General features: G+C 35.3%; 1 long non-coding RNA gene across 1 annotated transcript; it reads left to right on the plus strand.

The window, feature by feature from the left end:
* The first annotated feature begins 8,293 nt into the window (after positions 1-8,293).
* LOC123384347 lies at positions 8,294-55,442 on the plus strand. Its single transcript, XR_006595314.1, has 3 exons — positions 8,294-8,425; positions 17,427-17,493; positions 55,119-55,442. It is a non-coding gene; the product is annotated as an uncharacterized LOC123384347 (long non-coding RNA).
* Positions 55,443-144,179: the final 88,737 nt, after the last annotated feature.

The raw sequence follows: 144,179 nt of genomic DNA on the forward strand, positions 1-144,179 counted from the left end.
TTTGCTTTGCTGTGATGCTGGTTCCTGATCTCTGTGATCATGGCAGCACATGTCCAGATGGGATCACTATCAGCCTGAGTCACTGAGTGACAAACATGAGCAGAGGCCCCCTTGCCAATATTATGGACATGTAACATAAATATAAACTTGGTTGTGATAACCAATTATATTTTGGTCTGGTTGCAACCACAGCATCATCTAGGCTATCATGACAGAAACATGATAAAAAGAACCAAAAACTTGCCTGGTAAACCCCTGGTGAAGGGCTACCTGAACACTAAGATATGGATATTAGACAGTGCCCATTTTTATGCACAGTGCCCATTTTTATTAATCAAACATTTAAAATAATGTGTATTGTACCACATAAACCACTTAATATCAGTAATAGAAAATAACATGTTTTTATTCATAATGACTGTGGCCACTCAAATCTATCTTTTTCTTTTTTTTTTTTAATTTCTTTTTAACGTTTATTTATTTTTGAGACAGGGAGAGACAGCATGAATGGGGGGAGGGTCAGAGAGAGAGGGAGACACAGAATCCGAAACAGGCTCCAGGCTCTGAGCTGTCAGCACGGAGCCTGACGCGGGGCTCGAACTCACGGACCGCGAGATCATGACCTGAGCCGAAGTCGGATGCTTAACCGACTGAGCCACCCAGGCACCCCTCAAATCTATTTTTTTCTGATAATTGTTTGATTTATCCATGATGGTGATGCCATAGCAGGGGTTTTCAGAAATATATTTTAAAAAGGGAGAAAATTTTAAATTGTAATTTGTAATGAGATTTAATGTTTCAGAGAGCCAGGCTTCCTCAAATATATAATGTTAAAGCTTTATCTGCACTTTTTAAAATATCTGTTATGATTTGGACACAAATTTAAGTTATAGAATCTGGACAATCTTGTTTTTTTCTTTCTTTTCAGATCCTTTCTCTTGCTACTAACGTTTAAGACACACAAAATTAGCAGCTGCAGAACTGCGATGATAAAATCCTCAATTAAGTTTATTAACCATTGGGCTATGTTTTGATGCTATCATGTTTACCTAATAAAATTTTATTAATTAATCATATACAAATGTCTGGTTTATCAGTTGCTGAAATAAATAACCATGCAACACACACACACACACACACACACGCACCACATATGTACCTGCATACAATCTTCTGAAAATTGACCAGCCATATGAGATATTTAAATGCGTCTTCTCAGAAGTCATGCTGCCTCCCCATTCAGAGCAGGTAATTTAAAATATGTGAGAAATTAAGGTGAAAGACAGTTGAGATCAAAACACCTGTACTTACAACGTAGACTATATTAGAGTATGGGTAAATATATTCAGTTTCACATAAGAACCAGTATTTCAGAGACACAGACAAGCAAACTATCATTAATATCTGGGGAATTACCTGGGATCCTGTGGAAACACACGCTGAGTAGACAGGCATTACCTGTTGTTGTCAAGGTAACGAGTACTCTCAAATTCTTACTAACAGATTCCTTCTAGATTATACCACACATAGTGTACCTGCTACCACCCACAACTAATATGAATGTCTTGATGTTATGCATAAGAAGGCTAATCAGTATAATAGTTTTCTTGAAACAGAACTCATAGAGAACTTCGTAAGGTTGTGCAATTTTAGTAAGTGCCCTGCGATCTCACATGTAGCCACAGGTCCATAGTGGAAATTGAGTAACAGTTTGATCAGTTATTAGTTACATCAGTGGTCAATGTGTATCTTTTTAGTGTTCTCTCTATTTCCTTCTGAGCTAAAAGATGTCATATGACATTTTCTTTATAACGTATTTCTTTATTTTTTCTGGAGATAACATTTCCCCTGCATGCACTTCATTTTATTTATAAAATTTATATTGGTTTTCCAGCTACTTTACCAGATCTGCCGGGCACCTACCAGTAGTTTCAAAATGCTCGCTTGTGTAAATGCCCCTTTATTTTCCCTGGCACCCTCCCTCTTGGAGCCCTGTTATATCTTGCTTTAATTTGTACTCTGACCTGATTCACTGCTAATGTTGTGAGACTGTCCTCTCATTTTGGAATTTCTACCCACAGTCTCCTCTGTTGAGATCCTCATTTGCTAGGTAGTTTGTAATAATTTCTTGGGATTAATTCATTGTTTGGTGCAGCACAGTCTCTATCAGAGTCCAAGAAAGAGGGCAAGGGAAGTCAACTTTCTAATTCTCACTTTTATAAAAAGCCTTTATTTTACATATGCACCCTTTTAATGGTTTGATAGGTATAGTGGATTGAATGGTGGCCCCAAAAAAGTATGTGTATGTCTTAACTCTCGTAAACAGTGAAAGTGATTTTTTTTTTTTTTTGAGAAAGGATCTTTGTAAATGTAACTAAGTTTAGGATCTAGAGATGAGATCATTCTGAGCTTAATATGGTCTCTAAATTCAATGACTAGTGTCCTTGTAAGAGGAAGGCATACGAAAATTTGCTTCCCAGACAAGGGGAGAAATTCATGTCAAGGTGGAAGCAGAGATTGGAGCCTTGCCCTCCCAAGCCAGGGATGCAATGCCAGGAGCCACCATAAACTGGAAGAGACAAGGATTCTCCCTGAGAGCCATAAGAGGGAGTGTGTCCCTAAAAACTTGACTTCAGAATTCTGGCCTCCATAAATTGTGAGAGAATACATTTCTATTGTTTCTATTGTTTCATTTGTAGAGATTTCTTATGCAACATGAGGGAACTAATAAAGTTGGGGGAAAAATATGTAGAGAATGTCTTTACCCAGTATTGTGTTTCAAATTATTGCTTTTTGTTGTACTAGCATTCAACATTGTGTTTGGAAAACTCAAGCAAGTCTGATTTTCAACAATTCGTTTAACAAATTTTGATATGTATTTCTCTGAAAACTTTAAGACATTTGCTAAATCCCTCATGTTTTGAAATTTCATACTGATAATGTGGTATTACTATTATGATCATTGTTATTGCACACTGAGATTGCCACTCAGTGTAACTTTTCGACTATGACACATGTCCTTCAGTTCTGGAAAGTTTTTTGTTTGTTTTAATACATCAATATTGCCTCATATTTTTTCCTATTCCTTTTTCCCATCATTATTATTTGATACTTAGATGTGATTCCGAATTGTCTCATTGTTTCTTTTCTTTCCTCCTTTCTTTTCTTTTCTTTTCTTTTCTTTTCTTTTCTTTTCTTTCTTTTCTTTTTTTTTACCTTTTGGTCTTTTGTTATGTTTTATTTTAATTTTTAGGAAATTATGAGTTTTATCCATCACATTTGACATTTTTAAATTCTTACTAGTCTATTTTTATATTCTAAGAGCCTTTTCTTGCTCTATATTTTTAATAGTTCACAGTTATTTGTTCTAAATGAACATTTACTATTACATTTCCAAAACATAAATCAGATATTAGTGGTTCTTTCTTCTATTTCCTTCTATTTGTGTTCATCAGAGTTCTCCTATTATTTATTTTGGTCTCTCTTTACTATTGAAAGACTCCCTGTCATATCCTCTGTTGGCTTCTTAATCATATTTTCTTGAAAATTCTACTTTGGGCTTGTCAGCAGTTGGGCTATTCTAACAATCTATAAATGATGATCAGTTAGTGGCTTATATCATAAATGGAATCTACTTATATCAGTATCTAGAGTCTTCTCTGTGGAAGCTCAGTTTTTCCTAGGAATAAACCTTACAAGTGTTGCAAGTATTGGTCTGAGTGCAGGCATTTTATAAGCCAGCCTAAAAGGGGAAGTTTGGTTATCCATTTCTCATGGTCATTTTTTTGAGTTTTAAATTTTGATGTCTCACACCCATTTTTTGTTTCCCCTAGAGAAATCCAAGCTGAAAGTGTTCCAGAAAATATTTCTATCCCTGAAGAAAGTTGGGGAAATTGCAGGTTGAAAGTTGGAGGAGAAGAAACTCATAATCCTAATCAATAACAAAGGTTAATTTTCCTATTTTCCTGATGCTCCTGGCATCTTATGCTGCAAATTTTGGAGCCTCTGAAAGTTCCTGCTGGTCAAGCTGGTTTGATTTTCTTCTGGGATCTGGGATCTGGGATTTCTTCTGGGATAAGAACCAAAGTTTAATTCATATTATTCTCTAGTTCATATTCTTCTCTGTTAAGTTATCAACATTATTCTTTCCTGTCAATGGCAACTTGTGTCTCATTCATTGTGGAGCCCTCAGTGCCCAGAAGGCTTTTTGAAGCATAACAGATTATGTATTAGTGCATGATGAACTGTTAAACTTTAAGATGGTATAGTCTCTAAGTATTTATTCTTTTATTTGAAAATAAATAAACGAGGTATAATGGACATATAACATTATATTAGCTTCAGGTTACAAAATTATGATTTGTTCTTTGTGTACACTGGGAAAAGATTACCACAGTAAGTTTGGTCACTATCTGTCAGGATGCATGGTTACATTTTTTTTTTCTTGTGATGAAAATGTTTAACATTTACTTTCTTAGCAACTTTTAGATATGCAATAGCATGTTATTAACTATAGTTAACACACTGTATATTGAATGTCCATGACTTATGTATCCGATAACTCCATTTGGCATAACTCCCAATCATTTGCTTCTCTTCTTCATTTCACATACCCCACCCCTCTTTCCTCTGGCAACCACCAATCTGTTCTCTGTATCTATAGGTTTGGCTTTTTTTGTTTATTTGGTTTTGTTGTGTTGTGTTTTGATTTATTTGTGTGTGTATGCGTGTATTATTCCACATGTAAGTGAAATTATATGGCATTTATATTTCTCTGTATGACTTATCTCACTGAGCATAATGCCCTCAATTTCCACCCATGTTTTTTTGCAAATGGCAAATGTCCATCCTTTTTTATGGCTGAGTAGTAGTTCCTTGTATTTGTGTGTGTGTGTGTGTGTGTGTGTGTGTGTGTGTGTGAGTTTCTTTATCTATTTATCCATCTGTAGGCACTTAGGTTGTTTCCATATCTTGGCTATTGTATGTAATGCTACAATGTACATGGGGGTGCATATATAATTTCTAGTTAGTGTTTTTGTTTTCTTTGGATAAGTACCCAAGGATGGAATTGCTGGATCATAAGATAGTTCTGGTTTTAATTTTTTGAGGAAGCTCCATACTGTTTTCAATAATGGTTGTACCAATTTACATTTCCACTAATAGTGCACAAAGGTTCCCGTTTCTCCACATTCTTGCCAACACTTGTTATTTCTTGTCTTATTGATGATAGCCATTCTAACAGGCGTGTGGTGATACTGTGATTTTGACTTTCATTTCCCTGAGGATTAGTGATTTTGAGCATCTATTCATATGCCTGTTGGTTATCTGTAGGTCTTTTTTGGAGAAATATCTATTCGGATCATCTGCCTTTTTTTTAATCAGATTTTTAAAAAAATGTTTATTTATGAAAGAGAGACAGTGCCAGCGGGGGTAGGGACAGAGAGAGAGGGAGATACAGAATCCGAAGCAGGCTCCAGACTCTGAGCTGCCAGCACAGAGCCTGACGGGCTCGAACCCACAAACCACAAGGTTGTAACCTGAGCTGAAGTTGGATGCTTAACCAACTGGGCCACTTAGGCACCCCTCTGCCCATGAGGTTTTATAGTATATTGGACATTAACTTCTTGTTGGATATACGATTTACAAATATTTTCCCTCATTCAGTAGGTTGCCTTTTTATTTTATTGATGATGTCCTTTGCTGTACAAAAACGTTTTAACTTGAGGTAGTCCATTTGTTTATTTTTGCTTTTGTTGCCTTTGCTTTTGGAGTCAGATCTAAAAAAAAAAAATCATTGCCAAAACTGTAGTCAAGGAACATAAATCTTTAGGGAAAAAAGGTGTAATGATGATAAAAAATTACAAGGCTTCTTATGAATTAACTAATTTCTTATTCTGTAATTTAATAGTAGATTATTCTGTGAGGAATATGATATGAAAGAAAATTTATTTGAATAATAATATTGAATAAATAAATTTATCTAATCTCTTTTGAAAGGAAGAAGCATATTCTATTATTAAGATTCAAGATATACAAATGATTTAAAATTTGGACAATGATAGAATACCATTTTATTATGCAATTATAAGTTCCATCTCTAAATAAACAATCTTTTAGGGTAAGTTTTGTAGGATAAGATGAGAGAGAAATCCAACCAAGTCTTAACTTCAATGGATAAATCTACATGCAATTTATTTAAAATGAATATAAGTTGGTTAGGGTCAATAACAAAATCCATGTTTTCTGGTAAATTAGCAGACATATAATTTGAAAAATAAATATTAAATAAATTATAGTAAAAAATAATTTTAACCCAAAAGTATGTGATAAAACTTTCTCCCATGAGTTAGGATATCATGAATAACTTAGTGAAAAGGAAATAGTCAATGAAACTTTTTTTTTGGAAAAGGGATATAGAGTTATAAAGGAACGTGCATTTTGAAAGAAAATGGGGGAATCTCAGAAAAGACATAATTGAGTAAAAAACTCACACTACTCAAAAGCAATAAGCACAGAGATAGCAAGAGAAAACTATCTGGGGATTTTGTTATTAAGACAATCATGATTTTAAAATCCACAATTTTGAAATAATTTCAGACTACTTGTACCACAGAATATTGGAGAGAAGCCAATAATGTCAGGATATGGACTATATCTACTTAAAAATAGCAAATAACATATTTCATAGAGTGTCATGGTGTAGTGATAAAAAATTCAAATTGACTTGGATAAAAGCAAAGCCTTGTGGATATAAAACTGACTGAAGTATAACAAACAAAATGTCAATGTATTTAATGGAGTGCCACAGGGATCAGTGTGAGGGCTGATCTTATTTAACAACTTAATTAATGATCTGGAAGATGGAGAAAACAGTATGTTAATGAAATTTGTAGCTGATATCAAACTGGAAGTTTTGCCAACACCAATTAACATAGCAGAATTATTTTAAAAGGAAAGTTAGAGAGGTTAGAATTCTCAAGAAGAAAAAAATAAATCATATGTTTAATTTGTTAGAAATAGAATAACCAAAAAACTTAGGGGAGAAAAAACTGAATAAACCTTAGATCTAAAATGCAGAAGGAAAACCAAAATATAAGAGAATTTTATAAACTATCATAAATATTACATAGAATTTGGACATTTCTGGGGGTGCAAATAGTCTAAGATGTGATACTTTTTTTAAATGCAAAGTTGATTTGTACAGTTCTGTACTGAAGTACAGAAAACAAGGTAAGTAAATTGAATATAATCATAGAAATAATACTGAAGTTTTATGGGATTTATGTCTGTCTTATAGAAAACAGCAAGTTGGAAAAAAACAGATTAATAATTAATTCAGTTTCATATAGCCACTGCAATGGAATTTGAATTTGCCAAATAAATATATTTGCATAAATGAATGGTTTGGTGTCCACAGTGGCAGAGTTGACTTGATAGGGATCCCAGTAGTTAAATTTGCCTGAGCAGAGTTTTAAACACCTAAGTTTGCATAATTTGGTGAGGAATTATAGAAAAATTAGAGACTTTAAATTGAGAGAGTCGTATTTGGCTATGGACGTTTGCTTACCTTCGCGGAGTATCATGATCTTCCTCTGCAAATGGGATAAATACTCATTTCTGCAGGATTATTGCAAGAATTATGAGAAGCATATTTTTAATGAAATAAAGATTATATTGTAGGTGGTCACCATATTGTAGGTACTCAATAAATTAGTTCGTTACTTTGGAATTTATCCCCTGCACCTGTGTCCGTGAGCTTCCTGGATTGCAAACTGATACAAAATCACTTGAGTAATCTTGGTGTAAAGTAGCTTGAACTTAAAACTTAAACTTTGAGGTCTGAGTTGTCAATGTGTTCCACAGAAACTTTCAACTCAGTGGCCAAACGTCACTTTTTTTCCTGCACCTTAATAAAGATAGCTTTGCTCTTCGTGGGGAATAGAATAGGAAAGGGAGGATGGTAGCTCTCCTTTCCGTTGGAAACACCAGTGGAGGCAATTCTACCGATTGATCAACTACAATCATGTGTCAGAATGATATACCTGGAGGAAATTTGTCTAAAACATATTTCACTTGAGTAGAACAAAAATGAATCTATACAGATTCGTTCGACAAATAATTACTGAGCAGACACTATGGGTCAGGCACCATTTATGGCACTGGAGATGGAAAGGGGAAAAAGTAACTGAAAGGGAATAAGCAAAAACAGCTGCGTTCCACCCAGGCAATTATGGCAAAGGGCCGACAGGTGAGGGCGAAGGGCTGCGAGAACTTCTGGTAGCTGAGGCAATAAATCCTCTGTTCGAAAGGGAGAGGCGGTTAGTGTAGCGGATGCTGGGTAATGCTCTCCCACTTCTGGGTGTGCTAAGAAGAAGGCGAGAGAAAGAAAAACGGAAGAAGGTGTACTTATGATTTGTGATACCCTGTAAGTAAATGGCGAAGCCAATTAGCTTCTCTTTGAATTCCTGTTGGTTGGAGGTTTGCATGATTGAGAAGTATCATCACTGATAAACGTGTTGTTGAATGATCTGTTACTATTTATTGGGGAAAATATTACGGCAACAATTAAAAATACAACTTTACCTGAGATTACTATTGCATATTTATATTTTCCCCCAAATTAAATGATTTTTTCTTAATATTGACTTTGAGTTTGGTATGAATGCAACTCTGTGTCCCACATTATACATTTACATATTTTGTAGTACTTTTGCACATTTTATCTGACTCATTAAAAGCTGTTTTTTCACTGGGGCTTCTATCTGTTGTTCCAATAATTATTTTTTATAATGCTAGAAAATGCAATGTTATCTTTTTTTTTTAATGTTTAGTTTTGAGAGAGAGAGAGAGACAGAGTACCAGTGGAGGAGGGGCAGAGAGGGAGACACAGAATCGGAAGCAGCTCTAGGCTCTGAGCTGTCAGCACAGAGCCTGACACGGGGCTTGAACCCACAAACCCTGAGATTATGACCCAGTTGGGACGCTTAACCGACTGAGACACCTAGGTGCCTGTAAAATCTCTCCTTAAGGTTGATAATTAAGTTAATATACTCGAGATTCGAATTTATGGTAAAATTGTGGTGTCATATCCCACTTCATATTTGCACGTTAGAGTTTGTGTATTTAACAAAAGGAGAAGGAAATGTTGGATATCCAGAGCATTATATTATTGAGGGAATTGCAACCTATATTAGATTGTTGTGTTTGGATATGATTGTGTTTGTATTGTGTTTCCTGAAGAACTAGAGCATACAATTTAGAGAGGTAGGTAGAATTGCTTACTTGTTGTAAAATACAAAAAAAAAAAAAGTATTAATTTCCTCTTTCCTTTTCAAGGAAAATAGCATTTAAAATGAAAAATGCCTTCGGAATTGTTGAAAATATTCCAGAAAAAAGCAACATCAAATTTAGTTTCAAATCATCTATGGAAGGTGTTAATATAAAACAAAATGAAATTTTCATTTGCAGTGAAGTACTCATCTATCAAAGTGAATTAACTTTTCAGCTAAACAAGTACCCTTTAATCAGTGGTGTCTTCTGAACATCTGTCCAAGTTGGCTTGTTATGCATTAGAGTTTTATCCTTGTCTACAATTGAGATTGCAATCTCACAAGTGATCCTGTGGCTATGTTTCAGATGCTCCTTTTCCTGGGCTCAGCCTCCTATGCTGTCTTTGCTGTAATCCCAGTTGCTTGAACTTGGTTCTTTATTCCCTGGCTGGTATATACAAAGTAGATTTTCCTGTTTGTTTCAGGCCCTTTCGATTGTTAAAATTTTGCCTGCTTTTAGTTTACCCCAGATGCAAATCCTTCCTCTGTGTCCACAGGTTGCTCTGTGTTTTGGAACAGTAATTATTTGTGACACAGATACTTATTACTAGCAGAGAGAGTACGTAGACAGAATTATTTTCCTCAGGTTATGGGAATGAAAATATGACAATAAACTTCCTGATAGGAAATTCTTTGTGGTGAATTTGAAATCTGTGGGCCCTGACCCTGGACAATAAAATTGAAAGTAGAAAGACCTTAACTTTTTTTTAGTGTTTATTTTGAGAGAGCCAGTATGTGCATGGGAGGGGGGAAAAGTGGGTTGGTGGGGGAGAAAGGGGGAGAAAGAGAATAGTGTGTGGTCAGCACAGAGCCCTATGTGGCCCTGGAACTCACGAACCCTGAGATCATGACCTTAACCAAAGAGTTAGATGCTAAACCGACTGAGCCACCCAGGTGCCCCAGGACCTTAATTTTCAATTATTTTTAACCTAGTCACTTTTCTGAGATGATACTGTTTGTTATGATCTATAACCGAAAATAACAATGTTGGCAAAATACAGTAGTTGGAGTATTGACACTGTTGCTTTTGTTTGGGAAACTTTATTCGGATTTCTTTTACAGTTCAATGATTTTAAAAGTTCTCTTTATTTTCTCTATTTCTCCGTGTGGGAATGGTGCTGTAATACTGGAAAATGTTAGCAAAGACATCTGTGAGGTTAGAAAACCTAGCTAACCTAAACTGGGGAGTGCTGTGGGGAAAATACCAGTTCAACTGAAAGAAAGTCTAGACTGCAGACCTCCTAGAATAACCCAGTATCTGCCATTTATCAGCTGAAACTCTTAGGTTTTGTAATGGAAATGTAAACAGGTGAGCTGCCTCTCTGAGTTAGTTCTGAATTAGGTTAAGTCCTCTGTGAGATGAGAATAATATCTAGGTTCTTGTTATAAAATGTTACAGAAACAATATAAGGTAGATTATATTGTCACTTGATTCATAAGTGGTGGAATATATTTTAACTTTTATCCCTTTTATCTGATGGCTGAGTAGCTCCTATTGAATAGGCTATAAAATGGGAAAATATGAAAAGTTAGGGACGGAGAGAGCCACTGGGAGTTGAATGGAAGTGTAATTAAATGATAGAGTAAAAGTACTTAGTAATATGAGGGGAAACCATGAGGAGCACGTAATGGCTAGAAAAGGAGAGGGCAGTATGAAAACAGGAATTCAAAGAAAACGGGAAGACTCTGAACACAAACCTGAGCATTAAATCACTTACACAATTCTAACTGACAGCATAGCTTCTTGATTAAGCACTAACTCTTGATTTTGGCTCAGGTCATGATCTCATGGTTTGTGGGATCCAGCCCTGGGGTGTCTCTTTGCTGACAGTGCTGAGCCTGCTTGGGATTCACTCTCTCTAACTCTGTCTGTCGGTCTGTCTCTCTCTTTCAAAAGTAAATACTAAAAAAATTTTAATGAAAATTAAAATAAATAAAAACAAAAATATGGAACAAAAATGACATATTATCTAAAAAGTAAATTTTATTACTGCTTTCTACATTAAAGTATAGAAATCCAGCTATATATTAACACGGACAAACATAGCTTCCTTTCTTTTGTTATAATCCACATTTATTTTGTATTACCTGTCTAATGTGTTCCCTAAACATAGGCTCCTTCTGCAGCACCAAGTGACGTTTCATGTGGGAGGTTATGCCTGCAGATTATCTGGTTGTCGGGGCTACTTTCAAGGGGTGTTTTCAGGGTGTCATTCGCTAGCATCAACTTACGTTGTGGTATTTTTTGCACGTTGACCTCACCACCTGTTTCATATGCATAACGCTTTGGTCTGTCTTCAGAATTTGTTGTTTAAGAATGCCCTTGCTTTGTGTCCTCTCACTTTATACAGTGAGAGAATGGTAGGTGCATTTTTCTTGTTGATAGGGCTATCAGGAAATTCAGACACCTATGAATTTGGATGCTCATTTTTAAAATACAGTTCCATTCTCACTGTCATGAATATATTCTTGAGAGCAAATGCTGTGGTTAATGTGTGTGCTTGTTTGAATTAGTGGATCTGCACCATTTTGTTACTTTAACTGAATACCTTGCTTCCCCCAACAAAATTGCTGGCTCAGAAGTAGCAAGTACCTAAATGTATAAGATGTTTTTAGCAGCATTTGTTTATCGCATTGATGTGTGCTGAGCCATATCACTAGCCATTTGTTGAAATTTTCTTTCACTTCTCAAATAGTTATTGTTTTAGACTATTGTCATGTTTTTTTTTTAAATTTTCATTTTATTCCAGTATATGTTCTTTTAAAACTTTACCGTGGCACACTTGGGTTTTCTTTAATATTTAAGTTTTTCATCTGTTCCAATTTTTTATACTCTACTTGCCTGTTTTCCAAATGTGAATAATACCTAAAGGTAATGTAATGAGTTAAATAGATGAATGAATGAATGATATGAATTACTGAATGAATACTTCTAGGCCTAGGTTGTTCATAAAACTGCTAAGTCAGTAGTAACCCCTTGGGTAGATAAGCTCTATGTGACTTATCATAAGGAGTTGAGCCAAGAACTCATTTCATGTTAGTGTTACCACCTTCTTAATGAACAACATTCTGAAATGATTAGTATAAATAGCTGTAGAGGAAGCTTTGAACTATAGGCAACATGTGTTCTCTCCTTAAGAAGTTCAGCAGGCATTGTTTTGTCCCTGAAGTCAGGTGGGAATTTTTACCCTCTTAAGGGGTAATGCAGCTGGAATTCACGTAGAGGTTAATGTAGGGCATCACCAATTTAATTAGTCTAACCACTTGAGTCCTGCTGAATAAAATCATACATGGGGTTAGTCCCTTACCAGTGGGAAAGGATAAGACACACATACAGGTAGAGCACTAACAGTCTGTAGGTGATTGTCTGAGTTATGTGCTCTGCACTACACAATGGGTGGGAGAGCCAGTGAAGCATTCAGCCATTGAATTTCCTGGCTGCTTAAGTGACTCACATATTACTCAGGACAAATTAGCCTCGACGATTTCTTCCACTACTTTTCCTTCAATGAACATCATTTGTCTTGCTCCCCCTTGCTCCCCCTTGCTCCCCCTTGCTCCCCCTTGCTCCCCCTTGCTCCCCCTTGCTCCCCCTTGCTCCCCCTTGCTCCCCCTTGCTCCCCCTTGCTCCTCACCTCTTTCTTTCAGATAAATTTTCTTCCCAGATATCTCAAGTTTACTCTTTTCATGGTCCTTATAAGAAAATAGCAGATGATCTTTGTTGACCCCTTAGGGGAATGTTAAATAGGACCTTTTCATTGATAGGTAATTCCTAGTTGTCAACAAATGCAAATATAAGAATCAATTTTAAGTGCTGGGAAACTACTGAACTTTCAAAAACACTAGTTCAATTCCTTTCTTACAATACCAATTTTAAAAAGTTGGCAGATTCTTTATGTTCCCTAAAGCATTTTATTAAGAATTGTATGGTTGGGGTGACTGGCAGTTTCTGAATAATAACTAAAAGTGACTCATGCTCTCAAGAATAAGAAATATAAAGCTGACCATCTTCAGAACAGTTATCTGATATAAATGCTAACAGAGTCAAACATTGCTATTAATTAAAAAAGACTGGTTTCGATATAATCAAAGGAACCCTTCATTCTAGAAATATAAAACCTGTTGTAACTATATACTTAAAAAAATTGAAGTGTAATTAACAGCGTTATTAGTTTCAGATGTGTAGTATGATTCACCAATTGTATACATTTCTCAATACTCATTAAATGTACTCTTATCTCCTTTATATCATTTTTAATGAATGTACAAGAATTTACATACTTGAGAACTTGAGAGAATTCATGAATCCTTTTCACTAAGGTGTACATTTTAATCAAGCTTAGCTATGACAAAAGAATTTTGTCTATGGGTAATTTTTTCAAGGGTTGATAACTAATTTGAAATAAAGCTTGTGATAAGTGTTAGAACCAAGGATCCTTTCTTTCTGCTCATCACAGAGGGAGAATATTGACAATAATTAGAAAGGTTACATATCTTGATTTTTGTCCTACCAATTTTTCTTTATTGTACAAAGAGATTAGGGAATTCATAGGTAAGTGATAGAATTTCTCACTCCAAACTGAAATGCATTCAGGTTGATGTTCCAATATCCATTTATCTACCTGTCAAGAGCAGACTTAGTCTTACTGATCATTGATACTTCCTGTTCTTTCCCCTTCTGACAATTCCTTGGCCACTTAAAGTTATATATTCTCCTATAACTAATACCAATGAAAAATAAGTAGGAATAAGGTGTGTCACTTCTAAGAAGTATTTAATTGCTGATACTTGAGTTTTCTACTGCCCTTTCCCTTCTTCTTTAAATGGAAAGTCCTGTATTATCATCAGTTTAGCTCCAGTATGGTAGAATCTTCAACTTGAATCACTGGCTCACTGCTGAGAAAGCTTTTGCCTGGGACATTTTCCAGCTCCACAGTAGACTTAAAATTACTAAGAAATTAGGGAGCCTGGGTGGCTCGGTTGGTGAGGTGTCTAAATCTTGATCTCAGCTCAGGTCACAATCTCATGGTATGTGACTTCAAGCCCCACATGGGGCTCAATGCTAGTGGTACAAAGCATGTTTGGGATTCTGTCTCCCTCTCTCTCTGCCCCTCCCCTGTTCATGCTGTCTCTCTGTCTCTCTGTCTCTCTGTCTCTCTGTCTCTCTGTCTGTCTCTCTGTCTCTCTGTCTCTCTGTCTCTCTGTCTCTCTGTCTCTCTGTCTCTCTGTCTCTCTGTCTCTCTGTCTCTCTGTCTCTCTGTCTCTCTGTCTCTAAAGATGAAATTTTTTTAAAAATAAGAAATAAACTTTTCTTTTAATACAACCATGGTTTTGGACTTAAAAGTGTTCCTACAACATACCCTATCCTATTCTGTATGATAAACTACTTATCAACTCTGTTTATATGAAGCTTTTGATTCTACGTGCGGTTGGAGGTGGGGGAAGGCTTGATTTTGTTTTTACAACAATTGGCAATTTTGTTAGGAAATTTCACCCTTCCTTTTATCTGGACCATTAAAAAAATTTTTTTAACACTTATTTTTGAGAGAGTGAGAGAGAGACTGAGACTGAGTGCAAGCAGGGGAGGGACAGAGAGAGACAGAGACACAAATCTGAAGCAGGCTCCAGACTGAGCTGACAGCACAGAGCCTGATGTGTGGCTTGAACTCATGAGACCCGAGATTGTGACCTGAGCCAAGGTCATATCCTTAACCGACTGAGCCACCATGGTGCCCTGGACCATTAAAGTAAAAGAAATATGGCTTCTATTTTTTTCATTGCATAGAGCTGTATGCCTCCCAGTATTTAAGCATGAAAGATTTTCTAAATGCTATTGTTAATAATATTAACTTCCTCTGAATATGACAGAAAACAGTAAACTATCCTTTAGAGGTTAACTTGCATGTACAAGCTGAGTTTTTTTTACCGTCTGAGTTAATTAGTTGAAAAATAATCAAATTAAGTGAATTCTTAATGATTGCTTACTAACTGACTTTAATCCTATCCATTCAGGATTCGCTAATGTTTTATTGAGCTCCCACTCTATATCAAGATGTAATCGTAACTTGAGATAAAATAGTGAAAAAGATTAACAAAGTCTCAAATTTCATATGCCTCTGTGGCATGTTTGTGCATACAGGGTGTGCCAAACAGAAATTATTCCAAGTGCCCAGAGACGAAATGCTCACTTTGAGATCACATGTGAGGTGGTAGTAGGGAGCCAATCATTCCTCCTCGCTTGCCACTTAATAGTTTTTCTACTCATGGCTACTGTACCTGCAGAGCTGAAGCATTGTAGATGCCTTAGCCATCTATTGGGGAGATGTTATCATCAGGAAGAGTAGACCTTAGTGTAAAAGGCTTTTAATGCTAGTTCATTTTCCACCCATCACCCAGGGAAAAATTAAATTGCATATAAAGTACTTAGTATGCTTTCAAAGACCTGAATTGCTGTATGTGTTCAGTCATTTCTTGATATTCTCTTCATTGAATTTCATTAGTTCATAATAGCAAACTGTTGTTATACTCCTTTTCCATCTGTCTGTTTATCATCACTTGTATAATTCTTGTGAGCCTTTGGTGATCTAAACTCTCAATTTTACCTTGATGGCTTTCCCAGTAGAATCTTTGCTTAATCAACTAAATAGGGCTAGTATCCTTTGCTATGCTGCCATTGTTCCCTGAGTATATTTTATCATAGCACTAATACACACACACACACACACACACACACACACACACACACACACATATGTACATATATATTTATTTACTTGATTATCTTTTTTTAAGTTTATTTTTGAGAGAGAGAGAGAGAGAGAATATGAACCCCAAGCAGGTTTATGCTATCAGCACAGAGCCTGATTTAGGGCTTGATCTCACCAACTGTGAGGTCTTGACCTGAGCTGAAGTCAGACACCCAACTGAATGAGCCACCCAGGCCCCCAGAAAAAAACATTTTTCTTAATTGTATTTGTTTTCAGTAAGAAGAATGCCTAGATATAACTGTAAGTCAAAAGCTGTCAATGTGAGCTACTGCTTGATAAGAGCTCTTGTTATATTATAGATAAAATATCATCTGGGTGCAACAAGTTCCAAAGCCAAGGTTACTCATTCACATATGGAAACTCTAACCTAAACAAAACACACTTCTACCTTTACCAAGTCCTGTTATACTTTACAATATGCTATGATTGTGTGTGGAGAGAACACATATCGCGATAATATTTGGAGTTTGCATCCTAGCTTCGTTACAATTTTATGACTTGGGGAAATTCTTTTTTTTTTCAATTTTGTGTTCAACAAAATTTAAATAATTGTAATAGCCCCCAATTGTCTAGGCCCAAGACAAAGCCATTCCATTACTGGTGTCACATCAGCAACTTAAACCTTGATAACTTTTGTGTCCCTGCAAACATTCCACTTGACCAGAAGCACCGTATATTCACTTAACTGCCTAGCCTAACTGCCAAGCCACTTCTGGGCTTTGTCACCTCAGACAAGTTTGACTATGTGGCCCCAGCCAATCAGATATTTTTTCATTATTTCCTTACTCTTTATCCTTTATTCTATTTTTAGAAATCACAAAAACTTCCTGGCTTTTGCTCCTGTTGGAGGAGCTCATTGAGAGGATGTGACCACATATGACCCATGAGCTGGACCTGGGCAACCAGACCCTCCTTCCCTATCCTTGGAATGTAAATTCCTCCTACCTTTCCCATACTAGGAGCTGTTTCAAAGACACAAACTTGAGAGACAAAGATTGTTGTTGAGACTATCCTGATTGAATATTTGTTTGAATCCAATTAAGTCCCCTATATAAATTTTTAAGATTGTGGTAGGTAGGTATGGAGATATACTCATCTTGCAGCCCTCCAAGACGAGCCTCATGTGTAAGTTCCCTTGCTTATTAACGTGCCACCTACCAACGTGAAATGGTCTGCTCTTTCTATCTGTCTCCTGGCCCTCTGTGTTCAGGGACCAGTTTGCAAGCCATAGTTCCATTCTGCAGTTCTCTGAAAGCAAATGGCCTGCTTTGTGAAGCATTAAAGTTTGTTTATATCCCCAAATTGTTTAATCTTTTTTTTTTTTTAACAGTTTGGATGACAAGGAATGAGATCCCAAAGCTGACTGCTAGGGGATTATGGGACAACAAGACACACAGGTAAGACATCTGCTGAACTCTTTAAGTTCAGTGTTCCTGCCCTTACTACCAATGGCTGAAGGTAAGTCACTCTTGGATTTGAGCTCCACTTCCTTGTGTGTAGCTCTCCAATTCACACTTCACTTTAAAATGTATAATTATTTTAAAAAGTTCTGGGGCCTGGAGATGTTCCAGGGCTTATTAAAATTCTGAGAAAGATTCTGGTGTCCAGTAAAGGTTCTGGGTTTTATTAAACTTCGCAGAAAGGTCTGGGGTCCTGGTAAGTTTCTGGGGTAGATATATTGGGAGCTTTCAATGGATAGCAGCTTTGGGGAGCTCAGAAAGCCTCAAAGTTACACTACAGCATAAACCACTTGGGAACTTCGGAAAATAAGACAAATTCATACTATTGAGACGATCAAAACCAAAATCTATGCACAGGTTGGAGTATTAAAAACCATCAGGGTGTCTGTCATTGTAAGGAAATTTTGTGGAAGGTATAATTGATTTCCAATGGAATCTCATATGCCAGAGCTACAAGATTGGACAGTAATTTAATGCTTAAAGCATTAAAATCAATGGAAAACTGTGCCGAAATCTGATGGAAAATGGGTTTATAGTCTCTGCTTTAAACCCATTTGCCCTACAAGGTGCAGATGTGATCTTGGAACACTGGCAGAAACCAGTAAATGGTGAGAATTTTTACCAGAGTCTGCTCTTCTGGATTTCTGTGATGCCTAGTTGAGAAAGGAAGGTACAAATTTATATAGTCTCCTCCTTTCCAAACCTAGACTCTCATGAATTTGGTTTTGTGGTACCCCTTGGTTGTTGATCCTTTTTCTTCCAGGGACAGCTATTTCCTTCCTTGTCATTTTGTGTCCTGAGAATTTGACTTGACTTGGCTTTCTGCCTGCTTGGGGCATGCAGTTTATTGGTTTTTGAGTGTGCAGAAAACTTAGCCATTACATTGGGGGCCCGAATCTGTGGTTGGGCAGAAATATGAGTTGTGTTCATTTGCAGCTGGGGTTCTACCCAGTGTTGTCAGCTCTCAAGGGGAAAGTGTCTAAATATTTATTTTGGCTGTCTTTGGGAGTGCCTCTGGATCTCAGGAGGGTCATTTGTTACTGTCAGGAATATTGACTTTATTCAGTCTAGAGGGGTTTTTCAATGTGACAAGAGATTTGAAAGTTGTTTGTTTTTGTTTTTGTTTTTTGATTTTGTGTTTTAAAGTAGCTGTATGGTCAGAAGTTGATCAAATGGGAAGGTGATATTCAGTCTCCTAGGGACTTTTTAAAGGCCTTCTCCCCCAAAATAAAATGGAACTGTGTACCCAGAGGGGAAGAAAATCATTCCAAAGACAAACAGCTCTAAACTTAGAACACGAGGATCTTTGTATTTCTATTTTAGTTGAAGATCTTCCTGATACAAAGAATAGAAGATAATGTACTTGGATGGGTGGGTCAGCACGTTGATATAATTCAGATTGCCCCCTGATTGTTTGAGGAATTAAAAACAACTGTCCTAGAAATTGAGTACAATTTGTGGAACCTGTCTTATAAATTGAGTCTTTACGTGAACAGAAAAATTCTGTCTATACTTCTTACCAATCCTCAGACTGCCCTTATTCAATAAACAAGCCTTATTCAAAAGTCTTGTAGGTTTTGTGAAAATTCTGGATTCAGGAAACAAAAGGAAGAACTTACATTCTTTTTCTGGGCCTTTGAGATGTAAATGTTCTGTTTTCTTTAGGATCCAATGGCTATCTCTTTGAAATGGAAACTTCAGGGGGGTAATTCTTATTAGAAAGGGAAAATAAAGGGAATGGCTATTTTAAAACTAAGCAAATGAAAAACCTTAAAGTCGTCTTTACAAACATTAGTAAAAAATGTAAGCCACTTGAGCAGGTAAACTTAGTGCATCTACCAGAAACATGATTTGGATCCAACTGTTGTATAAACGAGTGAGTTTTGAATTACCCTGCCTATCTCATGACTAAAATTTAAAAACAAAAACTATTAAGATCTGTTTATGTTGGTCTGTATGTTTATGTATGTCTATGTATGTATGTTACAGACATGTGATAACTTGTTTTTATCTCTGAATGATATTGCCAAAATGGATTTAATAGATATTGTAAACAGCTTTCTTAATTGACTTAAATAAAATTAAGCATTCCTATAAATCAAGTATACTTTCAGAAACCTAGGTACTTACCCAAATGTTTTTCAAGTTCGCATGGATCTAAGGTAATTTTGGGGGGCATGGAGAGAGGATGGCTTAAGTTTGTTGTCTTAAGCAATCATGTCTTTAGAGTTGCCAGTATGAAATATAAGGCAGACATAAAATTTTTATTCCACCTATGTTTACTAAGAGTCAAAAAAGCTCACAGTATCTGTTAACAGAATTGGCAGCAAGAAAGATAACATAATTGTTGAATGTCTCATGAAACTTTTGAGTAATTTAAAACTAATCTTAAGAACAAATTAATTAAATAGATGTAAATAAAAAAGTTAATAAGTGAACTTTACAACAACAACTATACCTTATGGTATCTACTTAAAAATAGTTTACAAAGTCTGTAGAGGCCGTTTTTAGGCAGACAAGCTTGAGCAATGGAATATAGAAAGGACCACAGCAACCACCTGGCTGAATATAGACCTGCCTGTCTGGCAACTCATGCCAAAATATACATAGCCCCATCTGACTAATGGGCTACTTATAACTAGGCAGAGTTACCAAAAAAGGGAGAATTCCATATGTTGCCATACCTCTTCATCTTTCCCTTTTAACAACAGTCCCCGCAACTGCCTCTTGGCAAACAGCCTCTCTGCTGTCCTGCCCACTGCTCTCTTGTGGTCTGTTCAATAACTGTCTATCTCCTTTGCTCTGCCTCAGGTGAATTCTTTAACCCCCCAGGCAACTGACTTCCACTCTATCATCACCCCACATTTGGGGGCCCCCATCTGATCGAAAGACACCGCATTTAGACATCACAAAATCTTTTGGTAACTTAAAACTTTAAAGTTATACTGATGTAAGTTAATCAATGGATATTCACTGAATATCTGGATCATGTCCAAATTAAAATACTAAAGCATCGATTACTAAGCATAGGTGTGTTCACTCTTGGCTTCCTTTTATAGAAGGACTAAAGATATTTCGGTCTATTAACAAACATGTGTTGTGCTACATTGAAAAAATCTATGAAGAAGAATATAGTTCTAGAAATTGTGAAATGCATTTATAAATTTTCCAACCCATAGCATGTTCATGTGACAACAGTTCACAATATCACACTACTTAGTTTTCACTAGGAATTAGGAATTCTAAGGGTTAAGAATTCTATTTAGTACACATAACTAAAACTACTAGAAATAATAAGGGAAACATCTCTGCAAGGAAAGTAGGGGGTGTTTTGGTAAGAAAAAGTATGAGGTATGTAGATATATTTTTGTTAAGGAAAAAAGTATTTTTTTCTTAAAATAAAACAAAATTAACAAAAAAACAAAACCAAAAAACAAAAACAAACCCTCCAAAACCCTGATTGTTCCAGAATGAGAAAAGGGGAGGGGGGGGGAACATAGGACAAAAATATATTTCATAGATTACTCAAATGGAAATACATTTTTTACTCTATAATAGGATAGAACTTAATACTCTGATAACTATTCTGAGGAATAGTGAAAATAAGTTACTAGGTTGGCAATTGGAATCTTGGGAAAAGTGACGGGAAGGGAGGGATAAAAGGGATCAGTGTTAGGCATACTAATGTGGATATATGACAGAAGGCCAGAAAACTTACAAGTTGACTACATTTTATTGGAGGGCTCAAAGTTCACTCTCTGTATATCAAAATAGTAAGGAATGTATTGGTAAGAAGTTCACTAGCATCTTTAAGCTTAATGGCCTCTGTTCTGTTAGTCAGGGCTAAAGGTAGAAGGTGCCATTCTAAAACAGGGCTCATTGATGACAGAGCATAAAGTGGTTCTGAAACATTAGAGGTCAGATACACATATTTAACTGTCAAAATTACGGTGGAAATGCTTGTGAAGATTGAGATTCAGAAATCCTAACCCATAGAGAGCTTTAAGGTGATGAGTAGAACATGGCTTTCAGGGGCGAGATACATAGGCTTTCAAAAAGGGAATTGTTTAATTTTATAGTCAAAAGGATTCCAGGATGGATGATCAGGATGCTGAGAAGTGTAGTCGAATTTCCTTTCCAGTTTCCAGTTTATGCTTGGACTTTTCAGTCCTGGAAACTATTGATTGAAGAAAAGGATGAGTCCCTATGAGAATACATAACCAGGGCACATTGGAAAGTGTAACTGGTAATGATTTCCCAGTCATTCCACCAAAAGTACCACTGAACATATAGTTGGTTAACTATGCCCAAAGAAAAGGAAGATATTCAAACATATTTGAGAACCATGAACACTGATAATCAATTTGACATGGGTCATCTGGGATATAAAACCATTATTATGGCTCCCTCATTAGGATGTGGATAAATGTGGGCCAAGTGTCAAAGGAATAGCTTGTTACAATCCGGGTCACAATGCATTTGTCCATGAAATTATGCATGTGTATTTTATGTAACAACACTTACAAAGGCTATACTAGTTTAACAAGTTTCAGTTTCGCTTAAGGCAAACAGGGCAAACGGCATCAGGAATCTCAGGACTGCATTCCTGTTCCATTTATGTAAGTGAAATTACCTACTGCAAGATGTTAGCATTGAACTAGCTTACCTCCAATGTACAGCTCAGATCTAAGGGATCTAAATGTTCTTAATCTGTTTTTGGTGTTCATAGAAATTGCAGTGGAATTGGAATTTAAAAATCATGGCAGCTGTATCTATTTATAGTGTGTTTTTTTGGTCCTGTAGTTCAAGAAAGTGTCAATTGGTGGAGATTTTAACTGGGAAATTAAATTCATTAGGGGGTGATTAAATGGCAGGAGTAATAGGGAAGATTGAACTAATGCAGGTTATTACCTAAAATGCATAATAACGGAAAGAATGGGAAGGCTTGATAAAACCTTAAAGAACACAGATAATCCTCATAGACTGTAATCCGAAACAGCCATCAAAACAGAAAATTCTGAAACCTATATCATACAACATGCTTCAGCAGGCAATAAATACAGAAATACGTATTTCTTAGTAAGATAAATAAGATTTCAAACACTATGTTTAATTAGAATTATGCAGAGTATTTCAATGCCCTAAAAATGTTTTGTGTATTCTACCTATTTTGCTCTCCTCCGCAGTCGAGGGGATCTTTCTACTCTCTCCATAATTTTGACTTTTCCTGAATGTCATTTTGTGGAATCGTACAGAATACATAGATTCTTCAGATTGTCTTCTTTCACTTAATAATACACATTTAATTTTTCTGATGTCTTAAGGCATTTGAGCTTACTTTTTAGTGCTGAATAATTCATCACCTGGATATATCAGTTGATCCATTCACCTACTGAAGAGCACCTTGGTTGCCTCTAAGGGTTAGCAATTAGTAATAAAGATGGTATAAACATCTGCATTCAGATTTTTGTGGGGTCGTAAGTGTGCAGCTGCTTTGGGTAAATACCAAGAAGCACAATGGACTTGCATATCCAAATCGTATGGTTAAAGTATGTTTCATTTTGTACAAAAACTGCCAATATGTCTTCCTAAGTAGCTGTGCTGTTTTGTATTCCTAACAAAAATGAGAGTTCCTGTTGCTCCACAGACTTGTCAGCATTCGGTGTTGTCTGTATTCTGGATTTTGACCACTCTAATAGCTGTAGAGTAGTATCTCATTGTTACTGTAATTCTCATTTACCTGATGACATATGATCATATGAGGAACCTCTTATACTCCTATTTTCCAACTGTGTATCTTCTTTGGTGCAGTGTCTATTGAGGTCTTTGGTCAATTCTTTTCATTTTTCTTAAACAATGGAAACCAGTTTAATTTTAAATGGATTATGAAAAGAAACATAATTTCTTTAAAGTGAGAACAAATTGGAATGTTGGATATTAAGAATTCAGACACCATCTAAAGGAGTAGATGGGAGCACAAATGGATGGTTTCACCATAAATACTTTCGGTTAGTTATTATCTTGGGAATGAAAGTTTCTGAAATGTCAGCTAGATTTGGTGAAGTAAATGATGGATGTTTTGCTGTGCATTGAACAGTTTGTAGATTTATTGCCCTAGCTTCTGGGACTGCTGTCAGCAGATAGCCTTCAGCTGTCAGCCCTTTCAGAATTTGCCTTTATTGAAAAGAGTTTTCTGACCCAACTTGTGAACTTCGAGAGTTGACTCATATCTCATGAGTTCAGTATCTATGTGGGACCAGACTCTGAGTGTGCTTGAGCAATGGATGCAGGCATGAGAATGGATAAGGGAGAAGTTATTGATGTAGCATCAATTTCCTGAGATACTGGATTTCGGAATATAGCAAAGATTTCCACGTGATAGCTGCATTAAATTAGATGAACTCTAGAAGCATGTGAAAAGCAATAGGCGAAGTTGAACTGTGGTCACTTATGGAGAAAAAGAATAAAAAGATTCAAGGGCATATATGTGTTGGAACAGATATGATGCATAAGACCAGAAAATCCATTAGATGTTTTCTACAGAAAGGTCTGGAAGGTGTACAAATTAAGGAGTGCTATTAGGAATGTACTGGTAGGATGATGCCAGTGTCATGAAGGAACAGACTTTCTGCTGTTGGCAAATAATGTTGAGAAAAGCATATGATAGACCTATTGGCAGAAAGAGGGCTGATAAAACTTCCAAAAGGAGAAACCAGGTAGTGGTGTTTAATACTTGAAACTAAGTACATGTAAGTATAACAAAACTTCTACTCAGTGTTGCTCTGTGCCGATTTCAGCCTACTGATAGCAATGCTACGGGCTAAAATTGCCTGAGGCACTCACCTGGTTATGTATTACTTTTGGGAACATTTCCCTGATTGGAGCCCATGTTACACCTTGGCTGTTACAAGATGCACCTCAGCAACAACCATCAGTGAACTTCAGAAAAACAAAGTTTACTACTCATAAGTCTTAGAGGGTACGTGGTTTGCCCAGGGCCACACAGTGAGGTTGCATGTAGGAAGAGCTGGGGTGATGCCTTTTTTTTTTTTTTTTGGATTCGGGGTGGGGTGCCTGGGCTTTCACAGTTCCACTCTTTATTGGTGAGTTTAAAACTTAAGAACAGGAATTAAAGCATGGTAAGGGAAAAGAAAGTCATTCAAATGGTCAGTTATTTAGGTCTACCAGAACTTTCTTTAAAAAAAAAAAGAATGAAAGCACAACTCCACAGGTGGGGGGCAGCCTGGCTCTTTATCTAGTTCTGTATCTGGCATTGTGTTAATGTGTTTGTTTGAGATGGGTATCTTTGAAGTGGATGCTCCAGCAATCAAAAGCTTAGTGTTAGACACTTAGAACAAAAAACCCACAGGTTGTCAGACACAGAAACTATATACAATCCCAAGAAATTGAGGTTGATAATAAGAAGAGGGCACTCTACTAAGAAGAAACAATTCTTGTCCAGGTTCCAGATCTGAGACAGTTTGAGAACCCAGAATGCACTGATTGAATGAGGGGGTCATATCCCCAAGAAGAAAAACCCTGCAACACCAATACAATTTGTACATGGTGATGTTTCCTCTGGGCTTTCACCAAGGGGACCTATAGCCATATTCTCCAACTGTACACTGGGGAAAGCGGAATACCTAATGGTGTCTGGGACCATTTCATACACATTACAAAGTTAGCATGGCACCAAGTTAGATGGATGGAGGCAAGGTAATAAAGGGAGATCTGGCCAAGGTCCAATTCAGTTAATTGAATGTGTCCAGGGAAGAACACATCTTGTCACTTTCTGGTCTGTGAATGTATAATTGAGATAGACACACTTGGTAGTTGATGCAACACCTATAATGGGTCCTTGGCTTATCTGGTAGGGGATGTCCTAGTGATAGGAAAACCAAATAGAAACCTCTGAAACTGCCTTGCCCATGAAAGCCAAGGTAGTAAATGAACAAACAAACAAAAAATCACATCCTTGAGAAGGAGGTGATGCAGAAATGAGAATCACCTGTAAGTATCTAAAGAATGCAAGGCTAGTGGTCCTTTTCATATACTGACTTATCAGTTAATGGAGTTTTGTCTCAGATACCAGGAGACTTGTTACAAAAACTTCAATCATCAGTCTCTGCATGCTTTGTACTAAACTCTGTGTTTGAGATGGCTTCCTATAGGACATAATCTAAAACATTTGAGGATGAGAAATGCTGTGTGTGTGTGTGTGTGTGTGTGTGTGTGTGTGTGTGCTTGTGTGTGTCCTTAATTTAGCACTCAAGATACAAATCCCCACATATAAATATTTCTTTATTTTAATCAAAGTTTCATATTATATATCAATGAAGTATAATTGTTTTAATAAATAGGGACTAATGACAATGTGTCTAAAAGTAAGTGTACTTATTTCCTATCTGCTAATGATAGCACAAAGAATGGAAAATACATGGAAAAAATATTTTGATATGCCAAAACCTAAAACTTTACTGCTGATATTAACTTCTATCTAGTAAACCAGAACATAATAAACCTTATGGTAACAAACCTCATATTTTATCAGGTAATTCGTACTTTAAGGATATAGTATGTTTATAAAATGACAAATATCAGAGGGGGTGACAAATTCCATTTGTGGCACATCAAATAAAATGAATCAATATTTAGGTAAGGAAAGACTTGCACCAAAAGGATCATTGTCATAAGAAGGTCATGAGGCTATATAACATTAGAGTAAATGCTCCAATCATGAGATCTGTAAGCAACTCAAAGTTGAGGCAGAGAAAGGATGATGGTGTGTTTATTGGACAGTTGAGCAGGAAATGTTTTTTCTTAAGCTGATTCCCAGGAGGGTCTTTGAGAGCAAGATGTTATACCTTCCAGTGCTCATGTATTGGCCCAAATTCTTGGGCCTAGGTAAGGAGAAAAGCTTCCCTAAAGTTTGGTCAAGTCGGATGTTTTTGTCTGGATTGAGGTGTGGGTACAATCTGCAGAGCTAACCATTTATAAGGCAAAAAAAAATTTTTTTTGCGAGTACTTTAGCAGTAATCATTTAGCTTCCTAGTCCCTTAATCGTGAACAGTAATCAGTAATTTATTTACTTGGCACAAACTGAAGTGTGTGTGTGTGTGTGTGTGTGTGTGTGCGTGCGCGTGCATGTATGCCCTGTATTAAGAGATGGAAAAGAATTGATTTTGCTTTGGATATGTAATGACTCAGGTGTGGTTGTGCGAAATCCTAGGATTTCTTTGAAAAATATATACCAAGTAGAATACCTTTAAAAAGTATACCAAGATCTCATATTAAAGGCATATGAGTAAGTTTAATTAACAGTCAATAATTATACCCTATGAGCAATCTTATGAGTCAGCTCCACTATACAAATGAGAAATCGTGTCATTTTTCTTTCTCTGAATTGGCACAACTCATTCCTGTAGTATGCAGATGTGCTTTGCTCTATAGCAAACTCTATCCTATCCTGTTTTAATAAGCCACTCATGATTCTTATTTGTGTTTTTATTCATGTCAATTACCTTAATCAACCGTGGTAAACTATTCATTTCCTTGCTTCTCCCTAATCAGTTATGTTTCAACAATAACACACAACATGTATTTGTATTTGCTATATGTGCCAACCACTACTCTGTGCAATTTTTATGTATTAACTCGTTAATTTTTTACAAGAATGCCATGAATCAATTACTTGCATCCATATTTTACAGATGAAGAAAGTGAGATTCATAACTCAGGATCACACAGTAATTGGTGGAACTCAGATTTTAAAATATGTAGATTGTATTAGCATCTATAATGCTACTATTGACTATAAGTGCTAGACTGTTGTGCACAAGTAATTTTTATCTACTAAAACAGAGGTCAACACGCCCTATGTCAATTCAGCTTATTTGAAAACATAAATGGTCTTTAAACACACATTCATGTATTTCTTGTGTTCTCCTATGCCTTCATTCCTAAGCTGACATGGATATCAAACATTCCATATAAAAGCATTTAATTATTTTCTCCATAATGGCTATGTATACAGAATGCCCTGCATCTAAGCATATTCTATATACCACTAATTTATCAATTCTGCGAATATTTTCCCTTCATTTTGTTTTAAAATACCCTAACATTCATGAAGACCTTTCCTTAAATGTCTCTGGGTAAATTTATTGGGCACATCTTATCTTAGAAATCCTGTGACTAGTGGTGCCTGGGTGGCTCAGTCAGTTAAGCATCATATCATGGCCATGGCTCAGGTCATGATCTCGTGGTTCCTGAGTTTGGGCCCCGCATCGGGCTCTGTGCTGACAGCTCAGAGCCTGGAACCTGTTTCAGATTCTGTGTCTCCTTCTCTCTCTTCCCTTGCCCTGCTCACTCTGTCTTTTTCTCTCTCAAAAATAGATTAAAAACATTAGAATTTATTTCCTTCTCGGTTTCCTTCTCGGTTTCCTTCTCGGTTTCCTTCTCGGTTTCCTTCTCGGTTTCCTTCTCGGTTTCCTTCTCGGTTTCCTTCTCGGTTTCCTTCTCGGTTTCCTTCTCGGTTTCCTTCTCGGTTTCCTTCTCGGTTTCCTTCTCGGTTTCCTTCTCGGTTTCCTTCTCGGTTTCCTTCTCGGTTTCCTTCTCGGTTTCTCTTTCTTTCTTCTGTGTGTGTGTGTGTGTGTGTGTGTGTGTGTGTGTGTGTGTGTAGAGCAGCACCCTTGGTAGTGAAGAATTTGGGCCTGGGATTATCCTCTAGTGTGCAGACATAGACTCATTCCTGCTAGAACAGACAAATAGCACTTCAAAGGGACATTCTAAAATATATTAAATGACAATGGCTGATGTCAAAATGACAAGAAATGTACCAAAAACAATTGATGGTCTTTGAACATTATGTTCTATTTCATTGACTAATTCATCCTCTCAGATTATTTGTGATCACTTAAGAGTATGACATGAATTGTGTACCTTAGCTAGGAGCTGATGAAACATACTTGAAAGGCCCGGGTAAAATAGAAATACACAAAGGCAGGAAAATAAAGGGAATTCTAACTTCAGTTAATATTTTTAATCATAAGTTAGAAACTTAAAAGCCTAGGAGTGTTCAATTTTTTTGTGACTTGCTTTGGGAAAAAAAAAAAAAAGTCTCTGGATTCTGAAAACAATTGCCCTGTGTTCTAACCATTTCTGTTGTGGTCAAATAATATACTTTAAATTATTTAAATCCTGTTAAATTTACTGGATTTTGTTTGGTTTTGTTTTTTATGGCTCAGCAGCTGGTCTCCCTTGGTGAATTAACCATCAGCACTTGAAGAATGCATATATTCTGTTCTTGTTGAATGTGGGGTTCTACAAATGCCAACTGAGAAAAAGATAATTCTCCTTGTTATGGAAAGAATACTTGTGTCCCCCACCTTACCCCCCCAGCAAATTCATGTGTTGAAGTTCCTAATATGAAGGTGTTCAGAGACAGGGCCTTTGGGTGATAATTAGTTTTAGATTAAGCCATGACAATACACCCCTCATGATTGGATTAGTGACCTTCGAAGAAGTAAAAGGGAGATGGCATTTTCCTTACCCTGTGTGAACATTGGGAAGCAGATGGCCACCTGCAAGCACAAAAGAGCCTTACTAGGACTTGACAATGGTGGCACCCAGATCTCAAACTACTGTCCTACAGAACTGTGAGAAAATACATTTTGTTATTTAAGCCATGCAGTCCACAGCATTGTGTTATGGCAGCCTGAACTGATTTGATACTCCCCATCAAATCATTATGTAGTATATGCAATAGATCATACATACTAATGTAGTAGAATTGAAATATATTAGAACCCAGGAAGATTATATTTGAGTGCATACATATATTTGTCGGTTTTTGCATATTTATGCTCCCTTTATTCAATCAGTAGATTATTTATAATTCACAATTAGATAACAACTTCTATAATTGTATAATATAATACACAGTATTAATATGTTTAGCAATTACCTGCAACAGAATCAATATAGATTAGTAGAAACTATTTTTGTGTCTATCAACATTAGTAGACAATGCATTTTAAAACGTTTATTTTGAGAAAGAGAGAAAGAGTAAATTGCCAGTGCAGAGCCCAACCCTGGGCTCTATCCCATGACCCTTGAAATCATGATCTGAGCCAAGGGCAAGAATAAGACACAGCCACATAGGTACCCCAATAAATAATGCATTTTAATCTTTAGATGATATATCAATTTCATTCAAATTATTTTGAAATTATCTTTCTACCTTATGTATTACCAGAAAGATATCATTGGCAAAAAAGATATTCTAAGATTGGAATCTAAGAAACCTAAAATTCACATAATTTTGCTATTCACTAACTTCTGGGGGGCAAATTACACAAAACTCAGAATACCAACTTTCTAAACTTCAAAATTGAAATAGCATTTATAATTATACACACTTCCCAAAGGACTAACAAAAGGTAGAAAATATTGGTGAGAGTAATCAAGTTATCCCAACATTTCTATTTCTTCTATTTACCTTAATATTTAATGTTGCAGAGAGCTAAGTTTTGATGTAGCAAGAATACGATAGAGGGGCAAAATAACTTTAGTAAAGTAACTTACTGAAACTCAAACTATAACCATATACGAAAAGGAATCTTGAGCATTGGCATTGTGCCGTCATAATGTCTTTTCTCTAACTTCTCAAATAGTATTGTTAAATTTGAGAATTAGAAGGTTCATGCAGACTTCCCAATAGGATGTAATGTAAAACAGCATCTCCACTGTTGAAACACTAAATTCAGACTCAGACTGGAGCTGTAGAGTTATCCAGGTTTCGGGAGGTGTCTTGGTCAGTAGAATGGAGGGAACTTGATGGAGAAGGAAAAACATGGGGCAGTTTCTGTACCCAGAGAAGATCCTATAGGAGAAGGAGGATCCCCACATGGAGTTTTGTTTCTTGTTGCCTCAAATATATAGGAGGCCCTTTTATCACCACAAACTAAATTCTAAGTATTAAATAAGGCTATAAAAAAGATAAAGGAAAAAGATAGTGGTAGTAGGAAAGGAGTGCATGCATTTGTGAGGTTGAATAATTGATGGAGTTGAGACCTTAAAGGGCATAAGAAGGAAAGATAAATGATGGCTAGAGAGATGACTAACATCAAGGTTATATAGAGATTTCAGTCGCTAATAGCAGGTCCTGCTAATGATCATGGGGGTGAGCAAATGGGGTAGAGTGGTTGAAAATATCCTTCAAGAAAATGATGAGGAGGAGACGACAGGGGAGGAGGAAAGGAAAAAAAAGAGAAGGAAAAGACAAAGAAGAAAAGCTAGGGGTTTTGAAATACCTGTCAGATATTAAAGTTGGCCAGGAATTATGAAGAAGTACTATGGAGAATGATAATGAGCCAGGGATAAAATTGTTGATAAGAAGAAAATGACCCAGCTTTCATCTGATGAACGTACAGGAAGACTTTAGTATATTGTAAATTGGATACTTGTTATTCCAGGTTATATGATGTCCTCCCTACCAGCAAGAAAAATGTGCAACTGCCATTTGCCATATGACTTCAATGTCTCTTGGTGGGAGGAGAATGCTTCCTAACCCATAAAGATCATATTTAACTGTGGGACTAGTTTTGGCTAATGAGATATAATCATAGTGGTCAGGGCTTCCAAAGCTATAGTTATTTCTACTATTGTGTCATTTTCTTTTAATGAGAGAATGGAATATTTAGATAAGGACTATCTTTTCAATGCCCATTTAGGATAAAAACAAATTAATGTTCAAAAGATATATTTGAAAGCCCAAGAATTAACATCAAATTTAACGACCATTATTTGTTTCCCTATGATAGGGAACAAATCAAGTATGTTAATTCTTGACACTTCTATTTTGTTGTGGTTTTTATCTAGTAAATTCTGTAAAAGCTAAATAGCATTAGATCGTACAGAAAGAAATTGAACCAATTTATTTGCATACAACATAATGACACTCCTAGAATGTCCAGTGAATTTAGCAAGATACTAGCCCAATACAGAAAAATAAGTTACATTTCTATATATTAGAAAGAAAGAAACATAAAATGGTTCTGTGGGAGATATTGATTAGATAAGAACAAAACGTACTTTCTTGGGGGTGGTGGGAATGTTCTATAGCATCATTCACATGGTGGTACTACAGAAGGATGCATTTGACAAAACTCATTGAAATTCAACACTTAAGATGGACTCATTTTACTATATAAAGCATCTAAATTGTTTTAAAAGGGAAAAAATAAGCAAGGGTGAAATAACTTTATGTTAAATAAATTGACTATCATATTAAACACATATAAAATAGATTGTAAATTAATGATCTGATTTATGGTACCAGAGGAACAAAATACCATATTTTGGTTTAAATCCAAAAACATTATCTAAAAATTAGATAAATTCAATGTTTTCCTAACCAAACCGAAAAAAATATTGGAGTAAATCAAACTATATCAAAATTAGTGTCTGGGATACACTAACACACATATATACACAAAGCCGACCCTCTTTGTCTAAGGGTATTTATTTTAGAATTTGACAAAAAAAAAATACCAAGCCTCATCTTTGCAGAAAAGTAAATTCGGGAAAAAAAAAAAGAAAAGATTGAGGGGATATCTGGAAATTGAAAGGCAATATTAAACTACTACAAGTGGTTGAAAATACTATCAACTGTTAAAAAAGCTCATGGGGTGATAGTGGAAATTTTTTTAAGTTTACTTGTTTTTGGAAGAATGTACACCAGCAAGGGGGGGACAGAGAAAGAAAGAGGAAATCCCAAGCTGACTCCATGCTGTCAGCACAGAGTGGCACGGGGCTCAATCTCCTGGACTGTGATAGTGACCTGAGCTGAAGTCAAGAGTAGGATGCTTACTTGACTGAACCACCCAGACACCCCAGAAATTGTTCGTTTTTTTTTCTAACTCCGTTATACAATACAGTGTTATCATGTATTGATAACATCTTTTATACCACATTTTACATTAGATCTCAGTACTTACTTTATAACTGAACATTTGCACCCTTTTACCAACCTCTCCCTGTTCACTCCCACCCCCCCCCACCCTGTCTAGACCCTGACTACCAGGTTTCTACTCTGTCTCTATGACTTTGACTATTTTTTCCTAAGATTTACATATAAGTGATTCTGTGCAGTATTATAGTCTTTGTGTTTGGCTTAGTTCATTTAGCATAATGGTCCTCAATATCCATTCATGTTATCACAAATGGCAGGATTGCCTTCTTTCTCGTGGCTACATAATACTCCATTGTATATAGTATACATTCACCATATCTGCCTTATCCATTCCTGGGTTGATCCACTTTGGTTGTTTCCATACCTTGGCTATTATGAATGAAAAGATTGTTGAGATGTTTGCAAAATGGGGTAGGCTGAATAAATATCATAGATGATCCTGTTTTAATACCTGGACATTGTGAATGTTCTCATATGTCTAGACAAACTGTACATACATAATTAATTGAAAGATACTGAGATGAAGTGATTTTATGGATTTCCCAGGTGGGTCTTACAGGGAGCCTGAAGGTTAGAATGAGTAGCAAGAGATGCGATGATGGAAGCAAGGGATAGGAAAGATGTAAGGAAGGGACTAGAATGCAGATGACCATTAGAAGCAGAAAGGCAGGTAAGGAATCTACTCCATATGGTTGGACTATATGCTAACAAATTTGGATGTAAATTAAAAAAAAATAAAGTAAAAAACTGAAAAAAAAAAAAAGGCAGGAACTGGGTTCTCCTCTGAAGCCTTCAGAAGGAAATGTAAGTTTGACACTGCCTTGATTTTAGATGTGTGACATCTGGAACTGTAAAAGAACAACTCTTTTTTGTTTTAAGCCACTAAGTATGTGGTAAAGTGCATAACAGCAGCAGGAAACCAATACAGAGAGTTTACATGTTTGAATGTGTTCGTGGTCTGACAGCAACAATAAAAATGATATGGTTATGTTGAAATTTCTGTGTGTAGTAGATTTCAATAAAACATTTTAGAAAGGAAAATAGCTAAAGCAATTATGGCAAAATTTGTACCTTTGGCAAAGCTTTGTGGTAACAAGCGTGGTGTTGTGCTGTTTTCTATTTTTGTGGAATATTTTATATTAAATAGCTGCAACTAGGTATCAAATAATTTCTATTAGAAATGGACACGGAGAAGAAAAGGAATCCTATGGTTGTCAGGGCTAAGAATATCTCTTTGAAGAATGACAGCTAAGTTGGAGGAAGAGTGGGAACAAGTTTATTAAGTTAAGAAGAATGAAAGAAATCCAGTATTTGTAGGGAGTAATGCGAAAAGCAAAGCATGACCAATATAAAAATGGACAGATTGTCAGATAATGTGGGCCTTGAAGACTACAGTCAGGTATTTGAATTTATTTGAAATGTGAAGCCGTTGGAGGGTTTGGAACAGGGAGAAGGGAAATAGTCTGATTTATATTGCATAAATTACTATACCTGTTATGTACTCTACTGTGTTTGAAGCAAGGTGAACCGAAGATGGGATAGAGGACTCTCTGGAAGCACTCTAATTAAGAGAAGATGGTGGTTGATACAAGACTGTGGCAAGGATGAAAAAGAAATCTGTGCACATGTGAAAAATATGACAGGCTTTGCTGGCGGATTAGGTGTGGGACTGAGGGAATGGACCAGGAATAATCTCTCCTCTGACAATCGTGTGTTCTTTCTGTAGTAAAAATATAAGTGAAAAAAATAGACGTGAGGCATTTTGGTTTATTAAGATTATATTTTTGCCTTGAATTAAAAATCAGAATTTCATTGTGTATTTATTTTTAGGATTTCATTTTATTTGCTATATATTTTAACCCCAAAATTTTTTTTGATGTATTTTGCCTCTGGTTCATTTCTAAAAAGTCTTTTAATAAACAAATACTGTTGGTTGATTACAGCTCTCTAGGAGGTAGAAGGGTAAACACAAGTCTTGGCCCCTGCCTCAGAGAAATAGTCACTTTGAGTCAGTGATTCTAGGGATCATTTGAAGCTTTGCTTTGACTGTAGAGTGAGAGTCTTTTAACATGTGAGTGGCATATAATACATGAAATTTAATAACATAAATTTTCCTGTTGCTTTTAATAATTTTTAAAGGGATTCCTATATTTTTTTGTTAATTTTAAACTAATTATTGGATGATTTAAAACAGCGCCATAAATCTGCAAATATAAAAATGTTCGATGTAAAAACTTCTTGTAAGCTGTAGCATAGAATGAAATTGTTTCAGTATAATACCAAAAATTTTAAAAATGACAGTCATATTTCTTATTTTTTTGTCTTTATGACTTTAACAGAAATGTTACTAAAAATTATCATGTATGTTGATTTCTGCAGCACTTTGATGGATTTTTGTCACTATTTGTTATATTTTTAAAGAAAGGTTAATTTTTTGTCAGCTTCCATTCCCATAAAATTAAATGAAGCAACAGTTTACAAATCATAATGTATTAACATAGGCTATTCATGGAAGCTCCTAATTCACATTAGTGCTCAGGCTCATTTTCTATAGGGAAAAAGGAAACTAAAGGTAAAGGTCAAGTTAAAATTATCACAATTATTAATTTTAAATGGCTACAGAGTAATTAGTTAATTAAAATCATCACTATGTCAGTAAGTTGAACACAAATCTGACATGTGATTCAAACAACATTTTGAAAAACTTGATTGAAAACTCTTAGTCACTTTATTCAGATAATACCAGACTGAGAAATGTTGAAATTCAAGAGTCTTTCCCTGCTTTATTACTTATAGCTCTGCCAGTGAAAAATTTAAAAAAAATTAAAAAAAAAGATACAAAAACCTGTGCATGTTTATCTCTCACACAAAATTCTAGGACTCATGTTTTATTTTCTGTGTTAACACTGTCATTTGACAAAATGTTTCTTGAACTTTTTCCTAGAAGTTAAGATGGTAAACTTCAACTGACAATACTTAGATTCCATCAGCAAATAGAAACAAAACAAAACAAAACAAAAAAAAGCAGGGGGGAAGAAAGAAGAGTGGAAAATATGGTTGAAAATTAGCGGAAGTAGGGGCAACTGGGTGGCTCAGTAGGTTAAGCCTCAGGCTCTTGGTTTGGGCTCAGGTCATGATCTTGTGGTTCATGGAGCATAGCCCCACATCGAGCTCTGGGCTGACAGCATGGATCCTGCTTGGGATTCTCTCTCCCTCTCTCTCTGCCCCTCCCCTACTTGCTCTTTGTCTCTCTGTCTGTCCCTCTCTCACACAATAAATAGATAGACAGATAGAGAAAGTATGACCAAGTCTTTGAGGTAGATTCTTAAGCTGGTGAGTAAATACAACGTCATAACTCTTCTATCTGAACATCACGACTGCTTTAGATCTCTCAAGAACTGAAAGGGTCTTTCATAGTTTCACGGATGTTGGCAGGAGATGCAAAGCTGGATCAGAGACTCACAGCACAGCTGGCAGTCTGAACTTCATGTTCCCTTCAGTCGCCCCTGTCTTTCAAATCTTACGGGGATCAATGCAGGAGGTCCAGGTAGACGCTAGGCATATCGTGCTTTTGTTACACAGCCTAAAAATGCTGAGCTTAATAAATCCCAATCTTATAAAGGACTTCAAACAAACATGCTCAGCCTTTGCCCCAGAGGGAGACGTTGTCTTTATTGCACTGTACAGCAAACAAATCTGCGCTCTGCTCCAGATGAGGATGTTATATTTCTCTTCCAGGGCTATTTGCTCTACAAACATCCTGAAAACGATGGTCTAGCAACAAAATCTGTCAGTGTATCTACTCACAAGATTTGCAGAAATGTGAACAACATGGAGAACTTTTTCCAATTGGTTTAGGGGCTAAATGGAACATATTGGCCGTTAAATACGTATTTGTGACATAAGGGAGAATGTTACATAGTGATACTGTTTCAATAGATGTGCATACAACCCTAGGTTCTATTTATTAGCTCTATGGTGTGAGAAAAATTACTTAACCTTTTGAACCTTACTTTCTTCACGTTTAAAATAAGGAAAATTTGATATGCTTTACGTCCCTAACAGAAATATTATAAAAATCCACTTTGATAATAGATATGAAAAAGTTATGTAAACTTTAAAATAGGGCATAGTTTTTAGTTATATTAGCTTGAATAGGGGCAGATTTATGTACATACTTTGATTAAATTCTTTGTCATAATAAATTAACCTTACTGTATTATATAAAAAAATATTGACTTTTAACTCTTTTTAGTTTTTCCTAATGTCTGTTTATTATTATTTTTTTATTTAACATTTATTTTTGAAAGAGAGACAGAGTGCAAGTGGGAGAAGGGCAGAGAGAGAGGGCGATGCAGAATCCAAAGCAGGCTTCAGGGTCTGAGCACAGAGCCCAACATGGGGCTCGAACTCACGGACCATGAGATCATGACCTGAGTCGAAGTCAGACACTTAACTGACTGAGCCACCCAAGCACCCAATGTCTGTTTTTGAGAAACAGAGGGAGAGAGAACACATGTGAGCAGGGGAGGGGCAGAGAGAGGGAGAGAGAATCCCAAGCAGGCGGAGCCCTACATGGGGCTCTGTTCCACAATTGTGAGATCATGACCTGAGCTGAAATCAAGTGAGACATGTAACTGACTGAGCCATGCAGGTGCCCCTTAGCTTTTTATTTGATTAACAAAATACTTAAAACGAAACATTGTATTTTTCCAGTCTAAAAGAGTACTTAAAAATAACCAACACCTTATTTCAGAAGCCTTTCAACATTATTCACTAATACTGCTCTCCAATGATATAAGAATTGAACTGTCAGAAATTATTTTTCATGAATGCATATACCTATGCTTTAATTAAATATATTCTCTAATCTTAAGTAAAGCTAATGTAACATTTGAATTTCAAGTGGATATCTTCCTACCATAAGAAATGAATTTATAGCAATTTTCCTAAAATAATTTCTTCTCTAGCAAAAATCTGAGGTCTGAATCATACAAAAGGGTGTACTAACAGGTTTGAGTTTTGTTTTCCTCTCACTTTTCTTGTATATTTTAAGCCTACAAAAATGTTTTAAGCACCGTATAGGAAAATAAATATGCTTCATCCAAATTCATCAATAGAGTTTCTTGTCTACGTACCTTTACATATAGTTTTTGAGAATTTGTCGTAGATTTAACTCTTGATATTTGACTATAATTCCTATGAAAACATAATTCTATTACATAATAATAATTACCAGATATTTATCAGTAGCATACAATTTAATATTGTCTGATAGATCATTGCACTCCACCGTACAAATCCACATTCAGATTTCCTCAGTCGTCCCAATAGTAAATTTTATGTTTCTTTTGTCTCTTTTTCCTTCATTTCCTAATCTGAGATGCAAACAGAGATGATGCTCTTTTATCTTCTGGATTTGTGTCTTTCTAGGAGGATATTTGTGGGCTAGGTCTGTGACTTTGAGGTCTTAGGTTATCATAATTCACTATGATCACTATGATCTTCCAGCATTGTTTTGTGAGTCCCTGTGTATATTTTTATACTCTGCCCCAAGTTGGATCCTGCTATTATCAAATACTTGTTTGCAGAGGATTTCACTGTGAATGATGTTCTTATTTTGGGAGTATTTGTTGGCAATTAGTGTTGCAGGATACCTAAGCCTGTCAAAATTGCCCTCTATTCCTTTTGCTGTTGCCACCCAGATTTCTCTGCATGGGTTCTGCTTTGGTCCTGTTTTATCATCACTCACTTGTATTCTGAAATTGAGGGATAACTCTGACAGTTCTGTTAAAGAAGGTATCCATGCCTTTCAATTTTGTTAACTTCTTGCTGAGGTTTAAGACGTGTGTGTGTGTGTGTGTGTGTGTGTGTGTGTGTGTGTGTGTGTGTATACACATATATACACACATATAGATACCAAATCTCAAATCACTGTTTACTCAGTGACTTTATTTTTTTTAAATTTTTTAATGTTTATTTTTGAGAGAGAGAGAGAGAGAGAGAGAGAGAGAGAGAGAGAGAGAGAGAGAGAATGAATGAATGAGAAGCAGACTCCAGGCTCTGAGCTATCAGTACAGACCCAATGCAAGACTTAAACCCATGAGCCATGAGATCATGACCTGAGCTGAAGTCTGGCTTTTAACCTACTGAGCTACCCAGGTGCCCCTACTCAGTGAGTTTCTTAACCAGAGCTCCATTACTCCCCACAAAGGGTAACTGGGATAGATCAGTTTCATTTATTTTTAAAAATGCATTATACAAATAGAATCATACAATGCATATTCTTCTGTGTCTGGCTGTTTTAGCTCACTCTTAACTTTGTGAAATTCATTCATCATTGTGCCAATTCTATCATTCCTATAATCCTATTGAATCCTGTTATGTGAATATGCCACACGTTATTTATCCATTCTTATACAGACAAACATGTAGGTAGTTTTAAGTTCCATTATAAATCATCACTAATCATTCTACTACCTGGCTTTTGGTCAATACATAATTATAACCCTTCACCTCTCCCCACCACACACACACATATATAGACATGTGTGCATACGCGTTTAGCCTCACCCAGGTAAGGGAGAAACTTTTTTAGTCTTAAAGGAAACTTTCCATATCTATATTTTTTCATTAAAATGTCCTTGTATCTCTTTGAATCAGGCTACCTTCTGACACATATGCCATAAAAATGTAATAAACTTTATTTTTTCGAAAAGTTTTAGATTTACAGAAAAAGTGGAAAACTAATTCAGAAATCACATAACATGCAATGCCCTGTTGTTCCCTTACTTATGAACATCTTATATTAGTATGATACATTTTTCACAATGAGCCCATACGTATATATTACAGTAGTTAAAGTCTGTGCTGTATTCGTATTTCCTCAGTTTTTCCAGTTCTTTTCTTCTGTTCCAGAATTCATCTAGGATATCATGTTGCATTTAGTTTGCACGTATCCTTAGGCTCCCAGTAGCTATGAGAGTTTTTCAGATGTCCCTTGTTTTTGATGACCTGACAGTTTTGAGGATTACTAGTCCTATATTTTTTACAAGGTCCCTCTCTTAAAATTTGTCTGGGTGATTGCCTTGTTATGAAACCGGGTTAATGTCTTTTGGGGGAGGAAGACCATGGTGGAAGGTACATTGTCATCCTACCCTGTTTAGGATGCCTACTCTCAATATGACTTACTACTGTTGCTGTAATCCTTGATCACTTGGCTGAGGTACTGTTTTTCAGTGGAATTTTCTCTGCCGTTACCTTTCATTATACTGTACTCTTTGCAAAGGAGTCACTGTGTACAAGCCAGTCTTAGCAGGTAAGGAGTTTGCTCTTCCTTTAAATTTTTTTTTAAATTTATTTATATTTGAGAGAGAGAGAGCAAAAATGGCAGAGGGACAGAGAGAAAGGGAGACAGAAACTGAAGCAGGCTCCGGGCTCCAACTTGCCAGCACAGAGCCCAATGCGGGGCTCGAACTCACGAGCCGCAAAATCATGACCTGAGCCGATCGGATGCTTAACTGCCTGAGCCACCTAGGCGCCCCTGCTCTACCTTTTTAAGGGTACAATATCTACATAAAGTATATGGAATTATTTTGAATGACATATTTGTCTCTTCTTCCACAATTTTTCAGGTGTATGGATATGTGTATGGATACTTGGATATTTAGTTTATGCTTTGGGTTTTAAAGCAATACTAATTGATCTCTCGCATAGTTTTAGTATTTGGCCATTGGAACTCTCATTTGGTTAGCGTATCCTTTTGACATACTCCCATCAATGCAGTTTTTATTGGTATTTTTATTTTTAGTACTTAAAAAAAAAGTTGTGATACTACAAGATGGTCCAGATTCCTGTTGCATATTTTCTGCCTCAGTCAGTGATTTCTCTTAGGATCCCTGACTCCTTTAGTTAGAGAGTGGTTTTTGAAACTAACATCTGGATTCTGGCTCATTTTTGGCCATGTCATATGACAAATCTACACATGTATACTAACATGTATAAAGCAAACATGTATAAACATTTCCGTATATAACCATCTGTAACTATAATAAGGAAATTTTTATTTTATTTTACTGAAAATTTTATTTTATTTTATTTAACTCTAATCCATTTAAAAATGGTTTATTCCAGCTTCCTCCCCTTGAGGATCTATAAGCTCCTGTTCCAAAACTGAAAAAAGGGATTCCTACCATGTGGCATGCATTTACTTGTTTAATTCCCATATGCACGTATAGCGGTATTGGAATTGTTAACCTGTACCCCGAAAGGAAGCCATTTTATCAACTATTAACACTGCTAATAGGCATTTTCTTTTGCCTTCAGTGTTAAAGGTTCTGTTTATTCCCAATGTAACCTAGAGGGAGCACTTTCCCCCCTCAACGTCCCCCTCTCCTCCTGCCCTACCCTTCCTGTGGTTGTTTCATGCATTTACAATACACATCACTCTCTTGTCAAGGTCTGAATTCCTTCCTGAGATTCTCAGCCTCCAATTCTTTTTTGTTGTTGTTGTTGTGGGGGTGGGGGTGGGGTGGGGTGGGGAGAGTAAACTGACACAAAATAGTCTTTTTACTGTGAAGCTCTATTAATTTTGAAAAATACTTAACACCATATATCTTGTGGAGAATATTTTTACTACCTTAAATGTCTCCTGTGCTTCACATATTCATTCCTTTCCCCTCCTCTGACAGCCCTGGAAACTTCTGGTCTTTTTACTGTTTCTATTACTTCGGCTTTTCCAGAATATCATATAATGGAATCATACATGATGTGGACTTTTGAGGCCAGCTTCTTTCACTTGATGATATGCTTCTAAGATTCTTTCAGATCTTTTTGTGAATTGATAGCTCATTCATTTTATCAGGAAATATTATTATATCATATATATATTATATCATATAAATATATCATATAAACTCAATGTATTGAGTTATTATATATGTATTGTTTGATTTCAATTTTGGAAATTTAGGAGTAAAGTTGCTATAAGGATTCCTGTATGAATTTTGTGTGAACATAAATTTTCAAATCAGTTGTGTAAATACCTATGATTGTGAATGCTGGATTGTACAGAAAGTCAAATTTAACTTTTGAAAAGTTCCCAAACTCTCTTCTAAGTTGGAATCCTTTTACATTCAGAATAATGAATAAGAATTCCTGTCACTCCACATCCTTGCCAAAAATTGATACCGCTTTTTATTTTGTTTTTAATCCAACCATTATAATAGGTGTGTAGGAGTGTTTTATTGCTACTTTAATTTGAAATTCCCCAGTCATGAGTGATGTTGAGAGTCTCATCATATGCTTACTTTTCAACTCTACATCTTCTTTGGTAGGTGTCTGTTCACATGTTTAGCCCAATTTTAGTGGGTTTTTGTTTTCTAATTGCTGAGTTTAAGAGCTCTTTATATTTGGATATATATATATATATGTGTGTGTGTATATATAATATATATCCTTTCTTGTACATAGTCTGTTATAATTAAGAATTTCATTTCATGGTAATTTTATAAATGATTTTGGTGTTTTAAATTTCAAATTGATCATTACTGATACACAGAAAAACAATTGACTCTTAAGAAAATAATCTGTGTCCATGCTATATACCTTTATTAGCATTAAGTATTTTTTTGTGGTGATTCTTTGGTATTTCCTACATGGGCAATTTTGTAACTTACAAAGACAGTATTATGTTTTCCTTTGCTGTATGTATATCTGTTATTTACTTGTCTTATCCTTATATTGAATTTCCAATACAAATCTGAAAGGGAGTTTTAACAAAAAACATCCTTGCCTGGATCCTTCACGGTCTTAAGGGGAAATGTCATTTCTCACTGTTACTCGTGTTAGCTGTTGGATTTTTTAGATCTATTTTATGAAGTTGAGGAAGTTCTCTATTGCTCATTTGCTGAGCATTTTTTTTTATCTAAATGGATGGTGCACTTGACCAAATGTTTTTTTTCTGAATGAGTGTGACCATATGGTTTTGCTTCTTTATCCCGTTGATGTGGTGGCTTACAGTGATCATTGTTTTCCACGTGTAACCAGACTTGTCTACCTGGAATAAATTCCACTTTGTAATGATATATAGTTCAGTTTCTACACTAACAAATACAATTTCCCAGTATTTTATGGAGGTAGGTTTTGTTTGGTTTTTGCATCTGAGGTTACGAGATATCATGATTTGTAGATTTTCTTGTTTTTATATGGTTGTGATATTAATAAAATGATGGGCTCATAGAATGATTTGGGAAAGAAATGGTATAGAATTGGTATCATTTCTTGATCTGTGCCTTTTGAACAAAACAGGGATTCATGTTTCTATCTGGACTATATTCCTTTCTATGGACATGTTGATGATTATTATCACTGCCAGATGAGTTAGATTATTTTAAAGAACAAGTTTAGGATTATTTTGACATGAATTACATATTTAAATATATTTATTGACTTCTTACCAAATAAATACTCACATACTTTTAAATTTTATTAACAGGCTTTTCTTGTTTGTTACTATCTCCTCAATGAGTAACCCACTATATAGTAGATACATGTCATTGCCTCATCATGGGACACACACAATAGAAGACATTCAATAAAATGTTTCAAGACCTGAAAATCAACTAGATCATTTAGTTTTAAGGAATAATTTTATGACTTTTGATGCTTAATGAAAGCTGTAGGAGATCACTACTTTCAGACAGATGAGGCATGGTGAAATATTTTATATCAATTTGCCTCTTGCAAATGAACAGGCTGAAACAATTGTGGAGCTGACTTTCCACCATATGGCATGGCATCTAAACAGCTATAGACTTTTTAAAAATGTCTCATTATGTGAACTAGGTCATTGAAAATGATAGGTGGACATTGGCATATTAACACTATAAGAAGAGCACAGTTCTCAAATTGTTAAAATCCTCACTGTCATACAAATAGATAATGAGCATGTGTCAATGTCATATTTAACTCATTAATGAGAGAACCAGCAGGATGGAAGAGCTTATTAAAATTGCATATGAGGAACTAGGACTCAAATAGTCATTGTGGAAAGAAAGGCAGAGATATGATTGCTAGTTTCAAGAACTGTGAAGAGTCTAAGAATTGTATCCTACTTGCAGACTAACAACTTAGTTTTGCCACAGTTTGTAGAACACATGGGACTCCTTGGTTAAAGGCCAAGAGGACTACTCACAGAAATATCAATCATCAGAATATAGCGTTGTTTTTTTTTTTTTTTTTTTTTTTTTTTTTGGTACCAGTTCCAGGAGTTCCAATACCAACTCAAGGCAAAGTGTTAAAAATTAGATGTGGCAAAGAAAAATTAGCACTAGACAGATGAAATAGGTGAAAAAGCTATTACAAAGGAATAGAAAACAGTCATTTTCAGACACAACCCCCATATAGGAGTTAAATTCTTCTCTGAAATCTATCTTGAGGAGCCCAAAGAACCTCTGTGTAGTCTCTGGACAAGGAGACAGGAAAAACATCAAGTCTATTGCAACAGGGGAGAAAGATGGGACTAATCTTGATCTCTAAATAGTTGAAAACACATGGCCTATCATAAGTAAATACTGGAAAGGAAAACTTACATTTCTTGAGAATCAGATGACCCTTTGCTGGGCCTGATAGAAAAAGCTTAAAGCTTGACAAAAAGGTCACACAATCACATGTTCACATCCCGCCTTCCCCCCTCCCCCCACCCCCGCAAGATTTCTTTTCTCAATAGTGAGAACTGTGATCTTAATATCTAATACCCATCTAATATCTCAACATTATTCCTCATCATCAATAAAGTGGGTTTGTTGTGTTTTTGTGCTACGATCATTTAAATAATATCTGGCTTATTTACCCTTTTTTCACTCCATTTTTATAGGTAATGGAAATTCGACATGGATTTCATTAATAGCATACATGTAAGAAATCAAAATTACCAACAGTATTTGTAAAACTGACAGTCCTCTAATACACGGATGGCTACCTAAGGTAGTCTGAATTTATGGCAATGTACTGTGTCTGTGTTATAGTTGGGCTAACTTATTTACATAGATGTAAAAACTAGTGTTAATTAACATGCCTTGTATTGCTAGTAAGTGTAAAGTCATAGGATAATAAGGATACAAAGTTAACTTCGGTCTCGGGGCTTTACAAAGCAGAGGTTAATTTTTTCTTTTCTTTTCTTTTTTTTTTTTTTGCCAGCTGTAAACCTGGGGCATAACAAGTAATAGAGCATGATGGAGAAAATGAAGATATATTTTTAAAAAAATATATAAATACCATCTTATAAAAAAAAGGGTCTGATTAAAAGCTTTGTATATAATATTGATCACTGTTCTGAGGAATTGGCAGATAAGGCCAGTCAATTAATGCTATATTCTAAAGAGTCATTTCTTTAGGTTCCCTAAATGTTTTCTCATTTTACAATCTACATTAAAGTTCCTGCAGACATATTTTATGAATCCTAAGGAATTTGTTAAAACTGGATGCCATCCAGAGAGGGTTTCATTCCAGTTTTCATAAACATGGTCTGCAAAATGGAAGTGGAAGGTAAAGAAGAAAAATACATTTTTTCTCAAATGCTCATTAGAAAATAGAGTATTAAAAATGTCTCAGAAAAATATCTCACCTTTTCTTGGATCTTGGCTTCCAAGATGACAAAAAAAGGAAAGAACAGTGATCATGGCAGAAGGGGTTTCTACCTATCCAAGGAAAGGCCATTAAGAATTTCATTATTTGAAACATAGGAGAGGCCATAGCTTTCAGGGACACTTGAAAATGAGTGTCATTGATGCTTCTGTACTTTCCAAGCTGTATATGAAACCACTTGACTTCATGAGTTGTGTTAATCACAGCATGGTCATTGGAACCAATACCCTGATTTAGACCTTCAGATGTTGCCCCACAACATCTGTTAAACCCCTTGAACGGAGCTGAGTCCTTACAATCTGAAGGAATACTAGTCCCTGGGGGGGCGGTAGGGGGATAAAAGAAAAATTATATTGTAGAGGAAAAAAAATCACATTTGAAAGTTAAAGATTGCAGAACGTTTTTCTCTAAGTTTCATTCCTGTGATGAATTCAAATCCACTGGATATTTGTGTTTGATCCTACTTGCAAAGTCCTCTGTTTTGTAAAAAGAGTTCTGGAGGTCTTGACTCAGTTTCTTCAGTAATATGGTTATTGTTCATGGTGGCAATATTAGCTTACACCAGGTTATCTACTCTTTGCAATATTAATAATCAAGGGTAGTTTCTACAGTTGTTTTCTCTGAGAATTTTCTTTTCTTGATGTTTTCTCTGCAGAAATGCCAAGAGAGAAGGTAAAGTGACAGAAGGTGAGAGGAGAGCAGAAACTACCTGTTGCAGGAGGTAGAGGGAAGGGGACAAACACTAAAAATGGAATGACCTTTTTTTTTTCCGGATCAACCCTTAACATTAGAGAAGAGTAGACTACCATGTCACCATCATCAATAACTATTTTTAACATATTCAGTAAATAGATGAACTGAGGCCCTTACCGAATCTCTAGGGCCTATTAGTTTTAAATCTATGAAATATATTTTTATACTTTTTTTTGTAAATTTACTCATCTTACAGGATGAGTTTCTCCTTTTCATTGATAAATTTTATCCCAGTTTGGATTAAATAACAGTGTGACTAATTAAGAATTCGGAAATATACCCAAATTTTTATAATTTTCCTCTTACTTTTGAATGTCAAGCTAGGGTTTACAGGTCAAAGGTTTTGGTCATTTGGGGAAACAAAAATTACTTGGTGTTAACAATACCTCAGCAGCTTTATTTTTCTGAATGTAGGTTAAGGTAAAAGAAACAAAAGGGTTTAGGTGGAACATAAGTGAATGGTTTGCCTTAGTAACCTCATTAAAAGTAACATCAGCTTCTGTAGATGTGAGAAATTTCTGTTCATATTTTCAAAAGTAGTTGAAAAGCATGATAAATATCAAGTTAAAGTCAAAACTTTGAAAATAAAATATCATGAGAAAAGAAACCTCTACTGCCTGGGCAGATTACACAGGAGAGAACTAATAACTTTTTAAAAATTGTGATAAATTAACATAACAAAATTTACCATCCTGTTTTTAAGTGCGTAGTTGAATAATGTTAAGTGCATTCATGTACTTGTGAAACAGATCTCCAGAACTTCTTTGTCTTGCAAATCTCAAACTCTTTACCCATTAAATAACAGCTACCCTTTCCTGGCTACCCTAACCCTTGGCAACCACAATTCTACTTTCTGTCCATAGATTTGCCTATTGTAGGTACCTCATATAAGTGGAATCTACAGTATTTGTCTTTTTGTGAACGGCTTATTTCACTTTGCCTAATGTCTGCAAGGTTATCTACATAGTAGTGTATGCCAGTTTCCTTCCTTTTAAGGCTGAATAATATTCTACTGTATGAATATATACCATTGTGTTTATCCATTCATCTATTGACAAACACTTGGGTTGCTTTGAACTTTGGCTGTTGTGAATAAGGCAGCTATGATCATGAGCACGCAAAAGTTTATTCAAGTCCTTCCAATTCTTTTTGTTATATACCAGCAGTGAAATTGCTGGCTTGTATGGTAATCTTATTTTTAAATTTTTGAGGAACTACTATGCTGTTTTCCATGACATCTAACCCATTTTCCTTCGCAACAGGGCATAGCTATCCTAACGTGTGTGAGGTAGTATTTCAATGAGGTAAAAACTTTCACTACCAGTGATTAACAACAGATTAAATATTCTACAGCCAAGTTTCAACTACCCATCATTGGGGTACCTGGAACGCTCAGCCAGTTAAGCATCTGAATTTGGCTCTGGTCATGATCTCATAGTTTGTGAGTTCAAGCCCCACATTGGGCTCTCTGCTGTCAATATGGAGCCTGCTTCAGATCCTCTGTCATCCTCTCTCTCTGCCCCTCCTCCCTCCCCCAAATAAAAAAATAATAATAATCCTTTAGGATGGCCTGGGTTGCTATGTCAGTTGAGCGTCTGAATTCGGCTCAGGTCGTGATCTCGTGGTTCATGAAATGGAGTGCTGTGTTGGGATCTGTACTGCAGGTAGGAGCCTGTTTAGCTCTCTCTCTCAAAATAAATGGGCATTAAAAACGGACTTAAAATACTTTACAGACATTTTCATAACTATATTTTATTATTTCTAGTTGCTAAATTAATATCAACTTGTATATTTTCTTATCCATGATGAAGGATCCATTTAAAATAATTTCTTCTGTAGATTTAGTAATGACAGATTTGGATGATTAAGCAATTTCTAAGAGTGTCCCCCAAATCTCTGCACAATTAAATATAGTTTCCATTATAAATACACAATTTATACCCTAGGCTAATTACCCTGCTTCTGTGAGAAAGGGGTGCATGCTTTTCTTTACAGGCAGAACTGGTAGGAACTTCAACCCACATAAAAATAAGTATGTGCACAATACCTGTAAGAAAAAAAATAAACACTTATGTACAGAAATAATGGGTAGTTGCTCTGTTTTTGTATGAATTTTCTTCACTGTTCACATTTGTCAGAAATAGGTTGTAGATTCCTTGGAATTTGTCCCTCATTCCTTCTGGGATTTTGCAATGCTTTAAGCCAGGAAATCTTGAAACAAGCCAACAGCAAACACAGTGATAAAAGTACAAGCCTATTAATCTATCTCAGTGTTTCTCAACTGTGAGTTGTTTGGCCCAGAATCCTCCTCCCAGGGATATTTGGCAGGGTCTGAAGTTGTAGTAGGTTGCCATACCCAGCATACCAGAGAAAGGCAGAGGAGGGTTACTACTGGCATCTGGTGGGTAGGGACCAGGGATTTTGCGACATCTCATAAATTGCACAAGGCTGCCCCAACCAAGTTATCCAGCCCAATATATCAATAATGCTGAGATTACAAAATCCTGTTCTACTTTGTTTGCAAACTCTCAGATAGGCAAGGTGTTTTTCACATCCAAGTACCTCCTACCAGATATCTGGTAACTAATTGAAAGACTGATGTCAGTGCTAAGATTCTCACTCTTTTTTTTTTTAATAAATGAAATTTATTGTCAAATTGGTTTCCATACAACACCCAGTGCTCATCCAAAAAGGTGCCCTCCTCAATACCCATCATCCACCCTCCCCTCCCTCTCACCCCCCATCAACCATCAGTTTGTTCTCAGAGATTCTCACTCTTGAAGATGGTACCCAGATTTGATCAGTTCCCAACTGGAATGTATGTAAGGAACATACATTTTTGAAAGAGACAGAGAATTTTTGAAAGAGAAAGAGGCCTTCACCAGATCAGATAGACAGAAGAATGGTCTTGTGAGTTGTAACAGGAGGTTCTGAAAATGAACCCATATCTCTGTGTCTTGACAAATTTTTTTAGTTGGTTGTAACAGTTCTGGGACAGGAAGGTCAAGGTAAGCCAAAGGACCACAAAGTTGTACTGTGTTACAATGGGTCTCATTTGGACAAGCCCTGATGAGAACAAAGACAAGAGAAATATAGTAAAAATTAAGTCTCCTTACAGCTTACAGCCCACAGATAAAGATCTAAGACATGCAGAGCATGACCTTCCTCAAGGAACTCATGGCTGCCTTCATGCCAATGTTTGATTGGAGACTCAAAGCAGCCCTATCTTAACAATAGTAAGACCTCCAAGGTCCTGTACACCCTGTTTGCAGCATATAGAAATTCCTTAGAAACTTAAGTTATCTCTATGCCACTCCCCACCTCTTCAGCCTCCCCCATCCCAACTTAAAAATAGAATCAGGCACTCCTCACCATACAAGTGTGGCTCTTTGTGTGCAGGAGTCCTGTCCCGATGCTAAAACAAAAGCCCCTTTTGCACCACAAAACGTTTCAAGAATTCTTTCTGAACTTTTGCCTGTAGCAACCCTGTATCACACACAGCAAGCACATTACTGTTTATAATCAAATTAGCCAGCTAAGGACTATACTGCCTTTGGGCTTCTACAAAACATAGAACACATAAGGATCCCAGAAGTTGAGATCTTTATACTAACTCATAAGGTTTAACCACGTTCATTACATATGCGGTAATAATGTAGCAAAATAAAGGGCATGGAAAGAAGTCTTAAAATATAAAGATAAGGAAACCGTGGGAAATATTCAAGGACCAAAAAACAAACAAACAAAAAGTAACTATAGTGTTGCAGGAGCATAGTTTCAATTTGCAGGTTTAATGGAAGACAATAATCATAAGTTCAGAAATTCTGGAAATTAGTGGGGATGGCAAGAAATTAGCATTCCTTTATGAATTTTTCTCCTGAAAAATTATGCTTCTATTTGTTCATCTTGATAAAAGTTATGGGCTACACAGAGGCCATTTAATTATACCATCTATATAATTGTTAGACCAAATTTATAATTGTATATGATTGGTCCTTCTGACTTTTAGCATTATTTCCCCTTAATTATAATACAAATGGCCCATGAGTATAAAACATTAATATTTGTAATATGTTAAAATATTTTGTTATGTTTCCTGTGTTGAAAAAGCTAAAGTGTTAATGTGTTCCTGTCTTGATTTAAGAATAGGAAAATAGATAGTATGCTAACTATACAGTGAATTTAGGGATCCAGAAATAAACTCATGCCAGAAATACTGATTTGTGAATTCGTTTGGTAAATATTTACAACTTATAATGAAACATCTCTTGGTCTCTTATGCTAAAGAGATATGAGCAAGATGAACTAGAATGTTTTGCTGTGATCTGCATGGATTTCCTCACAATTATATAAAATAAAGTTTGAAAAATGCATTTTTCATAATAGAAGATACATATTTTGTTACCGTTACAAAATCTTAAAAGATAAGGTGAACTCCTCGTACCCAGAATAGTAAAATAGCTCATTTTCTATTCAGTTGAGCAGATCTTGAATATAGAAATTAAATTTTAAAGTGTGACTAATGCACTAGAGTCCCAATTCTGCCTGTGTCTTAGACACAATTATCACCCTTGAGATTTTTTGTCTCTATAGCTTTAAATGTGTTACTACTCGCAGAAACATTTATTTTCATTTACTAGAAAATATTTAAAAATAAGAATAATTAATGATCCATTCCTGGTTATTGCTCTTAGAAATAATTTCCTTGCGGGCACTGTTGCATGGAATTCTTACATGATAAGCAGTTAATAGGACTCTTTAACAGGGTGAAACAGGAACAAATCATTCTTCGGTTCTTTTTCACATGCCAGAGACAAAGACTCTGGAAATTTGTTGTTATTGTTGTCCCCATGCTTTTCCGCCTTCTGAAAAATGTCCCTTAACTTAGTGTTCTGTGTCACACCTTCTCTGGAACTTGCTAAGCCTCTGCAGCCTTGGCAGGAATCCTTGACAGCTTGTCAAGCCCAAGGCAAATTCATGTAATCTTTCCTCCCAGTAATTAATAATTAATTATTGCTCATTAATCTTTAATGAATGGTAGTTGGGAATAATCTAGTCTTTAAAACAAGAGAAAAAAAACACAAAGATAGTGTTATTTCAAAAGGAACTTTTTTAGTTCAGGACTTTTACAAGTCAAACTAATCCTGAGGCTAATTGTGAAAATGAGTGAGATAAAAAGCATACAAGCGTGCACGAGACCAGTCACACATGGTCCTGGCATCTCCCAATTCTTTCTCTTGAGATAAACTCCAAACTGCTCCTGAGGTCCAAATCACATGGCACAGTCTTCCAACGAACAAAAACAACACACACCACAACAGCAGTTTTCTCTCCTAGAATGGCAGGTTTTCTCTTAAGCGTTCTGAAAGAAGCGGCTTTCTAGAACACTGACATGTGATTGCTATTATCTACCTTGTCAGAGATAAGTTGTTTTTTTTTTATTTTTTTTTTCTGAACAGTAGAAAGAGTTTTCTGGTAAAATAAAAGAAAAGGCTGATGGAATCATTTTAATAAATGTGAATCATTAGGTGTTACTCGTATTCAGCTTTGTTCTTCAGGTAGTCAGTGTCACCAGTTGTAATGACAATGTGTTGAGTACTTACTTGATGGGTAAAAGCTGAAACACCTTTCTCTTGACATTTGTTGAAATGGTGGAAAAAGAAAAAGTCCTTTAAAACTATTGAAACTAATGATAGTCCCCAGTGCTGGGGGAGATAATACTCCTTCTGCTCATATACAAATCATTTCAGAATTTCTCAGTGCAGGAGGAAAAAATAATCCCTTTACAATTCCTCTGTGAAAATAACAGAAAAGGAAAGTAAGCCTATCATACATATATGAATAGGGGTCAAGGCCTGCAAATACAAATATACATACTTGTCTTTTCTGGCTAACATATACAATAGTATATTGCAAGGCATAATTGTGTACAGTAATGTTGCGCTGAATCAAAGGATTAAAATTTTCATGCTTCCCTTCATCTGTCCCTGTTTTGCCTACTTCTCAAATCTTAGCCCATTACGTTTTGCATTGTGCTGTTGATTCATCCAGCTCTGACCAACTTCTGCCCCCAACCCCTCAGTGTACCTTTTATTCCCGTGATTTACTCTTTTCCATAACTGGAAGCCTATATCTCCCTCTCCCCTTTACTCAGTTTGTCAATCCCCTTCCCCTCTGGCAACTATAGTTACTCTCTGTGTTTATAGATATAATTCTGCTTTTTGTTTGTTTTGTTTTTTAAATTCCACATATAAATGAAATAATGTATTTGTCTTTCTGTCTGACTTTTTCACTTAACGTGGTAATTTCTAGGTCCAATCATGCTGTCACAAATGGCAAGATCTCATCCTTTTTGAGTCTGAGAAATACTCCATAGTGTTTGTCCATTCATCTATAAGTGGATGCTTTAGGCTACTTCCATGTCTTGGCTATTATAAATAATGCTGCAATGAACGTAGAGGTACAGATATCTTTTTAACTAGTCCAAACTTATTTTTTTAATCCCGTCTTCATAACCCCCTCTCCCTGTGATTCTTTCCAAATTCTTCTAAGTGTTTAAAATCTGTATTTTGTTTGTTTGATTCTGCTCAGGTGATAGTATACATGGAAACTTCTTTTTATGGTTTTAATACATAATACATTTAAGAGAAATATAAAGATGTTACTCTACCCTATATTACACATTGCCTTTATCTTTCCTTAATAAGGTCCTTTTATTTAATGGGTATATTTGTCTTCCTCTTGGGGCAAATCCTGTGTTACTATAGAGGTAAGTAATAGATTTTCGAGGCCAGAGGACAGTAGGTGGTTGTTGGTGGCTTTTATACTGTCATCTCAGAACACCCTGTATTACTGAATGAAAACCATATAATCTGGCTACACATCATATCAATTTGTAGGATAACAATAACTATTAGCAAGACAAGAGTGATAAAATAGCATAGTGTGTATTAAAACGTTTTGGAGACTGAGAAGCACAACAGATCATTGTCATTGCATACTTGATCACATATTACTACTACATGGTTTTGAGACTGATCTTCTAAATTTCCAGGAAGTTAGATAAATCAAATTAAACATTCAGCATCTATAAAGTTGAACCAAAAAAATAAAGGGCATAAATAAAGGAGACACTCAACTCACTTAAAATTTAAAAATTGCTTATTATTATCAAAGGTAGCAGAAGTGTATTAGCAGAATTTTAAATCCTAAATTTTGCAAATGTTTATTAACTGTAAGTATTTTACTTGGTTAATTTGGTGTTGGTTAGATTAAACATGGTACATTTATACTACAGACTAGTATGTGATTATTCTGATCTTTTTGGAAGATTGCATAAATTGCTTGAGAAAGATAATAAATAATGTTATGATTAAAAGTAGGTGAGAAAAAAATACTTCTAATATAATCTATGGTGTTATAAATTTTATCTATATATTCAAACATTAAAAATTAAACCAGGATGGTAAGAAGAGTAATTTTATGTCTTCATTTTGCATCTGTGCTTGTTTGCACAATGCATACTTAGAGTCACAAAAAAAGTTAGAAATAAGATTTTGATTTATGTAAAAATTCTCAATAGGCACACATATATAAAAGTGCATGGAAGCGTTTAGAGGAAACTGTCAATGGAAATTATCCCTGTTGGCAGTTCTGATGATCTAATATAATTATTGACCAGTTGGTACCTGTTTTTATTTTTTAATTAAGACTATTTTTTGCAGCAGTTTTAGGTTCAATGTCTGATATTTTAAAATTAGAAAAAATTAAGTGTATTTCAAATAGTTTGAGTTTGGAGGTGTAAATAACTATAAGGTGTAAATATAAGTTCACTTGTTAAAAACTGAAAGCTTTAGAATTAAGCTAAGAGTTAGGTTAGAATTTTGCTTCTATTTCCATCTATATTTGAATGTGTAATTAACATAAAAATATGCATTTATCAATAAGCCATGTAAATAGCAACCAAATCACTGGAGAAAGAATGAAAGAGACCTTTATAAATGAAGTCAATTAAGGTAACAGTTCTAATTATATTGTATATTTTTACATGTGTATTACTGATTTTTTTTATTTAATTTTTATTTAAAAAAAATTTTTAATGCTTATTTATTTTTGAGAGAGACAAAACGTGAGAATGGGAGGGGCAGAGAGAGAGAGGAGACACAGAATCTGAAGCAGGCTCCAGGCTCTGAGCCATCAGCAGAACCCGACGTGGGGCTTGAACCCACAGGCTGTGAGATCATGACCTAAGCCTAAGTCAGATGCTCAGCTGACTGAGCCACCCAGGCGCCCTGACATGTGCATTATTCATTTTAAATTGTAGGCTTTTCAGAAACAATTTGGTCTAATATTTGCATCTTCCAGTATGCCTATTCCAATGGTTTGCATCAAGAAGATGCTCAGTTACACAGTAATTGGTTGCCTTTTTAGATTTGCTTTTTCTTAATTCTCACCTCCTCTACCAGACTGTCACGTGAATAAAATTAAAATAAAAGGTTTTCCAAATTTCTGAGGTCATCATATTTGATCCTTACAAAATCTTTGTGAGCTAGATGGGACAAGTGCTACTAGCCCTGCTTTTTAAAAAAAAAGAAAATAGGTTATGTGATTGAAGTATAAATGCTGAACTCATATTACTCATAAGAAATTAGAAGTTATTACAAGTTTACACTTTTTCCCATCAACATGCAGTGGCTTACGTATATTGTGCAGAGATTTACATTACATTATTATATTAAAAATCAGATTTGTATGGCATTATTCACTCAATATTTGAAGCATAGGGATAATATTATAAGATAAAGTGACTTACTATGTAACATTGAATCTTATATGACTATTTGAATTGAAAGCTTAATGAGTGTTTATTTTGAGAGAGAGAGAAAGCTTGTGTGCAAACAGAGGAGGGGCAGAGAGAGAGGGAGAGAGAATCCCAAGTAGGCTCTGCACTGTCAGCACAGAGCCCCCTACTGGACATTCCATCCCACTAATGGTGAGTTCATGACCTGAGCCAATATCAAGAGTCTGCTGCTCAATCGATAGAGCCTCTTCACACCACATGAAATCTTAATGAAAATTGAACTGAGGGATTGAAATGGATGTTGCAAATGATAAAATAAAAATATTTCACTTTTTTACTCCTGTTCCTATACACATCTTATAAATGATAACTACAAATCTACTTCTCTAGGTTTGAAAGAGTTCCTGTATCATACTGCTACTCGGAGAATCAAAAACAATTACATCATCAGAGATTAGAAAATATTAGAAGATTGATTGTTCTCTCAACAGATCAATCACTCCTTAGAAGATGAATATGTTGAAGCACAAAGAAAATAAAAATATAAAATTTTTCTGTTTTCTATCTTTACAAGTTTGTTAAATAAGGTGTTTTTCTCAAATTGAAGATAAAATCAAAGGTAGAAGGCTTTAAAACAAATGGCAAAATAGGACAGAAAAGTTAAATGAAAATATTTAAAATTTCCCAATGCATTAAGAATTCAATTACTGGGGTGCCTGGGTGGCTCAGTCGGTTAAGCGGCCGACTTCGGCTCAGGTCATGATTTCGCGGTCCGTGAGTTCAAGCCCCGTGTCGGGCTCTGTGCTGACAGCTCAGAGCCTGGATCCTGTTTCAGATTCTGTGTCTCCCTCTCTCTGACACTCCCCCGTTCATGCTTTGTCTCTCTCTCTGTCTCAAAAATAAATAAACGTTAAAAAAATTAAAAAAAAAGAATTCAATTACTTAACTCATTTTATTATATACGTTATAAATTGTTCTCAAATTTAGATAAGCAAACAAAACTGTCTTAAGGAATTGTGTTGGACAGAGCACTCATAAAATTGTGTTAAAATTTCAGTTTTTTAGGATATTGTTTTGTGTGCAATTATTAAAATATGAGATAAATATTTCCACTGGAGAAGTCTTTAAAAACCTTAGTGAGGGTGGGGAGGCCTGTGCTGCACTGTGTAGCAGCAGACAGGATCTTAGAAATCCAGGTCTTTCCTATTTGCTCACCAGGCGGGTGTGGGTGGACACCCACTCTAAGGCAGGGCTGGCTAGTGTCCCCCCTCTCCCCACGGCAGCTGCCGATATTGGAAAAGGGCCCTCTTGCCTTGTATGTAACCATATGCAAGGCACTGCGCTCACTTCACTGCCTGCCTACCTAACCACCTATGAGAGTGGCAATATCCTGAAAGTGCTCGACCTAAGGAGACTGATGTTTGCCCAGGAAGTTACAGGTACACTGAGCCCATAAGCATTTCCTAAGAGCCTGTAAGGATAGTCACTGCACCCAAGAAAGTTTTTTTTTTCTTTTCCCCTTAGACACGAGAAGTGATGATTCAGGTCAAGAAAAACATCTTTCTTCCCATTCCTTGCTACTTAAGATTCAGACAGACAAAGTGGGCAAGAAGGCAAGAAGGTTGTGTACTTCTGCACACACCTTGCTCTGCAGGAGACTTGCTTGTAGCTCATGGGGTGGGTCTGCTGCAAAAAAGCTTCAAACTGCTGGGTTTGCTGGTAAGAAGTAAGCTCAACCTGGAAAGAGTAATAAATTCAATATGGCTTCTCTTGGATGAAGATACTAGCCCTGCTCCAAGAGTTGGATTTTTTTTTTAATTGATGGACACAAAGAAATCAGTGAATCAATGTGCCTTTAAAGGGAATGTAGAAATACAAAATTCTGTTGTAAGTTACAGAGCTATAATAATTACAGTAATTTTACTTTTAAACTTTTTGATTTTACTTTTAAACTTTTTGGTTTTACTTTTTAATTTCTAACTTAGAAATAATTATAAACTTCCATGAAGTTGCAAAAATAGTGTACAGAGGTACCATGTATATATAGCCTGTACAAACCTTCCACCAAAGGTAGTGTTAATAAGATTCTGGGGTGATGGTGGGGTGGTCCAGAGCTGACGGCCAAGAAAGAATCCTTTGGTGCAAAAAGGGGATTTTATTAAAGCATGGGGACAGAATCCTAGAGCAGAAAGAGCTGCGCTGGAGTTGTGAAGAGCGGCTTCTTATATATGATGAAGTTGGGGAAGGTAAAGTCAAAGGGAGGCCTCCAGAAGGATTTTGATATGCTAAAGAGGACTCATAAGATACCTGAGGCCTTGCTATTGTCAAGTTAATGTTGTTTTCCTCTAGTAGGGCATTAACATTAGGACTGTAGGGGCTTCCTGCAGAAATGTTATACTTGGTATTTGCCTCAAGTATTTGTCAATGTGCTGCAGGTTATGAGGAAATTTAACTTTACCTGGCATTTCCTTCTTGTCTTTTTTCCCCATATCACTATGAAGGGGTGATGTTAGGGCTCCAGGAAACTGAGTCTATAGTAGGCTTCTGGAGATGAGGCTATTAATAAGAATGCCACTTTCTTGTAATTTACTATATATTTATAAACTGATGGAGACCCATGGCCTGTATGACTGTGAACTCTATCAGTTGGCCATTTGTTTTCTTTCCTTTCCTTTGTCCTTGAGCAGCCAGGAGTGCCTGAGGAATATCACATACATCCCACATTGGAGGGAGAGGGAGGTACACTACCGTGCACTTTGTCCTCAGCCAACCCCACTCTCCCTCATCAGTATCTGACCTAATTATAATACAGTGCCAAAACCAGAATTGATATTAGCACAATACAATTACCTGGAGTATAAGCATTACTGAGATTTCATCAGTTTTTAAATGCACTCATTTGTTGTATGTAGGGTCTATGAGACTAAAATATGCAGTTGCTTATGTTTCATGGAATTATATTTTTTAAATTATGACCTGTTAATCTCAAATTGTAGTTTAGGATAATGATTCTTAAAAAAATTTTCAAAGAAAGATTCTGAGGAGGAAAATAATTGTTAAAATAACTTTATTTGGTGTGAAAGGACTTACACGTATTGTTTAAATAATCTACAATTACCATTAATAGGATGACTATTAAGTAAAGCACTATTTTACCATAAACATTATGGTTACTGACTAAATTTGAAGCAATCCAGGAACAATGAAGAAGGAGAAAAGAAATACGCAGAATTTTTCACATCTCAATATATTTTGTCACCATTCCCCAGATGTGTTGGCCAGAAAGTGAATATCAAATCTTAGGTTTTCGTTTAATATTTTGTTAGTCTAAGCCTTAATAGTTTCTTCTATCTGTAGTAGTCTAAAAATTTCTGGACATAAAAAATTTAAAGTGGATAGTTGAATGGAAATGAGTATGAGATTTTAGATTGTTCTAAAATTAGGGCTCTGTACGTTGATTTTGTATCCTGCAACTTTGCTGAATTTATGTATCAGTTCTAGTAGCTTTTTGGTGGAGTCTTTCGGGTTTTCCATGTAGAGTATCATGTTGTTTGCAAAAAGTGAAAGTTTGATGACTTCTTTGCCACTTTGGATGCCTTTTATTTCATTTTGTTGTCTGATTGCTGAGGGTAGGACTTCCAACATTATGTTAAACAACCGTGGTGAGAGTGGACATCCCTGTCGTATTCCTAATCTTGGGGGAAAAACTTAGTTTTTCCACATTGGGGATGATATTAGCTGTGGGCTTTTCATATATGGCTTTTATGATGGTATGTTCCTCTATTCTGATTTTCTTGAGGGATTTTATTAAGAAAGAGTGCTATACTTAGTCAAATGCTTTTTCTGCATCTATGGACAGGATCATATGGTTCTTACCCTTTCTTCTATTAATGTGATGGATCACATTGATTCATTTGTGAATATTGAACCAGCCCTGCAGACCAGGAATGTATCTCACTTGATCATGGTGAATAATTCTTTAAATATACTGTTGAATTAGATTTGCTAGTATTTTGTTAAGAATTTTTGCATCCATGTTCATCAGGGATATTGGCCTGTAATTTTCCTTTTTTGTGGGGTCTCTGTCTGGTTTGGGAATCAAGGTTAATGCTGGCTTCATAGACTGAGTCCAGAAACTTTGCTTCTGTGTCTATTTTTTTGGAACAGCTTGAGGGATGGGTATTAACTCTGCTTTAAATATGTGGTAGAATTCCCCTGGGAAGCTATTTAGTCCAGGACTCTTATTTGTTGGGAGATTTTTGATAACTGATTCAATTTCTTTGCTGGTTATGGGTTTGTTCAAAATTTTTATTTCTTCCCATTTGAGTTTTAGTAGTGTGTGGGTGTTGAGGAATTTGTCCATTTCTTCCAGGTTGTCCAGTCTGTTGGCATATCATTTTTCATAGTATTCTCTAATTGTTTGTATTTCTGTGGTACTTGTTGTGATCTTTCATTTATGATTTTATTGACTTGGGCTCTCTTTTCTTGTTGAGAAGTGTGGCTGGGGGGGGTGTTCATCAATTTTATTTTTTGAAAAAAATCAGCTCTTAGATTTATCTGTTCTACTGTTTTTTTTTGTATTGTATATTTAGTTATAAACTAAGAGTTGATGGGGGGTAGGGGAGAGGGGAGAATGGATGATGGCATTAAGGAGGGCACTTGTTGTGATGAACACTGGGTGTTGTATATAAGTAATGAATCATGGGAATATTCTCCAAAACCAAGTGCACACTGTATATACTGTATGTTAGCTAACTTTACATTAAATTTTATTAAAAAATAAGATAAAATATGAAAGAAACTTACTGTAAGAGGAGATGTGTATGTATGTGTATATATGTATATATATATATATATATATATATATATATATATATATATATATATATACACACACATCTGTGAAAATGAAAGAAAGGAAAGTACTGGTTGTGGTAAAATAATAGTAATAATAATAATAAAAAAAGGTTATCTCAGAAAAAATGGGGGGGGGCTTAGTTAACCAAAGTTGTATCTTAATAAAAAAAAACTTGTACTTTTTCCTAATGATGGTATTTGTTTTGTTTTTGGAGAGGGTAACAGTAATGATAATATCATAGTGTCTATCATTTATTTATATACCTGAGAAAAACCCTAGAGTCGAGTATATTTCAAAAACCATGTGTTTTTTTGTGATTTCTGTAAGTAAAGACATATTTCTTTTTTTTTTTTTTTAATTTTTTTTTTCAACGTTTATTTTATTTTTGGGACAGAGAGAGAGACAGATCATGAACGGGGGAGGGGCAGAGAGAGAGGGAGACACAGAATCGGAAACAGGCTCCAGGCTCCGAGCCATCAGCCCAGAGCCCGACGCGGGGCTCGAACTCACGGACCGCGAGATCGTGACCTGGCTGAAGTCGGACGCTTAACCGACTGCGCCACCCAGGCGCCCCAAGACATATTTCTTTTTACCTGCAAGTTAATGTTGATATATTTAGTCTTTCTGATTATTTAAAACAAATTTTACTCTAATCTTGTCAGAAGGGCTCATTATCTAGAATCTGAAAGATTCAAGTTTCTTCATAAAAGTTTATCTGCAGCTTTTATATTGTGGATAAATAAAACAATCATTGGCTTACCTTTTCCTTTTAATTTCTTTTAAAAGTTACACTATTATCTTCTGGACTGAAAGGATACTGTCAAAAATTATGACAATGATTTTATTGTCTCTCTTTTATATTTGACTTGAAATTTTTTACCTGGAAGCCAGAAAAAATTCACTTTTTCTTTAAAATGTACTGATTTTTACCATCATGTGTCTCATTGCTGGCTTTCCAGGTCATTTTTTCTCCAATAATAGGATATTCTTTTCATATATGTTTTCCAGGAATCTTTTATTTCAGGACTATTTCTCGAATCATAGTTTATAGTACTTGTTACCTTCAACTGCATTAATTTCCTCCTTGAACATTCTTACTACAGATGTGTATTATTTTCTTATTTTGTGTATGTACTAATTTCTTTGAAAATATTTTCGCTTTGTGCGTTTCTTTTTGAAATAGGTAAGCATAGTGGGAGGAGCCATGAAAGAGGATGGGGAAAATGAGGACAAAACTAAGGGGAAAGTATGGATTGGAAGACATATATAAGATAATAGAAAAGAGTTACCAAACAAAGAAGTTGAAGAGAGAGAGAGAATTATTCAACTTGTTTTGGTAGTGAAAGGAGATAGGCATTAGAACTCAAGGCTCTTGTCTTAAAGGTCTTCTTGTCTTAAATGGAAGGAGAAGCCAGCACATCTGAGACTAAGGAACTGATGATAGTAAGAATGTGTACATAAATATGTAGGAAGGGTCAATATTTGGAAATACTTCACAGTTGATGTCCAGGAGATAAGGCCATCTAAGGGCATGAAAATGAAGAGAGCTAGATGAATAACTTGAGGATGGCAAAGCTTTTGAGTAACTAATGAGTAAATAGGAAGAGCAATTAGATGAAGGAAAAGTACAGTGGTTTTCAAGAGGAAATAAGGACTTTGCTACAGTTTGAGACAGTTAATTTGATGTACAACTGGCCTGCATGACCAAGGAATTAGCCTAGGTATCACTCAAAATCTCAGTTGTAGTACAGAGAAAATATAGTATAGGCCCGATACATGTATGGGATGAAATAAATCGTCATGATAGGATACAATAAGTAACTTCATCTTAAATTTATTTTAAAATGCCTCTTTTTTTGCATAGGTGTCATTTATAATTTATTTTAAAAGGATGCTCATATTATGTATTTAATCTGGTTTATTTTATCAGCAGATTATTCTATTGGAAAATGACTTAAATAGACATATATTAATACTATATTTTATTTCCTGAAAAAGAAAGGAAATTAATTGTCTAAGTCATTATTCATATGTCTTTTTATAGCTTCGTAGGCTAATTATCAAATGAATCTCTCAAAATGACTTCATCACGTCTTCAATTTTGAACTATAAAAGTATTCCTTTACAGGTTAGACATAAATACAGGTTATATTATGTAGTTTTAATTGCACTATATTTATCTGTAGACCTATAAATATCATACTTCATGGAATTAGCACAATGGTACTTCCTTAATAAGTGTAGAAATGCTTTATGGTGGCAATTTCTCATTTAATCTATAATTAACCAATAAATATGACAGACCATTTTATTTGAGTGCCAATAATTAGTGACTTTATATTTATATGATTTAGTAAATGAGACAGATTCTCTTACTGCTAGTGATAATTTCATTCTACAAATTGGGCATATTCAGAAGCTTATAGCTCTTTCAGAGTCACTAAATCCTACAGTTTATCACCTTAAGCAATAATCTGGATGCCAGAATGAAAGAATCTATTGGGAAAGGTGAGCTCATTTTCAAGAGAAATCTATGACATTTGGTTAATAAACCCAGGAAAAGGATGAACTTACTTGGTTTCCCTTTTCACCTCTGTCTCTCAGCTTCATTCTATAGGGAAACAAAAAGCTGCACTCACCTTAAGATTGATGGTTCTTTATATACAGCTTTTTTTCCTTCCATTTCAGCTTACTTTCTAGGAAGAGAGTCTGAGAAATAGGAGTGGTATTGACCTTGAAAATAAATGTGTCCTCTATGTAGCACAGATTATTTTCTATATTCCAAATCTTTGACAACCTAAACATATTAAACCAGGAAATAATAGTGCCCAATTGTTCAGCTAAAAATAGTGAAAGGAAGGATTCAAGGCTACCAGATGTTATGTCTATGTTACATATGGTTGTTCCTTGTGAAGTAGTTCACCATATATGCCTATAAAATAGCTCAATTTTAAAATAATTCTACTTGGATTAATATTTTGCAACATCTTTTTAAAAATTTGTTAATGTTTATTTTTGAGACAGCGAGTCAGAGAGAGACACACATAGAACATGAACAGGGAAGGGGCAGAAAGAGACACAAAATTCAGAGCAGACTGCAGATTCTGAGCTGTCAGCACAGAACCCGATGCAGGGCTCCAACCCATGAGCTGTGAGATCATGACCTGACCTGAAGTCGAACACTCAACCGAGTGATCCACCCAGGTGCCTTGCAACATCTCTTTGACCTTACCATCTTTATGCCTTGATTTCTTCACTTGGAGTGAGAATATCAAGACTATATCCACTATATTGGCTTGTGTCAAGTTTTAAATCTCATGCTTCATGCATAGTTACCACCAAAAAAATGTTAACATTAAGTATTATAATAAATGCCAGTCAATAAATGATATCTTAAAAATCTCTACTCAGTGTCATTTCTACATAAACTTGAATAGTCTACATCTTATAGTGGATGAAATGGCTAAACAACAACAACAACAACAAAAATGAAAACAGAAAAAAAACCTCGCAGCAGCTGATTAAGTCAGAAGGGATGTGTAATTGTGTGTAACCCCCCAGTAGAAGTATTGTCAGAGTTGAGGAATTTAATGTAGAAATTGGAGTTTCCTGAAATGTAGGAGAAGTTGGAAAGTCCAACTCTGGAAATGGGGTGAGGAATAGTCAGAGAATTGGAGTAATAGTCAGTGTACCTGTCTGAATCATCAGCAGTAATGGACAAGTTTGAACTTGTAAGCAAGTCTGAGAAATCTTGCATATCTGGAAACAGAAATAGAACCATAAAAGGGGAGCTTGTGAAGATCTAGAACTCTTAAGAAAGCTTTACGAAAATGCTTTTTAAAATTCGGCTTCTCTGTGAAACACCACTGCTTCTAAGGGAACTGTCACTTTCCTAGCTCTAGGTAGCAGGCTTTGTGCTGTTGTTGATCAGTTCTAACATAAGCAAGAGGAAACATGTTACAGTTGCCCGTATTTATTATGCTTGTGTGCCACAACCTATCAAAAGTAATGATCTGTTTCCTTTCTGTCTTCTAAATCTTGCTGCATTCCTTTGTTGAGCAAGTCCCACCTGGGAGAATATAGGGAGGGTATTATGAGAAACAATTTTACCAGCTTTGGGTGGGAGTTGTAGTGACAGACAGACAACTTGCCATCTATCATATTTTATCAAGAGGACCATGGTGGTCTGGGGGAGGGGGAGTGTGCGGTGGGGAAGTTACTGTCTTCTAAAGTAAGGTAAAGTATAGGGGTACCTGAGTGGCTTGGTCAGTTGAGCACTTGACTCTTGAATTCAGCCCAGGTCATGATCTCACGGTTAGTGACATGGAACCCCATATCAGGCTCTGCGCTGACAGCATGGAGTCTGTTTGGGATTCTCTCTCTCTCTCTCTCTCTCTCTCTCTCTCTCTCTCTCTCTCTCTCTCTCTTTTTCTCAAAATAAGTAAATAAATACTGTTAAAAATGAGTAATATAAAATATTCATCCTTTGCCAAAAGTCTACATAAAATACCCTAACAAGTGTTTGTTTTCTTTTGTGTGGATTTTGTTTTTGTTTTTGTTTTTTTGTTTGTTTGTTGGTAAACCAATAGGTAGAATGATTTTTTAAAGCCATTTGGTCTGCATAGGATATGGTAGAGACAAAGCTGTTTTATGAGTAAAATTGATAAATTCTCTTGTATTTGACTTTTAATAATTTCATAAGCAGGAACTGAATTATATGGGTCTTGTCTTGAAATTTTAAGTAGAAATGAGATTTTTGGGGGGCACCTGGGTGGCTCAATCGGTTAAGCATCCGACTTGGGCTCAGTCATGATCTCATGGTTCATGGGTTCAAGCCTCACATCAGGCTCTGTGCTGACAGCTCAGAGCCTGAAGCCTGCTTCAGATTCTGTGTCTCTTTCTCTGCCCCTCTCCTGCTCATGCTCTGTCTCTCTGTCTCTCAAAAATAAACATTTAACAAAACAAAACAAAGACAAGATTTTGTATGAATTATTACAGTCTACTAGTATGGGATAAAAGGGTAAAATTTGCAACTATTTATAGGCCCATGTGTTGTCTTAGTTCTCATATACATATATTAGTATAAAATGTGCATATAGATTTTCTTACAGAATATTTCTTCACTTTCAAAAATTGTTTTTTTTTCCTTACCCATTGAGCCAACTCATACTATGCCTGCCTGAACTGCTATCGTTTGTTTCCAGATTTATTGAAATATCCTCCTAATCTTGTGTTTACCTTTGCCTTCCTACTACATGTGTATTTTCAGCACATCAGCCAAAGGAATCTTAGTAACTTAAGTCAGATCATGTTACTCACCTGTCAAACTCCTGTCATGTGCTGTTTCACTCATAGTAAAAGATGAACTCTGTACAATGACCTATTTTGTCCTCTTCCATCCAATCAATTGTTTCTTAGATGTAGTTTTCTAATAATCTCCCAGGGGGCACAAAAGTGGCCATTTTGCAATTCTTCTTAAATATTGTGGTCATTCCTGCTCATGCTTCAGGGCTTCTTGAATGAACGTTTCTTGTACTAAGAAATTCGTCCCAGACATTCAGAACCTGCTCACCCATCTGTTCAGCTCTTTACTCAGATATCACCTCTTCCTCATGTAACCTAATCTGGGCACCTCTAACAAAAAAATGACTACAATGCCCCTCCTCCAAGAGGAAAAAGAAAGAATATGAAACACCCTAGTTGCTCAGGTCTCCTTGTGTTTCACCATCTAACATGGTATACCATCATTTTGTGTGTGTGCTTATTTCAGAGTGTTACTGGACAAACACTGCAGGTGCTCACTGAGTAATTGTTGAATTAGAAAATGATTATCAATAAAAATGTAAAATATTTGGAAATTTTATAATATTTTCTATCTTAAGGATATCGAATATTTAAGCAATAGTTTTTAAGTATGAATTTGACTGAACTGCCATCAGATAATGAACATGAAAAAAGCCAATAAAATTAGGCAATGTTTTCACATCATCATATTAATATTGAAAATCAGTGCTTTTTAGAAAAAATAACTGCCTACACAAACTTTCTCAACACAAATATAAAGTCAATCAGGTTGTGATAATCATATATTACTTCGGAACACTTAGACATTTCTCTTGCATGAACATTTACATAAAAATACTGTGTTTTTCTTAATAGAATGTTCAGATATGTTTCTGCTAACTACCTTATACCAAGCCAATTGTGGATAAGCCTTCAAGTTAAAAGTAAAAGGAAAGACTTGAGCAGGAATGGCTTTCTGACAGAAACAAGTGTTATCCGTGCTAAACTCAGTGGAAATTTTCTATTTGAAGCATTGAGTTTTGATGTATAAATTATATAAAAATTGTAATAACCTTGGCTGCTAAGTTAAATAATAATAGATAAAAGCTTTTGGATTACCTTAATACTAAACTATGAAATTTCAGGAAGATAAAATATACTTGAATGTGTTTATTCTGTTGTAAATGATGTTACTACACAGAACAAAACCTTACTGCATATTTCATATGACTATTTTATAAATAAAAATCTTAGAGGCCAAGGAAAGTATATTTTAACTCTAAGTCGCAAACTATAGCATATAACCTAATTTAAAATGTTTATTAGAGGAAACTTGTCTACCTCTTTTGAAAAAAAATTAAATTGTAATGTATGAGGTTTTTTTTTTTTAATGTGATTAAGAGCCTGGGCTCTTTCAAAGATGATTGGATATTTATTAAAAAATTCAAATAAATATTTATATTTGGTATAATGGATGAAGATTTCTTTCCTGTTTTTTTCAGATATTCAAAAGTATTAATAAAAAGTAACAAAATGTTTTGGAAAGTTGCAGTTACACATTTTTCAACAAAAAATGCAAAAAGTATAAGTATTTTTAATTTTATACTTTGATATAAAGAAAAAAATTGCAGGTGCACTAAAATTGTAAAGTTTCTTTTAATCAATGCATTCTACATTCATGCAGAAGTTGTTACAGATAAGAGATTGCATGTTTGTGTATAAATGAAAAGAAACTACATCAAAATCAAGTTCCCATTTATGCTTGTCCCTACGTACATGCAGCTTTCCCTAATATCAACATCCAATACCAGACTGACACAAATGTTTATAGTAGGGGAGGTTGTGCATCGTGTGTGTGCGTGTGTGTGTGTGGGGGGGTAGTATATGGGAACTCTATATTCTGTATTTTTTTTTTGGTTTTCAACTTTTTATTTAAATTCTTCTTAACATAGTATAATATCAATTTCAGGAGTAGAATTTAGTGATTCAGCACTTACATACAGTTACATACACATACCTCCAGTACTCATCACAAGTGCCCTTCTTAATGTCCCATCACCTATGTAACCCATTGTCTGCCCACTTCCCCTCCAGAAGCCCTCAGTTTGTTCTCTATAGATAAGATTCTCTTTTATGGTTTGCCTCTTTCTTTTTTCCCCTGATATTCATCTGTTTTGTTTCTTAAATTCAACAGATAAGTGAAATCAGATGGTATTTGTCCTCTTCTGATGGAAATTTCATTTAGCATTATACACTCTAGCTCCATCCACGTCATTGCAAATGGCAAAATTTCATTCTTATTGATAGCTTATTGATATACAATATTGCATTGTATAGATGTACCACATCTTCTTTAGCCATTCATCACTTGATGGGCATCTGGGATTTTACAATAATTTGGCTATTGTTGGTAATGCTGCTATAAACACTGGGGTGTGTGTGCCCCTTCGAATCAGTATTTTTGTATCCTTTGTGTAAATACCTAGTAATGTGATTGCTAGGTCCTAGGGTAGTTGTATTTTTAACTTTTTGGAGAACCTCCTTACTGTTTTGAAGAGTGGCTGCACCAGTGTGCATTCCCACCAACAGTGTAGGAGGGTTTTCCTTTGTCCATATCCTCGCCAACATCTGTTGTTTCTTGTGTTGTTAATTTTAGCCATTTGGACAAGTGTAAGGTGATAACTCATTGTAGTTTTGATTTGTATTTCCCTGATCTTTGACAGCGGCTCTAGTAACTGTTTTCTAGACACATTTCCGAAGACAAGGGAAACAAAAGCAGAAATGAACTATTGGGACTTGATCAAGATAAAAGCTTCTACACAGCAGAGGAAATGATCAGTGAAACTAAAAGGTAGCATTTGGAATGGGAGGAGATATTTGCAAATGATATATCTAATAGGGCGTTAGTATCCAAAATCTACCAAGAACTTACCAAACCCAACACCCCCAAAAATTAAAGAATCCAGTAAAGAAATGGGCAGAAGAGATGAATAGACACTTTTCCAAAGAAGACCTAGAGATAGCTAACAGACACATAAAAAGATGCTCTGTGTTCTGTTCAATTTTGCTGTGAAACTAAAGCTTCTCTAAAAAATAAAGACTAAATGGGGGAAAATCAATGGTTAATAATAAAACCATAATGACAGAAAAATGAAGGAGAGAAGCACATGACAAAACCTGAAATCTTGTGTTTATACAGGAAGATTCTTTTTTTTCCCTCACATTACATACTTATTCCAACTTAACTGATCTCTGTTAATGTTGATAGAATAACAAAAATACTACTAGTATTGCCTTTATACATGGCCCTCATTCTGTAAATTTATTCTGCAAGCCCTTGAACTTATTCGAAGTTGTATCTAGATGAATGATTTCATTTCCTTCTAATGCTTGGATGACTTGGAGAGTCATTTGGCACTTGGCAAGCTATGTTATGACATGTTATCAGCCACATATTAGACAGAAAACTAATTATTTCAAGGAATAACTACATGGAAAAATAAAGTATGTCAAGAGTTGTGTTTTGGGGAGTGGTGGCAGAGGAACAACCAAGATGTGTCAACTAGAGAAAGATTAAGTTTAAAAATAAGTTTAAAAGCCCTCTCGTCAATTGTTGTCTTTATACGACATAGTTAGAAAGTAAGTAAATGCAATCCGAGAAATGTACCCAGAGTTTGAACTTGTGCGAATATAATGGCATTTGTTGTCAACATCTATATCTTGGCATTAATGAGTCTACAAAATGTAGCAAGGATAATCATCTATTCAGTGGACTTGAATTGAAACAATTTGGAATTATTATATATACTTTTGTTTCAATTTATTCTTTATTCTCTTCTATTATAAATGTGTGTCTGTAAAATGAAATCAAAATTTGGCATTGCCTGATTTTATACTTAAAAGAAGACAGCACATTATATTTTTATGCTAGTGCTATGAAAATTGTCCTTTCAGGGGTGCCTGAGTGGTTCAGTGGATTAAGCCTCTGACTCCTTGTTTCAGTTTGGGTCATAAGCTCATAGTTGGTGAGACTGAGCCCTGAGTCATGGGCTCCAACTGGCAGCACAGAGCCTGCTTGGGATTCTATCTGTCCCTTTCTCTGCCCCTTCCCTGTTCTTGCATGTGTTTGTGTGTTCGTGTTCTCTCTCTCTCTCTCTCTCTCTCTCTCTCTCTCTCAAAATAAACATTCAAACCTTAAAGAATATGTTCCTTTCACTTTATTTTTTTTATTTTTGAGGGAGAGAGGAAAAAGAGAGAGAGAGAGAGAGAGAGAGAGAGAGAGAGAGAGAGAGAGAGAGAGATCTAAAGGCTCCAGGCTCTGAGCTGTCAGCATAGAGCCTGATGATGTGCTCAAATCCAGTAACTGTGAGATCATGACCTGAGCTGAAGTCAGACCCTTGACCAACTGAGCCACCCAAGCTTTCCTGTCCTTTCACTTTAAAATTGAATCACAGGGGTGCCTGGTTGGCTCAGTCTGTTGAGCGACCAACTTCAGCTCAGGTCATGATCTCAAGGTTTGTGGGTTTGAGCCCCGCATTGGGCTCTGTGCTGACAGCTCAGAGCCTGGAGCCTGTTTCAGATTATGTCTCCCCCTCTCTCTGCCCCTCCCTCACTTGGACTCTGTCTCCCTGGGTCTCAAAAATAAGCATTACAAAAATTCTTAAAAATTGAATCACAATACAACTTAGTGATTAGTTAATTCACTGTTATTGTTTCTTGATGAATGTAGTTGTTCACCATGTTTTATAAAAAATTTTGAAAGTATCCAATATATTGTATTTATTTCTGCTTTGCCGTCAGAATTGTGATTTTACTATGTGGTTGCGTGTGCAAATTTCCAAAAATCTTACAAAATAATGTTTAGGAAGTGGAAATTGATAGTAAATGAACCCTGTATTTTTTTGCATTATGTAATACAAAGAAAGTAGAAAAACATTTTAACGTGGCTATCAAAGATTTATTCAAGATTATAAATTTCAGAGTTTTTCTCCTTGGGACCACTAAACGCTCATATCAATTTGCTTCACCTTCCTCTGCTTAATTGTGAGCTTCTTCAAGGACATACTCATTCATGATTGTGTTCTCTTGTTATAGCCCAGTTTCTGATAGAGTAACTACTGGATTAAATACTTACTAGATAAAGTTGAATGACTTAATTTCTTTGGAATATAGTTTTTATTTCAGTGATAAATGTCTATGATTGAAGGTGGATCCGAAAGGTTTAGAATTTCTAAACATACATTTTTTAAAATGTTTTTTTAAAAAAATTTAATGTTTATTTTTGAGAGGGAGAGAGACAGCGTGAGTGGGGAAGTGGCAGAGGGAGAGGGAGACACAGAATCCAAAGCAGCTCCAGGCTCTGAGCTGTCAGCATGGAGTATGACGTGGGGTTCGAATCCATGAACTGTGAGGTCATGACCTGAGTCAAAGTCTGGCGCTTAATGGACTGAGCCACCCAGGTGCCTCACATTTTTAAAAATTCGAAACTGAATAGAGAAAGGATTGGAGGTGGGAAATCATCAAAATTAAAAATTTATATTAGTTTATTCTATATAAAGTATAACAATACATTTTAGAATGCTTTAAAACCACAGACCGAAAAGATAGGGCTGGCTCTTATATATATCCATGTTTATATTTATATTGATATTACCAAATGATCTGGCATGCAGGCTAAGTGAGGAAAGGAAGAGGTCAGCCCTGGCACTGTGGAAGCTAACTACTCTGTCCTGGGAAATCCCAAGGGGGATTGAAAGCAAAGCTCTAATCTTGGTTTGCCAACACTGTAGGGAACAAACTGGATAAACTCTTTACAAGAAAAGCCAAAACAGAAGAGAGGAGGGTTTGGAAAAGAGAAAGGGAGACACATATTTTGGGTGCCGAGAGCTGGGGGAGGTGGAAGGCTCAGGCCTTAACAACTGACCTCTCCATCCACAAGATGGACCCCTAGAGTTTTATAGTGGGAGGGGGGAGGAGAAAGGGGGGCTGTGGTGTAGTACATGCAAAACAATAGGTAGAGAATGGATGATAATGGGTGGGGGTCAGTATGTACTTATCCCTTGATCATGGGCAAGGAAGGAAATGTGTTGCCAAAGATTGTCAACGTTTTCTATATTATTTAGCAAAGCTGTGTACATCCAAAGGCCTGGAAATATAAACTACTGGTACTGTTCCATACCTGCCATGTTATCATTAAGCTTCTCTCAAAGTCCCTGGTCCTCAGTGCCATCACAAATCCACAGACGACTATAATAGAGCAAGAATGGTTCATCCTAGTCTTTGGGACTTGGTTAATTGGTGATTCTTTTGATAGTCTCTCTAGGATTTATTGTAGAAATTTCACCCTGACATATACCTAATGTGACTTAGACCATTATTCATACTAATTAGCAGATACTTAAGGGTTCAAGATACCAAGTGATAACTTCCAGGTTGATATGAATCAATAACTTATTAAAAGACCTAATTTAGGATGTCTTTTGGTGAAGGAGTTCAGGATTCTGTCTGTGAACTTTGTCATCACTGACATTTTTCAGTATATTGGGATACTGATCATTTAAATAATAGTGCAAAAATAGTAGATAACATTCAGCATAACGGTATGAAGCATAAAGGGAATCTCAGTATTTTGAAATCTGGGTCCAAAGTTACCAATAAAAAATTTTAAAAGTTCGTGTAATCCTTTAAATTTTGTATGGGACTGGAAAAAACAAATTTTCAGGGTCTCTGGTGGAAAATAAACAGAAAACCTAGCAAGTTAAAGTTACTTAAGTTTAAGTGGAGATTATTAGTTGACAGTGAACCTAATAGAGAAGAGAATGATATGATTTCTAAATTATTTTTTAGCTGCATAAAATAATTTCCTAGTCAAATTAATGGAAAGTATTATTATAGTATAGATGGATCATCAATAGAGCATTGGCTATATAACCTGTGTTAGATGAGAAAAAACCAAGGTAATGTGCTAAAAACAAATGTAATATAATTTCAAGAAGTATCATCATCATTATAATTGGAGAGTTATGTAGAATGACCAGATTTGTTCTAAGGTGCTAAAACTGAAATACCAAATCTATAGCTGATAATTTTAATTGGAATTGAGTTAGGACTGCAAAAATAGGGAGCTTGGCTCTGGGTAGAAGTAATGGCATTCCTGGGATCAAGTGATTTGGCTGATCAAATTGTCTAAAAGTCTTGCTTTTTTAATTATTTTTTTAAATTTACATCCAAGTTAGTTACCATATAGTGCAATAGTGATTTCAGGAATAGATTCCAGTGATCCATCCCCTATGTATAACACCCAGCACTCATCCCGACAAGTGTCTTCCTTAATGCCCCTTACCCATGTAGCCCATCCCCCTACCCCACCCCCTCCAGCAGTCCTCGGATTGTTCTCTGTATTTAAGAGGCTCTTTTGTCCCCTCCTTTTATATTTTGCTTCCTTTCCCTTATGTTCATATTTTTTTTCTTAAATTCCTCATATGAGTGAAGTAAAATGATATTTGTCTTTCTCTGACTAATTTCACTTAGCATAATACCCTCCAGTTCCACCCACGTAGTTGCAAATGGCAAGATTTCATTCTTTTTGATTGCCGGGTAATACTCCAGTGTGTATATATACCACTTCTTCTTTATCCATTCATCCATTGATGGACATTTGGGGTCTTTCCATACTTTGGTTATTGTCGATAACACTGCTATAAACACGGGGGTGCATGTGCCCCTGTGAAACAGCACACCTATATCACTTGGATAAATACCTAGTAGTGCTATTGCTGAGTCATAGGGTAGTTATATTTTTAATTTTTTGAGGAACCTCCATACTGGTTTCCAGAATGGCTGTACCAGTTTGCATTCCCACCAACAGTGCAGAAGAGATTCTCTTTTTCTGCATCCTTGCCAGCATCTGTTGCCTGAGTTGTTAATGTTAGCCATTCTGACATGTGTGAGGTGGTATCTCCTTGTGGTTTTAATTTGTATTTCCCTGATTATGAGTGTTGAGCATTTTTTTTCATGTGTCTTAACCATCTGGATGTCTTCTTTGGATAAGTGTCTATTCATGTCTTTTGCCCATTTCTTCACTGGATTGTGTTTTGCATGTTAAAACTGATAAGGTCTTTATAGATTTTTGGACACTAACCCTTTATCTGATATGCCATTTGCAGATATTTTCTACCATTCCATCAGTTGCCTTTTAGTTTTGCTTATTGTTTTCTTCACTGAGCAGAAGCTTTTTATTTTGATGAGGTCCCAATAGTTCACTTTTCTTTTTGTTTCCCTTGCCTCTGGAGACATGTTGAGTAAGAAGTTGCTGCAGCCAAGATCAAAGAGGTTTTTGTCTGCTTTCTTCTGTAGGATTCTGATGGCTTCCTGTCTTAAATTTAGGCCTTTTCATCTATTTTGAGTTTATTTTTATATATGGTGTAAGAAAGTTGTCCAGGTTCATTCTTCTGCAAGTCGCTGTCCAGTTTTCCCAGCACCACTTGCTGAAGAGACTGTGTTTATTCCATTGGATATTCTTTACTGCTTTGTCAAAGATTAGTTGACCATATGTTTGTGGGTCCATTTCTGGGTTCTCTATTCTGTTCCATTGATCTGTGTGTCTGTTTTTGTGCCAGTACCAGACTGTCTTGATGATTACAGCTTTGTAGTATAGCTTGAAGTCTGGGATTGTGATGCTTTCTGCTTTGGTTTTCTTTTTTTAGGATTCCTTTGACTATTCAGGTCTTTTGTGGTCCCATACAAATTTTAGGATTGTTTGCCTGAGCTTTGTGGAGAACGGTGGCGTTATTTTGATAAGGATTGTATTGAATATCTAGATTGCTTTGGGTAGTATCGGCATTTTAATAATTTGTTCTTCCAATCCATGAACAAGGAATATTTTTCCAGTTTTTGTGTTGTCTTCAATTTCTTTCATAAGTGTTCTATAGTTTTCAGTGTATAGATTTTTCTTCTCTTTGGTTAGGTTTATTTCTAGGTATTTTATGGTTCTTGGTGCAATTGTAAATGGGATCGATTCCTTGATTTCTTTCTTTTGCTTCATTATGGGTGTATAGAAATGCAACCAATTTCTATACATTGATTTTATATCTTGTGACTGCTGAATTCTTGGATGAGTTCTAGCAGTTTTTTGGTAGAATCATTGATTTTCCATATAGATTATAATGTTATCTGTGAAGATTGAAACTTTGACTTCCTCCTTGCTGAGTTGGATGTCTTTTATTCCTTTGTGTTGTCTGATTGCTGAGACTAGGAGTTCCAATACTATGGTGAATAACAGTGGTGAGAGTGGACATTCCTGTCATGTTTATGACCATTGAGGATGATATTAGAAGTGGGTCTTTCATATATGGCTTTATGATCTTGAGTTATGATACTTCTAGTCCTACTTTCTTGAGGGTTCTTATCAAGAAAGGATGCTGTATTTTGTCAAATGCTTTCTCTGCATATATTGACAGGATCTGTGGTTCTTGTACTTTGTTTTATTGATGTGATATATGACATTGATTGTTTTGTGAATATTGATTCAGCCCTGCATCCCAGATATAAATCCCACTTGCTTGTGGTGAATAATTCTTGTAATGTATTGTTGGCTCTGGTTAGCTAATATTTTGTTAAGGATTTTTGTATTCATGTTCATCAGGGAAGTTGGTCTGTAGTTCCCCATTTTAGTAAGGTCTTTGTCTGGTTTTAGAATCAAGGTAATGCTGGCTTCATAGAATGAGTTTGGAAGTTCCCTTCCATTTGTATTTTTTGGAACAGTTTCAAAAGAATAGATGTTAACTCTTCTTTAAATGTTTGGTAGAATTCCCCTAGAAAGCTATCTGGCCCTGGATTCTTGTTTTATTGGGAGATTTTATAATACTTATTTGATTTCTTTACTGGTTATGGGTCTGTTCAAACTTTCTAATTTTTTTTTAATGTTTGTTTATTTCTGAGACAGAGAGAGACAGAGCATGAGAGGGGGAGGGGAAGAAAGAAAGGGAGACACAGAATCTGAAGTAGGCTCCAGGCTCTGAGCTGTCAGCACAGAGCCCGACACGGGGCTCGAACTCACAAACCGTGAGATCATGACCTGAGCCGAAGTTGGTCGCTCAACCAACTGAGCCACCCAGGTGCCCCAGGTCTGTTCAAATTTTCTATTTCTTCTTGTTTCAGTTTTGGTAGTTTATGTTTCTAGCAATTTATCCATTTCTTCCAGATTGCCTAGTTAATTGGCATATGATTGCTCATGATATTATCTTATTATTTTTGTAGTGTTGGTTGTGATCTCTACTCTTTCATTCATGATTTTATTTATTTGGGTCATTTTTTTCCTTTTTCTTTTTGATCAACCTGGCTAAGGGTTTATCAATTTTGTTAATTCTTTCAAAGAATCAGTTCCTGGTTTCATTGATCTGTTCTCCTGTTTGGTTTGGTTTGGTTGAGATAGCATTTATTTCTGCTCTAATTTTATTATTTCTCATCTTCTGTTGTTGGATTTTGTTTTTTTTCCAGCTCTTAAGGTGTAAGGTTAGGTTGTGTATATGAGACCTTTCTTCCTTCTTTAGGAAGGCCTGGATTGTTATACACTTCTCTTAGAGCTATCTTTGCCACATCCCAGAGGTTTTGGTCTGTGGTATTATCATTTTCATTGGCTTTCATGTACTTTTTAATATCCTCTTTAATTTTGTGGTTAGCCCATTCATTCTTGAGTAGAATGTTCTTCAGTCTCCAAGTATTTGTTGTCTTTACAAATTTTTTCTTGAGGTTGATTTTGGGTTTCATAATGTTTTTGTCTGAAAATATGCATGGTATGATCTCAATCTTTTTATACTTGCTGAAGGCTGATTTGTGTCCCAACTTGTGATCAATTCTGGAGAATGTTCCATGTGAACTAGAGAAGAAAGTATTTTCTGTTGCTTTAGAATGAAATGTTCTGAATATATCTGTTAAGTCCCTCTGGCCCAGTGTGTCATTCAAAGCCATTGTTCCCTTGTTGATTTTTTGTTTAGATGATCTGTCCATTTCTGTAGGTGGAGTGTTGAAGTCCCCTACTATTATGGTATTATTATCAATGAGTTCTGTATGTTTGTAATTGATTTATATATTTGGGTTCTCCCACGTTGGAAAAATGTTTACAACTGCTAGATATTCTTCATGGATAGACCCCTTAATTATGATACAATGCTCTTCTTCATTATTGTTGAGTCTTTATCTTAAAATCTAAATTGTCTGCTCTAAGTATGGCTACTCTGGGGACGCCTGGGTGGCTCATTTGGTTAAGTGTCAGACTTCAGGTCAGGTCATGTTCTCATGGTTCGTAAGTTCGAGCCACGTATCAGCCTCTTTGCTGACAGCTCAGAGCCTGGAGCCTGCTTTGGATTCTGTGTGTGTCTCTATCTGCCTCTACCCTGCTCATGCTCTGTCAAAAATAAATAAACATTGAAAAAAATTTAAAAAGTATGGCTACTCTGTCTTTTGGTGACCATTAGCATGATAGATGGTTCTCCATCTCCTTACTTTCAATCTGAAAGTGTCTTTTGGTCTAAAATGGGTCTCTTGTAAACAGCATATAGATGGATCTTGTTTTCTTATCCATTCTTTTACCCTATGTCTTTTGGTTGGAGCGTTTAGTCCATTGACATTTAGAGGGAGCACTGAAAGATACGAATTTAGTGCCATTTTGTTGCCTGTAGAGTTGGATTTTCTGGTGGTGGTCTCTGGTCCTTTCTAGTCTTTGTTGCCTTCGGTCTTTTTGTTTTTCTTTCCCTGTCTTTTCTCCCCTCAGAGAGTCCCCCTTAAAATTTCTTGCAGGGCTGGTTTAGTAGTCACAAACTCCTTTAGTTTTTGTTTGTCTGGGAAACTTTTTATTTCTCCATTTATTTTGAATGAGAACCTTGCTGGATAAAGAATTGTTGGCTGCATATTTTTACATTTCATCACAGTGTGTATATACTGCCACTGCTTTCTTGCCTAATGAGTTTCTGTGGATAAGTCTGCTGTGAAACTCCTCTGTCTTCCCTGTAGGTTAAGGTTTTCTTTTCCCCCTTGCTGCTTTCATGATTCTTTTCTTGCCTGAGTATGTTGTGAATTTGACTACAATATGCCTTGTTGATGGCCGGTTTTTGTTGAATCTAATGGGAGTTATTTGTGTTTCCTGGATTTTGATGTCTGTGTCTTTCCTCAGGTTAGGAAAGTTTTCTGCTATGATTTCCTCACATAAATCTTCTACTCATTTTTTTAATCTCTTCATCTTCTGAGATCCCTATTATTAGGATGTTACTCCTTTTTAATGAGTTACTTAGTTCTCTAATTCTTATATCACTCTCTTTTTGCCTTAGTTTCTCTCATTTTTCCTGCTTCATTATTTTCCATAAATTTGTCCTCTATATCACTGATTCGCTGCTCTACTTCATCCACCCTTCCTGCTCTGGCATCCATTTGAGATTGCATCTATTACAACCTTTTAAATTTCATCCTGACGAGAATTTCTTTCTTTTACCTTTGCAGAAATGGATTCTATGCTTTTTTCAACCCAAGGTAATATTCTTATTATTGTGATTCTAAATTCTGGTTTAGACATCTTGCTTGTATCTGTATTGATTAAGTCCCTGACTGTCATTTCTTCCTGTTCTTCCTTTTGGTGTGAATTCCTTCATTTTGTCATTTTGAAGGAAGAAAAATAATTAATAAATAATAAAATAAAAATTAGGAAATTAAAAACAATACAAAAAGAATCAAAGGATTCTAGGTCCTAGGTATCATTTTTATTCTGGTTGTTGAAGGAAGCTTGGTAGAATAGGGGAAAAGGGAAAGAAAAGGAAAAAAATGGGGGGGAGGAAATTGAAAGTTAAAAAAAATGGACACAATAAATTAGAATAAAATGAAATGACTAAAATAGGATTAAAAAACTTAAAAAAATTAAAACATAGAAAAATTAAAGAAAAATATTAAAAATAATTTTTGATGTTTATTTTTGAGAGAGAGAGAGACAGAACATGAGCAGGGGAGGGGCAGAGAGAGAGAGGGAGATACAGGATCTGAAGCAGGCTCCAGGCTCTGAGCTGTCAGCACAGAGCCTGACATAGGCTTGAACCCACAAATCATGAAATTATGACCTGAGCCGAAGTTGGACACCTAACTGACTGAGCCACCCAGGTACCTCAAGAAAAATATTTTTTATAAAAACGAAAATAAAAATAAACTTTTCTGTATTCAAGAAAAAGAAAAGAAAGGAAAAAGAAAAAAAATTGTGACCAGCGAACAGAATGATGAAATATGATTGAAATTACATCCAATTTCCCCTAGAAGTCAAACTATGAAGCCCTTTATAATCCATAAACTAAGCTGGTAGAGAGACTTGTGTTCCTCTAGAGCACAACTGGCCCAGTTGATGGGGTTTGCTGTAATGGCTCCATTCTCCACTAGATGGTGGTACTTAGTTCACTGGGGTGGATCATTGTGGTGCATGTAGGCGTGTATGCACATGCACAGGGGAGGGTGAAAATGGCATCACCCAGCGAACCAGTCTGTAGCATCAGAACTCTGTGCTCACACCAACCTACAACCAAGCACCTATCCTTTGTTTCTGGCTTCTGTGCACACCCCTCTTGTGCATTGTCTGTGACCAAGCATTCAGCCTACCAGGTAGCACTTCACTCCTGAGTTTTATTTCAGACGGGGCTGTGATTCCAAATCCCTCTCTTCTGAAGGCCCTGTGGCTTTTACCCACTCAGATCCTCTGCAGGTAGGATCTTGCCAAGAAATGGCCAGGTACAGGCCTGCCTGCAGGAACATTCAAGTGACCACGTTGCTGAAGATGCACAGAGACTGCAGCTGGGTGCCAGCCCAGCCCCAGAAAACGTTTGCAGGATCTTGTAGCAGCAGCATTTCTGGGATTATGGTAAATCACAACATGCAATTGGCACCAGGCTTCACCACACCCTAGCATGCTTATTGCAACACCAGGGAATGTGGCTGTTCTCTGGGCTCTGCTGGGACCTTTGCCTGTGGAGAAACTGCACAGCTTCTACCAAATGTCCTCCCAGCAGGGAACTTTCTCTCCCCATGTGGTCCTCGGACCCATTTGACCTCTCTTTTCGTGTCCAGAAATTTGCCTTTCTCACCAGTGCTCTGCCAGGTATCGAGCTGTCAAGTTTCAGACTGTGCTCTCCTGTTTATAAAGTCTTAATGGCATTTAAGCCCTCTCCTTTCTCATATCTCTCTTTCTTGTTCAGTCCCTTGCAGGTGTTTCCACTCTTTTTTTTTCTCTAGCTGCTTTCTGGAGGAAGTTCTTTTCCCATATCCTCCCCCCCCCCACCATCCCCTGTCTCCATCCTCTTTCTGCAAGCAAAAAAAGCTCCCTACCCTCCGTGACTTGTCTCTCCCCCAGTTCACCTGTCCACACCATTTACCTGCTGAGTTCTGTGATTCAAGTTGTGCAGATTGTTTTAATCCTCAAATCCGTTTTCTATGTGTGCAAGATGGTTTGATTTTGCTCTAGCTGCATTTCAAGGAAGAGAGAGGCCAAAAACAAAAACAAAAACAAAAACAAAAAACCCTTCCATGCTACTTTGCCATCTTGGCCCTGCCCCTAAAAGTCTTTCTCTTTTAAGGATTTAATCTTAATATGTTATCAAGAGACTTTTTAAATCTAGAGTGAACTGATTTTTTAAAAAACTGATTTTTTAAAAAAACTGATTTTTTAAAAACATGTAACAAAGTATACATATATTTTTATGATTCATAACAGTTTTCACTACGTAATATTATATATTTACTTGTATAGTGTCTGATACAAAATCACGGAATTTGCATGTATTATTCATTGCTTAGAAAGCTGCGTGGAAGTTATTCATTAGATATTAGTGGTGTTAATGAAAAAATGAATATATAAGGTCAGATGGTATAGCACTTAGAGAGTTTAATCATAGAAAGAACTCCCTTTTTGTGTGCTTCCTCCTTCACAATTGACCATGACCTGAGACCTCACCTGGTTTTGCCCCAGTCATTAAGTCAAGGGCTAAGACTATAGCCCATGATAGCTTAATTTCCCATTGTTGGATAACTGCCCATCTTCCAGCAAGAGGTAAAAAATAGAATTTGCATCCCAGTGGAAACAATGAGGTCAAAATCAGAAAAATTAGTTTAGCTCTCTGTTCTTAATTGAGAGGAATGGTTTGAAATTAGAAATGAAGGTGCATAGGTTAAGACAAGGAGGAGGACAGGAGGATTTTAGAAGCCGGCCCAAATGAGAGAAGACTAACATAGTTGGGCTAGGACTACTTTTTCCTCTTTATAGTAGTAAGGATGCTAGGCTGTAGAGAATTGGTAATGGACATTTCTTTTGATGCCTTATTCTATCTAGAACATTATTAAGTATTAATAAAATATTAACAATTATTTAGGTTGGTGGGATTTATTTTTATTTTTTTCACATCTTAACAATTTTTCCTCCATCCTATTCTGAGAGACTTAAGTATGTTTCAGATGCACTTGGAGCAACTGGTTTTAATCAAAAAGATGTTAGAAGGACATTCCTTGGGAGGCAAGTAGTAAGCCTCAGTAATAGCCAGTAACAATACTTGTATCCAATTTGAGGCAGGTTCAAAGGACAGGACCCCCTATGCTGTCTAACAGCATTAAAAGAGTAAGAAAGTAAGTGAGCAGTACATATTCTATTGGCTGCGATATGTGTAAATTTTGTTCCTGGGGAAATACACATAGAGCTTGCCAATTACTTATTGGCCACAGTATTTCGATTTCACCTTTTTTTTCTTAAGACCCTTTTACTTAGGAGGTTCCTATTGGGAAATCTAAGCATAGAATGCCCAAACAAGAGGAGGTAGGAGCCAGACCAGGCAATAGAGAGAGAAAACACAGTGGGATATGAAGAGGTTGAAACTAAAATGTGAATATGGATTAACAGTGACTTCTGTGGAATAACAGAAAAATAAGATCATTGAGCAGTGGAACACCAGACTCATAATTGACTCATTGCTGATTGCTCTTTTCCTTTTCCTTTTCTCCTTATTAATTTTTCTAGATCTTTATCTATTTAATTAAATCTTCTATCAGTCACTTCATCTTCTGTAAATAAACTAGACTTTTCATTTACAAAGTAGAAGGCAGTAAGTAAATATTCCCTAAGTTTTCTTTGTCTCTACACCCTAATCAACAAATAAAATAATATTCTGATGTCCTCTACTTTTAGTCTCAGAAGTGATGGGTTGGAAAAATTAGAGTTGGTCAACAGACTAGATATCATTCCTTACTGACATCTTCTGGACAACTACAGATGATATGAAATATTTCTTCTATCCTTCAAAACCCTCATCTGTACTGGCTCTAGTTACATAGACTACACACATGCTGAAAAATTCTCAATATTCTAAAACATATTTCTGATAGTTTGATTTGGTTTTATTTTGGTCATTCTCTTTTCTCTACTTTCCTATTGTTTTCTATCTATCTTTGATTTTCTGTTTTAAATCATTTTTACTAATTCAAAGGTAGCAAATCCAAAACTAGAGAAAAAGGTTATTTTAAAGGTAATTGCTTATTAAAATTCTATTAACAATAATTGCAGCTAATAGTTCGGTATATATTTCTAGTGTCTTTCTATGCATATTCATACCTGAGTTGCATATTTGTTGCTGCATATTTTAATACTTAATATATCCTGGGCATTTTTTTCCTATATAAGTAAAATTATAGGAAAAGTGACAGATAACTCACTTTTCCAGCCATTACTCCTTTAAATATACTTGATATTTAAAGTAATTTTTAAAGGTACCATAATACTACATAAATAAGCTATTGCTAATACAAAACCTGTGGTTCTCTTTGATCATATATCTATCCAGTAGCTATAGCCACTTTCCTAAATGTATGGCATTAATATGAGACCTCATTGCTTTTATTCCCCTCCTTCTGACTCCTGCCATAGGAATAAATTTTCCTTGATTAAAATAATGTAGAAATAATAAAGCAAGTAGGAAACAGAAAGGTGAGTAAATGACATCATAATGTGGTTTCTTACATTATATGTGAAATAGTGTTAATTCAAGGTAGACTGTGACAAGTTAAGATACATATTGTGCTGTCTAGAAGAGCCACAATTACATATAAAAAGGGATAATCATAAAGCTAATAGAAGAGATAGCATGGAGGCCTAAAATATTTTGATCATTTCAATAGAAGGCAGGAAAGAACAGTAACAAGTGAAAAACCACAAAATGGAAGACTTAAAGCCAACTTCATTAATTACATTACATGTAAATAAATTAAACACTAATTATAAGGAAGAGATCATCAGTCTGGGAAACTTTTTTTGTTTTTGTTTTTGTTACAAGCCCAATTGTATCTTATTAATGATAGGTGTCCTATAAATATAAAGAGACTGAAAATAAAGTGGCAAAACATATACCATGACCAAATTAAGCATAAAAAATCAAATTAATATTTGACCAAGGAGACTTGAAGATAGAGCATTACTAGAGATATAAAATGACAATTAAAATTGGTGAAATTATTGGGGTGCCTGGGCGGCTTAGCCAGTTAAGCATCCAAATTCAGAACAGGTCATGACCTCACGGCTTGTGAGTTTGAGCCCTGTGTCAGGCTCTGTGCTGACAGCTCAGAGCCTGGAGACTGCTTCAGAGTCTGTGTCTCCCTTTCGCTCTCTCTGCCCTTCCCCTGCTTTCATACTGTGTCTGTCTCTATCTCTCTCTGTCTCTGTGTCTGTCTCTCTCTCAAATATAAACAAACATTAAAAATTTTTTAAAAATGGTGAAATTATTGATTAAAACCATTTTAAACTGAATGATAAAATCTGAAAATATAGTAAAGGTTCGCTACCCCTTTCTTAGAAAAAAGAACAAAAGAGGTACAGAAAAAAAGAGGTATAGAAAAGCTACACATCTGAATTTATCTAATAACTATAAGATAAAATATTCAAAAAAATGAAGTGTACACATTCTTTTAAGTACCCATCAGACGTTTCCTTAGATAAGTTACAAGCTGGGGCATCCTCTCAATGTATTTCACAGATATAAATTCATACAAATAATTTAACAGAATTAAATTATACATCAAGACATTTGGAAACTAAATCCCAATAGAAAACCAGTGTCAAAAAAAATTCATAGGGAAAACCAACCATTTTGTACTGAATGATAAACAGAATGTATCAAAATAGGTTGCTTCCTACTAACACAGTCTATAGTGTGAAATTGATAGTTTTAAGTAATTAGAAGCAAAGAGAGGTTAAAGATTATTTTCAACCTTAAGAAGCTCCCCCAGAATAAATGGTAAACTAGGAAACCAGTAAAATAAAAAGCATTAAAAAATACAGAATACCAGCCCACAACAGCATTTGGTTCTTGGGAAAGATTATACTTGTAAGGATTTGTCAATTTTAGGAATAAAGAAGAAACCAGTGTAAAGAATGGAAGAGGGGTACCATTACAGATCTTACAGACATTAAAAGCATAATTATATATTATGAGCCACACTAGGGCAATAAATTCATCAAAAAGCTGTAAGAACAGTTTTATACTGCATACCACAGAAAGACAATGAAATCCTCATTTGTGGTTTCTTTGAAATGGTATGTATGTGTGCATGTGTGTGTGCATGGGTATATATTACCCTTAAATAATTCAAATGTGCCAATCCAAGTTATATATTGAGGAGTAAGAATGATGGTGTCCCAGTAACAGAGATAGGTTCTGATTGCAAGAATCAGAGTTTGTAGTGATTTTTTTTCTTGAAAAATCAGTAATGACTGGGAAGTTAAAACTAATACACTGCAGTCCCTATTCTTTGTCATTAATTACTGAAAATTTTCTGACTCTTTAAGATGCACTGATTATATGATCTTCCATATGGAAACAGTTACATATAGATGACTTTTTTTTCATAAATTGTCTTGCTGCACTACCAATATTCTTTTTTAACAACATCCATGAAAGACTCTATGCTATTCTAAAATCAATGTCATAATTTTTGGCAGATGTTCAACATAACAAGGTTAAGGTTAATAACATCATATACAACTTATTATTTACTTACCTAGATGAACATTTTTCAAATTCTTATCTTATAGACTACAGATCAATTACATTGATCACAGGCTCTTGTGGACACTTTAGTGAGAATTTTTAATGTCTAAGTTCATAATTGCACAGGTTTTATTAGCCTGTTCTATTATACTTCAAGGATAAATTCATTTCTCTTTGCTCTATGACCTAGAAATCAAGGATATTAGGGTTCCGCATGTCTTAATTTTAAGGTTAACCCATAATACATTATTGGAGACATTTTAATCATTATAACTTTTCTCTTTCTGATTAAATGTCTTTTAGAATCTTTAATTTTTATAACAGAATATCAACTGTACCTTCATGTCAGCTAATGGTTAAAATACCTGATTATTATGTGAAATAGCAAAATAGAGTAGTTGTATCTTAGATACTTGTCAGGTTTATGGGTTCTCAATTACTCTCTCTCAGTGCATTTCAAAAGCTTTGCTAAGAGGACTAGTATTTATCAAGGATTACCTAAATATCAAATACAACCATTTTTTCCTGATACTGTAAATTCTACTGCTAGATTCATCCAAGTCATGTGAAGCAAATACTTAGTGTAATATCTATTGACTTCTGGTTTACTTACTTTGGCTGAACTGTACTTTGAAGCAGTGTCCTATGGCTACATGTTAAAACACCATAAAAATTACCTTACAAAAGTTGCCATTGGGTTATTTATAAGGATGCACGGATCCTTGGTCTTCAATACATGAGATAATGTATTCTTAGCAAATGCTGTTTTTACATAATTGACTCCAAATTTTTAAAATACTGTTTCTGCATTGAATCACCTAATAAAAATCTTGAATATATATTTGCAGATGACTTTTGGAAGATATAAAGACATTTAAATATCATATTTTATCTTGTAATTTGCATGAGCCCTTGTTACTTTTTTTGAATACATATTTTTTCTTGATCTCAATCTATTTTAAAATTATGTTGGTTTGATTGTATTCATTTAAAAGCCATCTTCTATGATTTTTTGCAAGGCAGCAGCCATAATAAAATATATTTTGGACATTTTCAATGAAAGGTAATTGATTCCTAACAATTTAAATTATTCTGTAGTCCTATCTGATCAGATTTTGACATCATTTCTAGTGCTATTTGCTTATAAAGACTGTTCTTATTCATTTGGTCATTATTTCAATAAATATTGTTTGACTAACAAACCATGCATTATGTTAGCTGCTGGAACATGAAGTTGGAATATATACCCTTCTCAGATCTTGAAACTCCTATATTATTTGAAGCAATATACATGTATATAACACAAAATAAGTGTGGACAATGCAGTGATAGAAACATAGAAAAAATTATTAGTGTAATAGAGCAATTAAATTTTTAGATATGTTCTATTTCAGAGGTTAGATACATATCCTTTTTTGTTCACTTGATTTTTTTTCTCTAAAATGGATGTGTACATAAACCACTGTAATCCATTAGAAATATATTTTGTTAGATAAAACTTTAAATATTTTAACTGTTTCTTTAGTAATCATATCTTCCACCTACATATTGGTAACCTTAATAGCATCAATACACTTATTTTGACATTTATTTTTAATATTTTTTAATAGAACAGCTTTAGATTTACATAGTTACTGTAAGATAATAGAGAGTTGTTGTGTACTTAAATCCAGTTTCCCTTATTTTTAACATCTTACTTTGGCCTGATACACTTGTCACAGCTAGTACAAAATAAATAAATCTTATTAAATCTGATGCATTAGATTCTTAGTTTTTCCCTAATGTTTTCATCTGTTCCAACATCCCATTGAGAATAACACATTATATTTATTATTTGTGTCATCTTAGGTTCTTCGTGGCTTGACAGTTTCTTTGACAGTCCTTGTTTTTGATGACCTTGAGAGTTTTGAGAGGTATTTTTCAGATATCCGTATTTTTAGAATGCTCCTCAATTGGGATTTTTTTTTCACAGGATTTTGGAGGTTATTCATAGAGTGAATTGTGGTACTCCTCACATTATAGCAAGGGACATTACCCATGTAGGGGAGCCTGGGCAGCTCAGTCACTGGAGCATCCTACTTTTGATTTTGGCTCAGGACATGATCTAAACATCCTGGGATCAAGCACTCTTTGGGTTCCACATGGAGCCTGCTTAAGATTCTCTCTCTCTCTCTGTCACACTCTTCCCAGCATGCTCTCACTCTTAAACAAAAAAACAAACAAAAAACAATCCATGTAAGCCTTAGTCACTTGGCATTGGTAGTGTTTGTCAGTAGGTTTACTCCTTTCTATTCCTTTTCCATCCTACACTCTTTGGAAGGAAGTCACTCTGCATAGCTCATGCTTAAGAAGTGAGGAGTAATGCTCCGTCTTTGAGTGGTGGAGTATCCACATCGAATACTTGAAATTCTTTTAGACGGGACATTTGTCTTTCTACCAGTTATTTAGTTATTTATATCAGTTATTTAGGGGTGCCTGGGTGGCTCAGTTGGTTAAGTGTCCAACTTGAGCTCATCTCATGATCTCATGGTTTGTGAGTTTGAGCCCCGCATCAGACTCTGTGCTGACAGCTTGGAGCCTGGAGCCTGCTCTGGATTCTGTGTCTCCCTCTCTTCCTGCCCCTCCCATGCTCATGTTCATGCTCTGTCTCTGTCTCTCATTAATAAATAAACATTTAAAAATTCTTTAAAAAGATGTGTTTATATCATTTATTTATTCAGTTATTTATATCAGTATGGCATATGATACTTGGAGTTATAATCCAATATTACTTTATTTGATTGCTTAAATCATTTAGATTTAACATTAGGATTCAATTTGCTTGTGTCCTTCATGCACCTAGATAAAAATAAGAGGTTTTGTTTTGCTTTTTGTGTAAATTATGGTACTGCAAAATCTTCCACACTCACTTGGTATGTTTACTGCTACAGTTCTGGAATCATTCATGCCTCTTAATGGGAAGTGGTATTAAAAGCCTGTCTGGATAATAGACATACTCAAGGCTACTAGAATGTTTTGTTTAAGGTACCTCAATTGACAAAGCAAGGAAATATGTGTATATACTAACTTGTGTTTAACCTGTGTGTATAGATCAGCTATTAGTATTCCTATATGTAACCATCTTATCAATATTAAGTTAAATATGAATTCTTACAGATTCTCCTTCTCTAAATCCTTATCACGTGGATTCATCGAAACTCTTCCCCTCACCTATGTATAGCAGTTCACTCCAACAGTGAAAAACCTTGTTTTCAATGTATTGCATTCATTTGCCTAATTATGCAGCTCCATTATACATGTATAATAGTTTCATAATTATTAACCTCTATCCCCATTGTGGGATTGGGGATTTTATCGGTGAGAGTACAGTTCCTATATACATAATCCCATTTGCCTTTGACCACTTTGAAATTGACTTCCATTACGGTTTATTTGACCATCCCCTTCAGTGAAGTTATTTCACACATTTTAATGTATTTAGATTATTTTGTCATATTCTGTATTCCATCCTGAGATCCTGCTGACCTCCCCAAACTATATTTGTATTAATTTACATGCTTTAAATTTACTGTATGTGCTGTAAAATTCTGAGTTTTGACAAATGTTTAATGCTTGTCTTTACCGTTATAGTGCTATATAGAATATTTTCACCACTTACAAAAACTCCTGAGTTTCATTGATTTAATCCACCTGATTTGCACCAAACCTTGGGCAACTACTGATCTGTTCACCATCTCTATAGTTTATCATTTTCCAGAATGTTCTATAATTATAATCATACAGTATGTATCTCTTTCAGATTGTCTCTTTTTATATAAACACTTAAGACTCATACATGTCTTTTAGTTTCCTGAAAACTACTTTTATGGCTGAGTAATATTCTGTTGTATGCATGCACCATGTTTGATTATTCATTCACCTATTGAAAGGGATCTTAATTACTTTCGTTTTGGTTGATTCTGAATAAAACATAAATATTCATGTGCAGGTTTTTGTATGGGCACAAGTTTTAAAATTTAGCTAAGAGTATGATTGCTGGGTCACATGGAAAGGCTGTGTTGAGATTTGCAAAACAACTTACGAATTCTCTTACAATGTGGCTCTGCCATTTTGTGTTACTGATACAAAGAATAATTCCTGTTGCTCTCGATCCTGAACAGTAGTTGGTGTAGTCAAGTTTTGGATGTTGGCCATACTAATAGATATGTAGTACCTCATTGGTGGTGTTATTTTGCAGTCCAGTAATCAAGCATGGTATTGATCATCTTTTAATATGTTTATTTTTTCATCTGTATATCTTTTTGGTGAGGTATCAGTTCAGAGTTTTGCCCATGTTTAAACTGAGTTGTTTGTTTTCTTACAGTTGACTTTTAAATGTTCATTTGGGATTAAAGTCTTCTATCAGATGTATATTTTTGCAATATCTTTTCCTGGTCTGAAGTTTGTCTTTTTATTCTCAATATTCTTTCACAGAAGTTTTAAATTTTAATAAAGTTAAATTGCAATTATTTTGTTGAATTTTAAAATGTATCTTCAAACTAAAAGTCATGTAGGTTTTCGGTGTTTTCTTCTTGAAATTGTATAGTCTTCCACCAGCAGCACAAAAGGGTTCCTCTTTCTCCACATCCTCACCAACATCTGTTGCTTCCTGAGTTGTTAAGTTTAGCCATTTTGACTGGTGTGAGGTGGTATCTCATTGTGGTTTTGATTTGTATTTCCCTGATTGAGTGATGTTTAACATTTTTTTCATGTCTGTTAACCATATGAATATCTTCTTTGGAAGGGTGCAGACATTCTGGAAAACAGTATGGACGTTCCTCAAAAAATTAAACATAGAATTACCCTATGACCCAGAAATTACACTACTAGCTATTTCCTCAAAGGATACAGGTATGTTGTTTCGCAGGGGCACATGCAACCCATTGTGTATAGCAGTGCTATTGACAATAGACAAATTAGGTAAAGAACCTAAATGTCCATCAACTTACGGATAAAAATGTGTGTCAGTATGTATTTGTGTATATATACAGACAAATGTGTATATATATACATATATATATATATATATATATATGCTGACATATATGGATGTATATCAGTATGTATTTATATGTACATATATGCATATATATATACACACACACACAGACACACACAATGGAATATTAGTAGTGAAAATGAATGAAATCTTGCCATTTGCAACGAAGTGGATGGAACTGGAGTGTATTATGCTAAGCAAAATTAGAGAAAGAAGAATACCATAAGACTTCACTAATATGTGGAATTTAAGATACAAAACAGATGAACGTAAGGGAAGGGAAGCAAAAATAATAGAAAAACAGGGAGGAGGACAAAATGTAAAAGAGTCTTAAACATAGAGAACTAACTGGAGGGGTTGTGAGTGGGGTGTGGGCTAAATGGGACAGGGGCATTAGTGAGGACACTTGCTGGGATGAGCACTGGGTTTTATATGTAGGGGATGAAATCACTGGACTCTACTCCTGAAATCATAATTGCACTATATGCTGACTAACTTGGATGTAAATTTAAAAATTATTTTTAAAAATGTATAGTTTTACATTATTATTAAGGGCTAAATATGATTTGAGTTAATTTTTGTGTAAGATACAAGCTCCAAATCTAGATTGCCTTTTTTTTTTATGCAGGTGTCCATTTTTCCCAGCATGATTTTTAGAGCATTCTTTCTCCACTGAATTGTCTTTGTTCATTGGTGAAAAATCACTTTATTATATTTCTCTTGCTTATTTCTGGCCCATGCATTCTATTTTTTTTAATCAATGTATTGGTTCCTTCACTGATACCAGACTGTTTTGATGAACATAGCCTGAGAGTAAGTGTTGGAACAGGTATTATTAGTCCTCCAATATTGTACTTCTTCAGTATTGTTTTGGCTGTTGTAGCGTGATGTCCAATAGGAGTGCTGAGAGACCACACTCTTGTCTTTTCTAGATCTCAGTGGGAAAGTGTTCATTTTCTCACCATTAGGTAAGAAATTAGCTGTGGTTTTGTAGACGTTCTTTAGCAAGTTGAGGATGTCCCCCATATACCTACTTTGCTGAGTTTTCGTTAGAAAAGGTATATTTTGTCAAGTGCTTTTTCTGAAATAATTAAGATCATATGAGTTTTCTTTGTTTTGTTGATGTAGTGGATGACATTGATTTTTTAAAAGTTGAACCAGTCTGGCTTACCTGGAGTAAACTCTGTGCAGTGTATAAATCCTGATTTACATTTGCTAATATTTGGTTAAGGGTTTTTATATTTATATCCATGAGAGATACTGGTTTAGAATTTTCCCATAAATTTTTTAATGGCATTTTTTGGCTGTGGTGTGACTAACTGAAGATAAACTGTCAATAATTCTTGGGCAGCTTACTTATAGAGGTTTAAGAGTTGTTGTTTACAATTAGGGGAAGGGTACTATGTAGGGAAAATAAGCTCCTGTTCAAGGGAGGCTTTTCTACTCTCTGATTTTGGATATACACACAATATCTCCATCATTTTTAATGGTAATGATAAAATGTATCTTGTTTTTTTATTAGTAATAAATATGTCTATGTAAAATATCTAGTGTAATGTCAAGTACAGAGTAAATATTTAATGAAGAATCATCATCATCATCTCATTTTTCTTTCCTATGTCACAGAAGAAACTGGAGGCTTGGTAGCTACTATAATGTAATTTGTTTATATTTAAGCTTAAATATGTAATGCTAGACCTAACACTTCTTTATAGTAGAAAAGATTCTGATCTCAATTGAAACTGTACTCGGTTATAGAGCACTGAGATTATTAATACTGCAGGAAATATTGGAATGGTCATACTTTATACATGTTAATAAGCATATGTTTATAAATTATTGACATAAGTTTCTTAGTGAAACTAAAACTCTTATTCAACAGAAATAAGGCATTGGATATATTCATATATTGCTAAAATTTTCCAATTATATGGGAAGCAAGAAAAGCTTTATGAAAAATGGATCATGATCCATTAATTTATCAAGAGTAATATTTGTAAGGCGATCACCTTTTAAGAAGCAGTGCATTGGGTAATATATGGAGGATTTCAAACAAATAATAAGTATGTCTAGATTGTATCTAAACCCATTTCAGTTAGGACATACCTAGATATACTATTTTAAAAGAGAATTTTCCTTAAGTTACAGAAATGCTATATGTTATGGTAGTCATAATTAGTTTTCTAAATCTAATGGTTCTCCTGAGGAGCATAGAAGTATTACTGTTCAGAAACATCATGTGAAATTTGGCTCCATAATCATTTGTTATATGTAAACAGCTTCTAGTGTTATCTTAAAAATCCCTTAATGCTAAATGGAAAACAGACTAAAAGATATTTTCTGGAATAAATGGTGATAGACAAAATTGTGATGACAGAAGTCTTATGCACTGAATTTGATTTAGTGTCTGTAGGGAACTGCAGAAGATAGTCTTGTAAGGTAACTAAGAACTTAGTGTTGACAACAGAACTTTCTGTTTATTTACAAGGATACTAAGCAGCTGAGAAAAAATGAAAGTTTATTTAATTACAATGATTTAATATTTAAAGAACTTGTAATGTTGAAGTCCAAATACAATTTGACAAAATAGATTATAATTAACGTATTTTAATGGGATAATTATAATCCCATTTAGACAGATGAAATACAATTGTTACCTTTCAAGTTATTACTACTTACCACTATAATAGTAGTACAAGTGAGTGTGTGGTGTATTTGTGTGTGTGTGTGTGCGCGCGCGCATGTGTGTGTGTGTGTGTGCGCGTGCGTGTGTGTGTGTGACGTATATGCACACAACAAACCTTACTCACTGAAGATCCCATTGTCTGTATTCTCCGTTGTCTCCAGAGTCACGTATTTAGATAGCTTCCTTATACATAGCTAGTTCTTCTGGGTGGCTAGACAGTTCAGTCTCTGCACCCATTCAGTCCCTAGCTTCTCAGCTGAGTCCCCCAGAAAGGATATCAATTAGTTTCAAACATCATGGTCATTTTTCATTGTGGCCATCTGTCCACTTAGAACTTGAATCTGATGAAAAACTCATTTCACACAGGCCATCACACAGCTGCCAGATGGAAACAACTTGTGATCACCATGACCCAGCCTAAATTTGAACAAAAGGACTAATAATAAAAATTGGCTTATTGACATTTATAAATTCTACTTCAGAATGAAGTGTGAGAATTACAGGCTTCTGACCAAAGGTCAATAGTTGAGTTATATTCTGAGTTATATAGTTAGACATGTGCTGATGAACCATGATTATTTCTTTGTGTTCTTGTATCCTAATTTTTAGAACTCTACGTAATTTATCTTCAGTTGCACATCTTGATTTTTGAAAGTGTATTAAATTGATCTAACATTTTAGCTATTGCATATTTTAAGGTATTTGCCTTTTATATAGAGGCACAATGGCTGTGTAAATACTACAGAAACCATAGAACACTTTATATTCTCTTTATATGTATAAAACATATATAAACTTTGGGAAAAGTATGGTAGACATTGATACTCAAGTTGCACAATAGAGAAAACGGGATTTTAATAAACTTGTCCTAAAACCTTCATTTACTAAAGTAAGTGCCAGACCCAGGAATCACTCCAACTATCAAACCAGCTGTCGTTCCAATCTCAATATAGCTTCCAGTAAACCACTCTATCTCTTAGTAGAAAAAAAAATGATAAAAATAAGCCCATTTGTTCCACTTTGTTAGCAATTAATTATTTTCTAACTCATTATCAATGATTTGTGCTTACTGAGCTAGCATTAAGCTGAAGACTATATTTACCAAAATTAAATCCTTAAAACATTCCCTTAATACAAAAATTCTGTTATTAGTATCTACAGCTTTTCATGGATCATAAACAGAAAATTAAGTAAAAGGCTATCTTACGTTATCAAAGGTATATGTCTGGATTGAGACCTTTGTTTTACTTAATCTAAGTATAGGTTTCATTGATTTATTGGCGTCAACTCTAGAGTAAGCTTAGTTCCTTAGATGTCTTTTTTTTTTTCCTTTTTTTTTAAGCTCCTCAAAAGAAAGCAATCACTTGAACAGTCCTAGTTCATGAGTTTCCTTTTATTTAACTATGAGCACCGAGTATAACAGAAGAAAAATGTACGTTTGCAAGCATACTGTTTTACTGTGAATTGAATTCCTGACTGTTAAAAAAGTCTCCTATATTAATACTTTTCTAGAATTGCAGTTTTTTTGTTTTGTTTTGTTTTAATTTTTTTATGAAAATTATTGTCAAATTGGTTTCCATACAACACCCAGTGCTCATCCCAACAGGTGCTCTCCCAATACCCATCACCCACCCACCCACCCCCCCACCCCCCCCTCCGTCCCACCCCTCATAAATCCTCAGTTTGTTCTCAGTTTTTGGGAGTCTCTTATTTGTTGGCAGTTTGATAGCTTCTTAAGTTACTAACAAGTAACCCAAGTCTCTGCTTGTCTTTATTATTTGGGAAAGCACAATATAAACTGCCTTTATCATGTTAGCCAAATTAAAGGTATGCCAGGGTCATCATTGCCCATTTTCAGGTGCCATAACTTGTACAGATGAAAGCGGTGACACTAGCAGTTGTCTCAGTGTTTCAATTAGTGGACGAGCAGTTCTGATCTTCTCTTCTGTCAAAAATTAAATTTCAAGTAACAGTCATCAAATTTATGTTTCTCCAAATGTGCCTCCTGAATTCACTTAATTCACTCTATTTGTATCACATAATAAGATAAAATTGTGTTTTTCTAGTAGTATATTTGTCTTCTAATCAATATGGCCCGATACCTTATTTCTGTAACAGTTTAGATACAACATTTTAGATAATTGAGTGCTTACTATAGTTCAGGTGCACAGGGGGAAAACTCTAAGTACATGTTCCAAACTCAGAAAATGTAGTGTCTATAAAGATGTAAATAGTGACAGGTAATTTGACCAATAGCTTACTAAACCTCGAGGCCTACTTGGAATGGAGTAGTAAAAAGAAAAGTGCTTAGGTAAGATTTTCAGAGTGGAGTGAAATTATAAAGGATTAGTAAAGGGACAAAAATATTCAAGCTGGGTGGCTCAGTCTGTTAAGCATCTTCCTCTTGATTTAGGCTCAGGGCTTGATCTCAGTTTGTGAGATTGAGCCCGTACACTGGGGAGCTGATGGCGTGGAACATGCTTAGGATTGTCTCTTTCCCTCTCTTTCTCTCTCTCTCTGCCATTCCCCATGCTCATATGCTCTCTCTCTCTTTTTATCTCTCAAAAATAAATAACATTAAAAATGCATTTGAAGGGATTCTAGGAATAAAGAAATGCATAATTAAAGCTTAACATGTTGTGTGCCAGGACCTGTGACTGTTTTGCTGTAGAGATAGGTCATGTCAGAAAAAAGTAAAGGGAGATCTTAAAGATAGTTTAAGTGGATGTTTTGAATTGCATATTATAATTTTCAGTATTATATAAACAATGAGAAGTTATTGAAATGTCCTTAGCAGAGGATCTATAAAGTGAAAATTGTAATTTAAATTTTCTGACTGCAAGGGCAGAGAATATATTGAAGGAAGGAAAAATTGAAGTTAGAATAAATGAATATCTTTCTAAATCTTTTGAACCAGGTAAATGGTTGAAGTTTGGAGAAGGAGGGATATATTTTATAAATGTTTAGAAGATTATGAAATACGAGGGCACCTTGGTGTCTCAGTCAGTTGAACATCTAACTCTTGATTTCAGCTCAGTTCATGATCTTGAGCCTTGTGTCAGGCTCTGTATTGAGGGTGGAGGCTTCCTGGGATTCTCTCTCTCTCTGCCCCTCTCTCCCACTTGTACATTCCCTCTCTCTCTAAAATAAAAAAAAAAAAAGATTATAAAATACCAAAATATTTATAAGGTTATTTGAAATATGAAAATGTGTGTTCTTGCTACTAGTGAAAAAAAAGTCTTAAAGTCTGTAATTAATGTCTTTTAATTCTATGTCCTATATCCTTTAATAGTCTTTTGTTCTTTTCTGAACCCCTGAAGTTAACTATTCTGTGCTTTAAGTTCTTCTAGTCTTAAGCCTATTGCCTTTACATTTTAAGGTCTTTTTGAGATCTCCTGTCTCAAAGTGGCTTAAATAGGGCATTTCCTCCTTCTACCCTTAAAAATAACACAAACAATGAGAAATAGAAAAAAAAAAGGCAAACTCCAACTTTGTAAAACTGATGTATATGTAATCCTGAATGTTTATCGGTAAGCAGAAACGCAGGATAGCAACAGCAAATGTCCATGCGGCCAGTCTTGGACACAGCAAGATCAAAGTTATCTCAAGTAAATTCTGAAAAGAATATAGTACCACAACAACATATAAAAATACATAGATACACACAAGTGTGTGTGCGTATATATACGCACATATATACGCCTCATGTGGTTGTGCTTAATTGCCATCTATATACCTTTAAATATACCTTTATACATGCTGAATAGAAGTCCTTGATCAGGTTTAAAATTTGCAGGCATTTGCTCTCTGTGGCCCATCTTTCCGTTCTTTTAAAGAATAGAAAGTTCAGAGGTGCCTGGGTGCCTCAGTTGGTAAAGCCACTGACCCTTGACTCAAGCTCAGGACATGATCTCAGTTTGTGGGATTGAGCCCCGTTGTCAGGCTCTATGCTGACAGTATTCAGTGTGCCTGGGATTCTCTCTCTCCTTTCTCTCTGCTCCTGACTCTACTCCCACGTGTGATCTCTCCCTCTCTCTCTCTCTCTCAATAAATAAATAAGCTTTAAAAGCAAACATTAAAAAACAACAACAACAACAGGAAATTGACATTTGACAATGTTCAGTGTAACAGTATTTTGCCTTTATAAACTAGGCTTTTCATATTGTATCTAACAATTTTTTGACATAGTTTAAGGTTACATAGATTTTATCCTACATGTTCTCTAGAAGTCATAGAGTTTTAGGTCTATGATCCATTTTGACTTAACTTTTTAAATTCAATACAGGTCTTGTGTGGACAAGACAGCTTTTCCACAATAAGCCTGCCAGATAATTGCCTATGGTCAGATCTGAAAAATCACACATAGGGTTTTGCCGTGGAAAAAGTGATAAAATCAGCTTTCATATGTCTGGGAGAGTATTTGATCTTTGTTTTTGAAATATATTTCATTGGGTATAGAATTTTAGGTTCACCATTTTTCAGCACTAAGTTATCATGCCACTATTTTCTCATGTGCATAATTTCCCAGAAAAGATGCTGTCATCTTTCTTTATCTTTGTCTCTATATAATATATATGTTTTGTCTGGTTAGTTTTGAAATTTTTCTCTTCATCACTCATTCTTAAACAATTTGATTATGATGTGCTTGGGTGTAGTTTTATTCACAGTTTTTGGGCTTGGGATTTATTGGCCTCCCTGGAAATCAGGGTTTATAGTTTTCTATGAATCTGAAAAATGTTCAGCCATTATTACTTGAAGTATTTTTTATATTTTGTGTATTATATATTTATATAATTTTATATATCTATAAAATATACCTTATATTCTATAAATTATATATAAAATATAATAAAATACATACAAATAAATATAATTAAAAAATGTAAAAATATTTTATAGATAAATTTCTTCCTTTCCTCGCTCTCCTTTGAGAATACCACTTCAGAATAAACGGGACCATTTGAAGATGTGCTCAAGGTCATTAAGGTTCTATTCTTTTTTTAATTCCTCTTTTTTTCTCTTTGTGTCTCATTTTGCATACTTCCAAGTGCAGTGTATTTTCATTGACCTTCTAAAATGTCTAATGTATTTTTCTCATTCAATATGTTTTTCATATACTTTCCATTTCTACAATTCAATATGGCTATTTTTTTCAACGTTTTATTTATTTATTTTTATTTTTTTCAACGTTTTATTTTATTTTATTTTATTTTATTTTATTTTTTTATTTTTGGGACAGAGAGAGACAGAGCATGAACGGGGGAGGGGCAGAGAGAGAGAGGGAGACACAGAATTGGAAACAGGCTCCAGGCTCTGAGCCATCAGCCCAGAGCCTGACGCGGGACTCGAACTCCTGGACCGCGAGATCGTGACCTGGCTGAAGTCGGACGCTTAACTGACTGCGCCACCCAGGAGCCCTTCAATATGGCTATTTTTTTAGAAGTTCCATATCTCTACTAATTTTTCGAATGTATGGAACAGTCATAATACTTGTGTGAATTCTTGCTGCTAATTCTAATGTGTCTATCAGTTCTGGGTTGGTTTGAATTATCCTCTTCATTAAGAGTCATTTTTCTGCTTTATATGCTGATAATTTCTTAATTGTATAAATTATATTGTGGATTTTACCTTGTTGGATACTGGCTAGTTTTGTATTTTTACAAATACCTCTGACATTCTGGGGCATAACTGATTCACTTGGAAATACGTGATTTCTTCAGATCTCTTTAAAATTTGATTGTGGGGACCTGAGTAGTGTTTAGCCGAGGACATAGTTTCCTGACGTTAACACTATTGACATGTGGGACCAAATGAGACTTTGTTGTTGTCATGGTAATTTGGCTGATGGAGGGGGAGAGGGTGGTTTTTCTGTACAGTGAAGATTACTTAGGACCCCTAGACTCTCCCATACCAATAGAACCCCCTTCTGGTTGTGACACCAGACATCTCCAGAAATTGCCAAATGTACGTTGGAGGAAAAGTAGTCCCTTGTTGAAAATAACTATTCCACAGGTCATTATCCTCACAACCAATGGTGACACCGCAAGTAATCTAGCCAATGCCCCACGAATTGTGATGTCTCTTAGTCTGGGTGGTAGGAATAGGCACTCTTAGCTTTGTGTGAATAGCAGGTACTGTTCCTTCCAATCCTTTTAAATTTGGTTCTTTGCCTGATTTGGATAGTGTTTTTTGTTTGCTTGTTTGTTTGTTTTTGCATACATTTGCTCACTAGTACTCTGTTGAATACTGGAGAAGTTCCTGCTACATAACTCCGGAGCTGGTTCTCAATGCAACTTTCTCTTTTCTTATATGCCATCAAATGCACTCAAATACCCCTGGGCTCTTCAGACACTCAATTCCATCTATTCTGTGGAAGGAATCCACAGAATTCCACGTGTTTTTCCCTTCTTTAATACACAGGCTGGAAATGTTCTTTGGGCAGTAAGCTGAGGCAAGAGTAGGGGTCCCAGTGTTTTCTTGTTTGTCTCCCAGGGATTACTGTCCTCTGTCTAATGCTTGATGTTACGTCTATATCTTCCTTTATTGTTATTTAAGGTTGGAGAGTGAATCTCGTCAATGGTATGGAAATTGAAATCTAATTTAATCTTGTTTTGAAAATAGAAAATCAAAATAATTACCTCAAGAACATCAAAATAGTATTTCCCAGAATTAATGCCCTATGGGTACCATATTGGGATCTTGAATGAAAACACTAGGACTCTTAATTATATTCATTATTTCAAATGAAGAATTCAATAAATACTGACATTTAATATTCAACTCTACAGCACACTTATGGGGTGCATATGTCTGACTGTCACGTTTCATTTCTTTCATTAATGAAATAGCAAAAGGTACAATAAGGACTAGAGGTGGTCTTACTCTGTTTTTGCTTTTCAATGCATTAATGACAACTTGAAGTATGTTTTAGAATATAATTTATATAATTTATATGATTACATTGATAAAAATAAGGAATTAAAATAGATCACATACAATATCAGCAATACACTAGGTGGTGTCCCTGAAAAGCTTTCCTGTCACTGAGAAGTTTACTGGATATCTCATATTGAACTTAACCTGGTGTTAATTTTCTTTTATAGAGAGACATTTCCAAATTTGCTGACATCTTTAGTGATAATAACTGTCAGTAGCTGCCAAGCGGACTTTTTTTTTTTTTTTTTTTTTAAAGATGAACAATATGTGCCTCTAAGCCAAAGGAGCCTTAGTAAAGAGTTAGGCTCCTTTCAAAACAAATATATTGTTGTATAGATAAAACATGTAGAAAATGAGTCTTTAAATACTCTTATTTTGAGAAATGCATATTTTTCATTTTCATTTGTATACCTTTGCAAGTATCCTTTTTAGCTCTGATCACTGTCAAAATCAGCTATCAAAATCAACTGGGAACTTAAAATTAGGTTTTTATTTGATTTATCACAAAAAGTTAAATTCAGAATTTGAGAAATCATGTATCATTATATTATGTTGCCCAAATAAAATCGTAATTGAGAGTAAAATGCAAAAAAAAATTATAAAGTAATTTTTCCAGTCTCATCTATACCTTTCTATGAGTGCAACTTAGAATATACAGACAGTGTTAATACAGGAGTATGGATGACTTATAAATATATGTGTATATAAATTCACAGCCAGGTACCAACTCAATCTTGAAGGATGTAAAATAAAAATAATGTAAATCATTTCTCCATCAGAGTTTTCTTTTTGTTTCTTTAAAAAGGTAAAAACCTTCTCCTTTGAGAATTAGGTATCTGTTTCTTACAGTTGTCACAAATACAATTTTCCAATCAACTCCAAAACGTAGGAGAACCATCCTATCTAAAAAATACCTTTAAGTTGTTTTTATTTTGAGAGCACGTACGAGTGCATGAGTTGGGGAGGGGCAGAGAGAGAATCCCAAGCAGCCTCTGCAGGAACTGTCAGTGCAGAGCCAGATCAGATGTGGGGCTCAAACTCACAAACCATGAGATCATGACCTGAGCCGAAATCAAGATGCTTAACTGGGATGCCTGGGTGGCTCATTTGGCTAAGTCCTTGATTTTTGGCTCGGGTCATGGTCTCACAGTTTGTGAGTTTGAGTCCCACATTGGGCTCTGTGCTGTCAGCACAGCTTGGGATTCTCTCTCTCTCTCTCTCTCTCTCTCTCTCTCTCTCTCTCTCTCTCTCTCTCTCTGTCTCAAACAAACTTAAAAAAAATAAAAAAAGTCAATGCTTAACTGACTGAGCCACCCAGGCACCCCCTATTTTAAGAAATTAATTTACATTTAAAAATAATTAAGTCACTTATTTTGTATACATGTCTAATCTTTGTAAATAACTTTTATTTTTTTTAGATTTTTTTTTAGATTTTATTCCTTTAAGAATCTCTATACCCCACGTGGGCCTTAAACTTATAAATATGACATCAAGAATCGCATGCTGTACCAACTGAGCCAGCCAGGCACCCACGTTAGTGTAGTTTTGATAGAAAGATTCTGTCTGGAGAGAGCCAGACTGGTGGTAAACCCTACAAAACATCCCCGTTCTTCATAACCTGCGAAATAAAATCATTGCTTTTAAATGATACTTTAACACTTACTGTTTCATGAGCACCAGCTGATATTGTTTAGGCATTGTTACTGCTGAGTTAATTTTAAGTATATCTTTTCATGCTCCCTGTTTTCTTGTTTCATGTAAGACAATTGTCTGACATTTTAACGAGATTTTTCTAGTAGTAAGAAATAAAACCAAAACAACTCAGTTAAAACTTGTCCAATATTTCAAGGGGACATGAGTATATACTTGAATCACTTAAATGTATGCAGTTTTTCTATTTCTTTTATTTTGCTTCATGGATTACTTGCATTATCATAAAGTTAGTACAGTCCTTTAATGGCTTTTCTCAGAGTCTCCTGTGTGGAAGGGAAGCCTATTATATTCTCAATAACAAAACATATTGAAATGAACTCACCTGTACTTTATATGCTTTATAAATTAGAAGCATAAAAACAAAACTGGCTGTTTCAAGAAAGGCTGCAAGACACTTCATTATGGGATCTGCAAAGGCTACTGTAAGCAGTGACCTACCACCCAGAAATAAATACCTCACTAGAAAGAAGTCATGCTTTTTCTGATAAATTTAAGTAGAACCTTACTGAGGTTTAGCTCATTATTACATGAAATTAGATATGCATGGGTCATGACATATGCCTGAAATACAAATTCATTTAGTAAATGCTATAAAAACTGTATTTTAGGGGCGCCTGGGTGGCGCAGTCGGTTAAGCGTCCGACTTCAGCCAGGTCACGATCTCGTGGTCCGGGAGTTCGAACCCCGCGTCAGGCTCTGGGCTGATGGCTCAGAGCCTGGAGCCTGTTTCCGATTCTGTGTCTCCCTCTCTCTCTGCCCCTCCCCCGTTCATGCTCTCTCTCTGTCCCAAAAATAAATAAACGTTGAAAAAAAAATTAAAAAAATAAAAAAAACCCTGTATTTTAGTGTTAAAATGCTGTATTTTAGTGTCTACCATTTTTACGTACCCTTCCATAAAATTTTAGGGCTAATATAATCCTGTTTCATTTTCTTCCTTTTTATAGTTAAGAAAACAGAGTCCTAGAGCTGTTAAGTTTCTCAGGTAAACAAGATCATGTAGCTAGCCTAAGGGAAAAAAATGCCTCTTATTTGGGTCTCCTAACATACTTTTCTTTCTTTGACCACGTCATCATGGCATTGTGAAAACAAAACAGTGTATGACAACCATGAGGCGTCACTGTTATTACACAAATCACGTAAGAGAACTTTGAGTATCACTTAAAGGGCTTGCCTTCCAAACCAAGTGACTAGGAATCATTTCTCAGGATTCTGTTTTTAATTCTTTCTTTCAACTTCAGCATCATGATGCTAGCCATTAAGTAATTTTCTTGTGTTATTACATGTCATGAATATCAAGTCACATAGGGTGAAATACATGGTTAATTAACACAGAGAAAAATGTAGAGAAAAGACCAGTTTCAGCTGATCTATTTTGAAGCATGTTTGTTAACTGATAGACTTGGAGTGAGTTAACTGCATTTAGGTAAACTGCATTTAAGTTTATATAAAAAGAGAGGGGATGGGAGGAACCCCAAATAAAGATAATTTCTCCTATCAGATATTATGGTGGGGACAGAGAATAAAACAAGGACAAATCACGTGGATGAAAAGAAACCAATTAGACTGATTCAAAGTGTAGTGTAATGGGCTGACGTCTCGCTCCTTTGTGCCACTCTATTCTATATGTTACGTATGCATGCCTATTGCATAACTTCTGCTTAGAGTTGCATTTCAATACATAAATGCATAATTTTTATAACTTATTCCTAGAATTTAAGATTCCTCACTTTCTTAAATGGGCAAGGAAATTCTTAATGTATATTGATGCCTATAGATACCTAAAGATTTCAGGAGTTCAGAGAAAAATATGAAATGATACATACTGTTATCCTTGAGCAAGTTGGCATCTCATCACCTTCCTCCTCCTCTGGCTTTTCATGAAACAGTCTTGGCTACCTAATCCTTATCTTTCTGTCTCTCTTTATGGTATGGCCCTAAGGCCATCCTCTTCTCTATTAAGACTCCCTTCTCAAGCTCAGTCACCCAAGCCGGTAACTTTAAATTCTATCTACACAAATGGGACTCTCCCCATATTTCTACATTTCCGACTTCTTCCATGAACTCAAGACTCATGTAAACTTTAAAAAAAATGTTTATTTTGAGAGAGTGAGTGAGAGCAGGCATGAGCCAGGGAGGGGCAGAGAAAGGAGGAGAGAGAGAATCCCAAACAGGCTCCTTGGTGTCAGGGTAGAGCCTGACACAGGGCTATCTCACAGTTTGTGAGACCATGACCTGAACCAAAATCAAGAGTTGCACACTTAACTGAGCAATGCGGGTGCCCCAAGACTCATGTAAACTTAACATGGGCAAACTCTGATTCTCAATTTCCCTCCCAAGCTTGCTCCATAAATGCTGTTCCCAAATTCAGGCAATGTTACCTTTATTAACTCAGGCTCCTAAACTCAGGCTCCTATAACTCTTGATGTTCCCTCATGTTCGACAATCCATTCAGCAACAAATTCTGTCCACCTATAATATGCATCTTTCTTCCCTATAGTTCTTAGGTCTTTTACCAATACCATTCTGATTTGAGCCATCACCGCCTCTCACATGGACCACTAAAGTAGCCTAACAACCCGATCCTTCTTCCACTCTTGTACGTTGTTCAGTCTGTTCTGTACACAAAACCCAGAGTTACTATTTTAAAATGTGTAACTACTTGTCTCACATCTCCACTTAAAAGTTCTCAGAGGCTTTTCATAACGGTTAGAATAACAACCCAGATTTCTGAAGGAGAAGAATCTCTAATTTGTGACCCCTGTGACATCATTTCTCACAACTCTGCTTTCTCTTTCCATTCAAGCCACACATGGTCTCTTAGAAAATATACCATGCTTGCTGTAGACTCCTGGCCTTTTGTACTTGTTCCTTCCATCTGGAAGGCTCTTCTAAAGACATGCATGTTGCTTTCTCCCTCAGTTCTCTACCTGCTCAAAGTTTACCACACGGGAAAGGCCTTTTCTGAGCACTCAATGTAACATACAAAGTTGATGGACATGAAATTGCCAATATTCTTCTGTTTTTGATTTAAGGTCCGTTGAACCTATCCTAATCTCCACCCTCTGTATCTCTTTACGGCCTTCCATATGTTTTTATTAACTTTGCAATGCCTAGTAATTACCTGACCTCACAGTGACTTGTGGCTTGTTGATCTGTTCATCTGTTTTTTCCCCACTAGATATGGATTTAATCTGCACAAGAACAATACTTCATTTTATTTCCTTCAAACAATGTGTAGCATAGGAATCAAAGAATATTCAACTTATAAATAAATTCCCATTGTATAGATTGAAAACAATAAACAAAAATTGGCCTATCTCATTTCCTGGAGCAATAATTGGAATATCTTTGATAAAATCACTGATTTGTATGTTCTTAGATTTTTAATTTTAATGTTTCATATTTTATTTCAATTTTTATTGCTTTATATTAGTGTTTAAACATGGAATTTTTATTCTATGAAATGTATGGAGAAATATAACAACTTTTAGCTATAAACAGTTAGGTGTTTCAGATATTCTTAACAAATCACACTGTGCTGGGACCTGGATGGAAAAGAGTAAACCATATTCTATTTATTCAGGAAAAAGAGTTTCTTGGCATTTCAAAAGCTGAATGATAGTACAGCTATCCTGAAATTTGCGACCCAGGAAAAAGCAGAGAGAGTCAAAGGCCATTTATCTAATATTTAGGAAACTTCTGAATAAACCAGTAACACACCTCCTCCCCCTTCTTTACTTTGGTTTCTTAGTCTATTTTACTATTTCCAATTTGCTTCCCATATTTCTTTCTATTTCTATGGCTATATTACTGAGATTCAAAATTAAAATTTTAAGTGCATACATAAATTATGAATGAAGTTTCATATTAGTAAATTAACAATCTAATGATTCACTTTTTCAGCCTTAAAGATAGACCTTTTTATTACACTCCTCAATTTCTGTTTTTCTAAGTTAAATGATAACAAAGGGTTTATTTTCTATTAGAAAATTGCAGTAGGAAAAATAAAAAAAAAGATCAAGTAGTTCTAAAGGAATAACATGTTTTGACTTGTTTAGTCTGAGACTGCATATATCAACTTTAAAAGGTAATGCCTTACATTTATATTCCCAATTAAAGGTCAAGTGTCAGTTTTCTCCACCTCTCTTAATGCAAATTGCCCTCTAGTAATATTGGTATTTTCCAGGCTTGTCCATTAACTGTCACTGTTCTCTTTATTTTTATACTTGCCCCAAACTCATGTCCTCTAAGTGCTCTGTGTTGTGTTGTTACCTTAAAAGTTCTGGACTGACAGGGTGAGAAATGGATGTGATGTGTCCTCACTTACTTTTGTAACACCATCCCTCATTTTTGCCCATCAAAGCACCAGACATAGTCATGTGGGTGAATCTAACCCTGCTGAAACGTGTGTAACATTACACATGTCTTCACTATTCCTTCTCTGTTCCTTGCCAGTATCCGAGGACATAAATATTCATAAACTAGGACAAATAAGAAGCTGAGCCTGAAGGATAGTATACCCAAATTTCATCCAGGCACATCATATCAAGGAAAACAGTATTAGGATACAAAAAAAAGTTTTTTGTTCATTTGCTTGGTTAGTATTTATACACATTGACATGTTTTAACACCTTGTAATGAAAAATCTAAAGCAGAGAAACTAGCAAAAAAGAACCTCCATGCCAGTGTAAACAGCTCTAATAATTATCTACCAAGACTAATACTTTGTCTGTGCCCTAATAATCACCTCCATGATTCTGAATCAAATCCCAAATCCCAGACGACATAGCATTTGTTTTGTATAAACAAATTTTAACATATAAGGAATACACATATATACACACACACACATATATTCATTAACATATGCAAATAGAGAAAATTTAAGAAAGAGGAAAACTCTGAATTAGAGTGAGTAAAGATATTTTAACTTGTCATTCAGGACTATTAGGGACACCTAGATAGTAATTTAAATGTAGTTCTGCCCCTTGACAATATTGCTATCCCTAATACACTATGAATTGAATTAATTTAGTGTTCTGTATTTATTGAATGGGGGATTATGTTTCTCTGCTGCTTTCCTTATCATGTGGAGCAATACTAAATCATATGCATACAAAGAATGAAATAATTGAAAAATTTTAGTGAACATGGAAAACCACCAATTTTTCAAACCATACAATACTGAAAAGATAAATTTAGAGGTATTCACGTGTTCATTTATGTATTTTACTTTAATTCAGCATGTATTATATATGTATCTAATGTTGATATTATGCATGTAATGTATATAATATTACATATAATGTTGATATGTATATAATGTTGTATATATGTATATAATGTGTAAATATATATATAAAACCTCACACTCACATGTATAGTATAGATGAGAGCGTGTGCTATGTTATGCGCTCTGGTGCCAAAGAGAAATACAAAATGTTTCTGATTTTGAGTGATACTTTAATGTAAATATACACAAAACACAAAGTGAAGAATACTAGAAGGATATCTTACGTGCTCTTAATAAGTTGACAGTTGACAAACAATTTAATACTAATATTTGGTCATGATTTTATTTGGTTATTTCTCAGTTATATATTTTGAAACCTTTCTTGATTATGATCAAACTCTAGAAGCAGAACTTCTATAATTGTTTTGAAGATACCATCAGTCTCAAGAAATTCAATTCCTGTACATCAATAAAATTTTACTTTTTTTTTTTAAGCAAGCTTCTTTCTTAAGCGTGTGGTGAAAAAAAATAACATTCAAAAGTAGTGACAAATTGTATCTGTCAACCATCAGGGTTGGGTGTGGGAAGTAGTAGGAAGTGTATTCAGAGTGACAAATATTAGCAGAGACATAAGCCATGGTATTTATTTCTCTATTTGCGATATATTCCAAGTGATTCAACCAAATGGAACAGATGGTACAATTGTGAGGTTATGGTTATCTTAAATAGAAGGTAAAAAAAAAATACATTAAATTCTCTTAGTGTATTAAAAACATAAACTTCACTTCAGTAGAATAAATATTATGACCACTCTTATTAATTTTTACTTAAGTTGTGGTCTTGTTCTTGTCCATCTAGATCTGCTTGCATTTGGAAGCATTTCAAAAATTAAAGATTATTTTTGAAGATGCTAAAAAAATCACTGAAAATTGCTGGGTTTTGTTCTTTATTGAGTTTTTAAAATCATTTAGTGCATTTTTTTTTGGAATATATTCTATCTCTCTCCTTTTTTTTTTTTTTTGGAATATATGCTACCTCTCCTTTTCTCTAAAGCCTTTTTAAAGACAAGAATATGTTTTCTTTTTTTTTCTTTTGGTTATACTCTTTAGATGCCAAAGACAAAATACTTTCTCACACTGTGAATAATAAAGTGTGACTCCCCAGGATGGTTGTTTGAAAAAAAAAAAAACAACAATGTGTAATACACAAAAATATGCATGCTATTTAAATAAAATGTGTGTTTTATAAAATGTTAAGTTGTCAATAAAATTTACCTTACTTTCCATATAAAGCTTTATAGGTTTCAAAGAACTTTCACTTACGTGAATAATTCAGTCATCAGAACAATCATGTAAAGTCAACAGAAAAAGTGTTTTTCCCCTGATATAAGAATGAAGAAACAGGTTCACACAGTTCAAGAGTAAAAGGGGAAAACAAGGCTGTTTCCTGAATTTCAGAAATAGACTCTGTTCATGGGTTCAAATTAGCTTCTAATAGCATCGAATGCTAAAATAGGCAAAGTTTATCTTTTATACTCAAGAAGTTCTGGACCTTCATATATCACTTCTAAATATTCTTTCCTGGTTTTTACTGCAGTGTTCAGGGCTTCCCAATCTTGTTGCCTGATGGCTCCACACAATCCTCTGTTCTCTTCTGCCGGCACTTAATTTACTAATAGCGCTTTAAAGTGGTGGTAACACTTTAAATAGTGTTACAATTATTATCTTTTTGAATTTTGGAAATCTCCGACCCTCCCTTAAATTAACATGGGGTGTCCTTCAGTCTGATGGCAGATATTAGGAATGATAGAGAATGTGTGAAATAAAATTAAAGATGTTGAAATACCAAATGAGAGATCTCAGAAATTTGATCTTTATAAATCAGTATCTTTAAAGTGTGTACATGTTTGGAAGGCAAGGTGGGGGGATGGCCATCTTATCTTGACAATGATTTCCAATTCTGTTTACATGTAGTGAAAATGAGCATCTAGAAACATGAGCTATGGATTCTCGCTTTCTGAAAATTTCTCCATGGTGTATACAGGCTTGTTCCATATTTTCTCTAGGAACCCAATTATATTCATAGTCCCATTCCATTCTGCTGGTGAACAGGCAATCTTAAATTATAAAACAGCAACAATAAAATCTTAATCTATAAAAAGAAATGGAACAGAAATTTAAAGCAGTGGATAATCTATAAATCGGTCAAGGTCTGCAGCATGTCAATGTAGCCAGGAATTTTGGAATCCTTGAGGGGCAACAAGGATCTAATGTGTGTATTTCGATAAGGCCAAAGTTTAACAAGCACTACCTGGTAAGAGAGATGTCCATGCCTTAATCCCTGAAACCTGTAAACATGTTATATTACATGGCAGGGAGAAATTAAGGTTGCAGATGGAATTTACTTTGCTGGTCAGCTGACTTGATGATAGGAAAAATTTCCTGGTTTCTCTTGGTGAAACTAGTGTAATCACAAGTGTTCTTCACGTGTGGAAGAGGAAGTTGGAAGAGTCAGTGTTAGCATAATGTGGTGTGAGAAAAACATGACAGGTCATTGCCAGCTTTGAAGAAGGAAGAGCCTGTTAAGGAAAGCAGACAGCCTTTGGAAGCTGGAAAAGGCCAGGAATCACTCTTCCCTGGAGACTCCAGAAACGAATGCAACCTGCTAACACTTAGATTTTAGCCCAGTGTCACCCAGTTGTGATGTTGTTGATCATCAGGTATTGCTGAGGGTGTGATTTTGTATAACGATTTCATGGTCATGAAGTAATTGCCTATTATTGTTTTAGGCTACCCAGAAGGTTGATAGTATCATCAAATCATCAATTAACAGGATAAATTCACTTGTCTATCACATCTATTATCCATTCCACCAACACACACACACACACACACACACACACACACACACACACACACAGCCATACCCTGTAATGAAAGTTCCAGCAGGCAATAATTTTGATTTCTTTTCATCACTAATCTATCCCAGACACGGAAGAGCCCCTGAATTAGGTATGTCCCTTGGCAGTGTGGTGATGATTGGGTGTTTTGATCTTGACTGCAGGAGGGATGAGACATCACATGCAATTAGGTGGACATCAAAAACCACAAACAGAAACAAACCAAACTTTCCACATAATATGATCCAGAAATAATGAAAAATAGTTTCCCTTGCTTTTGTATCACAAGCTTGGGGGAAAAAAAAGTCTTGACACTTGTCAAAAAGCTATCTCCTAGACCTCATAAGAGGTCCTATCTGCATCAGACTGGAAAGCATGCAAGCCAAGATAAACATAGATGTTACAAGACAGGGGGTGGGGTGCTCATAGAGGAAGAAAAGCAGATATCCTTGAATATAAGACAACAGGCAGTTGTGAAGTCAGGTGATATTTTAGGATCTTTTGACTTACTTTGACTCATAAGGTGGTCTTATTTTCTCCTCCATTCTTTGTCTTTTCTACCTAAGAAAGAGTCTTACCATTTATTCAGATGGAATGTTGAAACTGGTTTCTCAGTGTTCAAATTGGCTAAAGTAAATATTCCCATTGGTTCACATGAATGCTCCAATTGACTCGTGAAAAAAAAAATTACCTTAAAGTAACTACAGAAAATTTCAAAATTTTAGGTTTACTACTGCAACTCCCTACTTGAATCTTTGAAAGTATCAAACATAGAATTGATCAATATATAATATTTTATGACTTTAATTTTCATTTCCCAAATTTCTAATTTATTATTGTGAATATAGGCCTAAGCTTGTCATCTCAGTTTCTAAACTTCTTATTTTTCAAAATTTGTATTTGTTTAAAAGTGTGTCTTCATATTTCCCTTTGAGTATCCTAATAATATATTTACATATAACTAAGTTGTGTCTCTGGGGAAATCCCATTCCCATTATTGATTAATTCTTGTTTCTAAATATTAGTTTACTTGCTTTGTCCATGTCTTAAATTTTTACTTGCAAATTAATTTTTGATTGGGAGTTTTTCCTTGATTTTCTCTGTCTCCATGTCATTATTACCGTTCCTCCTTCCCTGCAGGCCTTCTTCCCTTTCATTTTTTGTACATGTTCTCCCCTATGTATCAGTATTTTCTTTGTTCCCCACACACTCCCCAGACCCTAATACAGAACCTGATTGTATAATCATGATCAGGGTTTTTATAAGTTGCTCTTTTTTTTTTTAACTCATATCTTTATAAGTTACTAATGCTGTGGATTCAGCCTAAGGAGAACATACAGCATGGCTCAGATACTGGTTTGCTGGCTGGCTTTCTTTGCCATCTCTTTTGGTCCCTAGTTTTTGATAAAGCCTTAACCCAAGTCAGTGTATTCTTAAATTTTTCTTTAAAGCAGTCTTTCTTTTTACAACAAGAAGATCTTCACAATTGCCTTTCTTTTCCTCATATATGTGGACAGTCACTCCCCTTTTCCTTAGAGGAATCATGTTGTCTGGTATCATGGACTCTTTATCAACCAGAGATTATTACTACTCAATATTTGTGGGTGTTTTTTTCTTTTTAATTTTTTTTCATGTTTACTTATTTGGAGGAAGGGAGAGAAAACACGCACATGCGTGTATGAATGGGGGAGGCACAGGGAGAGAGGGAGAGAGAATCCCAAGCAGCCTTCGCCCTGTCAGCACAGAGCCCCATGTGGGGCTTAAGCCACGAACCGAACCCTGAGATCGTGACGTGAGCCAAATCAAGAGTTGGAGGCTTAACTTACTGAGACACCCCGGCACCCTTTTTTTTTCTTTGAGTAAGAATATTTCCTTGTATTTAAACTCAGAAATGCCTTTCTGGTTCCTTCTTTTCATATTTGTTTTTAGTCTTATGTATTTGGAGCAGTGGGTGTTTTCTCAATGTAAATACTCTGGGGCATGCTAGCAAAAAGCTAAACTTGTTTTGCCTAACAGAGTGTCAAAAATTAACAACAATGGCAAGGCGTAGTGCTGGTGTGGGTATGACAAGACAAATATGAAAATAGAGACTAGCTACTAGTATTTCAGAATAGATAAGTGTCTAACAACCTTGTTGACACAAATTCTTTTTTAGTTAGGCTTTCCTTACAAGCTCTGTTACACTTGTTTAATTCAACCCAATGGGATTTCCAGAACTCAAAGGTGAAGGCAAACAAATAAATGCACCTGGAGAGAAAGAAAGGACCATATGACAGCTGTTGAAGACAGATTTTGACCATCTGTTATAGAGTGACTTCAACCTTGGGGAAAATATGGTTATGTGAGAATGGAGATTATGAAAGATTATCATAGCACGATATTGTGATTTATAGGAAATATGTTTGGTCATTCAGGTGACCAAAATATATTTGACACATATATTTGATCTTGATGTACCATCCTAGATCATAGATCCCAGAACTCATGGGATTTCCTAAGCCATAAGAACAATGGGAACAACTTTTGTCACAATATTTTGTTTCTTATTTTTAGTTAAAATTAGTTACATTTAGTTCAAATTGCTTCGAAGTCATTAAGGTGAAATGGGTGGCTAGTTATTCATAACAAGCTTCTTTCCACCACTATTGGATTTATGTTAATAAAGGGAGTTGGAAATCATCTCTGAATAGGGACTGGTTGCCAAGGCAACCCACCATGAATAGAGGGGTGGAAGTTTCAAACCACTCCCTGATTTCCAGGGAGGGGAGAGGGGCTTGAGGTTAAATCAGTCACCAATAGCAAATGACTTAATTAATCATGCTCATGTAATAAAGGCTCCATAAAAACTCAAAAGGATGGATTCTGAGAACTTCCAGTTTGGTGATGGCACATGTGGAGAGGGCATGGAAGCCCTTTCCTCATACCTTGTGTTAGGCATCTCTTACATCTGGCTGTTTCTGAGTCATCTCCTTTTATGATAAAATGGTAATGTAGTTAGTAAATTTTTTTTTCCCCTGAGTTCTGTGAGCTGCTGTAGCAAATTAATCACATTTAAGGAGTTAGTTGTTGGGACCTCTAATCTAGCTGGTCAGTCAGAAAGACAGGTTACAACTTGGGCTTGTGACTGGCATCTGAAGTGCAGAGTTGGGGTAAAGGCAGTCTTGTGGAACTGAGCCCTTATGGTATCTGTGGTATCTGATGTTATTTCTGAGTAGATAGTGTCAGCTTTGTTTCAAATTATAGGACACTCAGCTGGTGTCTGAGAATTGCTTGGTAGGTTGAGGAAATACACCTCCTACCTCTGCCAATTGGAATTGGGTCCCGGACCCAAAACACATAGCAATCATTTATTAACAGAAAAGTTGTTAAATGAGCATGGACAAAAAAATTACCTTACTGGAACAGAATTACTTTAAAAATGATTAATAACATTGTAATCAAGTGGGATATTTCTTTGTGCCAGTAATCAATGATATATAAAAATATTCAAACCATTTGTGTTTAATTATGGCAAAAAAATTTTAAGTCATACAAAAACTGAATATTTATTAACAACATAAGCTAAAGAAATCTCTTTGAATAAAATGGAGCAGTACCAATATCCTGACTACTGCTAAATACATTAGCAATGGAGAAGTTGCTAGAAAACAAAAAGAAAATGGGTCTTAATTAAAGTATTTCTGCCAAGACTCAATTTTAAGTGAGATCTTCATTTTCAGTATCTTTTTAAATAAAGTGGAAAATACTTTAGAAATTAATTTTAGGATATTTTACATATTCAGAAATTGTTTTCACTTTTTTCAGTGTTAATATTTTGAAGACTTGAATGAAGTTGTATACAATGAATATTGAGTGAATTCTGCCATATTGTTGAAATGAGTCCCAACTGTGAAATGTCACAATTTAATCACATATCTGCCCCCTAGAAAGGGGATAATGGAATTAAGAGAATGTCTGGCTAAGAGAGAGAATGGACAACTAGCCCGTGTTGTGAGTTGATTTTCCATGAGTCTTCTACATTTGTGCATGTCTTGTGAGTAGAGGCACTGACTTTGTCGTGAACTGTCTCTTCAAATATTTTTGTATAGTTAACAAGAGAAAAGAGAAATAGTGTTTCCTTTTGGAGAAAAGGGGAGGTTCATATGTTCAAGATTATAAAGATAGCGACTCTCTGTATTCATTGCCTATTATAAAAGATTCAGCTTCCTTCTGTTCAGTGTCCCTCTGCTGTAATGCAGCCAGAGTATGTTCCAGCATTACCTTTTCTACTCCACTTTGCCTTGTGCGAATTTGAGCTTGAGGAACTGGCAAAAACACTAACACTAGCTACTTTTATTGCCATAGGTGAGTTGTGAAGTCCTTTGCTTTTATGCTGATATCTTTTATACTATGCCCACATTCATAAAACTGTAGCAGACTAATTTCACAGGGTTTGAGAGCCAAAGCTGATTTTTATTACAAAATTTCATAGGCTTGGGGAGATGTAATAGAAGAAAAAGAAATATCAATGAGTGTACTGCATTTCTGGAATCAGGCTACCTTATAACATTATGGGTAAAATCACACAAATGGGGACATTTTGGTGAATTGCAGATGAAACCCACCCTCGTAACTGGGCAGAAAATAAAACCAAATGTACTATAGAAGGGATAGATTTCAGCCAATGGTCAAAAAATTTCAGAAAGTTTTGGCCATTCATAAAGGAGATATTTTTATAGCTTACCATAAAATCCTGCATATGGTAGGACTCTTCCCTGATATACTTTCCACAACTTGCAATTACAAATGTATCTAAATTTAAAGGAGCATATTCTTGAACACAAAATATACTTAATATGCTCAGTTAAAGCAATGAAGGATCCAAAGGAGAAATACTTTTAAAAGGTAAACTGAGGCACGTTAAAATTTAGAATTACCAATTTGAGCAAACACTGATATGAATTGAGTAGCACCAAACCAAAAGTTGTTAGGAGCACTCTACTAACAAAAGGTAGGAGCAAGGTTTTTATACAAAGAGGTGGAAGCAAGGCAAGAAATTATTTCACTGGTTAGAGTGTAAGTGGTTTACCTTATTTGGGAAAACCTGGTTGGCTAGGATTGGTTGTTGCTAAGTTTCACTTTCTCAGATTGGGGTGCATTGACTTTGGCTTAAATTGTGGTTTGCTGGGGCGCCTGGGTGGCACAGTCGGTTAAGCATCCGACTTCAGCCAGGTCACGATCTCGCGGTTCGGGAGTTCGAGCCCCACATCAGGCTCTGAGCTGATGGCTCGGAGCCTGGAGGCTGTTTCCGATTCTGTGTCTCCCTCTCTCTGCCCCTCCCCCGTTCATGCTCTGTCTCTCTCTGTCCCAAAAATAAATAAACGTTGAAAAAAAAATTTTAAAAAAAATGTGGCTTGCTTATGTGGGCTACCAAGGCATTAGAGCCACCTCAGTCTATGGCCTCCTAATTTAAATACTTTAATGATAGACAAATCAATTGATACATAGGGATCTATTTCTCTTAGCCAATGGCTAATATAGATCTATTTCTATATCAATCAATTATAAATAATGAAGTGATTATAATTAAAAATAATAAAGTGCCTTTGGAAACCATTAAGAAAAAAATGGAGACTTTCTTCTTTGCTCATTATCTTTGTTTATAAATAACACTGTATATAAATTGATTTCATATAATTCAGACCTAGAGATGAATACTTAAATGTAAAATCCAATGGTGCTCATATTCATATGGAACTTCTCTGAGGAGTCTGCTCCAGAATTGTTGCTGTTGCTTACTGAGGAAAGTAACCATCCTGACTCAATTTAACAAATGATGAGTAGGAAAAATAAAAATAACAAATGAAAAACAGCTCCAAAACGATTATTTCCCAAGAATTCAACAATATTTTATAAGCGATAAGTGAAAAAAGAAAATAGGAAGGAAGAAAAATAAATAAAACCTCAAACACAGTTAAAGGGGAAAAAAATCCCGCAAGTATACATTTTTAAAAGATCAACAGCTGCAGGGAACAAAAGTAAACTGTGAATGCCAACAGATGAATAATGTAATTTAAGAAAAAGATGCAGTCATTTTGAAGTAAGAGATGAAAATGATCAAGTCCTAAGAATGCTTGCTGTAATAGAATTGATCTGGCAGCTCTATGAAAGCAGTTAATGATGCAAGCCCTGAAGTCAGATTGTTGGGATTTGAATTCTAGTTCCTTCACTAACTAGGTATAGGGTTGGGGGAAAGTTTCTTCATCTGTAAATAGATATGATAACAATCCTAAGAAACGTTGAGGTTTGTTTGATAGTTGTTAATAGTTGGAAAAATGCTTAGAGCATTCAGTGAAAGTTTGCTGTGTAAACAGAATAAATAACAGTTCATAAGTAGAAAACAATCCATATTTCAGATAAAACTTAGTACAGGGGCTAAATGACACCATCAATATCTAATTTATGTCTTACTATCCTACCTTCAAATATGTTGTCTTCATTCTAACACAGGTTCTATTTTTTTTATTTTATTAATTTTTTTAATGTTCATTTATTTTTGAGAGAGAGAGAGAAAGAAAGACAGAGAGACAAAGTGCGAACAGGGGAGGTGCAGAGAGAGGAGGAGACGCAGAATCCAAAGCAGGCTCCAGGCTGTCAGCACAGAGCCCGACTTGGGGCTTGAACTCACGTACTTCGAGATCACGACCTAAGCGGAAGTCAGAGGCTCAACCGGCTGAGCCACCCAGGGGCCCCTAGGCTCTATTTTATATCACAAGATGACTAGCAAGAGTTCTGAAGTTTCATATTTTCAAGATCCTAATTTAAGAAAGAAGGGGGAAAAAATCTGTGATTTTGCATTCCGTACAAAAATTTTGACTCCCTCTTAATTTTATGTTCTTTATGTATGTTCTTAATAACTTTGGGAGGCTATAACAAAACACCTTGGACGGGATGGCTTATAAACAACAGAAGTTTATATATTTTACTTCCCAAGACTTGAGATCAGACAACCAGCACAGTCCCGTGCTGGTGAGGCAGCTCTTCCTGGTTGCAGATTATCTTCTTTACCTTCATGTGGCTAGCTCTCTGACCTCATCTTTTGAGGCACTAATCCAATTCATGAGGGCTCCACCTTAATGATGTGGTTACCTCCCAAAGTCTCCACCTCCTAATACCATTGTATTGGGAATTGGATTTCAACATACCAATTTTGAGAGGGCACAAACATTCCAACAGTGATACATGCCCACTACTGCAATATTTGTCTATTCTTGCTCAAAAGATTTCTCTATAATTGGCTTAAATTAACCTAACCCCTGGACCTGAGGGTGAAACCTCCAAAAGGAAATGCCCAAAGGAGATGCCCAAAAGAAAATTGGAGATTGGTAGGAGGGATAAACGAAAGAAAAATGGATGTCAGAGAAGCAAGTAACTTAATGGTTGTAATAATGATAGTAGGAACTCAAGGTGAGCCGGTTATGCTTCTGATTTTACAGATCATCACTGAAGGCATGAAAGATGTTGAACATATACAAGGCCACTAACGTGCACTGCATGAATCAAGTTGGTTAATTGAGAGACTGGCAGAGAGCTTTACCTAAATGGTCACAGAAAAATAATGAACTGCACACATGCCTTTTAATGCAGGAACTCCTACCCATTTATGAAATATTGCCCAATGAAGATGAAATTCTCACCAAATAGAATAGGAACAGATTTGCAGAGAAATAAACAGAAGATTGAAAGGAAGAGAACATCAGGGCAAATAGGCTAGCAGTAAAATGTGAACAAAAGGGATCAGTGTTGCAGCAAAAGAGGGCAGGCAAGTACTGGAGACAGTAATGGGCTACGTTATCTGTAGAAAACTTAGAAACAAAATAAATCTTATTACAGTTTATTTTTATTAGAACTGTGTACTGGGAATTCTCCCTTGCAAAAGCCACTGATGGGGAAAAAAAACAAAAACAAAAAAACAAAACATTGGTCCTATTCCCCCTGATTTTCAGTGTTTTGGACCTGTAGTCCTCAGTTAACCAAACTATAGTCAATCTAGCTGTGCATGCCCCACAAGAGATGAAGAATCCTTTATCTTCTTGAAATACTTCAGAACTCTTTCAGGCAGGAATAAAACTACCTCGCATCTGCAGAGTGATTTCTAAGCCCACCAATTTCGTGTATTTCACTCTTTGAAATAGTCAAAGAATGAATCAGGAATTTACAACAATGATTGTGTCCATCTCATTTGTACAAATGATTTAATAATAAAAAAAAATCCACCAGCTGTTATAGCCATCCTTATTTTTCATTCATTGGTAATTTAATCAGGAGAGTCGTCAACAATTTGCCAACCTTAATTACTTGGGAGGATTCGTGTAAGAATTTGTGGCACTAGCCTGTCCATTTCCTGGGGAATATTCTACTTTTCCATCTCAGGATAAAAGTACTCCTATTTTGCTGACTTAGAGATTTACAACAGTTGTACTTTTCCCCAGATCTGCCTAGAGTATCTGTTAGTCCATCTAAGCACATATATATTTAAAGATCTTTAATGATTACTTCTCCATTTGCTCCTCTTTGTTCCTGATCTCCCTGGATTTCACTTTCTACAGAAAAACTCCAAGGTTGTTTTAACCTTAAGACCCAGGATAGCCTTCTGACTTGGCATCTCTTCAGTTTATGAGATCTGCCTACTGGATGTTTTTGCCTTTTCTTCATATTCCTGTGCTAGAAAATAACCCAAGAGATTACTGAACTAAAAATGCTATTGATACTTTTTTCAATCTTGTGCTCTTAGGGGCCAAATAAGAACCTGTATGTATTTTAACATGTGATATTATGCAAAAGTGTGCCTTTTGATGCTTGTGAATTTTTCATGCTTTCAATACTGGTGATGGAACCCATCCTTTATTGTATATCCTCAACTGTAGCATTGGGATGACTGTAACTTTGTCTGTTTTCTTTTTCTTTCTTTTTTTTTTTTTTTTTTGAGAGTTTAGCTGAGTATTTAACAATTCTAAGACTGACCCTGTTATGCTTTACTTCCATTATCTCTTACTACTGGCTTTCTTCTCACTTTCTTTACCTGATTAGTTATTTTTTTTTTCAATCTCTGATGTCACCTCCACTTGAGGCAAAAAAGAACGGCTTCCCAAAAAACCCCACCAACCCCCCAAAACATTGGCTCCTAGACCTCTCTCAAATTGGATTAGGTATCCCCTCTTTTTTTTTCATAGTACATTATTTATATATAGATCTCAGTACTCGTTATATTTAGTGACTTGGGTTTCTTCACTTAATTTTTTCTCCCCAAATGTTGAAAATCCCTGGAGTGGTCTCTTCTGTCTCTGTATTCCTAAAATCTTACCATATGTAACTCTCATGTGGTAAAAGCCCAAAGATTTTTGGTTGGATGAATAAATGCCTAAAGTGTCTTAGGAATAAGAGAAGCCATTCAATTATCTTGTAAGAATTCTGGAAATAGGAACCATCCTACGTGGGCAATGGAGAGCATAACTAGAGACAGGCTTCAAGATTCCTGTTGCTGCATAAACTTGCCATTGAATCTGTCCATTGGTGTGCCTTTCATCATAAACTGCAAGAACTGAAAACAAGGAACATGAATGTTCCAATGTGATATACAAGTTCATTGGTATATATTTCAAATACAACAAGAAAGGCATTCATAAGATGCAGTGTTGTTTTTATGTGTGGGCTTTTAAAGTTTTGCATTGGAATAGTAAACACTGAACCAACTGCAACCGTTAAGAATTGTGAAATCTTTACCGTGTTTTTCCAGGCCTGTTTTAGAAATTGAGATGAAGAGAAATCATTATTTTCCTTTTATTTGTGGTCAAATTAATTTTATTTTATAAATATTAGCTTTCTGGTTGCTATATTTTGTTACATATAAAATTATGTTTGGAGAACTTAAGCCATTAAGCCACAGTAGGAAGAATATTAGGAGCAACAGGGCAAGAGTTAAATAGGCAAATCCTAAAGGGTGAGAAGTATTGGCTCTCACAGTTAGGATTCTCACAGAAGCCATGCCTTCTAAGAGGACAGTCTGAATGGGAGAAACGGGTCCTTGTGAAGCTTCCAACATTCATTTAATGCATGTATTCGACTCTCTCTATGTTGTACGGACTTCTATAGCTAAGCTTTTCAGAACCACTGAAATTCCTTAGCAATTAACTATACTCACTGGCAACATATTTGGACATGTTGCTTCTTGCTCTGCTAACTTAAACCTATTTTTATCTAGCGCTGAATTAAAACAATTAAAAGATAATGCTCTCTTGGTGACCTGGGTGGTTCAGTCAGTTAAGCCTCCAACTTTGGCTCAGGTCATGATCTCATTGTTCATGAGTTCAACCCCACACCTGGCTCTGAGCTGACAGCCCAGAGTCTGCTTTGGGTCTTCTGACCTCTCTCTCTCTCTCTGCCCCTTTCCCAGGTATGCACATACTCTCTCAAAAATAAACATTAAAAAAAATGCTCTTCCCATTTGCAATTAAATTAAAACTTAAATTCCTAATATGATCAACAAAAATATAAAACAAGAGGATTATGTGATTTGAGGATTAGTATTATGTGTAAAAAAATATTAAATATTAATAAATAATTTTGTTAATATTAAATCATAAACATTTAGTAAATTACATGTAATTAAGTATTCAAGCTCCCACAGAAAGTACACTTGTGATATGCCCAAAATATATAAAAAATTATTTGTTACTTTTAGTTTCATAAGTTGAAAAATGATGCAGAGGATATATTAGCCCATTAATCCAAAATGCAGTGACCTGTTATTGTCCTCGCTCTGTATGTGCCTTATCTTTGTTCAGCCTTCCCTCAGAGTCCGAATTTCATACATTTCTTGACGATGCTTCATGATATAAAAAATCCCTGTGACCTCAACCACCCTACTGTAAAAGTGTCACTTTGAAGCTTATCAAGAAAATTTTGGGAGGGTGATGCTGCTGTTTACAGTCCTTTCTCCTGAAATTCCTCTACATTGGTTATACCTATTTTAATCTTGTAGCTGTGCTCCTACTGCTTTGCCTCTAGATGTTCTAGTCTTGCTTTAGGAAATCACCTCCTCATAATTTCTTCCTCTCCTGGTTCCCATAAGTGACACATTTCGTTGAGCTGACACTGTGAGCCTCTGATTTTCTTAGGCTCCCATCATTTTTTGCTCTAGTAATATCAAAGACAGATTCCCTTTGTTGTCTTCTTTTTTTATAAATTTATTTTAATTTTTAAAAGTTTGTTTATTTATTTATTTATTTATTTATTTATTTATTTATTTATTTATTTTGGGAGAGAGAAAATGCGAGAGGAGAAGGGGCAGAGAGAGAATCTCAAGCCTGAATCTAACAGCACAGAGCCTGAAGTGGGGCTTGAACTCATGAAACTGAGGTCATGACCTGAGCCACCCAGATGCCCCTGTTTGTTGCCTACTTAAAAAAAGTAGGATCTAGGTTCACTTTAGTTTTCCTTTTATATATGTCTTTCATGACCTTTATATCACATTTTCTTCATGATTCTTAAATTAGTTTTTAATGTTTATTTATTTTTGAGAGAGAGAGGGAGAGAGGGGGGGGGGAATGAGTAGGGGAGGGACAGAGAGAGAGGAGACACAGAATTTGGAACAGGCTCCTCACTGTAAACGCAGGGCCTGATGTGGGGCTCGAACTCTTCGACTGCGAGATCATGAGCTGAGCTGAAGTTGGATGCTTAACTGACTGAACCACCCAGGCACCCCTCATTTTCCCCATCATATCTAAGGAGCATATCCTCTAAGATACAATTCATTACCTCAAGGAAAACTTAGTATCTTTTCTTCTAGCTTAATGAGTCTCCCCCTTAAATTTTTGTTTTTGTCCTAGAACTGCCTACGTTATCAGCCTATTCCATGTCCTCCTTGGATTCCTAGGAAACTTGATTCCTCAGGATAGGGTATTTCAAAAATTTTTACATTATCAGAAACAAAGGAAAACATGGATACCCTGTCTCCTCCGACTGGGTAGGCTGGTCACACAAAGAACTTAAAAGTCAAAAAAGGTCACAGACTTAAACTTGTACCTCACATGGGACTTAACCTGCATTTTCAAATGTAGATAGAAAAATAATAAGAACAGAAAACTAATTCCTCTGACCTTTTATGTCCAAATGCACTGTATACAGAAACATTTTCTTTCCCCAATAGTTGAATCATTACTACTTGCAGTGCAAGCAGCACCTTGATGTTTTGAGGTTCCCATGAAGCCCCATGAAGCTGGTGTATGCTGAGTTGTTCATACTTGCCTTAGGCATGAGGAGTCCACGTTCCTGTATTTAAGTCTGGGTGGCCCAGACCTTTGCAGAAGGACATTTCCATAAACTGAAATCTCAAGCTAAGATCAAAATGCCCTTGGCCTGAGGCTAAAGGACTCAGCTACACAGCAGCAGAAACTAACTGCTCAATTATACCAGCTTCAATCATAATAACATGCTATCAAATTTTCCTACCCTGATGAAGGATTGTTATAATCCCTAAATTCCTCTCCCTATCTCTCAGTATCCCCAGCCAAAATGAAAGGAAATGGAGGATTTATTTTAACCAATAAAAAAAACCTCCTCTTTTCCTGGCCAAGATCGGAGCAATTGAGATATTTACAGCATAAAATTTCAGCAAATTGAAGAGCAAAACAGCACTTTATTGATAAAAGCTAGGTTTGAAAATGTGGCTTTCAGTCTTATAGCTAAGGGGCTTGCTAATATTATGCACTAGAATTAAGCTGATTTATCTTCTCAGACCAGAACATGATGGACAAATATGACTTTCCTTAGAGGACAAATATGACCTTCCTGTACCTGTAAAATATCAATAGGCACAGCAGAATGTGGACTTCTGTGGTGACAATTCTTTAAGCAGGGAGGAAGAAGAAAAGGATGGACAGTGCTTGTCCATTCTTTTTCCAGAATCACTTGTAGCATTTGTTACTCTTTCTTTGTGGCTAGGCATCAGCGGTCTGAGGGATGCCAGAAGTTAACCCTGATAGCAGCTCCTCCCCAATGGAAAGAGAAAGCATGGTACAACAACCTATAGGGTTATGCACTTCTATCCAGAACACATTGCTTCCATCCAAGGATAACTGAGAGTGATATGTGTCTCACATCTGCCTTGATTGGCAACACAGATTCCCATTTTATTACATTCAAATGTCATATCTGTAAAAACAAACATTTTCTTTAGAGTTATCTTGGGACATGAAACAACCACCTGTGATTTTTGTTTGTTTGTTTCAGAAAGCACTGATACACTCAGCGGCAATTGTGCATTTGTTATAAATTCTACATATGTTATATACTTCCCCTGCAGGGAATTTTCCTAGCTTGATGATTGCAAGATAAATGTGTGTTTGGGACTGGGGTGTCGTGTTCTGCCATAAGTTACAATTTTGAAAGCCCAGAAAACTGACAGTAGCATTAAGGTGAAGCAGATTTACTTCAGTGGTTTCTTTCACTATTTCTAAAAGGGGATGCTATAGTAGAAAATGACTTTAAGTTATTTTGAAGAACAGACTTTATGTCATTGATTAGATGGAAACCAGCTACATTATTAATTTTAGAGTTAATATACAACTAGGGAAAAAGGAATTGAGGGGAAATAACAATGAAAGAGGTAATAGATTAGGTATAACATAATACATACAACAGTTAAAAACAACAAAAGGGGTGAGTAGGAAGGAGGAATAGAAAAAACTACTTGAGAATGAAATATGTCTTTAGTATTAATATTCTATTCTAAGAAAAGAAGTATTTAACTTCTTTAACATGATTATAGGTGTCAGAACTAATTGGAAAGATTTCATTGTAGTGGGAGAGGTTGATCCCTCCTTAAAACTCTATCCGACCTCACTGGAATTTTTTTTAAAGTTTTGAAAAATTGTCAGATCTTGAATATGCAGATTGGAACAATGTAATAACTGGGCTGTTGAGATAGTGGGCATAGGCATGTTTATTTGTTAATTTTTAAAGAATGTTAAAAGTGGAGGCACCTGTGTGTCTCAGTTGGTTAGGCATCCGACTCTTGATTTCAGCTCAGGTCATGATCTCAAGGTTCCTCAAGGTTGAGTTGGAGCTCTATGTCGGGCTCTACGCTGACAGCACTGAGCCTGTTTGGAGTACTGTCTCCCTCTCTCTCTGCCCCTCCCCTGCTCAGTTGCTGTCTCTCTTTCAAAAATAAATTAAAAAAAAATTATTAAAAAGGACTGGTAAAAGTACATTTCTTGCAGAACTCCATTTGTATTGAAGTTTAGTAATATGTTTCATTAGCTTCTTAGTAAAATTAAGACTGTGTCCTCTTCTCCAGATGCCTCCTACTCTCTTTTCCCTTCTCAATCTCTATGTAACAGCCAAACCAAAAACCAGAATTATTTTACTCTCTAGATGTGTTTATTCTTCCTCTGACTTCTAGATCCTTCTTCTAAGCAGAAGATAGTTCCTTTTTCCAGCAGCAAGATCTACTCTCTTTTTTTGCAAGCCTAATCTCTCTTGTCTTGAATGCCAGTCAGATTTTCCAAAAGCATTATTAAGGTACAGGTATACTTAGAAGATATTTTCATGTATTTATGTTTAAAACCTTTCTAATTTCTTTGGGTTTCAAAATTATCTTTCACATATGACTTCTTTTTGTTAGATGCAAGTCTAAAATCTTAGTTTTTAATACTATTGCTGTAAATACATCCATTTTACCTTCTTTTTAATTTTTTTAATGTTTATTTTTGAGAGAGAGAGAGAGGAGAGAATGTGAGTGGGGGATGGGCAAAGAGAGAGAGAGAGAAACACAGAATCCAAAGCAGGTTCCAGGCTCTGAGCTGTCAGCACAGAGCCTGATGCGGGGCTTGAACCCACCACCAGGGAGATCATGACCTGAGCTGAAGTGGGACACTCAACCCACTGAGCCATCCAGGTGCCCCCCCATTTTACATTTTTAAATATTTTACAAGAATTTTTTTCAATTATAAGATGAACTTATGCTTATGATATTTATAAAATCAATGTCACAAAATTACTAGGGTTTAAAAAAATATCAAGGTGAAAGCATTAATAAGAAATACTGAAGAAGAAAATGTTAATTGAACAATTTAACATTTAGCTGTAGCAACTCTTTTTGGATATTTATTACTTACTTTTTCTTTTTGATTTTTACATCTTAAATTGTATCTTAAAGTCACCTCAGGCAGTTAATCACTTCTCAGAATACATTTAAAGACACAAGGAGAACAAATACCCTCTAGAAAATGTAATTAATGTTTTATTACATTGAAATGGGTATAAATAAATGATTAGCTTTATTTAAACTGGGTGTGGGGAAATGTGAGGAGTTTGTTAATTGATATAAGTGTACCCATGAAGGGAAAAAAATAGATTTGGAAGAGTAGCTAAAGAGAGGTAGCGCTATACATAAAAATGTTGTTGTAAAGCTATATTACTTCACGTTATATTAGAAATTGTAAGTAAAAGCAAAAAAGGTTATATGTATATCTTCTATATTTAAAACTGAGAATGACATTTTAATTAAAGGAGGTGATCAAGTATTTATTAGGGCGAACAGATTAGAGTTTTACATTCCATATGTACTTTCTACAGATGATGTTGATAAATACATATTCATTGGTACACAGGTGTCAGGGAGGAAATTGTATGTTATGGTTATAGGAATGCATCAAAATATATGTAAAACAGTTGACTGCTTCTAGGGAAAAAAATCAAAGGAAAGCAAAATCACTCAACTGCTGTACTTACCTCTATTCCCAATTTATTTGAGTCTCATTCTTAGGAATTTTCCTTCTATTTGAACTTTATTCTTTAGCCCTATCTAGGACTATATTATGTCCTCCTATGCCAGCCCGTCCATCACTTTTATGCCAGAATCACAGGTTAATGTTTAAGTCTTGTTGATTTAATGATATGCAGTCCAGTTATCAAGTGTTTGGTCTTTCTTACATAGTTAGCCTTAGGATCTTGTCTCATAAACTGCTTTGAAGCCAAGGCCCAATATTACCAATGCCCACACACTTCCTAGAAACAGCTCTTAAAAATAAAGTAAGGAACTGATTTCACTTATCTTCAATAAGGTCTTCATGCATTACTTTTAAATAATTATTAATTAAATCTATTTATTTAGGCCAAAGGGAGCTCCTATATTTAAATAAGGAAGTACTGTGTTTTTCTTAAGTTTTTATTTAAATTATAGTTAGTTAAGTTGTACTGTAATATTGGTTTCGGGAGTAGAATTCAGTGATTCATCATTTACGTACAATACTCAGTGCTCAACACAACATGAGCCCTCCTTAATAACCATCCCCCAGTTAGCCCATCCACTGCCCACCATCCCTCCAGCAATCTCAGTTTGTTCTCTGTAGTTGAGTCTGTTTTATGATTTGCCTTTCTTTCTCTTTTTTTTCCATTATGTTCAATTTTTTTGGTTCTTAAATTCCACATATGAATGAAATCCTATGGTATTTGTCATTCTTTGAATGACTTATTTTGCTTAGCATAATATACTCTGGCTCCATCCATGTCATTGCAAATGGAAACATTTCATTTTTTTTAATGGCTGAGTAACATTCTGTTTATATATACACCGCATCATCTTTACATCAGTCAATGGGCATTTGGGCTCTTTCCATAATTCGGCTATTGTTGATAATACTGCTATGGATATCACGGGGCATGTACCCCTACCACTATTTTTGTATCCTTTGGGTAAATACTTAGTAGTGCAATTGCTGGATTATAGGGTAGTTCTATATCTAACTTTTTGAGTGACCTTCATACTGTTTTCCAAGGTGGCTGAACCAGTTTGCATTAATATCAACAGCGCAAGAGGGCTCCCCTTTCTCTGCATTCTCACCAACATCTGTTGTCTCCTCTGTCATTAATTTTAGCCATCCTGACAGGTATGAGGTGATATCTCATTGTAATTTTGATTTGTATTTTCCTTATGATGTTGAGCATCTTTTCATGTGTCTGTAAGCCATCTGGATGTCTTCTTTGGAAAAAAAATCTCTGTTCACGTCTCTGCCCATTTCTTTAATAAGATTATTTATTTTGGGGTTGTTGAGTTTGGTAAGTTATTTATGTATTTTGGATAATAAACCTTTATCAGATATGTCATTTGCAAATATCTTCTTCCATTCTGTAGGATGCCTTTTAGTTGATTGTTTCCTTCACTCTGCAGAAGCTTTTGGTCTTGATGAAATCCAAATAGTTCATGTTTTATTTCGTTTCCCTTGCCTCTGTGATGTGTCTAGTAAAAAATTACTGTGACAGAGGTCAAAGAGGTTGCTGCATGTGTCTTTCTCTAGGATGGTTTCCTGTCTCACATTTAGGTCTTCCATTCATTTTGAATTTGTGTATGGTACAAAAAAGTGGTCCAGTTTTATTCTTCTGCATGTTGCTGTCCAGTTTTCCCAGACCATTTGTTGAAGAGTCTGTCTTTTTTTCCACTGGATATTCTTTCCTGCTTTCTTGAAGATGACGTAACCATACAGTTGTGGGCCCATTTCTGGTTTTCTCTTCCGTTCCATTGATCTATGTGTCTGTTTTTTGTGCCAGTACCATACAGTCTTGATGACTACTGCTTTGTAATATAGCTTGATGTCTGGAATTGTGATGCCTCCAGCTTTGCTTTTCCTTTGTTTTGGATTTTTGGAGTCCTTCATGGTTCCATACAAGTTTTAGGGTTGTTTGTTCTGGCTCTGTGAAAAATGCTGGTGGTATTTTGATAGAGATAGCGTTAAACGTATAGGTTGTGGGGTGCCTGGGTGGCTCCATCAGTTAAGCATGTGACTCTTGTTGTATTTTATTTTATTTTATTTTATTATTTTATTTTTTTTCAATATATGAAATTGATTGTCAAATTGGTTTCCATACAACACCCAGTGCTCATCCCAAAAGGTGCCCTCCTCAATACCCATCACCCACCCACCCCTCCCTCCCACCCCCCCATCAACCCTCAGTTTGTTCTCAGTTAAGCATGTGACTCTTGATTTCACCTCAGGTTATGATCTCACAATTTGTGAGATTGAGACCCCCATCATGCTCTGCACTGACAGCACAGGAATTCTGTCGCCCTCTCTCTGCCCCTTCCCTGCACACAGTCTCCTTTGCACACTCTTTCTCAAAATAAATAAATAACATTTAAAAAAAATGTGTAGATTGCTTTGGGTAGTGTAGACATTTGAACAATATTTGTTCTTGGAATCCATGAGCAAGAAATGTTTTACCATTTCTTTGTGTCCTCTTCAATTTCTTTCAGAGTACAGATCTTTTACCTCTTTGGTTAGGTTTATTCCTGGGTATCTTTTGGCTTTTGATTTAGTTGTAAAAGGGATCAATTTCTTGATGTATTTCTGCTGTTTCATTATAGGTATGTAGAAATTCAACTGATTTCTGTACATTTAATATTCTGCGGGTTTATTGAATTCATGTATTAGTTCTAGCAATTTTTTTGTTGGAGTCGTTATGGTTTTCCACATAGAGAATCGTGTTGTCTGTGAATAGTGAAAGTTTGATTTCTTTATTAGGATGCCTTTATTTCTTTTTGTTCTCTGATGGTTGAGCTAGGACTTCCAGCACTATGTTAAATAACAATGGTGAGAATGGACATCCCTGTCTCGGTACTGACTGTAGAGGAAAAGCTCTGAGTTTTTCCCCATTAAGGATGATATTAGCTGTGGGTTTTTCATATATGGCCTTTATGATGTTTAGGTATATTCCCTCTATCCCTACTTTGTTAAGAGTTTTTTTTTTTTTTTATCAAGAATGGATGCTGTATTTTGTCAAATGCTTTTTCTGCATGTATTTTTTTTTAAATCTTTGAAAATATTTATTACTTTTGAGAGAGAAAGCATGAGCAGGGTGGAGCAGAGAGAGGAGACACAGAATTTGAAGCAGGCTCCAGGCTCTGAACTGTAGGCACAGAGCCCACTGTGGGGTTGAGTTAAAGAACCATGAGATCATGACTCAAGCCAAAGTTGGACACTCAACTGACTGAGTCACCTAGACACCCCTATTGATAGGTTCTTACATATATTTTTTTATTAATGTGGTATATCACGTGGATTGATTTGTGGATATTGAACCATCCCTGCAGCCAAGGAATAAATTCCTTTGATCACGGTGAATAACTCTTTTCATGTCTGTTGAATTTGATTTACTAATCTTCTGTTGAAAATTTTTGCATCCATGTTCATCGGGGATATTGGCCTGTAATTTTCCTTTTAGTGGGGTCTTTGTCTGGTTTTGGAATCAAGTTAATGCTGGCCTCATAGAATTAGTTTGGAAGTTTTCCTTCCATTTATATTTTTTGGAACAATTTGAGAAGAATAGGTATTAACTTTATTTTAAATGTCTAGTAGAATCCCCCTGGGAAGCCATCTGGCCCTGGACCTTTGTTGGGAGCTTCAGTTTCTTTACTGGTTATGGATGGATCTGTTCAAATTTTCTATTTCTTCCTATTTGAGTTTTTGATAATTTTTATGTTTTGGGGAATTTACCCATTTCTTCCAGATGGTCCGTTTATTGACATATAATTTTTCATAATATTCTCTTATAATTGTATTTCTGTGGTGTTGGTTGTTATCTCTCCTCTTTCACTCATGATTTTATTTATTTGATTTTAGTATATGTGCTGCCGAAGCGAGCACTGATTTTATTTATTTGAGTCCTTTCTCTTTTCTTTTTTGTAAGTCGGACCTAGAGGTTATCAATTTTAATAATTCATCAAATAACCACCTCTTAGTTTTGTTGCCTACATTACTTTTAAAGGAAAATAACTTGAATGTTTAAAACAATGTACAGGAAAAATTACATGGCAACCAGACAATGTGATTTTTCTTTTAATAATATTTTTAATTTTTTAGTGTTTATTTTTGTGAGAGAGAGAGAGAGTGAGTTGGAGAGAGGGAGGGAGGCACAGAATCCAAAACAGGCTCCAGTCTCCAAGCTATCAGCACAGAGACCAACATGAGGCTTAAACTCGGGAATGACCAGATTATGACCTGAGCTGAAGTCAGATGCTTAACCAACTGAGCTACCCAGGTGCCCCAATATTTTTAATTTTTTAACTATATTTATAATTCTTGAGAGACAGAGTACAAGTGGGGGAGGGGCAGAGAGCGAAGGAGACACAGAACCGGAAGCAGGTTCCAGGCTTTGAGCTGTCAGCACAGAGCTCAACGCAGGACCCCAAACCATGGACTGCAAGATGAAGACCTAAGCTGAGGTCGGACCCTCAACTGACTGAGCCTCCTAGGTGGTCCATTATATTTTTAAAATATAGGAAAGTTAGAGAATTAGATTCTGTCAAATGATGCTTCTGTCACTGATTTTGACCCTTCATTGGTTGGAAAACTGTGCAAATTACATACTTCTAAACCTTAGTTCTTAACTGTATCATGGGATTGATTGAGATAATGCATATAAAGAGCTCAAATCATTACCTGTCACATACTGTTTGGCAAATGAGAATCTAACAAAAAAATTACCAAACTGAACACTTACTTATCAATCAGTATGATACATACTACAAGTTTGTTTTTATATAACCCATAAAAATGCAACATAAAATATAACAAAAAACATAGTATATCAAACAAAACAGTGAAAGCAATTCTGTAAATACAACAATAGTTACCTGTTTTATAATGTTTCGAATTAAACCAGAGGCCAAAGTGTCCTCTGGTCTTGGTGAATGTGTAAAGGAATCAGCAAAAACAAAAGACAAAGGAAAAAAAGAGAGAATAAAGGATAACCTGTGGTCTATTTCATCAAGAAGACATTTTTGTCCATCTTTATGTAATAGACATGACCATGTGCACTTGGGTATAAATAACATTTCAGAGATGACAAGCATTTAAATCTATACCTCTCTGGGAATGGAACTGTTTAAGTAGACAGACTTATCTCATCAGTGTCTAAATACTTGCTTACTTCATAACCCCCATTGGCAAAACTCACTTGATTTGAAAGCCAAAGACAGAGAAAATTAGCAGAGCTCAAGAAAAGCATGACCATATTATTGGCTTTAAGCCAAGGAATCAAAACTCGTATGCATAACCTCTGTCACTAAGGTATGGAGGAGAGGGCATAACATAGGGATAAAAAGTTCTCTCAGGATATATATATATATATATATATATATATATATATATATATATATATATAATTACAGTGCATAAAAAGTTGAATGGGTTGTTGTAAGACTTGTAGTGGAATATTGACATTCTTCAATTATATCATTTAGCTTTGTGTAATCTAAATTTATCTATTATAATTGAAGCAAAAATAATAGACTTCTTCATCATTCATAGGTCAATAGGAAATAGGACAGATGGTAATATTTCATTGTTTCTTACTAAAACTTTAGTCCTAGTGAGAAAATGTCATAATTGTATCACTTTACTTGCGGTGTATTGATGACAAATGACAGGAGAATGAATAATGTAAAAACTATAATTTACCGTTCTGTCCAGTAACTTGATTTTGCATTACTTGAACTCATTAATGACTAGGTATTAAAGGCGTAAACATCTATGCAGCTTTAAAATATATTACATACTATTCTTTCAATAAAACTATATGGATAACAATTATTATATTCAAGTTACGGTTGTCTTTGCTAGTCAAGAACTTAATGTCAATTTCTTTCAAAACAAAAATGTGCTATTTATGTAAATACATGAAGAGTAAAATGTCTCAGCTAATAAATTATTCAGAAACAATGTTTACAAACAATGAAGAACATATCTATGCCATTAGGAACATCTGCTATGCAACAGATATATGTGCCCTCATACCCCTCAAATAACATATGCTTCCTTTTAAGTTGGAATATAATTAATTGAAGTTAAGAGCAGGCAAAACCATCATATGGAGGTCCTTAGCAAGTATCATGAAGCATTGGGTGAACGTTTATGGAAAATGATAAATTCTCTCACGCTTCATGCATTGGAGTATTAAACCAACCACAGGTGATCATTTCTGATACCTTTCAATTTTTTTTTTCAATAATTTTTCAGGTCCTTAGGAGAGAGTTTTATACTTCTACCTTTTCTCTCTTCTAATTTATGCATCATTTGCTTAGACCAAGAAAATGCCCAGATAGAGGAAGAAAATTATTCTCCACTTTGAAAATTGACTTAGATTATTTTTAAATTTTGTATACTTTGTTAAAAGTCCAGTAGAGAAAAAATTAGTATACCTCAGAGAAAACAGCCTAATAAAGCATGATAAGTAAAGTTTAGTCAATTTGGTTTTACCAACAAGAAAGTGTATATCAACATTCCCTTGTGCACACTCAAGAAAGAAAATAACTTAGGTTTAATCAAGTTATTTTCTAGTTAATGGATTGAATTTTGGAATTAATGATGAAGTTAATTCTTATAGGAGATAGAATTATATCTGCAATTAAAAACATGTAATATGCAAATAACATTATATAATATATAAATATTATATATTCTACTATATAAATATATAAATATACAGCATTCAAGATTATTAAGAATTTTACATTTTCCTTCTTGGTGCTGCTATTGCAGACCTGAATAATAATAATAGTGATAGTAATTCTTATTACTATCATTATTTTTATCGCAAAATGCTGAGCAGGTGCTCACCTTGCATGAGGAACAATTCCAACTCCCATACCCAAACCCAGGAGCCTGAAGTCTGATTCATCTGTTTCTATCATTGCTGTTACTAGCACAGGATTTTCTTCATGTCTATCTACTTATCCTATGTCTGAAGTCCTGACCAAGATGGCTTTAATTTTCGCTTCAGCTTTACTAAAATTTAGACAGGTTTCTCCTTGACTGTATAGATCCCTAACCTCCCTGTTATTGGAGCATATATTTAGAAAAACTGGAATTGTAAACTCTTTCTGTTTCCTGAGATGTAAATTTTCTTCAAACCTCTTGCCAGTTTTATAGTCCCAGGATGTCTTTCCTAAACACAAGAGAAACATCTTTCTGTTTATTTTTTTAAAGTTTATTTATTTCTTTTGAGAGAGTGTGTGTGTGAGTTGGAGAGTGACAGAGGGAGGAGACAGATCCCTATGAGGTTCTGTGCTATTAGCACAGAGCCCTATGTGGGGCTCAACCTCATGAACCATGAGATCATGACCTGAGCTGAAATCAAGAGACACTTAACCAACTGAGCCACCCAGGTGCCCCAAGAACGATCTTTTAGAAATGGCATCATCCAGAAGGAGAGGGCCTCTATCTCCCATTGAGGGTAGGAAACTAATTTTGCTAAATTCCAATTAGTAAACACAGATGTTTTAATCACATTAACCAACTTCCCCCCTAATGTCTTCACAGGCTTATGCAAATACTTGAAAAACCTCCCACCTTTTGTGTAAGAAGAGTTGAACTCAGTTCTTTATGGAAGTTTCTCTCCCCTACCACAATAGTCTGAATAAAATCTGTCTTGTCCTTTTATGACAAGTGTCCTTTGAAACTTTTATTTGGCAGTATTTAATTTTATGCTTACTCTCCTATGATACTATCTGTTAAAAGCTTTTAACAGCTCAGAGCAGTTAGGATACAGTTTGCATGCATATAATACACCTAGATAAAATTTCATAAAGAAAAGTTTAGTGGATTACCTTTTGTCTTTGTTTAAGTTTTATGGGTTTTTTTTTTTTTTGGTTTGTTTTTTCATTTGTTTTTCCAAAATAAATTTTATGTTCACTGGCTTAATATCACTGGAGAGGAAATGGAAAATTCTGACATTGAAATATGTTTTGGTAGTAAATAGACAGAGGGAGGCATATTGTCAGGGAAAAGGTCTCAGTAAAGTGAGTTACAAAATTTGTGGTACTTTGATTTCTCTTTTAAATCAAAAGCAATTTTATTGAGAAATGTATAGCTTAAAGTCAGGTAGCCAGGAAAGGGGAGTCACACCTTATCTTGCAGACTCAGGAGACTAAAACTTCTAAGAAGTAATCTGCCAGCTTCATTATACTCATGTACTTAATAGGAAAAGGTAAATCAGCTACAGGAAATTTCAAAATCTTTAACTTCTTAATATACTTGTTAACGAATTCACTTAATTGATAGTGTCAAAAGAAATTACAAAACAGATGTAGAACATGGTACCACATATCATAACGACAACAATAGTAATGTGGTAATGATAATTATAATGACAGTAGTGATGTCCATTGTTTAGTAAATGAAGAAGTGTCCAAATGTAGGTAGCGTTAACTCTTCATATTTGACACCTCTCTTATCAATATAGGTTTATATTTAAAGAAATGCAATGTGCAGACTTCACTCAGTGAAAATCTCTGCCTGATCTCCAGAATGACTTACCATCATAAAATATTTTCAACTTTTCTTGATACAGTAAAATTATTGACTTTTTTTGTGTGTATTACATACAGTTCTGTTATTGACTGGGTTTAATTATTATTTTAATTTGGCAAATGAATGTTATTTTGCTCTACATAAACTCTCTTCTGATTGCTTTATTTATTGGTTTTACTAATTTCTAATATAAATAAAAAATGCTACATGATAAACTTGAAAACAACAGCATCTTAAAAACATTTTTTTGACCTGTGAGGTTTCTTACCTTATTTAAACATATATTTTGCATATTTTAATAATATGCTCTTGTGTATTATTTTTATTATATTACATACTATTTTCTCCTGTTGACTAAATATGGATATTTTTGCCATTTATGCTTTAATAATGTTACAGATATTCAGACAAAGTAATATATTTTACTTGTATTTTCTCATGATTAATGATGTTGAACACCTTTTTATATGCCTATTGGCATGTATGTCTTCTTTGGAAAAATGACTTTTCACGTCTCTTGATAATTTTTTAATTGGGCTATTTTTATTTTTATTTTTTGCTATTGTGTTGTGTGAGTTCTTGGTATATTCTGGATATCAACCTTTTATCAGATACATGATTTTGAAGTGTTTTCTCCCATTCTATAGGTTGCCTTTTCATTTTGTTGATAGTTTCCTTTGTCCTTCGCTGTGCAGAAGCTTTTTAGTTTGATGCAGTCCCATTTATTTATTTTTGCTTTTTGTTGCTTTTGCTTTTGATGTCATGTTGAAAAAATTATCAACAAGACCAGTGGCAAGGGGTTTTCTCCTAGGAGTTTGATAGTTTCAGGTGTTAACATTCAAGTCTTTAATCAGTTTTGAGTTGATTTTTGTGTGTGGTATAAGATAGGGGTTCAGCTTCGTTCTTTTGTATGCGGCTGTCCAGTTTTTCCAAAACAACTTCTTGAAGAGATTCTCCTTTTCTTTGTCCATTGTATATTCTTGGCTCCTTTATCATGAATTAATTGCTAACATATGCATGGGTTTATTTCTGGGCTCTCGATTCTGTCCCGTTGATGGATGTGGACAATATCCTACTGTTGTGATGACTATAGCTGTGAGATATCACTTCACATCCGCTAAGATGATGCCTATTATTAAAAAGACGAGAGATAACAAGTGTTGGCCAGGATGTGGAGAAAAGAAGACCCTTATACATTGTGATATCTACCCTGAGAATAGAAATTGCCCCATGTCCTCATTGATTCAAAATGCAATAAATTTTTGCAAATTGATGAAAAGATGGACCACAAACAGATCTAGACTGGCTGTATGATGACAAATACATCCTGCTATTTTAATGTTAATTACAGAGATGCTATATGATTGTACAACTCATGGATATGATGAACACAGTAGAACCTATATACTACCATATTTACAATTTAGGGTGTAATTTCAGTAAGAAAATCTTACCCATAGAAATTAATGGGACTGTTGTAATCTTTCTTTGGAGTTGAGATTTCACAGAATTTGTCAGTAATGTTTTTAAGACTGTACTTTTCTTTGTTCTTCTGCTATGAACCTTGTTGTTTGTTCATGCTCCCTCTTTGCGGACTTTTATGAATCTTTGTTGTGTGTGATAGGTTTGAAGTACAAAAATGCACTTTTAGTGCTGTTAATACCCTTTATCTTACCACAGTAACTGGAGTCCAAAGAAATTTAAATTAATTTAATTTAAAAATTAGTGTTGTTAGTAATGGTCTAATTTGTTAATTTCTACAATTCCAGAAATGGAAGTGCTTTTTATTTTCCTTGGATACACCATTCTTTTTAATTTAATTCTTTATTTATTGAAGTATAGTTGACACAGAATGTGACATTAGTTTCAGGTGTACAACATAGTGATTCAATAACTCTATATGTTGTGCTATGCTCACCACAAGTATAATTACCTTCTGTAATCATACAACACTATTATAAGACTATTACTGTACCCCTCTGAAGTTTTCATTCCATAACTGAAAGCTTGTACCATCCATTTTTTGAGACCTTAATTTTCAGCTTTATTTTGCATTATGTGAACTTACATATGAGCTTAATATAATATTAGTGTAACGACCCAAACTGCAACATTTTTGTCCTTTAGCTTTTAGGTGTCATGCTATAAATTTTAAGAGAAGGATCTCTAAAAATAAATGTGCACATATACATATATATGCATATATATATATGTGAAAATTTCAAAAAATTTTTTCTTAATATTAGGAATTATTTCAAACAAATGGGAAGACAGAAAAATGTAATTTTCAGACCTTAATCTGGACAAATGTTTGCATTTTATTTGCTTTAGATTTTAAAATTTTTTTTCAAGTACCTAAAAAATTATAGAAACATTTCAAACTGCCTGTGCACCCATACCTAATTCATTGCTTTTTTGCTCTCCCAGAGAAAACCAATATCTCAATTTGTAGTTTATGTTACTTAGTAGGTTGTCTTTCTTTTACTACTAGAGTTATATCCACAAATAATGTATATTATTTGCATCTTTTAAATTTTTACATGAATGACATCTAAGGTATATATATGTCATCTTTAATTTGCTTTTTAAAATTTTTCTTGCAGTTTTGAGATTTGTCCATGAGGCAAATGCAGTAATACTTTATTCTAGTACAGTATTCTGTTTTGCTTTATTATAAGAATAGACAGTTCCTGACCTAATGATATTTTGCCTTACGATTTTTCAGCTTTGTGATGGTGTAAAAGTGACATATATTCAGTAGCAACTGGACTTCACCTTTTGAATTTTGATCTTTTTGGGGGCTAGAGATACACAGTGCAGTGCTCTCTCATGATGCTTGGTGGCGACAGTGAGCTGCACAACCAGTCAGCCACACTATCATGAGGATAAACCACCAATACACCAATGCAATGGGTTAAATAGCCATTTATACCCATACAGCCATTCTGTTTTTCGCTTTCAGTACATTATCCAATAAATGGCATGAGATATTCATCATTTTATTATAAAATAGGCTTTGTGTTAGATGATTTTCCCCAAGCGCAGGCTAATGGTGGCGTTCTGAGAATTTTTAAGGCACCCAAGGCAGAGCTGTGATGATCAGTAGGTTAGGTGTATTAAATGCATTTCATCTTACGATTTTTTTTCACTTATGGTGGCTTATCAGGACATAACTCCATGAGTCAAGGAAGATCTGTATACAATAATTTATTTATCCATTCCCCTCTTAGTGAATATTTAGGTTATTTCTGATTATTCATGGTCCCCTTCATTTTTTTTTCTTTTTTATCTTTTACACTGAATTGCATCAGTTTGAGAGAAGAGACTTTCATAGTGCCTTACACATGATATGTATACCCTTAGAAGAGCTGATGAGAGAAATGAGAAGAGGGAGATAAATACACAAGAGCTTTTTTAAGAACTGCCCTGGATCTCTCTGTATATTGTAAATCTGAAACAGTCTCTTTCAGCTGCTTTACCTTGGTTCTTTACATTCCAGCAGCCAGCCAGCTTGCTTTCTGGAACTGTTCTAAATGTGAACTATTTAATTTCTGAAATGTGAGTTGCAATGTTCTTTTCATTCTGTGTCCCTAAGTTGTAGAAAATGGGAGTGACTATGCTTATATTGTTAGTAGTTAAAATATCATATTTATGGAGTTTTTTATTCTATTTTTCCAGAGGTGCTCTAGAGAATTTACATTGCCAGAACTGTCAATCGACTCCAATGATATGGTGGTCCTCTAAGCCTGAAAATTTAGCTATAAATTAGCAGAGTTAAAAAGTTATTAAGGGGGTAGTATATTACTGTCCACGAAAAAGGGTGACTGTATAATTGTTTTTAATTTTGAAGAGGCTTTGGTAACTTCTATGTAACATTATCACAATTGGAAAACTAAAGTTAAGGAAGAGTTTATTATCAATGTCATTCAAAAGCAATGCAGAAAATCATTTTCCTCTGTTAATACCTCAATCACTAGGTTAAGTTTTACTTGAATGATTCACAGGAGACTTATGAATAGCACATTGTGATATTCAATTAGTTGAAATGTTAGATTAAAAACGAAGTAATGGAATTAAGAATGTTTTTTATAGCAAGGCAAATTATTAATGCTCTGCTTCATTTTACATTTTTTGGATACTATTTATAAGGTAAACTACATCACATGTAAACATCCACATCCTTATACACATTTACATATTTGTACAACTTAGCATATTTTTGTTTATCAGCTTGTATTTCACCTACTGCTTCTAATATCAGTTTATATCTTTTTTATGCCACATCATATAAAGGGAGGCAATTCATTGTATCACTTTTTTTCTGCAAGCACACAACCAGAAAAAAAAATGTTAATAGGGGCACCTGGGTGGCTCAGGTTGGTTAAGCATCTGACTCTTGATTTTGGCTCAGGTCATGATCTCATGGTTCATGAGTTTGAGCTCTGTGCTGACATTGCAGAGCCTGCTTGGGATTCTCTCTCCCTCTTTCTCTACCCCTCCCCCACTTGTGCACTCTTTCTCTCTCTCTCTCTCTCTCAAAACAAACATTTAAAAAAGGTGTATTAATAAATGTCCAACAACAAGAGACCAAGATGTTGTGTTTATATAAAGTCTATACAATAATGGATGTTATGTTGGCCTGTGTATGTACAAGGCTTGGTTCGACATTTAACATTCTTTCAGTTTATAACCCTTACATTTAAATCATTTATTGGCTAATAAATACCTAACTTCACTCTTACCTTTTTTTCCTCATTCTTTGAGACATGATTTAGATAGGTAAAGATGTATATATGATTGTATTCACAATACAATCCTACACAATAATCTGATTTTAGCTTTAAATTTTCTCTGGTTTATTTCATCATATTCTAATTATATAACTTAAGTTTCAAAAGACCATCATCTTTTATTATGTAAGTTTTACAGCAAATATCTTCATAAAATTTATGTTCAAAATGTTATGTTTGATTGTCTTTTAAGGTATTTCATGTAAACTATTTCCTCCTCCCCAAAATCTTAATGTAATATTCAATGATAGCAGCAGTTTTAATTCACATTTATATATCTCCTCTTGAACTTTTAATCCGAAAGTTAAAGATAAAAGGCAGATATATTTGGAAATACTTATGAGAGATGTAAGAGATGATATTAAGAAAAGCCAAGAAGAAAAGGGATAACTTGTATATAAATATAGAAATTAATGTATTGTTCAAGAAGCATTTGTATCTATGAAAATTGATTGACCATTGTTGTAGTTATTATACCTTAGTGTACATTAAAGATATAAAAAAAAGTGAAAGGGGAGGTCCCTGATCACAATACAAAAGTACAAAACGGTTGTGTTTATTTTTATAAAAAGCAACATCATATTTATTTTTATTGCATTACATGATGCAAATTTTAAAAATGTAGGTGAGATATGTCAGTGTGGAAGCAAAGTAAAGTTGTAATATACATTCTGATTTATATGTGATGAAGAAACTTTGCCTTATTTTTCAGGGAGGGATTTAATGAGTCATTCTAATATGTATTAAAACATTTACTTCTCATAATCCTTAAAATATATAAAACAAAAGGAGATTTATAGAGTGTGATTTAATGGAAAGTACCTACTTTAAAGACTGAAGGTCTGCGTTAAAATAGTCCATGCTGTCAATTTCCTTGAGCACCTTATATAAACATTTTGAGTCTCAGTTTATGATGCTTAAAAAATCTTAATTGTGTTTATACCACCATTTTGCCATGAGTAGCTAGTACTTCTACTCAAGCCTGAATTTTTATTTATTTTTATTTTTCAAGTTTTAATTTAATTCCAGTTAGTTAATATACAGTGTAATATTAGTTTCAGGTGTAGAATGTAGTGATTCATCACCTATGTAAAACATCCAGTGCTCATCACAAGTGCCTTCCTTAATACCCATCACCCTTTTAACCCACCCACCTGTCCTCCAACAATGGACAGAACTCTACAACAGTAACGGAAATTGAATAAAATTTCAATTGAATAAAAGTTAATTTTCTACTGTTTTTAGAAACCTTTCTCAATTAGCACACTGATTTGAAATAACTTGTGATAAGTGACCATGTTTCATTTAAAAACAAAAAACTGAGTCCTGTCTGAAATTATGTTTGATCAGGTTCTGACCATTCCCCAAACGTGATACTCAAGACATTGGTCTGCTATTACACTCTGCCATGATGGCTGTTTGCTGAAGTAAAGGATTTCTTCTCCTTTTCAGTAACTGTGAACTCAGACAAAATAGACCAGTGGGGAATTCGTATGTGAAAGATCATGCTGTAAGGTCAGAAAAGGAAGGATAGAAATATCCATATCCAAAAACATGTTGTATATTTTTCTACACAGTAGATTTTTAACACAGGCTGAGCCAGTCACTATTTTGGTCCTGTTGGTATAACAGTGAACAGGTTAGAAAAAAAATCTTTAATTCCATTAGACTTTGATTTCAATGTTGGGATAAATTCAAAGTAACTTAACATATAAACAAACACACTTCAGATTGTGTAGCCAAGGAAGGTCTTTGAGAAGATAACTTTTAGGCTAAGATCTAAATGGGAGGATATCCTGGCCATAGAAAGATTGTGGGAAAAATATTCCAGGAAGAGAGAAGAATGGAATTTGTCATATGCGTGAAGAATGGATTTAGAGGGTAAGAATCAGTGTGGAGGTAGGGTTGTGGAAGCCAGATTGTATAGAATCGTAATCAGGATAAAGTTATTGATTTATTCTAAGTATAAAGGGGGAAAAATGGAAGATTTTAAGCAGAGTGGTTGACAGGATTTCTTTCTTTGGAGCCTGGGATTTAGAAGGTAAAAGTAGATGTCAAAGAGGAGGGTGTTTGCTTTTACTTGTCTTTGTTTTTCTGTAATAACCCATTTGAGAAATACGAGTGGCATAACTAAAGAAACATACCTGTATTAGTTCCTTTTTTATCCGTGCATCACAATTATAAGCGTATCTTACTCTAATATTACAAATTACATAATGTGTAGTGGATAGATGAATGGACAGGTAGACACATAGATAAGAAAGAAAGGGAGAAAGACAAATGTAATACTTACACTCTAGGATAGGAGTTGGCAAACTGTTACCATAAAGGTCTGGATACTACACATTTTGGATGTCAGGGCCATATGATCTCTGCAACTAATCTCACTGTAGCATGGAAATAGCCCAATACATAAATGAAGGGGTTTGACTGTGTTCCAATAAAAATTTATTTATGAAAACAGCTGACAGGCCAAATTGGACTCTAGCTTGTTAAATTCTACTCCGGCATAGAGAATATATAATTTACAGTTTGGTGAATAAGAATGTATTTTATTTAGTTTCATAAAATACATAATTATAAAATAAATAACAAATATAATATGCAATGTTTATGATATGTCCTATTAAATGTCATATACTATTTTGAACATATTCATAATGTGTAACATGTGATATATAATACATATCCCATGATAAATATGATTAACAATGTAGCATTTTAGTATATCAAGTGTATCATAGTGCTGGTAACAAATAAATATATTGTTCTTCTATATAAAGTTCAGATTCTTTATATATAGAATACACACACACACACACACACACACAATGTGTCTGGAACACAGGATACAATGAAAAAAAAAACAAGAAAAATACTTAAATATGCCAAGAATTTGCCAAAGTTATTATTTTTGTACTTTAAGTGAAACTTTTTTGTGTTATCTCTGAAAGTATTTGGAGCAATTTCTATCCTTGTTTATGAATAAACAAGTTAAATAAACCAAAAGTAATCTAAGAGGATGAAATAAAATAACTATACGTGGGTGGGGAAATGTCCACTCCTGGCCTCTAAGAAAAAAAAAAAGTGTTTATGCGAGAATTGGATGGAAAAGACTTAGCCTTTGAAATTCTGCCAGCAAGTTGTTCTTGGCCCTGAGGGAGTTCTCACTTCAAAGGAACAGGAAGAAGAATATGCTGCATCTTATAGCAAAGTGATCAAGTCAAAAAGGTTAGGGATGAGTTTGGGGATGTAGGGAGGGCCTAATGCGTAGAGTTCTTTAAAGGGCATGGTGATAGGGGAGCCTGTGTGGCTCAGTCGGTTAGTGTCTGACTTTGGCTCAGGTCACGATCTCACGGTTCTTGAGTTTGAGCCCCGCATCAGGCTCTGTGCTGACAGCTCAGAGTCTGAGCCTGCTTCAGATTCTGTGCCTGCCTCTCTCTCTGCCCCTCCCCTGCTCATGCTCTGTCTCTCTCTCTCTCAAAGTCATAAACAAAAAATTTTTAAAAAGGACGTGGTGGTAATTTATAGGAAGAAAGAGCATGGTGATAATTTATAGGAAGTGATCAAAAGACACTTTTTAATTTTTTTTAATGTTTGTTTATCTTAGAGCGCACGCGTGCGCGCATGAGTGGGGGAGGGCAGAGAGAGGGAGACACAGAATCTGAAGAAGGCTCCAGACTCTGAGCTGTCAGCACAGAGCCCCATGCGGGCTCAAGAACTGTGAGATCATGACCTGAGCCGAAGTCGGACGATCAACCGACTGACCCAAACCAGGCACCCGGGAAGACACTAATTTTTTTTGAGTATTGTAATATGAAACACAAAATTACTCTGTCTTGCTGTGGTTTGGCAATAGATATGAAGAAGAAACTTTGATCATTCCCCAAAATTTATCTAGGACAATCTCTCCACTCATCCCAAACTTCTAGAAACTTCTGATTTCTTTTTGCTTACTATAGCTTTGTCTTTCCCAAAATGTCATACAAATGAGATCATACACTATGAATATATTTTGACTCTGGTTTCTTTTATTTATATATGTTTTCATTTATATATATTAGCAAATGAGCATTTTTAATGGAAAATTTTTTTTCTGCTTTTAAAGAAAAGTTATTCATTAAAAATTTTTCACGCCACAAATTATTTCTTATCAACTTGTCTACAACAAAACAAGTCTATCTAGACCCAGTGTTTGAGAATAGATAAAGTAGACATCTTTGCCACTCACTTTGATCACCAGGATTTTTTACTCAGATTTAAAACTGAAGTCAAGGGGCGCCTGGGGGGCTCAGTTAAGTGTCCAGTTTCAGCTCAGGTCATGATGTCCCAGTCTGTGTTCCAGCCCCATGAGGGGTCTGTAGCCTGCTTCAGATTCTGTGTCTCCCTCTCTCTTGGCCCCTCCTCCTGTCATACTCTGTCTCTCAAAAATGAATATACACTTAAAAAATTAAAAAAAAAGCAATAAAAAAATAAAACTGAAGCCAGTTACTCTACATAGACCTTAGTTTAGTTTCCAGGCATTAACAGGTGTATATCTAGCCAGGACCTACTGGGCTTATTTGGGACTTTGCCTACTCTCATTACAGGCATCTATGATTAGGATTTATGGTCAGATGTGATCCAAATCTTCCATCCTTCCTATGTGGGTAATGTTGGGCAAGTTACTTAACATTATGGTTTATGTGCCTCTGTTTGTCTGTTTTGGTGAGGATTAAATATAAAGTATTTAGAATGATGGCACATCTAAAATGTTTCTTATCTCCCATTGATTGCTACTGTTCTTATTATTAATAGTCTCATTATAATATAAAAGTCTATATCCTATAGTAGACCTCCCAAACTGTGTTTCATAAGCCAAATATAGTTTGCAGAGAAGTTTTATGTATTCTACACTACCAGCCCCACATAATGTTATAAATCTATATTTAATGCCATTGTTGAAATTGGGATATTTCACATGAAAAAACATATATTCTGTTGAAAAATTGGCTTGTGTATTAATCATATGTTCATATTCTTGTTTGGCCATATAAAAGTCTAGATTAAAGTAAAAGCTGCTCCCAGTGTAGACAGGAATTAACAAGCTCCAGGTCTCTATAGATCTATAAATTATCATTCAGCTTAGAGGCTGATTACTTTCACACCCCCTACAAACCACTCTTTATTGAGATTATAGTAACTTTCTGGCACCTGATGGCTTGCAAAATTGAAGCCTGCTTCTTGGAACAAACACTTCATTACAAGGCCCATCCTTAAATAATTGCACATTATGAGATTCCCTCCCATTTTTTAACCTCTTGCTCTCTATTGTTTACAGTTTTGCATATTGAGAACTGTTTTGTTTGAATATTCGTACCATAGTAGGGACTAATAGGGAACGAGATCACAATTCTGTTTCTGACCGGCTCAGAATATGTCTTCTTTTTTTTCCTATCATTTTAGAGGGACATTCACCTGTTGCTTCGCCTTTCTATGTATGTCTTGGGAGGGAATTTTTTGTTTGTTTTTGTCATTGAAGCCTCTGTATTCTGGATTTATGCACAGATAATTGGTAGAGTCAATTACATCAAACTTCTTTCGGTTCTGTCTGCCTGTTCTGGTTAAGCATATGGCATGCAATGAGTAATCAAGACCGTATTCTAAATTCAATCTTTTCTATCATTCATTTAGTGGAAAACTTCTCCAGGCAATAGCAAACATTCAGTGCTGTTGCCAGACTTTGCTTTTTCTGTATTCTCAAGGATATTTTCTAGGGATATGGAAAAAGTTTTGTATTTGGAACGGAAAAAAAAAATGCAACGATGTTACTATCAGCAGGAATTATCTGTTTACTTTTCTGTCTGTGCTACTCTTTGCTGAACTCTTTGAGGTCTGGTCTTTTAATCCCTAAAGCCTAGAACAGTTACTGACATATAATAGCCTTTCAGTAAATATTTACTGAATGAGCTTTCTCTCTGAGGCTTGCACCTGCTCTGAATTGACTTCATGTGCATCTCCACAATCTTGTGTTGGTCTGTGAAAGCAGTATACATCTCAGATCTTCCAGATCAGTATCACCAGGGTAATGTTTGATTTTACTGTATAAACATAAGTGAAAGGCAAGGGGTATATATGACTCCTTTCACACAGAGGAGCTTGTGTTTTCTTTGTCAAAGTGTTACACCAGGTCAGAGCTACCAAGTTTTTTTGCTTTCGTTTTTACAGTGGAACATTCCAGGTGTCACTGTCATTATCTCAATAAAGCAATATGGTCCCTGACCCATATTGAAATAGTAATATTTAACACATCTTGGACAACTGGAAATGAAATTATTTCTGAAAGTCATTAACATAGATCCCTTGTTACTTTCCAAGACTAAAGACAAACATTTAAAATATTTTAATAAATAAATGTGTTTAATACCTCTGGAAGGACTGAGAATAACTTGGATATTTAAACCAAAAGATAAAATTGGGCAATTCAAAATCCAGAAAGGATGTCATAAATACATAACATATTGCATTTATAAATCAGTTTAACCTGCTGTTTTAAAAACAGAAACATTGGCGTGCCTGTGGCTCAGTCAGTTCAGCGTCCAACTTCTGTTCCGGTCATGGTCTCACGGTTTGTGAGTTTGAGCCC

The sequence above is a fragment of the Felis catus genome, chromosome A1 (assembly GCF_018350175.1).
Source record: "Felis catus isolate Fca126 chromosome A1, F.catus_Fca126_mat1.0, whole genome shotgun sequence".
Classification (NCBI taxonomy): domain Eukaryota; kingdom Metazoa; phylum Chordata; class Mammalia; order Carnivora; family Felidae; genus Felis; species Felis catus.